This window comes from Antechinus flavipes, chromosome 4, assembly GCF_016432865.1.
Source record: "Antechinus flavipes isolate AdamAnt ecotype Samford, QLD, Australia chromosome 4, AdamAnt_v2, whole genome shotgun sequence".
Classification (NCBI taxonomy): domain Eukaryota; kingdom Metazoa; phylum Chordata; class Mammalia; order Dasyuromorphia; family Dasyuridae; genus Antechinus; species Antechinus flavipes.
In genome coordinates, this window is record NC_067401.1 from 425,604,328 (window position 1) to 425,748,506 (window position 144,179).

General features: G+C 36.2%; 1 protein-coding gene and 1 non-coding gene across 3 annotated transcripts; one reads left to right on the forward strand and one right to left on the reverse strand.

The window, feature by feature from the left end:
* Positions 1-7,029: 7,029 nt before the first annotated feature.
* Positions 7,030-97,519, reverse strand: PRRX1 (paired related homeobox 1). Of its 2 annotated transcripts, XM_051998964.1 has the most exons (5): positions 97,149-97,519; positions 27,203-27,378; positions 21,897-22,078; positions 17,134-17,205; positions 10,263-10,353 (listed from the first exon to the last, which is right to left on the reverse strand). In XM_051998964.1, exons 1-4 carry the CDS (start codon positions 97,387-97,389, stop codon positions 17,151-17,153), a joined length of 654 nt encoding a protein of 217 aa, XP_051854924.1. In that variant the 5' UTR covers positions 97,390-97,519; the 3' UTR covers positions 10,263-10,353; positions 17,134-17,150. The 2 variants fall into 2 exon arrangements, with proteins under 2 accessions (XP_051854923.1, XP_051854924.1); XM_051998963.1 differs by lacking the exon at positions 17,134-17,205 and having other exon boundaries at positions 7,030-10,353.
* On the forward strand, positions 39,593-39,720 carry LOC127563684 (U6atac minor spliceosomal RNA). Its single transcript, XR_007954120.1, has one exon. It is a non-coding gene; the product is annotated as a U6atac minor spliceosomal RNA (small nuclear RNA).
* Positions 97,520-144,179: the final 46,660 nt, after the last annotated feature.

Below are 144,179 nucleotides of genomic sequence, written 5' to 3' on the forward strand. Positions count from 1 at the left end.
TTGCATCTTTGGGATCTTAAGGGGAGAAGATTGGGATTTATTCCTGGACAAGCCTGAGGAAAACATTATCCTAATGGATGAAATATGTCTTTGTACAAGAGATTTCTTAAAAGTGTTGAATTGGTCTTTCCTAACTTGGTTTCCTTTCACTTGAAAAGAAACAAAACTTGAAGGAAAGTCCATTTGGTGTTAGTACAGTTTTGTTCCTGGAAAAGGAAGTAATGTGTGAATCTTGCAAAGTTTGCCTTTATTTAGATAAGCACCATGGAGGATCAAGCTATCTCTAGAGCTTACCAGCACTCCTCAAATAATGTGGTCTAGAAATAAATTCCTATTCTACTTCAGCAGACAATTTCCTCTTCCTGTTTGTTAAGCCAGTTTCTTCACCAAATCAATTGTTCTTATGAAAGCATTCACAAATTTCCTACTGCACTAAATGACCGGGAAGAAAAGTTGTCCTGGCAAAAGTTTTTTACTTTCTTCTCAAGAATTAGTGGTCTTGTAAAGGAATTCTACTAATTCTCTAAAAAAAGACCAATAAATGTTGAAATGGAAATTATATGATATTCCCTTGCCAGAACAGGAGATATTCCATCTAGTCATTGCATAGATTTGGAGCTTAAGTTGAGCAGAAAAATTCATTAATGATCTTCAAATTGAATGTTAGATTCTTCAGAACTTTGAACATTAATTAACAGAATCACAAACATTGAAAGTCACATTTTTGCATTTCTGGAATACAAATTCAGATGCCCTTGAGCCAAGCTGAGTGAAATGATAACCTTTAGTTTGGGTCTTTGCTTCACTAAGTTGGATTTAGAAAAATACAAAATAAAGCCCAAGAGCCATCCCATTCAAATGTATTTTAAAAGGAATGATGCCTTTGCAGCCAGATCAAAATTGATAATTCCCATCATTAAAGCATGTACTAAATTAAAGTTTTTAGAATGAGATAAAGACACTACAGGCAACACTTAAAAGTTAATCACACCCAAAGCAATTAGCATGAGTTTGATTCAAAGTTTACTTAAAATACATTGTTTTAATATAACTAGAAAGAAAAGGATGATGAAATACAGAAATTAAATTCCCTAGTTCTTAGTAGATTCCCTAAACTAAATATAAACCTATGTTTTTACATTTAAAAGAGATGGGAAAGGACTTGTGATTTTGTTGGTACAGGGACCAGCTTCTTAAATTGTGGTTCACGATATGGGGGTTGCAAAATTATGATTTATTATCAGAAAATATTGATTTGTAACTGGGATCATATAAAAATTTCTTGTTTAAAAGGGGGTCATGAGTGGGAAAAGTGTAAGAAGCCCTGATATAGGGAACTCTCAGTTAAAGAAACTTCTTCTATGTCTATAGGCTGCTAACTTTTTGGCAACATATAGTCTTAGGGAATTGCCTAACATATTGGTTGCTTTACAAATTTGCTCAAGATAACAGCCAATAGGTATTAAAGGCTAGACTCAAACCTATCTCTTTTTTATTTTTAAGCTAGTCCAATGCACAAATTGCCTCACATAAGATGAGAATGGTATTAAATTTGTAAGTGATAGTAATTCTATCTAGATGGCCTCTTGGATTTCAATATTTGAAGATTATATATGTTTTGAATGATTGCAACTCACAATGTCATGTCTTTTTAAGGTTAAAGCTGCCCTGTTACAAGCTTGTAAAATAGTTATTTGGCTTCAATATTTCAGTATGAATCATTTCATCAATTCATTTTCTCTAAATCCTACCATCAATATAGAAACCAAAAATCAATTCCATCCAATAAACATTTATTGAGCATCTTAAACAATGCTGAGGTAGTCATTTTCCTAATATGCCACCCTAATCATGGCACAACTTTTGTTGACTCCTTGGTCGTCAAAATAAAGTCCAAACTTCTCTACATGATGTGTACGGCTTGACACAATCTGACTCCTATTAGTTTTGTAACCTTATCACCTTGTTATTTTTTTTCATGTACATTATGCTCTAGTCTAAAGCTAAACTCAATTCATTTCAAAAGTCTCTTACCTATAGATCTTTGTGTATTGTTTCTTCCCACCTGTAATATTATCCCTTCCACCTCCATCCTCTCTCTCATCTCAACCTGTTGAAAAAAGGGTAATCCCAAAGTCTTGCATTTTAACTGCCTATTGAAACTTAACCTGCATTAACACATTTGTGAAACCCCATGTTACTCTTCAAAGTCCAGCTCCTTAGGCATCTCCTACATACTTTAGGTTAAACATGATCTATCCCTCTTCTATACACCCATAATTCTTTTCTTGAACTTGTTCTACATGACTTATAAATTCTACTTTGTATTTTAGTTCTTTTTATAATTGTTTTCCTTATTTCCTCTATTAATTAAATTGTACCATTCTTGAAAATAGAAATGGCATTCTATCCATCTCCATACCCTTCATAATACCTAGCATAGTAGTTCACATAGAGCTGTCCAATGAATACTTGTTGAAGTCAATTGAATAATGTTAAATAGGAGCTGTCTACAGAAATGCAAATTTTCCCCATTTAATGAATTTGGCAATAAATGTATCCTGTCCACAGGCCTTTGTTGAATTTTGTATCATTCTTTGCAACCCAGAAAAGTTAAGTTTGTAGTGATTTCCCATAGGAGATGGTGATTAAATAGATAAGTATCTAAGCAGCAGTCTTTTCACACAATAGCAATTAATAATAATAAAATGCATTTCTAAAAGGCAAGGTAATAGCTACAAGTATACAAAATGGCCCTCTTCCTAGAGGAAAAGTAGTGGCTCAGTAAAAATTCAACATATATCCATTAATGTACCAAGTACAAAGAACATAAATATCAAAATGAAATGGTCTCTGCCTCAAGGAACATTCATTGCCCTGGATTATCAACCTATTAAAGAGAATGAAATATTCCTTGAAAGAATGCTGTAAGTGCTTCAAAGGTAAACAATAAAGAAAAGATCTGAAGAGGAAAAGGGAAATCCTAACCTGTATCTATAATTTGGAGGAGGGAAGAAAGATATCTCGGAGTTCACAAAATGGTTTATTCACAGCAACCTTGTAAGATTAGAAGTATAACTAAATCTACCCATTTTGTGGATGAAAAAAACAATCTCATAGTTCCTAATGGTCACAGTACATAAACATCAGAGCTAGATTTTAAACCCAGATCTCTTGACACAAAATTAAACAGTTAAGTGTTTCTACCATATTACAGTGGTTTTCTTCCTAAACACATAAGCCAGAGCTTTAATTGTACACTTTAACTATTGACTCATCATCATGATTAGACTCTCAAATCTACATATCCAACTCTCATACTTCCCTCTCAATTGAGCCATAGAATGCTTGAATAAGAGAGCAGATATAAAACACTTTGTATACCTCAAAGCACTGTATAAATCCTAGTTATTGTGTTTAAAAAAATTTATGTGCTCTAAATAATTGAAAATGAATATCATTCAAATTACAGTAGAGAGTAGGGTAAGTGCACATAGGCTGCAACATACTATGAAAAAGAAATTTTGAAGGAGATCTCTATTATGCTATCAAGATGCTATCAAAGATATGTATGATTGAAAAGATGCTTATCTCTTCTCTCTATTCAAACAACTGCCTCCTTAGTTTTGGTGCTCATCATCTCTTGCCTGTCTTATTCAACAATTTCTTGATCGATCTCCTTGTCTCAAATTTCTCATATTTTAGTCTATTCTATATACTTATGTCAAAGTGATTTTCTTCAAGCATTGATCTGACAATGTCACTCACCTAATCAAACAACTGTAGTGCCCCTTTATTGTTTTTGGGATACAACAGGAATTCTTCTGTTTAGTTCTTAAAGCCTTTCCCCACAAGACCCTAACCAATCTTTCCAAACTCACTAGGTATTTATTGCTCTTCTTTTGTGACCCAATCATGGTGGCCCTATCATTTTTTCACATTCAACATTTTACTTCCTATCTTCATGCTATTATAGTGGCCATATCCTATACCTGGAATGCACTCCCTCCTCAGCTCTGACTCAGAATTTCTATCTCCCCAAAAATGCAACTCAAACATCTTTTGGATCAGTCTTTCTTGATCCCCCAAATACCAATATCTTCCCTTCCAAAATACTTTGTATTGAAATATTTTGTATTTATGTTTCTATTTTTTATAATATTTGATATCATTACATATAATAATTACATATTATATGTAATTTTAATTATTCTCTTTATATTTATTCTATGTGTGCATGTGTATGCTTGTTGTATTCCCCTTTATAATGTTAGCTTCTGGTGAGCAGGGATTGTTCCATTTCTTGTATTTGTATTGCAGGGTCTAGTATCATATCTGATATGTAGCAGGCATTTAAAAATGCTTGTTGATTTTTGATTGGTTGCTTGGAATTTCTGGAGATATGGAATTTGTTCAAATGGAACTGAATAATCTGCAAAGGGCCAGAAGTATAAAATGGTGTTCAGTACAGAACAGATTAATATATATATAACAGAACAAAAGCTGAAATTCACAAATTCTGGGAGGACAGTTGGTTTGAATTTCTATTTTCCATCTACAGCTGTATTTGGTTTCAATTCTATGGAAGATGACCCTCTTAGGATAAATTGATCACTTCAGATCTCATTACCATGCTGCTTAATTCCATCTTGGATAACCAACACTTTTCTATCTCCCTCAACCTCCTTTCATTACTGAACTGGAAGATAGAGTACACACTTCAGTGGGAAAACAGACAGAAATGGTCTTCAAATATATATGCACAGATCTGAAGCTCAGTTGTATATCATCTGATCTTGTCTTCTAAACTTGCTAAACCCATCATTAGCCAGATAATTCCTTGTTGCATATCTCTGTACTCTTTAACCATCATGGAATGTAGGGATCAAATTTTGGCCATATTGTCATGCCCCCTGGAGTATTGCCTGTCTTATGTCTGCCCTAGGCAACCTCCATGGAATTTATATGGCAGGTCTTTAAATTGTTCCCTAACCTTAGACCATATTTGGTTTTTTTGGTTTTTGGATTCCAGTGCTCCTACTTTGCAAACCAGACTATATTCACTTTGGTCTTTGTATTTTGACAAACATTTACCAATAACATATTTTGGGAACTGGAACTTGCATGATGACTTTTGACTACTCCCTGCTTGCCACTTGATGATAATATTTGTAGGGACAAGTATGTAAAGAGAAAAGAGTGGTCAATGTTGTCAAATGCTCCAGAGAAGTTAAAGAAAGTAAATACTGGGGGGAAGCCCATTGTTTTTGATAATTAAAAAGTTATTGGTGACCCCAGAGAAAGTATTTTCAGACACATTTTGGGAAAGGCAACATGCAAACAGATATGTATAAACAAGACATGAAGAGAATAAATTGGAGACAATGAACAGAAGGAAGGGATGAGCATTCAAAAGAATTGGAAAAGGCTTCTTGAACATGGTGAAATTTTAGCTGAGACTTGGAGAAACTAGGAGGGAGGGAGAAAGACAGAATATGGTTCAGGTGTGGGGGACAGCCAGTAAAATTCCTGGAGTCTGAAGATGGAATATCTTGTGTAAAGAACAGCAAGGAGGTTAGAATCATTGGATCTGAGAGTATATGGAGGGGAGTAAAGTATAAGAAGATTGGAAAGATAGAAATGAGTATGGATTTTGAATATAAACAGAGGAATTTATATTTGAATCTGAAAGCCATGGGTAGCAACTGGATTTTATTGGATAGAAAATGACATGATCAGACCTGTACTTTAGGAAGATCAATTTAATAGCTGAATGGAGAATAGGATGGAGTTATTAGAGCCAACCAAAGGCTATTAAAATAATCCAAGCATGAGGTGATGGGGGCCTGTGTGAAGGTAGCATCAAAGAAGTTCATAAAAGTGGAATGGAAGGATAAGTGAGCAACACATCCAGTTCTGTGGTGTGTGTGTGTGTGTGTGTGTGTGTGTGTGTGTGTGTACATGCTTATACACATACATATACATCATCAATTTAGAGTAGATGGAATTGGCAAGAGACTGTGACTTTCTCCATTTAATTCAACAACCCAGATTTAATAATGAAGGAATGACATGATAGATATTCAACACTGAAGATTAGCAAAAGTTCTAAGGAGTCAAGGCTACTTGATCAATATTGTGATTCCCACAGCATCATGAATATAATACATAATAGGTATTCAACATGTAATTTCTAAAGGAGTGCTTTCTCCATTATTTCTCTTTATAATCAAATTTATTTTAAGGAAAATCAAAACAGTGAGGTAAGCTAAAAATTTTGGCAGAAAGCTAGGTTCTGTTTTGCCATATGGTATTTGGTATAGTGAAATCTTGGTGACAATGGTGGGATCAATAAAGAAAACAGTTTCCTTTCATGATTCCTTATTCCTCTAAGAAGTAGTATTTCTACTCTCTCCCCATATCACAGGAAAATCAGTAATTCTTTGAGGTCTTAGTTGATATTAGTTCAGTGGGAAAAGCCTTGGTTCCAGAGTCAGAGCTATTTAATTCAGTTGTATCTGACTCTTGGCAATGAAATTTGGGGTTTTCTCGGTAAAGATAGAGTAGTGGTTTATTATTTCCTTTTTCAGCTCATTTTACAGATGAAGAAACTGAGGTAAACAGGGTTAAGTGATTTACCCAAGTCCATATGGTTAATAAGTGTCTGAAGCTAGATTTGACCTCAGAAAGATGAGTCATCTTAGTTCCAAGGCCAGTGCTCTATTCACTGCACTACCTAGGTGCTCTCAATAATCAGAGGAACTGCATTCAAACCCTGCCTCTGACATCTACTACCTGTGTGACCTTGGACAAGTAACCATTGGAAACTTCTGTTTCTTGGTCTGTAAAATGAGAATGGCCTCAGAAGAGCATTCCAAATGCTAGATCCTAATGTATATATCTGCAATTCTCTTATCCACTGCTCCTTCTTATCTTCATCTCATTTCCCTCAATCTTCATCTCAGACTTTGTAGAACAGGGCATCCAGACATAAAAGAGGCAAGAGACACAAGAGCATAAAACAAGAGATGTGAGTGTTCTTTCTTTTTATTGAAAAGGAATCATTTCTATTCTAGCGCAAACACTGTATATTTTACAACATAAAGCAAGATATAATTTACATAATACATTTCTTATGAGGTCTTTCTACCCCTCAGTGTTGTTCCCTTTTCATTTCATCACCTCTCCTGGTTTCATTTCACCTATTAAATCTTCTATGGACCAGCATCTTTTTATGTGGAGGGGTGGGGCTGGCAGATAGATAGTCTATATATATTATTATCATTATTTGGGTATGGTAAAAGTGAGAAACAGGGAGATGCCTCAAGCTTCATAGTGCCCAAGTTTCCACTTGGCACCTGACCCAGGAGCCAGAGGTCTACTCCTATAAATTCCATATAATACTTGCATTTAAAAAGTAAAAGAAAATAAATGCAAAAGACCATAGTGTTTGTACTGTGTGATAATTCTTGGTGAATTGTAAAGAAAATGGATGTCAATGCTTTGGTTTCTCCAGCAGGAAAAATCCTCTTGATTGATCGGCATTGGTGGCATTTTGAGGTGTCTGGGAGTTGTAGGCCCAGTTTTAAGATTTATCCAACCAGCACTCGGATTATATGTTCAGGACTCTCTAGTTCTTGATTGTCAAGGGAAATCAAGCTGTTTTAAGGGAAAAAAAAATCTCATTTTGGAATGATCCTTTTCTCTCTCTCTATCTCAGAAACCTAAACACCTCTTTAGAAATAATGGTATTTCCAACACCTTCCCTGTTATACTTTTAGTCATCCATCCTCCCTGGAGGTTTCAAAATGCCCAAGATCATATACACTCTTTACAAAAGACAAATCATGACCTTGGTGTTTTTTCATGAGCTACAAGAACAAAATCTGCTAAAGAACCAATTAAGAAATGAGTATGGAAATTCTTAAGGTTGACATCCTCCAGCATTGTTCAGGGGTCCAGTGAGAATTCTCTTAAGTGGGTTGGGATAGGAGGGAAAGTACTCAGTTGTAAACAAGATGATGTAATATGAACCTCCTTTCTATCCACCAGAATACACACAGAATCACAACAGAGATTTAGTGACAGCATGAGGGAATACATATTTGGCCGGATGGCAGTCCATGTGAAGGAATGAAATATTGTCATGACAAACTCAATCTGGTGTGTGAAGGACATGACCGATCTGCATGGGGCATGTTCAGAATGTTGCATCCTCTTCATGGTCTTCACCACCTTGGCCCTCCGCCTAGGACTCTGCAGATCAACCTCAAGTGTTTTAATGATTTGCAATTTATAATGCTAGAGCCAAGCTGCTCAGGAGAAGTATGAATGAAAAACAGGGTTGTCCAAAAGAAGGCAAGTGCTCGTCTTGATTCTCATGTAGTCAATGTGGATTATCCTTTTGGCCCAAAGATAGGATGGTTGAGAAATCTGTAAGTTTATATCAGTCCCCCCATTTTCCAATACACAATTACAATTGTTCATAGCAAGGCAGCATTTCCCTGCTAAAAAATAAGGATACCATCTTTCCTTCAAGATGCTACAAATTGAAGGAATGATTTGAACAAAGGATTAGAACCTCACCACACCCCTGGGAAGTAGGTTAGTATTATGAAACCCATTTTGCAAAAAGTAAACAAGGCACAGAATGGTGATAGAACTCGGTTGAGGTTTCCTGATGAGTTTAAAGCACGACTGGGAAAATCAGCATCAATTCACAAAATCATAAAAAAAAGTACTTGTGCTCCTAATTGTAGGTACTACTGATTCAAAATCACTTTTTAAAAGAAATAGCCTTTTAAAATGGGGATTTATTCTAATGTTTTTAAGAAACTGACTTTCAAAAAGTCTTTTTCAGATTATTGTTGGTTGTAGAAAAGACATGATTAAAATGGCTTTTCTTCCTCTCTTTAAAATAATTTCCACTGTAGAGCAGGCCTTCTCATCATTCCATATGAAATCAACTCCCTCATAACTGAGTGTTATTCCCAAACCCTCAGTCAAACTGTGATCCCTTTAAAGTTACACTACATCAATGAAATCTATTTTGAAAGAGTTGCCCTATATGGTCTTACCTGCAATTATGTATCAGCAAAGAAAATAACCCAGGAGATTAATGATTGATAACTTTCCCTTCATCAGAGATACACAAAGTAGTGGTAGCCCCACTGACAATCCTGATGTTTTCATCTTCGCTGCATCATGTTTGAGAAACCACAAAACCGAGCTTGTAAGATTATTACATATGTATATATAATATATATAAATATATACAGTATATATATATTTAAATGTGCATCTGACTCTCCTTTTACCCGTGGCACCAAGGAAGCAGTAGGCAACACCAGTTACAGATCTCGGGGTTTTGATTCTGCATAGGGCTAGTTTTCCATTTCTCTTGAATGGAGAGACTTTTCCCCATCCCCTTTCAAAAAAGGCTAATGGCAAATTATGGATCATTTTAAAACCAGAATGGCTGATACTTTGGGGAGTGGATGGGCTGTGTCTTATGTTGTTGTTCTTGTTTTTTTTAAATAAGGCTTAATGCTCTGAATCAGCCAGGAAGAGATCAGGACAGGCTAATGACCCACTCTGGACTTTGCTGCTGTTTTCCAGAAGCTATCCCACAAAACCTGCTCATGCATTGCAAAGAGAGAATCAGGGACTAAGTCGGGTTTCTAGGGAAGAACACAGGCACTTTAGAAAGACTTTGGCAATCTTGAGAACCCTCTGAGCTTTTTAAACACTGAGTTGGGCAGAAGGACAGGGAAGGCACTAAGACTCAAGAAGGGTCAAGGGTATAGGAACTTTTTCTGCATGTCTATATAGTTCTGCTGTTATGAATTTTAAAAAAACCAACAGGATAATGAGGGATGGGGTGGACATAGCTGAAGAAGCTTGCATTATACTGAGCAAAGCATAGGTGAATGGAAACAAAAATAATCAAACACAGGAACAAATGGTAGTGATATCCCAATGGGAGGGGAAACATTTGTTAACTAATTTTTTTTTTTCAGTTTGCTCCTCTCCTGCTTTTCTCTGTTATGGTCCCAATATTTAGTTCTGCATTCTTTGTCTGTCTGTGTTTGTTTGTTTTCCCCAGCAGATGAAGCAATGGACAGAGCAAGATAGGTATCTTATGGTGGCTTTCTGTTTGACTTTGTTTCTGGTTTCTTCTTAGGTTTGTTTTTGAATGTTTTTGTTTGTTTTTCTCAGTTGACTGTTGGCACCTGGTTCCTCTGTAAACTATATTCCTTTGCCTTCAGTCTCAGGTTGGCAATGCTGTTGGCCATGTTCATGCCCTGCGCAGGGCTAGTGTTGGCACATGTAGCAGAATAGGTAGCCATAGCACTGTAGGGACAAAGGAGAGAACAGGGAGAAGAAGAGGCGTTAGTCTCAGGAAGCTCAAAGTCTTTGCCAAAAGACGCTCGGAAACCAATTTCAGTGGTTGGGGATGGGGCGGGCCATGGTGGAGAGAACAGATGGGGTGGGGGTGGGGTGAGAAGAAGGAAAGGCATTTGCTCTGTTGGCTCCAGTGAGCAGTGATTAATTTCCAAGAAGGAAAACTTACTGTTGAATGGCAAATGTGTTTTGTCAGTTAACCATGAAAAATACTTCTCGATCTCCCTGCCTGTACTTCTGATCTTAAGAAACATCACTGGGGGAAATCAAGCACTTAGAAATAAGCTCTAGACAATGAGTGGACCAGGAACATGAACCACGTCACCCAACAGCCCAGAACTCCCCTGTCAGTAGTTCTGGATTGCCTTGGAAGACAGGTCCACATAGTTCATGGAGCCAGAACCAGAACCTGAGACTATCATCCCCATTTCAGGGATTTTAGGTCTGTATAAAATACCTTTCCTAGCTACTAATGAAACTAGCAAACCTTTTCCCTTTAAAACAGATCCTTTGGAGGTCTCCTCAGCACTAATAGTTCTGAATTCAGGCACCAATGTCTCAAGAGTTATTCTTTTTTTTCTAGTTATTCCCATCACTGAGAAGTATATAAAGTTGCATTTCATTGTCAAAACTTGTAATTAAGACCTCAAGACCTCAAAGCTTTTGTACTGAAATTTGTAATTAGCGGTTTTTGGTTAGCTTTAGCGAATGCACATGTACACACTTACATGTCCTTAAGAAGAAAACACATATACAAACATACCACATAAATGACTCTATGGTTTGCTATAGAATATTCATCACTTTGAACCTCTTTAAAAAGAGGCATTTAGATTCATTGAAAATGCTCCTATTTTTTTTAATCCAACAAAGTCCTTTTCAACTGGAAAGGATGTTCATAGATGGAATGACATGTGCTTTTCTGTCCCTTACATTCCAATAGGATTCTATCGACCACCAGGGAGTTTATTGTTCCAAGACTCAAGTGGCAAGACCAAAAAAGAGAGAAAAAGAGCTTCTACCCCAAGACAGATAGAATATATCTTTAAGGCTCATACAGTGACGCTCCCTATTGCATCCAGAATCAAATATAATATCCTTTATGTGGCATGTCAAGCTCTTCACAAACTAGTCCCTTCCTCTTACCTTTTCTTACATATCATTTCCTTCTATGAACTCTACTATCCAGTCACAGAGGCCTACTACAGTTCCTTATATCTAAATTTCCAAGCTTTTTGTATGGATTGTCCATATCTGAAATGCTCTTCCTCTCCTTTGCTGCTTCTTAGAATCCTTGGCTTCCTTCAAAACTCAACTCAAATCTTATTTTCTATAAGCCATTTCTTAATTCCTTTCCCCACCGACAACTGCTGGAGCCCTTTCCTTTCTATTCTGTATGTATTTTATATATACCTATTTATTTACATATAGTCTTTCTTATATGAAATCTTTAAAAGTAAGAATAATATTCTTGCCTTTTTAATATCATTAATATTTAACACAATGCCCTGTAAGAGCTTAAACATTGCAAATTAAGGGGCAGCCAGGTGGGGCAGTGGATAGAGCGCCAGTCCTGAAGTCAAAATGACCTGAGTTCAATTCTGGTCTCAGACACTTAATGCATTCCAGATGTATGACCCTGGGCAAGTCATTTAACTCCAATTGCCCTCAGCAAAAAAAAAAAAAAAAAAAAAAAAAAAATTCTAGTTGATTGACTGATTGACAGTCTTTAGGATGAAAAGCTCTCAAATCATTTCATGTGTGCATGTATACACACATTTTGAAGATATATGTATATATATATACTTACGTACATATATGAGTATTTATATATAGTGTATGTGTGTGTATATATATATGTATAAGTAGAGACTGAAAGACAATTATTTTTCAAGTAGTAGGTGTTAGTGCGATATGTGGGGGGAAATGAAGTTTCTTCCCTCCCTCTTACCCATCATTCAGAAGTATCATCATAATTACAAAGATAGTTTTACTATTCAGAAAGAATTGATTATTAAAAGACGATTGTAAATCTCATCCTACTATTCAAGCTATGCCTTTCCAAGCATGACAAGAAATCCTATCCAGTTTCAAATTCCATAAACATATGGAATTCCCCTGTGAACCAATACATCTCAGTAGCAGATGCTATTGGAATTATTAGCATTCTTATCAAGCATACATTTAAGTAACCATGTTCTTTCTAAGGGACTAAAACAAAAGAGCAACAGGATTTAATATCTACACTCATCATAGATGGTGTGATCAGCTTAATACTGGTTTAAAATTTTAATTGTTTAGCCTCTTTTTATTCTACTCACAGTAAAGTTAAAAAAAAGTTTGAAAACAGATCTGAAACATCATATAAATCAGACAAAAAGGACTTTCTATGTAGACTTTTGAACTTTCATATTATGTGGCATTGATGAATACCAGTCCATTTTTCTGAAAGTTAGGAAGAAACTAAACAGCTTAAAGTTCTTTTTTTGTTGTTTTTGTTTGTTTTGTCTACTTTGGTTGGTTGGTTTCTGTTTTTGCCTTCATTCTTCATTTCTGCTCATTTAAACTTTATTTTTATGGGGTGACTTGGCAGGGGAGATAGGTCAGGAGAGAAATTTTCAAAGACAGAAGGAAAGTATGACCCTTTTATCTCTCAAGAGGAGGAAAGAAGAGTCTATTGATAACAGCAGAGAAACAGTTTTGTTTAAAAGTGATGATAGTTTTAAAATTTTGTTGAAGATTTTCATTTCCAGTTGGAAAACTAACCAGCAAAGTTGTTTTACTGACTAGGTTTATCATGGGATATTTTTGCCTATGTATCCAGACACCACCATAGTAAATTTTCTCATGTGATTTAGGTTCTTTCTAACTAAGTTACCACACTAAAATTTGCTTCAACATGAAAGCTGACCAACTACTTCTTTATCTTAGAGGCAAATTGTAGAAATGAAATGTATCTTTGGAGCACAAAAATATGTGGCCTTAGAAGTTCACTTTCAACTAAATAATACTAAAACACACTTTCACCAAAAGTTTCTTGTAATAATATTTCAATTACTATTTGTAATAATATTTCAAAACAGTGAAATGTTGGCTGATAACAGTCACTGCTCCTGTAATAATAACCGTAAGTGACTTAACAAAGACTGATATTCTAGGATATTGTATGATTATAGTAGTTAGTGTTCACAAAGCAATTTTTAAAATTATTAGTGAACTGAATTTTACAATTCTATACTACGTTAATAGATGGTATAATCCCATTCTGTTCCTATTGTCTAGAAAGTCAAATATGACATAGTAAATAATGTCTGGGTTCAATTCCTACCTCTGACACAAATTATTTGACCATGGGTGGCTTGTTTAACCTCACAGTGTCCCCAGGCAACTCTATAAGACTCTAAAGTAAGATGCTTGCTGTTCTATCTCCATGGGGGAAATTTCTATGTTGGAAATTCCCCAAATGATTGAAATCACAGATACCAACCAAAATAGCTAGAGCTAAAAGAAGTAACCTAGTTCTCTGGATATTTCATGACATCAGTCCAATCAACAGCAACGAGTCAGAAATAGAAGTTTCTGCTCAAGCCACTAGAGCAATTATAACTTTATGCCTATGAACTGCAGTGGCATTTTGTGTACACTTTACAAGAGTGTGTCTTATCCACAGGATTTTGCATCTCCCTTTTAGTGAATAGCAATAACTCCTTTAGACTCTTGACTCGCTCATAAAAACTCATCAGCCACAACACAGAAGAGTTTGTGGGTTGTGTTTACAGATTGCTTGATGACTTCAGATTGAATGAAATTTCAACAAAGGGGCAAAGTGTAGATAGAAAACAACTTGCTTCTTTAAATGCTGGGGGTGAGAAGGCACAGAATGATCCCTAATACAAGAAATTCTATGAAGGATTTGGATTTCCAAGTCATCCCCTGCTCTATGGCCTTTTCTCAAGAAAGAAAAAAAAAGTATATCAGAGATTAACTTCGTTTTACTTTTTTCTAAGGCAGAAAATTTACAGATATGACTATTTATATTTAATCTTCTCTTCCTACCCTACAGAACTATTCAAACCCAGCCAAACACTACCATTTTCTACATATAAAGTCCCTGAGATAATGCAAGAATATACTGGAAAGCTATTTTGTTTTTGTTTTTTGTTTTAATACACACTTTAAGACCTCCAACAACTGAATTCTTGGTTAGTATTAACTGTGGAGCTGAGTTTTTATTAGTCATGCCTTATTAATAAGAACCATGCATTTTTGTTGATTTCAGCCATTAGTGCATTTCCATTTTCTTATGAACTGAAGAATTAACATATGACTGGATTCTGTGGGAAAACTGCATTTATAGAGTCTTGGCCACAGCATCAATTGAATTTTGTTCTGAGATTATAATTTCTTTTGAACTATCCCCAGAAATTTCTTTTTTTAACCTTGAAGAGTACATTAGGGAAATGAGGGATGAAAAATAATTACGTAGGTTGCATCAACTGAGTTAACAATTTTGCATTGGAAAAAGGAAGGCTGAAGGTTAGTTAGACTAAAGTTCAGCAAGCTTGAAATTCTTAAGTGGAAGCTAATGGCAGAAATGATTCAGCTGAGCAGATTAGACAGCCGGCTGCCTTTTTAGGGTCTTGATATTTTTGTCACTTATTTGAAATATAGTCTTGTGAATAACTTGGAATTTGGAAGAAGAGGGTTTATAAATACTACATCTGACCTTTACTGTGTGACTTGGGCAACCTTCATATGTCTCCAGGACCTCGCTAAGTCAGCTACTAAAGCATGGATAGGCTTGCCAATTCTGTTGGTTGAAAGAATTTCCTCATAAGGAGTTGTCTACACTGGCAAGTCACATCTCCTCCATATTCAACATATGCAAGAGTTAAAGAACATTTATCATGTCTGGGTCTTGGTTCAGTGGAATCAAATTAACTTTTCAGGTTGCTGTGAGAAGAAACTAGTATAAATTATCATCAATATATGTGGGGAGAAAGAGATAACCTAGCACAGCTATTGAGTCTTTAAATTTGTTTGCATATGTAACTTATGGAAATGAGTCTTTATTTCTTAGTCTCAACTCTATTTTAAGTTAAAAAGACTGGAGTAATGAGTTGATTTGTGTGAAATGAAAGGGAAAAAAAAGAAATTGAACCTAGTTTTTCTGATTCTAGTCTATGGAGTAATAAAAATAATATAGCATTACAAAAGTTGAGATGGGTCATATTCATCTTTACAATTTTACCTCATTCTGATTGACTTTAGTCTAACTTCAAGTTCAATTTAAGTGATCCTCTTGTTCTTTTGGACTTCATTGGAATTAGAACTGGAAAACACAATATGGCTACTGGGATCTACTCTCACATGTTGGTTTCCCAAAATAAAAACTTGCATAAAAATAATAAAATCATTCTACCGTCCATGCCCTGCTCCAGTTTTCCAGACAAGGAGTTTGAAGAAGCTTTCAGGGGTTTTGCTAAGATTCAAAAATTTCTGTCTCTTAATTCTTTGATAAAGAATAATAGCCAGGCCTTTGTCTTTTCTCCCCAAATGATTCTCCAGATAGAAAACTCACTTATAGAATATTGTTCTAACATGTTCTCTGTAAGAGAGGATACTTTACTCATAGAGTGATCATATTGCTTGAATAATAGTAGCAAAGATTATGCATGTACTCCTTACTTTATGTAAGTCATGCTTCTTGAAAAGTTGTGTAAATTAAATTTTGCTCAGTCAAGTCCATTAAATAAACCAGGCAATCTTATCTTTCAAATGTAATTTCTACTAAATCTTTTATAACAAAAATCACCTTCTAATTTTGTTTGTTTTTAAAATTTTAAAATTTGAATGGAAGCTCTTAGAGAGGAGGAAAAGTTCTCTTTGTTTTCTATTTACCTAACACATAACACAACTTGGTAAATATTGAAGGGTTCAACAAGTACATGTGGAATTGAATGAATATGACAATCTGGTTTCCCAAAACAGGTTATAGGTGTACCATGCTTTGTTAAATGGTGATATTTCTTTGTTTAATTTTACCACTTAGAGGTAATATCTGAAAACTTTCATAATTTGACTCATCTAGATACTTGATCTAGAAAAAAATAACTTACAGTTGCCTAGAATCTTCCTTTATCAAGGTGTTTAGAACGTTATCTTTCTAATCCTTGAAACACTCCTATAAAATAGGTCATGGAAATTGTGAAAAAACATCATATCATGGAAATGCTGCTGGATTTGTACTTGAAGGACTTAAATTCAAATTCTAGCTCTATCATTTCCTAATAAAATGTGATCTTGAGCAAATCATTTAACATCTCAGATAATTGTCTTAAAATTGATGGGGAGGGAGGACTCAATTAACTTCTAACATTCCTTCCAGCTCTGAATCTATGATTCTATGTCCAAAGAATAGATTGTTGATTTGACTTGGCTAAGGTCAAGGAAGGAGAAAGGATTTCAAGTTCCATATGTTATGGCAGCATCTTCCCTAGATTCCCTCTCTAAGAACTGTGCCTGATTTGCTTATTCTAACATCCAAGGAAAGGACATAGTCTATTCTGTTTATTTATGGTATTCCCCACCCAAGCACCATCCTGCTTAAGCTTCTGGGAATATATGTATGTATGTATGTATGTATGTATATGTGCCTCTTCCTGAGCATACTACTCCCCATTCAAACCCTGCCCAAGATACCACCCCCTTCCCCCACTGACAAGTTACCTTTTCAGTGTCTTCCGTTAGAATCCGTTATGAAGCCCCTCGTGTAAACAACATCTTGGGAGGGACGAAGATCTATTTTTGAAAGTGTGAAAGGGAGAAATGAGCCAAACGAGTTCAGCAGATGTCAGGCAGCACTGTGACCACGTTCAAATGAGGGGACGGGGACCAAGATGAGAAAAACTGAGGAGGGATGAGGTAGATAATTAAAGGTGTCACCCCTCTCCTTTACTTGTTTTTCTGGGAAGTTTTGGGAAACCAAGCCTGTGAACGACTGCCAGAGCCAGCTATATGGAAGACAAGAATTCACCCACAGGAGAGACTGACTGAAAACAGGCATCTGTCATTTATTCCTCCTTAAGTGAAAGCCAGGAGCCCAGGGACTACTAATATCTACCTCCCTAGGGGACAAACTATTAGGAAGTTTAGAAAATGATTTCCATAGCAGTAAATCTCCCTTTTACCAAGTCCATAATTTACAAATAATTCAAAACTAGGTCTTAAGATAAGAGTATTGGACTAGCTGATCTCTAAGGTTCCTTCCAAATCTAAAAAACATTTCCATGATCCTTAAGTTCTTCTATTTTAACACAGACACCTCCAGAATCTTGTTAAAGCTAAAGAAAAAAATCTTATGAAGACCATGAGAATGTAAGTTTTGAAGGGCAAGCATTGTTCCATATTTGTCTTTGTATTCCTATTGCCTACTTGAGGGCCTAGCACGTAGCAAATCAAATGATTCTTCATTTAGTGATTGATAACAAGATTTTTTTCTCCCTTTGTGACTATAAGATGCTTCAGGTAGTGAATCAGATTGAGATGAAATCCAGAGAACTGAAAAGGTTAAGTAGCAACATGGTATATTGATTATTTCCTCATTACATATACTTCCAGCTCTGTGCTGTCCAAAAGCTAGACTTTACAGTTCAGACTTTATCCTACTTTTTTTCCTAAGGAACCTCTGGGGGATTTAGAAAGGTTCTGAAGGTCTCTATAAGGCTTGCTACCCTTTGACTGGATAACTAAATACATCATGAGCTATCTCAGTGTCTCTATTTCTTTGCTAATATACCCTGGGTTGTGACCCTATTGTGCACCAGTTAGCAGAACTGGTCAGAAAAATGGGCTGTTTAATATTTTTTAAAAATAAGGAAACAAAAAAACTTCAGAGGTTCCCTCCCCCCATCTATAAACTCCACTCCTCTTATTTTTGGGTGAAAATGGTGGGATTGTATCTTAACTACAAATACAGCACTGTGACCCAGGAGGTTAAGTAGAGGGGACAGAAATTAAGGATAATGAGTTGTAATTTTGATACTGCTGAGTTTTGCCATCTAACTTTGGTTAAATCTTCAGCTAGAAAATGGGAGAAATTATAATGAGCTACTACCCATAGAAGGGTCATTATTGTAAAGTGTCAGATAAGTAACCAAACATTGTAGTGCCAGTAGTAAGAATGTCTCCAGTCCCCATAGTACACAAAGATGCTTTCCACCGGTCTTCTTCCTTTGCACTTCCTTTAGATCTGACTTGGGAGCTAAAATGGGGATTATATGCCCTACTTGTCTTCATTATATCAATGCATTGGTAAAATTAAAAAAAAATAGTGCTAAAATATTAAGAGGACATTTAATGTCCCTTTTTTTAAAAAATAGACAAATAGTCATGGAAACACTATATATAAAATTGGGTAACAATATGCGAGGTATAAATCAATGAATTAGGAAAATACATTGATGCTTTATTCTGCTGGAATATTATTGATGAAATGATTGCTTGAAAATTTTACTGCATCCTTCTGTGCAAGATCTGACATAGTCTATTACTGTCACTTGTTATGTATATAAGAGAGGAACTATCCAAGAAGATGTTATGGGATTATTAGTGAAAAATAGTATTGTTAATGTAATAGAGTTGAGAGTAACACTGTAGCTTCTTTGGCACTATGATGATGTCCTCACAATATTTCTTCCTCTCTTCTTTGCACTTTGAAAAATTCAAGTCAGCCCTGCATCTGATGTCACTAACCTTCATGTGTCCTCCTTTCAATTACTAAGCTTTTGAGGAGGCAAGCCAGCCAGTGAAAGATGTTAGTCAATGACTTGCAAGAGATCTTAAAATGTCCTTCCTTTACATTTATAAGGCTGTACCAAAAGTCTTAATGAGGCTAAAATATTTGTTAACTTAGAATAATAGCTTAAAAGAACATTGAGACTTTTGGGTCATCCTGCCTGTACTATTACCGATTTGAATCTTAATATTCATGCTCAGAACATGCTCAGAAAAAAAAAGAAAGATGCAAGCACTAGGGATGTGAATTTCTGTTATAATGCCTTGATCAGCTAGTTGAACTTCACACTTAGAGGGACTTCAGCTCCTGCTATGGACCCATTCTCCTGTCCTCATCTTTTTACCTGGTCTTGAATTCATGTCATTTGTGATTGCTTTAGATGAGATATACATATAAAAATGCATACATGGAAACATTTAGGCATGCATTTAGATATACACACACACAGAAAAGTATACTTTTGCACACATCATAAAACATGTAAGACCTCAGTAAGTCCATGACTCTAGAGAGCTAGCTAATATGATGTAATGGAAAGAGCATAGGGCTTATAGTTAGACTTGCCTTTGAGTCCCAGTTCTGTCTCCTACAAGTTGTGTGACCTCTTTTCCTTATTCATAAAATGAGGATTATAGGATTTAATCTGATCTAACCTCCTCCTTTTCTAGATGAAGTTGTTACACCTATCCTACCTGTATATCAAAGGATAATTGTAAGGATCTGGTGATATAATCTGTGTCAAAGGCTTTTTAGCATATTATATAAATACTCTTATTATTTGGGCCAATTTCAAAGCATCTTATCAATGAATAAGGTCTTAAGTCCCCCATTTATTGAGTGATTCTAAAATGTACTTATTCTTTTTAAGAAACAAAGAAGCAAAATATGGTTTGCAAATATTAAGCAGAGATGTGATTTCCAAAAAATATCTGAAAGACTTTTATGGTCAAGCCAATGGAAAATTTGTGCTCTAAATACCGATTCTTTTCTTAATTACTGGGCATGATTTTCCTCACTTATTCCAGAGAGTATACCTTTGGAGAGCACCTCTGGGAGCAGAGGTGATAAAAAAAATAGGATCTTCTCCATATGAACATTTTTGTACATGGAAGACTTATGGTCAAAACTCTAGCTAATGTCCAGAACAACAATAAAAAAAAGAAAAATCACAAATCATTTAATACATGTATCTATTTAGCTTTCTGGGGATTATTGCTTATTGATTTATCCTCTGATTAGTACAGTTAGAACATGAAAACGTATTATATCAATTCTGATATTTTACATCAGGGAGTTAAGTTCAGCAAGAACACTTTCCTTCTCTAAATTTAGGAAAAGGCCTTGATTATAAATAATTATCTATAGTCAAATATTGTATTTGAGTCCTGGTTCTGCCTTTTTACAACTGTGTGATTTTGGCCAAGTCAATTAACCCCTCTGATCCTTGAGTTTCCTCATTTGCAAAAAGAGAAACATAGGATCATGTTCTAACAGGAAGGCTCTTTAGAATTGTATATCAAGCAGACGTCATTATTTGAATCAATCATTAGTTTTAGAAATAGGATGAATAGAAACATAACAGATTAATGTGCTAATTGGTCTTCCTTTATTGAAAACAGACTTGTTTTAGTCATTAGACACTGCATATTGACATTGAAAGCCTAGGTACAGGACCAAGTAATTTGAGAGGTTATCTACAAGAATATAGGCCCACTGTTCTCTGATCTCTACTTTGCCCTAATTAGGTACTTTTGGCTATGAGTGACACATCAGCATGATCCCATATGGAATAGTTTTAGCTCATAATAAGAGTGATGTTTGTCTGCAGCCCTATCCATCCCTTCCTCCCAGCATTAATTAACATTGGCTGCCAAGCAAAATGTGTAAAAGCAGATATTGCCTCCACAAGAAAGGAAACTGTGTGTGTGTGTGGGGGGGGGTGTATATGTATGTGAATATGTGTTTAGAAATTGCACTTCTGAATATTAGAGCTGTATGATGAAAATTTGGAGAGGAACTCCCCTCATTTTTACATACAAAACACCCCACATAATAATTGTGTCCCATCATAAGAGCCCCATGGGAACTAAATGAGAGCTAAGAATAGGAAAGGAAAATAACTTTAGATACATAGCCATCCCCATCTACTATGAAAGGAACTATGGTCATGAAACAAGTCAGAATTAGCTTGGTTTTTTCTTTTTTTTGCTTTTTATTCTAAAACATTTGTTTTTAACATGACAGTTGCCTTCCATACAACACTCAGAGCCTCAACTACCTTGACATTATGCAAGTTCCTATTTGACCATGATAATACAAGAATCCTTGGATTTATAATGGATAATGGGGGAGAAGGGAGAGGTTTGTTCCAGGATGGTTGCAGGAGGGAAACTGGGTAAGTCTTAATCATCTTTTCTGTGGAATCCTTTCCCCCATCCTCTCCCTTTTCAGTGTTCATGAGTCCAGAAGAGACTGCTGATGGCCTGACCCTCTCTCTTCTGCCCCAAACCCTGCTCCTGGGGCAACTAGTATTCTCCCGCAGAAAGCTGGGGGTGCCAACAAGATGAGTGTCTCTGGAGAGGCTAACCCAGAAAGAAATTTCGGTCAGCCACACAGGCAGCATGGATACAACTGCAGTAAAGCGTGTGGAAGTGGAGCAAGGGAGAGTGTGCCATTCATTCATTCATTCATTCACCTGTACGGAGAGGCTGTCCCCCAGGAAAGATAGTCGGTGGGTCTTGGAGCAGGACGAGGTACAATAGGCTGTTCCACTGCAGTCACATCCCCTGAGTAGGATTTAAGGAGGGAAGCATTTTTATTGGCCAGCATGGCTCTCTCATTCCTGCGAAACTTGGCTCTTCGGTTTTGAAACCACACCTGGAAGGAAGGTGACAGAGAGAGGAAGACAGAGAGAAAAAGAAAACAACAACAACAAAAAAAGTTACACAAATGAAATGCTCTCTGACTTATTCTTTGCTGTTTTTCTCTAAACACTGAGAGCTTGCAATTTTTTTTCCTATCATTTCCTATCATGCTCTGATTGTGGATCCCCAGTGAGCCATGATGAAAAGCTGATTGTGTGGTCAATGGGATGTGATACTAAGAATTTAATTATTTTCATTTTTACTTCCTTCAATTTTCCCTTATTTCCTTCTCCATATTTCCTTCTGCATTGTTGTTCTCAAACATTTAGTTCCCCTATTACAACTACCTTGTATTTACCTCACTTGTATATGCTTTTATGTGTGCTCATACAATCCACTTCTTTCACCAATAGAATATAGGCTCTTTAGGGTCAGGAACAAGGACTGGACCTGTGGCATTATTAGTATAGGGAGCCAAATAGGTACCTTTTCTACAACTTAAGAGTCTTAAGAGAGTTACCCTGAGAAGCTCACTGGCTCAGGGTCACAAAGCCAGGAAGTGTCAGAGATAGAATTTAAATAGAGTCTTCTTGACTCTAAGGGTAGCTTTCTGATTTTACTTCTCACTTTCATCTTCTCTTATACAACTCCCTGGACTTTCTCATCTCTCCACACACTTTCTCACCCAATGTCCTTTAGCTCCCACTAAGTGAGTAATCAGTTCTATGCAGAAAATCTTAGATCTACATCTCCAACCTCAATCTCTCTCATACATTCCCATTCCACAACTTTCCTGATGTTCAATTTGCAATTTCTTATAGAAATCTCAAAATCAACATGTCCAGAACAGAGCCCATGTTTCTTCCCAAACTCATCCCTCCTCTAAACTTCGCTCAGTCTTTAAAGTGTATCAGCTAATCCCTAACCTCTCAGTATTCTTAATTCCTCACTGTCACTCTTCCCACATTCACATATAGACACATTCAGCTACCAAATCTTGCTATCTCTGATATCTCTTGATTCGAACCCTACCCTTACACATCCTTATGACTATGACTCCAGTTTGGATTCTCATCACTTCCTGCTCAGATTATTAAAACAACCTCCTAATTTTCTCCCAAGCTCAAGGCTCTCACAAAACTACCAAAATGATTTTCCTAAAGTATAGGTCCAACCATATCACTTGCCTACTCAATAAACTCCAATATTTTCTTAGAAAAAATATTGTCTAGGATCAAATATGAATTCTTCTGTTTGGCATTTAAAGCTCTTCACAACATGGTCCCAAACTACCCTTCCATTTTCATTAGGCATTACTCCTCTTCCCACAGTCTATTGTCCAGTCAGATTAGCTTTCCTTTCCTCACATGGGATATTCTAATTCTATTTGTGCCATCACACTAACTTATCCCATTCTTGAAACGCACTAACTCTTAACCTCCAGGAATCCCTGGTTTCCTTAAAAATTCAGCTCAAGAAATATCAACAGGAAATCTCCCCTAAAGCTACTCTCCCTCCCCAATTCCTGGTATTCTGCCTTCCCCAAATTGACTCATTTATTTTATATTTATTTATTCTGTACATCTTCATTCATGTATTTTTTGTCTCCCCCAGTAGCATGTGGCCTCTGTGAGGGTAGACACTGGTTCATGTTTGTTTTTCTATTTCCAGCACCTAGCATGGTGCCTGGCACTTCCTAGGGGATTAATAAATGCTTGTCACTCAACTTATTGGCTTTGAGGCAGTTCTGCTGCTTTTTGAACCATAGAATTATCCGTACTGTCTGTCTTTCCTTCCTGCAAATAGCCAGCATACATCTCTCTCCTGTTGAATGCCAACCAATGGTAGAATCTTGATCAGAGTTATCTCAGGAATTTTTACATACACAGAGCTCTTATTTTTCTTCCTCATAACCACTCTGTGTCTCTGAAATACAATATTCATTTCATAATACTTCCTGAATGCCCCTCTAAGTGATTAAAGAAACATCTCTAAATTATTGAAGGTGAATCCAAACTAAACAGTTTTTCCTCCTTTCATGTCTTGATGTGTATTTTAGGGCTAAGTACTGAGCTTCTTTACAAGCAAAGATGTTCTGGCTTCCACATACATAACAGCTTGGCTAAAGGTTTCATCCTGCTCATTTAGTGGCTATTAATAATGGAATATGTGTTCTGCTCTTCTGGCAATGGCTAAAACTTAGATGGGGGAGAGGAGATCAGGAGGGGGAGAAGGGGAGATCAGGAGGAGGAAAGAGGAAGGACCAGCCTAATGTAAAATGAGTTTTTGCCTTTTTTATTTGATTGGAGGAGCCCCTGGTAATCCCTCTGCCTCTGAAATATCTTGCTTTGATACTTTCCATTTTTTCAGAAATACTGTCAATATCAACTCTTTTCAAAATAGACCTGGAAGAAGATGCATTTAATTGTTACCCATCACTTCTACTTTGCTATGAGTTAGGGTTATATCCCTTGGGGCTGCTTAGATGAGAATCTAAGTTCCATATTATCATGGAGTCAGTTTGATTCTATCTATGCATCTCTTGCACCAGGTATAGTACTAAGTATATAGTCGAAGTTGTACATAGAAATTAAGAAAGCATGTGATCATGAATGTTAACTTTTCAAATGGTCCTGTTACCCCAGTTCTCCTAAAAAATATCTGCATATTTATCCTGAGAGAAATCATTCACCCAGGAGTATTTTCAATTGAACCAACAATCATTAAGCATTAATCTCCTCTCATAATGTCCACTTTTGTACTGGTTTTCCCCAATTCTAGGAATGCCTTCCCAGCTTTGGAACATATTTCTGACCTTTAAAGCCCAATTCAAATTCTTCCTCCTCCAGGAAGCCTTATCAGGACCTGTAGATGTAATTTTTTTCCTCTTATATCCCATCTCACACGTCATTCTTTAACTCTGGTGCATTTATCATGCAATGTAATATAGTATTTTCTCTGTGTATGTATGTATATGTATGTGGCCTCTGTCTCTCTGTCTTTCTCTATTTCTTCCATATACATGTGTTTCTATGTATGTATATATGTATGTATATAATATCCATGAATATATAGATATATACAGATATTTTAACAATTTATAGATATTTAAATATTTATATATATATACCATATATATAAATATATGTCTACACACACACACACACACACACACACACACACACACACACACACATATATATATGTGTTTATTTTCACCTTACAAGACTTTAAACCTGAGGGCAGGAACTATGTTTTATCTAAACTTAACTTCTCTTCCAGTCCTTAGCACAGTGTTTTGCATGTGGTAGGTCTTAATGTGTGTTGCAATATATACTATGGCACTACAAAGTATCTTGTGAACTTAAAGTATTCTATAAACATGAGATATCATCATGATATTGATAATACTATATATGATTAGGAATTTAAAAGAATTATAAAATATAAACCCTGCCCTTAAGGGTACATAACCTTGTATGGTATAATGAAAAACATAAAACTTTGGAAGCAGAAGGATCTGGGTTCAAATTTGACCTATGGCCTTGGGTCATTTAAATCTCCCTGTATCTCACTTTTATCATCTATTAAAGAGGAGGGTTGGATTGAATTTCCTCTAAGATTCCTCTGTCTAATTCCAGTTCAATGTGATCTTGCCTGCATGTCACTTCAAATACATCATTTACAGACCAAAAAGAAATATTCGCCCTCAAGAGTTTTTTGAGGGCAGAAAAAGCAGTTTGGGTCATGTCACCACCCTCCATACCTCTCAAAGGTTCAGCCCTTCCTTCTCAAGAACCTGCCCCTATCCACCTCATCAGAATAATCGTGTATGTATATATGTATGTATCATAGCCAGACTTGGAAAGATATAAAACCTCCTTGTGTATTTTGGCTTACAAAACAAGCACAAATCACTCTCTTGAAAGAGGCATTTGTCCTAGAGAATCTTATTTGAATCACAGATTGCATTAAGCAACATTGCCCATTTTCTTAAAGGTTAGTAATCTGTTTCCAACTCAGAGATTCTATGGCAGTAAGATTTATTGCCTTCACATTTGAAAGATTTACTAGTCTGAGATTCTTTTTTTCCCATTTGCTCTTGCCCTAATTACCTCATTAGAAAGGGATAAAGGTAAATAATACTGTCTGTGCTAAAGTGCTGTATAAACATGAGCTCAGGTTTCTACTAAACTGACCTACCTGTTGTTCCTTATATACATGACTTTTCATGTATCATTATACCATTATATCTTTTTATAGGCTGTCTCCCTTGCCTGAAATGTTGTCTATCTTTACCACCACCTCTTAAAACCCCTACTTTCATTCAGAGTCTAGCCCAGATGCCATCTCCTATAAGAGGTATTTCCTGATTCTCTCCATTGGTAGTATTCCCCATCCCAAAATTATTTTACTTTTTTAATATATATCTATATTTACTTATTATATGTATGTTTTTTCCCTTCCAATAAGATGCAAGCTTCTTGACCATTGGGACTATTTCAATTTTTGCCTTGGTTTTTTTTGAAGGATTTAGAATATTGCAATTAATTAAGAAATGATTGTGAAATTGGGTTGAATGCTTGATTCAGATACAGAAAAACGTGGATTCAAATCCTAACTCCAGTACTTGATAGCTGTGAGACTATGAGCAAATCATCTACCTCTCTCAACCACAGATAACTTTATTTTTTAAAAATCTAATTTTTATGACCAGATCTTTCCATCTTACCCAGACTAGAAAAGCTACTTGAGGGCCCCATCCCATTCTGATTGTCATGGAAGTTAGGACCTGCTCTGTTTCCAATCAGATAACTTTCTAAGGCATAGAATTTTTACTCTAAGAAAAACTTGGACCCATAATCCATTAACTTATTTGTTGTTATGATGTAGTTTCATGATTCCTTCCTTTACCTCCTCTTATTTCTTCAACCAATCTGCTAAGTTCTACTCCATCTTATTTCTAAGAATTTAAATTATTTGTCCATGTTCTTATCAAGAGGAAGACTAGGGAGATCTTTGGATTCTCTTTTTGTGACAATATTCCAACTCTTCCGGAATTTCAAGATGCTATTTCTGGTTTAGGAATTTGTTTTCCCAAAGACTAATGTCTGGATTTCTGCAAGCATTTGCTTACCTGAACTCTGGCTTCAGTGAGGTTCACCCTGCGGGCAAGGTCTTCCCGTACAAAAGCATCAGGGTAGTGTGTCCTCTCAAAGACTCTTTCTAATGCCTGCAACTGACTGCTGTTGAAGGTGGTTCTGTTTCTCCTCTGCTTTCTCTTTTTCTTCTCCTCTGAATTCAGCTGATCATCTGAAAGAGAAAACAATAAAGGATATAAGGATTCCACTGATTTCTCTTTATACATCTAATCCAACAAACATGTATTAAGTGCCTACTAATTACATGGCACTCTGCTAGCCATGAGGGATATAAAGACAAATAAACCGGGGTTAACAAGATGGCAAGGATATAAAGACAAATAAAAAAGTCACTTTCCTAAACGCAATTACATTCTATTACTATTCTCCTACTCTGTTTTTCTGAATCTGTACCTCATTTGAGCCATACAATAACTCTAAGAAAGTTTAAGTGACTTCACATAAGGAGATACAGCCCTGATCTTACTTTCTAGCCTTCCAAAACCAAATATGAACAGCAAGAATCCCCTATTACTGATCAGTTATGCAAAAAAGCTTGTGGCTACCCATGATCAGAAGGACCTAATTGATGATCTAAAAGAATTATTTGGAGCGAAAAGGATGAGACATTTTAACTTGCCCAAAACAGAGAAAGAAGCAAAGCTAGGGCTAATGTTCTTGAGTCATTCAATCATGTCTGGTATTTTTGACCCCAAGAAAATAAAATCAGATATTACTTCCATTTCTTTTGCCTCTTTTTGACAGGAAGTGAAGAGACCACTTGCCAAGATTTCAGTTGTTTTTTTGTTTTCTTTTGTTTGGAGGAAGGGGGGGGGGAGAGTTTGATGTTCAGCTTCAAGCAAGCTTTTACATTACTCTCTTTCACTCTCAAGAAGAGGCTTCTTAATTCCTCTTCACTTTCTGCCATCAAAGTGATATCATCTGCATATCTGAGATTGCTGATAATTCTGATGACCTTAATTCCAGCTTTTGATCCATCCAGCATGGCACTTCACATGATTTAAATAAATAAATAAATTTAATTTAAATAAATAAGGTGTCAATATACAACCTTGTTGCACTACTTTTTTGATCTTAAACCCATTTGTTTTTCTAAACTCATTTCTAACTTTTCCTTCTTGGACCTCAAAAGACAAGGAACATGATCCAGTACCCCCATCTCTTTGAGGATTTGCTATATTTTGTTATAATTTACAGTAAAAGGCTGTAGGAAAGTCAATGAAGTAGACATAACTGTTTATTTGAAACTCCCTTATTATGTCCATAATCCAGAGAATGCTGACATTTTTGGTTCCTAATTTCTTTAAATCTTTGAGGATACAGTAATTCTTGGTTCACATATTGCTGAAGCTTAGATTGTAAAATCTTAAGTATAATCTTCCTGACATATCAAACCAGCCAATTGTTCAGTAATTTGAACATTCCTTGGCATTGGATTGGATTTGTTTAGGATTGGAACATGAAGTGATTTTTTCCATCTAGGAGCCACTGTTGAGTTTTTCAAATGTGCTAGCATATTGAGTGCAGAACTTTAACAGCATCATCTTTTTAGGATTTAAAATAGTTCATCTGAAATTCCATCACCTCCCCTAGTCTTGTTAGCAATGCTTCCTAAGGTCCACTTGACTTCATTCTCCAGAATAGAAATCCTAAATGAATAACCCAACATCATGGTTATCAGTAATATTAAGATCTTTCTTATATAATTCTTTAATGTATTCTTTGCCATCTTTTCTTAATCTTTTTTCCTTCTGTTAAGTCTCTACCAATTTTATGTTTTATCATGCTTATTTTTGCATGGATATACAAAATATTTCAATTTTAATATCTGGATATCAAAGATATCTTGATATCTCAAATTTTCTTGAAGAGATCTCTTGTCTTTCCCCTTCTAGTGTGCTTTTTTTTATTTCTTTGCATTGCTCATTTAAGAAAACCTTATGTCTCTGTTATTCTCTGGAATTCTGCCTTCAATTGGTTATATCTTTCACTTTCTCATTTAGTTTTCACTTTTCTTTTTTCTCAGCTATTTGTAAAGCCTCATCAGGCAGTCATCTTGTTTTCTTGCTCTTCTTTTTCTTTGGAATTTGTTTGTTGTTGTTGCTGCTGCTATATCTGTCTCCTAAATAATATTATGAATCTCTAAACATAATTTTCAGCCTCTCTAACTACCATATTTAATTTCTTAAATCTGTTCATCAACTCCATGTTATATTCACAAGGGATGTTGTTTCAGTCATGTCTATATGATCTGATGATTTTACCCACTTTCTTAAATTTAAATCTAAATTTTTAATAAGAAATGCATGATCTGAGCCACAGTCAGCTTCAAGTCTTGTTTAAAGTGACTGTATAAAAGCTTCTCTACTTTGGCTGTAAAGTATAGAATCAGCTTGATGTCTATATAGACTATCTGATGATATCCATGTGGAGAGTAGTCTTTTGGTTTGATAAAAAGGAGTTTTTGGTATGACCATGCATTATTTTGAAAAAATTATATTGGCCTCTGCCCTGTTCCATTTGTTACTCAAGGCTGAACTTGCCTGTTATTCCAATTATCTTTTGATTTCTTTCTTTAGCATTCCAATCCTCTATGATGAATGTGACATCTCTTTTTTATATTATTTCTAGAAAATGTTTTATGTCTATATAGAACTGATCAAGTTTGATCTCATTGGCATCAGTGGTTGGAGCATAGCCTTGTAACTATTGTGATTTTGAATAGTTTGTCTTGGATTCAAATAGATATCATTCAGTGATTTGTGAGATTATACCCCAATATAACCAGGGGTAGAGCCTCAACAAAATTAGACATACCTGTAATACATATATTTTCATTTATGGGATTCAGAAACCTGGCAGATTCAATCTGACTTCTTGAGATAGAGGAGGAAGAGGAAAGAGCTAAGATTTATTCCCACTGGAAATTTTACTTTGTTTAGTTTTCACTCCATAGCTTCTTGGAAATGGCATGGGATTCTCACTTTTCAATAACTAAGGATTCCAGGATCTATTCTACTGGAATAATAACTAAAGCTTCTTTAAACAGGAAAAAAAAGTACCTATTGACTGGGAAACAGTTGAATAATTTGTAGCACAGAAAATAATGAATATTGCTATAAGATAAGAAATTATGAGAGAGACAACATGATTCAGTTGATAAAAAGTCAATTCTAGGATCAAGAAGATTAGTGTTCAAGCCCTGGTGATATCATATTGGGTTTCATGAAGGTAATTTGATGGACAAGAATTCTCTAGAAAAAAAAGCACACTAGCTAAATGATCGGGGAAGATCCCTTAACCTCTTAGTCTTCTAAACATCTCTCTAAACTGTCAGTTAAAAGTTGAAATTTCAATCTGAATTGGTGCATGAAGGAGGATAAAGGTGGAGAAGGAATTCATACTAGGATTTCCCCACGTTGAAGAAAGCACAGAAGACACACTTCTGCCCCACCTTCCACCCCTTAAAATAATAAGTGAAACAATGATTATAAGGAATTTGAAAACATGGTAACACTTAAACAAAATAGTGGAGACAGAAGAAATAAAATCAAGAGAACACCATTCACAACAACCACAATAGTGTTTAAGAGTAATGAACAGAAGAACCCTGATTTATTGGACTGGGTCCAATGCACAGAGTCAGAGCTTGAATATCACCCTCAAGGGGAGCATCAGAGGCCCCCCTAATTTCCTCTGCGACAGTATTTACTGTTCAGTCATTTTTCAGTTGAGTATGACTCCATGACCCCATTTGGGAGTTTTTTTGATACTGTGACAATATGAATAATAACAATATTACAAGACAATCTTATTTGGGAAAATTACAACTGACAATCTTGATCCTAAAAAAAAAATTGCTGATGAAACATTCCTCCCTTCTCTTCGTAGAATGATGAGGGATCATGGGTATGGAATTTGTATATGCTATCAGTGGTCACAGTATCAGATTTGCTTAAAGTTTTTTTTCTTTGTTACAAGAAAGGATTCAGCAAAGGAATTTATTTAAGGAGAAATGAAATAGTTTAAAAACAAAAGGAAACCATAGAACTTTAAAACAACAACAAAAACAGATTGAAGTTATCTGAGATACTCTTATCAATATCAAACTAAGCTAACTCTGAGTATCTAGGAGATTCTATGTCTTCCAAGAAAGAGGGAGTAGAACAAATAGACTTCCTATAACAGATCTCTCCAAAATAGGTCTCTGAGAGTGTGAAGGCTGAGACTTTCCCAAGTACTACCGATGTCTACAATTGCCTTTAGCCTCAACCTTTTTCCGTAATTCACTTTTGGAAACCTGGCAAGCCAATTACCCAGTCTTCCATCTTCTACGTCTATAGGCAGTGATTAGTGTATAACCAACCCTACATCCCCCACCCAGCTCAAGTCAGGAATGATGGATGTGTCAAGCTGAGCAGAATACCAGCTGTGCTAACACTACTGACAAACCTGCTGCAAGGGGCCAGTCATGAAGCCCCGCCACTTATCCCATAGATCTCTTGGAGATTTACAACTCAGTAAGCTATCAAAACCCAAATCATACATTTAGCCTGCTGAACCAGACTTTGGATTCCATTCCCAAAAGTCTGCCTCTCCCCAAATAGCAAACCACCAAGAGAAAATTCCAGGCAAGTAACTAAACATTTTTTCAACATATAAGTAAGGCAGTCTTGGCAGTGTTATGACAATAAGCGCAGCTGTAAATGACTCCAGTTGAATTGAATTTGAATAGGATTCTCAGTTAATTATTCTATCTCATTCATTCAACAAACATTTATTGAGTATTCATTTATGCAAATCTATTATAACTACTAGAATAAACTTCAACAACGCAAGAATAATAGTGGTTTTCTTAATCTTGAATATATTTCTACCAAGTGAAAACTTTGTTTTAATATGATTTCTTACACCTATCCTGAGATTTACGGTTTATACTTGTCTACTATCTCATTTTTTTTCACAGCAACTTTAAGAGGTAAGCAAAGTAGGTATAATTATTTCCACAATACAGGCAAGAAAACTAGCACAGAGATGCTATGTGTCTTGGCTGTATTTGTACTACTAATAAATAGGTGATCCGAGAGAGAATTCAAGTCTCCTGATTCCTTGTTATATTTTAGTCATATCTGACTCTTTGTAAAAGTCATTAGATTAAGGCAACCTGAGGTCACACACCTAGGGATGTCTGAGGCTGATTTTGAATTCGGGTCCTCTTGACTCCAGGTCCAGTGCTCTATCCTCTCAACCATTTAACTGTCTTCCTCCTGATTCCTAGTTCAGTGCTTTTTCAGCTAATGTCAATTTCCCAGTTCTAATATGTTCTCAAATATTCCACAAAGAATCATCAACTACTCTATCGCTTAGAAGAATAAAGGGAAATAATATAAAAGTGGCAACACTATCTCCTTTGGGAAAGTGCCATCTTTTAGCAACTGTAAAGCAAGTGCAATATTTTCCCATTTATAATGTATTGCAGACATTCTTCTCAATCCTCAGTCAATGAATCTATTTGTCATGCTTGTCAGGACACTGTGACCCATGAGTGCAAGGGTTCCATGACCTTTGACATCTAAGCATGGCTAAGAGATTCAGAAGGTGTTATCAGGGATGCTGCTGTCTCTGACCTTGTGGTCCAGCCTCATCACTAAGTAGTGCTTCAGTCCACATAATATTGCTAAGTTCTCTGGTTATTTGTGATATAGTCTAATACACAAGATTTTGTCCAAAGGCATCCAACACACAAGGGGATCCCCACATAGACACATCAGGAAAATCATTCAGGTAACTCCTCAAAGTTATGTTGTTGTGCCCCAAAGAAGTCTCATCTGGATCTCTCACTGTCCCTTCTAAAACTCAGCTCTGGAGTCATTAAGGTCTGTTTAACACCAGCCACTAAAGCTTGGTTTTTCTACTTTTACAAGACCCTCAGAAAAGGAGAGAGGCTGGTACCATCCTTAGGTCTGCTGTCATCTGTGGTACTGTCACCCTGATTGTGATAACAAGGCAGTTCAAGTCTCTCCAGGTGTTCTGATCCTGGATGACAGGTGTCACAATCCAAACTAGAAGATCCACTTATAAAAGCAAAAATCTGGAAAAGAACTTCAGAAGTTATGCTGACTTTTAGTTGGTTTATTCTTACCCACCCAACTGAGATGAATTTTTTAGACCCTTCTAAAAGAGAGACTGCACAGCTTCCCCCAAGAAAGAAGTTCCAGCAATTTGTGTTTCATATTGCAGGAACTTCTTCCTCAGGTAAAATTCCAACTCCTCTGTGCTGCCATTTAACCCTATTCTCTCTTGTTCTTTTGAATTTCAGTCACGCAATTAGTGCTTAATGAGACTTTTTATGTCTGTTCCCAGAATTACAAGTGTAGTCCCTCAGTTTTTCTTTGAAGCAAACCTGTTGTTAATCCAAATTCCACTGGCTAGCCACCATAAACCACTAGTTCTCTTGAGATGGGAGGGGGGAATGGAGAATTATAATATATGACAGGGAGCAAACAACTATGATGCCTTGAAAGATTCTGGCAGTAGCTCTGAGTGAAATCCTTGTTGTGTGTTTGCTGTTACTGTTGTTGTTTTAACAGATCATAACACCCCTCCAGATGAATTTGGGTATGAGAAAAAAAACATGTAAATAAAGACAGCCTAGAAATTCTCCTTCTGGCAAACATTCTTCATGGGACAAGGTGTAATGGAAAGAGAAGACCAGTGGGCAGCGAGGACAGACCTTCAGTTACATAGTATGTCTGTCTTTGCTCACTCATTCCAAACTGTTAGCTCCTTGTTTTTCTTTCCTGACATAAAAGACCACAATCGGGTACAGTATCTTTAGAAGCAAAGAGGAAATGTAAACATTACAGAAATTTGCAAATGTTGGATACTGGAGAGACCCTTCTCTGTAATAAACAGTTTTATCAGACCTCACACTCAGTTTGAATGAAGGGTAAGAAAAGAGATGGGGCTAAACACTTCGTTTTCTGACTTTGGTCTTATATCCTAAACAGCTTTCCAGAGAAAACAGCTTTAATTCATATTGATCTTTAGAACTTTCTGCCCAAAGATGCTCACATCCCATAATGTATCACAGATCATATCATTTTTTGGGATACTGAACTGAGCAGTATTTAACAAGCCTCAGAATAACCATAGGGCAAATCAAGATATCCAAAATAAAGAGAAGTTAGCTTTTATTGATTCCTCTCAGTTAGAGATGACTCTCCCTTCTCAAAGTTCTGTAGAAATTCATACCTTTCCTATAGACTTAATGTATTTGAATTTGTCTTGTAGCTTTTTGTATGCCTTTTGTTTTTAATCTTCCTCCTCCTCAATAAGCTATAAACTTCTTGAAGGCAGGGGTCATATCTGCTATATTTTAGCTCTCAATGTCTAAGACAACACCTTGTATATAGTATATATTCAAAGAATATTTGATTAATTGAATTGAACATTTAAGTAAACAATTCATAGATAAAATGATTTAAGGCTGAAAGAGACCTGAGAAGTTTTTTATGTCAACTAACATTTTATAAGTGAGCAATCAGACCTATAGGAGTTGTGATTTGTCAATATCACACAGCAGTAAATGACAGCCCGAATTCAAACCAAGTCCTTCCTTCAAATTTAGTACATTCCCTATTATATCAGGAGTTTGTTTGCTTGTTTGTTTTTTTTATTTCCTTGAATTAATTATTTCCATGTAGACTTTGCCACTGGCTTTGATTTCAACTAAAACAAAAATAAATAAATAAATGGATGAATGGATAAATAAATAAATAAATTGTTCTCAGGATCATAGACTTAGATCTGGAAGAAATCTTAGAAATGCTTGAGCCCAATTTCCTTATTTTATAAAGAAGTAAACTGAAGCAAGATAGGCAACTTGCTCAACATGACATTGTAAAAATAACTGATTTGAATCCAGGTTCTCTGATTTCAAAGCCAATGTCTTTTCCATTAAACATAATATTTTACCCTTCTATTTCATATATAAATGCACATATTCATCCTGACACTTGACAGTGCCCTTACTGTAACATCATCAGAGTAAAAGAGGCACTTAAGAAAGTGTTTCCAGGAAAGATGCTTTTCAAAACTCATCTTTGCTTAGCATGGAAGTTTCAGGTCCATTTAGGGAGAATATAATCTAATAACTAAAAAGGAAAGATGGAAAAGAGGATCTGCATTTGTCCCTACTTAGCAATACTATTGCTGCTTCTAGCAGAATGGTTTCTGACCAGGTAAAGACTTTTCTCACCTATAATGGTAACTCTAATGCAAATATTCTCTGTGACCTCCACAAACTCCACAAACTCACTCTTTTGAGTGTCTATGTATGTCTATGCAGTTGAAAGGTTTCTTCTGGAAAAGGAGATATCCTGTGTCCTTTCCTCCCATAACTTGGTTCTTGTTTAAGATCTAAATCTGAATCTCTTTTCCCAGCTCATCCCAAATGCCAACTTTTTTCCATGGGACGTTTCTTGGTTACCCCAGCCCTTTCTTCTCTTAAATTTTGCAGAAATTCTCTTGAAAATCAGTAATGTACTTTCTTATATTTTCTAATTGTTTCTGCTTTGGCCAGAAATCCTCAAAAAGCCATCTAAAGATACACACACACACACACACACACACACAGATATATATGTGCATATATGTATATATGTATATCAGTCTATCTGTATATGAATGATCTTGGCCATAGATAAGGGCACCCCTACTAGAACTATTCATACTTGACTGCTCTTCTAAACCAGAAGATTATATTCAGCCACAGTAAAAGTTCATCTACTTGTGATACTTAGATCATTTTATAGAGTTTAGAAAGGGATGGGAGTGGGGACTGGAGAGTGAGCACAAGAATAAGTATATATTTTCTATGTCATCCCTGATTAATTACAATTTTGGAAGAATTGGGAAGAATCAGTTCCCTTCTGACAACACATCTTTTTTCTCCTTGTTCACAAAAACTGATATTCCAAGTAGAAAGATGAAGAGTTCCTTGTCCTAGTTTATAATGCACATCAGAAACAAATCTGTAACAAACTACAGCCATTGAGGATGAATTATTTATTCAGAAGGATTACATTATGACTTGGGCATCAAAAATGAGTTAGAATTCTAAAATGGGGCCACTACCTTAATTAAATTTCTAAGTCACATTGTCATTTATACCTAAGAAGAGAGAGGCCTTCCCCAACTGATTCATGGAAACTGAATATAATCAAGAGAGAGATTTTCCTTGCCAAAAAAAAGAAGGATCCTGCCATCTCTTTTGAATCATTAAGTAATTTTTATGCAAAAAATATAAGGGATTGTATTCATTGAAACTAAAATAAAGGGTTTTCCAATGTAGGCATGATAGAATTCTGAAAAATATTGCTATCCTAGGATTATTATTTAGTAAAAACCCATGAAGCATATAATTCATACAACCATCCATGGACTTAGAATGAGGAAGACCTTAGCTCAAGATCCTCTTTTGACATTTAATAGCCATGTGATCACTGAGAAATTGTGTAATCTCTCTGAACCTCAGATAATTCTCAAAAATTAAGGCATGCATTTTATATATGTGTATATACACAATACACATACATACATGCATGTGTATCAGTACATATATGTGTGCCTCTGTACATATGTGTATTATGTGCATGTACATGTATCATATGCATATGCATCTGTATGTGTGTGTGTGTATAGACATATAGAGAAAATATTGATATAGATGGACATGGACATTATCAGTCTCTCAAATAGGAAGCTGTCAAACGACTGAAGTCACAGGTCCTTGAAATACTGACTACTTTGTATTTATATAGTTCTTCCAATATATATCACATTATTTGATCTTTGCCACAACCCTCTGAACTGACCAGAGAAAAGATTATTTTACCTATATTGTAAGTAAAAAAAATTCAGCCTAGAGAAATAAAGTAATTTTCCCAAGTTCACACCACAAGTCAGTGGCTAAACCTGGTTGCCTTCCTGAGTTCTTATCACTCTCTAGTCTAAGCTGGCTTCTATTTACTAAAATAAGTTTAATTTTTTAAAATTTCTGCAAACTTCATTTTGCCAATAAAGAAACAACCTATGATTTTTTTGTAATATTTTTAAAAAAATAAAGTTCATTTGTAACTCTTGTGGATACAGAATTTTCACAGCCACAGCCTCTCCTGGAGCATTTTTACAGCTCATCCTTCCAACTAGGGAAATGTTTAGAAAGGAGCAGAGATTGACATCTTACTTCAAGGATGATTGACTGTACAAACACTGTATAAATATTTTTCATCACCATTGTTTAAGCCCACAGCTGTGAAACCAACACAGTGGAGTCACACATTTACTGAGACGGGCCCAAGTCTTTAGTATATCCAACCCTAACAAAGCAAGAACAGTACAATGTCATCAGTGTCTTGCCCTGAATAAATACTTGTCAAATGAACACATTTAAATAATTTGCCAGAGTTACACAAGGAGTAAACATCAAAACTTTCTGACTCAAAGTCTAGTGTCTATTTTAGGTAATGAAGTGGATTGACTGGTAGGTCTGGGGTCTGGAAGAACTAAATTCAAATCTAGCCTCAGATTACTATTAGTTAGGTGACCCTGAGCAACTCATTAAGTTCCTGTTCCCTCCATCACCTCATCTGTAAAATGGAGGCAATAATGACTACCTAACCCTCAAAGGTTGTTATTAGTATCAAATGAGATAATAATTGTAAAGCACTTGCATATAGTAAATGCTATATAAATGTTAACTATTATCATTATTTATTATTATCACCATACTAGTGTATACTTTTGCTAATCATTGTTGAAAGGTTTTGTAAATATTCTGAAAATGTGTTTTGATATAACAGTACCTTGAAGTATTCTTCAAGTAATTCAAGACTTTTAACATTCAAAAATAAAATACCCTAAAATCCTTGAGGTACATTGGGATCTTCTTCAAAAAAATTACTTTAGAGTTCCTTTTGCATAGCTTGCTTTGTAATAACCTAACCATACCTTGTTCTTAGGTGGAATACAAGTTGGATTTATTTATTATATTATGTTATATTATATTAATTTTTATTATGAGTCCTGGCAAGGGTCATATAAGTTACTTAGGAAATACATTAAATTATTACCTAGGAAAGATTTCCCTATTCCATAACAATTGCTAGAAAACTAGAGTTTCTTTAAATTGCAGTATCTCAATAGGCTTCTGAATCCAAAATTTTTATCTGGAAGAAGCACACATACTTGAAATATTTTCCCATGAAAAATGTTATCTCTTTCTTGTTTCATAGAACTGTTTTTTAAAGAATTTACTATAGTAAATAACTTGATGCTGCTTCATCTGGTTGTGATTTTTGTACACTTCATCTTAATTTGAGAATGATGCAGCTCGAAAGGGGAGGCAAGATAATTTGAGACACAAGTGGGAATTATACACAAGTGCAAAACTAGAAATACTTAGCCAAGAACAATGATAGAGACTTACATAGGCCAAATTATGAACATGATGGTCCCTTGATAAAATAATAATAATAAATAATTTAAAACAGTAGGGGAAATACCTTAGTCCTTGAGGGCAGAATCAATCTAGGGAAGTTAAGAGTCTTCAATTCAATGCAATTCAACAAATATTTATTTAATATCTACTATGTGCAAAGTCTTTTGCCAGAGACAGGACACAAAATTACATTTATGAAATTATCCCTGATTTTAGGGGAATAGAGTTGTGGACGAATACAACATGTACTCAGATAAAGTCACAATAAATAGGAAATTTGAGAGAGAGAGAGAGAGAGAGAGAGAGAGAGAGAGAGAGAGAGAGAGAGAGAGAGAGAGAAATGTCATCAAGAGTAATTTCAAAATGCTAATCAAAAGCTATAATGAATAAATGTCAAATAATAGATTAAACATTTTCTGTATTATGACTGGCAACCTGATCATTGTGGAGTTAGAGAAAGAATATTTTTTTTCTGAACTGATTCACTGCTAAGCCAGGGAATCAACTCTCCCACACATGGCAGGAAAGGCTAAGGCCTTTTTTCTTAAATTTAAGAAATAGATCAGATTTTGTACATGGAGTGTTCTAGTCCTTGGACATACCATTCCATCTCTTACAAAGATGTATGTTCCTCAAAAAATGACATTTCAAAATAACAACTAAGAAACGCCAGTGCTGGCAGACATATAGCACCTAACAGAATAGTATTTCCATTGGTCAGTGGTAATTCAAACTATGAGCAGAGATTTTAAGAGGAAAACAAATTACATAAGTCATTCTGATTCAAGACTGGTATAGAAACAATGGAGCAAATGACCAAAGCCCTGCCTCTAGTTTTAGCTAGAGCCATGTTCCAGCCTTCAAATGATATGATAGGAAAGGAAGGAAAAATGTCTGTTAACAAGGATGGAAGTGGATCTAGTAGCCTTTTCATCATACATATGGTTAAGACATCAATGCCTACTCTTGATCATTTAACCTTGTTTTTTCTTTACAGAATGTAAGCTGTTTAAAAAGAGATTTTTATTTTTTTTAATCTTTACATATCTAGGGCCTTCCCTTATATCTAACACATTACTGACACAATTAAAATAATCTGTAGATTGATCAATCCATGATTGGGTGTGTAAGCTGTCAGTGAGATGGAGTGAGGGAGATGAATCCAAGAGGGAATGAAATGAGAGGAAGTAATGGAGAATGTGAGAATAGAATAAAAAAGACTGAAGAAGGGGGAAGAGGGAGAGAAAGTGGGAAACAGAGGAAGTAAAGTGAAGACTAGTGCAGCAGAATAAAGTAGAAAGGGAGAGTAAGATCCTCAAGGCAGGATTCAGGTCATTGTCAAGTGCATTCTATCACTATTTTCATGCAATGGGTTATATAAATGGCCATCACCTCCATGCTATTTTACTTCCTGTAGGGAAGTGTTGGAATATGGCCAAATCTTTGGTCAGACAAATTTAATTTCAGGGTACATTGAGGTATTTTTTCAGAATAAAGTCCAAAGACAAATGTGCTTGATAAGTTTTAATTACATCAGTTTTCAGAGAAATCTGATGCAATCAGCCCCCAAAAAACTTGGCTTTGGTAGCAGAAACCTATCACCACATCAAAGCTTGTCATTGAAATCTTGGTTGCAAACATGGCAGACAAGGGGCATCTATGTCCAGCCAGCTGATCATTTTATAGGCTCTGGCAAAGATTTTCAAAGGGATTTATATTGCACAACAGCTACTTACTTTAATGGGATTTGTGTGGTTCAGTCCCCGTAACCTTTGGAAAATTGAAGGGAAGCATAATTGCAAAAGCCACTAAAAAGTGTAGAGCTTTTACTGGAAGCCCAATGAAAAGTAGTGAAATGAAACTGTGGCATTCATCTGGACCCCTCTGTGCACACTTAGCTCCAATGGCAATTAAGGTAGCGTCCTTTTAATGGCCCCCCTGATAAATGGCACGTTGCTCCCTTAATTGGGACGGCTGCATGGGCACAGATTTAACTTTAGTGCAATATAAATGACCTCAAACACAGGATTAGCAGCGCACCTAGCACCATTTATATTGCACACCTGGCCCTCTCCACCATCAGATCACAGAGGTTTACAAGCACGACCAGGTCTTTGCTAGTGTATGTTTCCGACTGTGCAGCCTTTGTTCACTTCAAGATGCTTTTGAGTCCTTTTATAGCACACAAACAAGGAACTAGGTTCAGAGGTCCTTGATGTATTGTCTTTCCATAAAATATATACACTATTTTTCTAACCAAAGGAATCTGCCTATATGAATCTTTGAAAATCGGGATGAACTCATTACTTGGGGAGAGGGGGAAGTATTATATTTCAACATGAAAATTGCATGTTCTTTTGGGATAAAAAAGTGTGTAAGTATGAAAGTGTTTTGTTTTATTCAGACATATACTAAGGACGATGTAATAGAGTGGAAAGAGCATTGAAGCAGTAATAAGGAGGACATAGATCATAGTCAAATCACCTCTTTGGTCCTCAGTTTCCCTAACTATCAAATAATAGACTTAAAACTGATACTATAAAAGCTGCTAAATAAGAATGAAACCTTCACAAACCATAACTCAAGGTTGAGAAAGACATAAGAAATATAATGATTTTTAAATTTCCTTTCATATGTTAAACAAGTTATTGAACTTCACAGGGCCTCAGTTTCTCTATCCATAAAATGAGGATAGTGAGCCAAATCAAGTGTGATTCAGGTCCTTGTTATCTGTATATTAGTCCTATGTTAGTGTTTTCTATATGACTATGAGACTGTTGGGCTATAAGTCCACATGATAAAATATGTGCCTTTGCTTGATTAGAGTAGTATTGGTGCTTGGGAAACTTTAAATAATAAGTAGAATTCCTACCCTAACTGATGAATGACTTGTAAGACCTCTTCATTTTCACAAAGAGACATCATATTCTAACCAAAACTTCCAACCCCTCTATACTACTGCAGGTTTTTCATCTTAGAGGCATCTTAAGAGTTTACACCTGGCTTTGTACACTCAACCGAATTCTGTAATGCTAAACTTCATATTGCTGTTGAATGGTTTCTGGGGAAAACTAAATGTACCTGTACTGATAATCTGGGAAAATGCTAACGGAGTTTCTAGGCAACTCCATCCACTTAACTTATTTGTCATTTTGCTCCCATCGTTTGTTTCCCTTTCCCTTAGTTTTGTTGCAAATTCTTACTTTATCCAAGAACTCCCATTAGATTTGACCTTAACCTAAACCATTCTTGCCATTACCTCATATAATTTTCGAGGTGGAAGGGATCTTGTTGGGATCCCATATATCCCATGTCAAGAAAAGAATCTACTTTATAACATGGTCAAGAGATATACCTTTTACTTAAAGATCTCCATTGAGAGAGGACCCACTGCTGCATTCTATTCCTCTTCTAGTTCAAAGAGATTAAGTGATTTGCCCATGATCACACAGATTTGGGGAGACCGAACTCTTAATTTCTCCTTCACTTTAAATTCATGTAGGTGCTCTTTCCAATATATAAGTCAAGCAGTTAGTAATTTTTATGCCTATATCACATAGCAAGCCCTATGTTAAATGCTAGGAATACAAAAAAAGGTAAAAGAAATAATATCTGCTTTAAAGGAGCACCAGTTTAATGAAACATTTCATTTGATTTTTAAAGCAAACCTGGTAGAGGAAGTTAGGTAGAACAGTGAATAAAGCACCAGCCCTGGTGTCAGGAGAACTTGAATTCAAATCTGGCCTCTGACATTTTACACCTAGCTGTGTGATCCTGGACAAGTCATTTAGCCCTTTTTTTTTTTTTTTTTTTTTTTTTTTTGCAAAAAGAAAACTCTAGGACATAGAAGCTATCATTATCCCTATTTTACAGATGGTGAAGCTAAGACAAAGCAAGGTTTAATCACTAGGAACAGGAAACTAGGAAATGTCTGTGGCTGGATTTAAACTCCACACCCAGCTCTCTATCCACCATATCATCTAGACCATACCATTTCTTTCAAAAGTCTAGCCTAACTTCATTCCTTTGGAGCCTGAATTCTCTGTTAATCTAACCTGCCCTCAAGACATCCTTCCTCCTTAGAATTCCTGTGATACTTTTCTACTTCTACATGTCCCTCATCTGACTCTTGGCCTTTGAATTGATATTTATCCTTACTTTGAATTGATATTTATCCTTTCTGAATAGAAGTCCTATTCCTCCAACTGGATTGTAACCCTCTCAAGGATAAACACTGTGTCTTTTCATTCTTTTTATTCCTAATCTCTAGTAGAGTGCCTTATATAATAAAAAGATGTTGATGATGTGATTGAGATATTCATAGTTCTTATTTTTGACACTCAACTCATAAGAAGGTACAAGTCCTCAAAGAATGAATCTGGGACACACACACACACACACACACACACACACACACATCCTTCTATATTTGGGAAAATAGAACCTTCATTTTTAGACTCTTTTCTTCCAGTGAGTCAGTTGAAGTCACAGTGGTTTCTCTTCACTTTGACAGGCAAAGGATCTTGGGCCAAAGCCTTGCTAATTTACTCTCCAACTTATGGGAACATTACTTTCTGTCAACCACACCTAACTCAGTCTTAATTGGACAGCCACTTCCTCTCCAGGGACATGCGACGGTTTTTAATAAAGGAAGGAACCCATGGAAAAGGTCATATAAGCAAAAGTGTTCATTTCAGGCAAAAACCCCCAAAATATCTTTGTGGAATAATGTTATTTCACTGACTCATGTCACTTCTGTGGAGCAGCCCTAAAGGACTCCTTGTTAATAAAGTCTGTCTGCCTGGAATGGAAATGCATGAGTAATCATCATGTCATGGCTGCTCATGTCATGACTCTTGCCTCCATATTCCCATAATTTGAAAGTCTCAAGAGTTATTCATATTGCTCAGCTCATGACAGGAAGTAGCTAGGACATAGGAAAGGACTAATAAAATTGCTTGTTAATTGCCCCAAATAAAAAGGAGATAATAAGGAATGGCGTTTATTCTAAGATAAGGAGAGTGGCTGGGTTGAGCTGTAATTCAAACCAATCCCCTTCATCATTTCAGTCAATCATGCCAGCCAGGGCTTTGCTTTCAGCAATATTTTCCTATACATCTAGACATGTTTCCTTTGAGACCCATTTGGTTTTCTTCCAGATTTCCCATGTTTTCCCAAGTACTTCCCTCCTCCTCACAAGATACATACATACATACATACATACATACATACATACACACACACACACACACACACACACACACTTACACACCCCAGACATTTAAATTTTTTTCATGCTTTCTCTTCTTTTCTTCTCATCTATTCCAGGTACAATATACAAGTTGTTTTTTGTTTTGTTTTGTTTTGTTTTGTTTTGTTTTGTTTTTTAGCAATGCAATGAATTCCCTTTTAACCCTACATATTTTACAAAATCTCTCAGGGAAAAAATTGCCAATATTATGAACTAGGAGGTCTCTTTATGAGGAAAAAAAAAGACAGCTTTGTCATTAGATGAATAGATCATAGGCTATACTTGAAGAGAGTATTACTATAAAACAACCACTAGTTTATATAGCACCTTAAGATTTGCAAAGCACTTTATAGTTATCTCATTTGATTCTTCCAACCCTGTGAGGTAGGTGTTATTATATCTCCATTTCATATATTAGAAAACTGAGGCAGAGAGACTAAATGACTTCCTGAGGGTCACAAAACTTATAATTTTCTGCAGCTGGATTTGAATTTATCTCCCTGATGCTAGACCCAGTACTCCATTCACTATACCACCCAGCTGCCTCACAAGATAGTAATACATAAATACATATTGTTATTGTTCAATTATATCTAGCTTTTGGGGGAGTTTCTTGGCAAAGATAATAGAATAGTTTGCCATTTCTTTCTCCAGCTCACATAATAAACAGGAAAACTGAAGCAGAATTAAATGACTTTCCCAGGGTCACACAACTAGCAAGCATATGAAGCCAGATTTAAACTCAGGAAGTTGAGTATTCCTGACTCCAGGCCCAGTGCTCTATTTACTGTGTTATCTAAGTGATTATTAATATTCATATATTGGGGTTACATTTAAACTGTTTTGAGCAAAAGAAAAAAATACTCAAATTTTCTTCATCACAAAATAAAAGATGTAAAGATTGAAGATAAATCTATCCTCTTTTTGTTACATTCCACATTTCTATTTGTTTAAGCCATTCTTCCATGGATTGTAGTCCTGTGCCTTCTTTGTTGCCAATATCAGGTCTGTTCACATCCAAAAGATTTGTTTGCTCATCTTTGTTCCTATAATGAGCTTTTATACTCTTAATATGGATAGATGTCTTCCCCTTAAAGTTCAATTCAAATTTTAGCAGTTACTTTATCTCAAGACCACAGATCCTTAACTAATTGGGGAAATTGAAATAGTTCAAAAGAAACAAACTTAGAGAAACCCCCAAATGTTCATATGGACTAATTATTGCAAAGTATTTCTAGTTCATATGGAAATGGATAATGGAAAGAAACGGAGAATTATCAGAATAAGGATGCTTCTTACATACAAGGGAGTAGAAGAAAAGCTCATTCTAGCTTTCTGTTAATTTCCTATTTTAACCAAATGCTCTTGATAACATTAGGTGAAAAGGTTTATCATTTCTTCTAGAATGCAAGTGATATCTGTGCCCTAGGATTAGATGCTGCTCACTTCACCCAAGTTAAGACCTTCAGTGATTGTCATGGTCTACCTAAAAAGCTCCAATACCAAGAAGAACAAATGTATCTGGAGCAAGCAAAAATCATGAAAGTTCACCTTCTCTTTGTTACATCCAGATTTTTTTTCTATACACATAGGGACACACTGCATCCAATTCTCAACTTTCTCATCTGTAAGATGAGAGTTTTGGACTAGACAATCACTAATGTCCCAACTCTAAATCCTATAAGCCTATGATAATAGTTGTCTGGAAGAGCATATGGTCATGGAAAAAGGAACTGAATCTGTAGATGAAAAAAATAATACACTGCATTGGAATTCTGGCTGTGCCGTTTAATAACTGTGTGACCATGTTCAAATCATTTCATCTCTTTAAGTCTCAATTCATTCATCTTTAAAATGACGAAGATGAATCAGATAATCTTTAGGGCTCCTTCTAGCTCCAAATTTAAAATAAAGGATTGTTTGGATGTATTTAAATGACTATGTGTGAGTCAATAGTTTGAGCAACTTCAGGAAAATTTATGTATATCAAAGCTAATGCAGGTTAGATTAATAATTCCTATAGTCCAGTGATCACGTGTGCCTCCATAAGAAATAGTCAAAATGTACCACTATGTTTTATAAAAGATTCATTCCTAATAATATGCAAGAATTTATTTTCTTTTAAATTAATCATTTAAAAAACTTCAAGACTTAGAAACTCTTGAAATAAAATGTTTGAGAAGAGTAGAAATGAATGAAACCTTGTAAAAATCCAAAACTCTTTTAAAAAATCTTACATGTCAGAAAAGAGTTTGGGAATTAAAAATGGAGGCATTTTGCATAGGTTCACATCATCCACTTTGGAGAAATCATTAAGAGCCATGGTCCCCATAATGCCATGAACATTTCAGCCAGCAGCAATTTTGGTGGTCCATTCCCAGGAATTTGATCGTTGCTAGATGAGATGGGTCTGGTATTGTGGAAACCAGGACTCTTAATGATTTCTCTGAAGTGAATGACGTGAACCTCTATGAATGTCTCAATTTTTAATTCTCAAATTCCCCTCAGAAATGGAAGAGTTCTGGATTTTTTAAATAAAATTTCTTTCATGGTTTATATGCTGTCTTAGGAGAGCCTCACTGGGTAGCTGAAAAAAAGGATGATTACCTGGGCTGGTGCAGATTGTATCTGGTAACTCACTTTGACATATAATTTTGTACATACAAACTCCCAGAAAATTGTTCGTGTGATGCCATTGCCAGCTGGAGTCAGCTGTAAACAAGAAATTTATTCTCAATAGATATTTCATATGTTTAACATTTAAACATACAGACATCAAGAAGCCAGAGAATGTCAGGCTCCAGTTCAAGGCTTTTGCCAAGTTCTGCTGTTTGTGATTACCATGTACTAGATCAATAGGGCCATAAATTGTTGTATATTGCACAAACTGGAGGACAGAAAGGGGACTGAAAAAAACGAGTTGAGATATTAAAGGTGAATCACTGGTGGCAAGAATCTTCCTTTTATTGCTTTCCAAGAGGTATTATATGAAGACTGTCCCACTCAGACCCAAATAGTATGTGGGCCTTCTTGGAATCAGTTGCAGACTTAGGCCAGTAGGTATGTTTTATGAATCCCTCCAGAGAAAAGAACATCTTGTCAGAGCTGGAAAAATGATGGCATGGAGCATCCAGTAACAACAGAATTTGGGCCTGTTAGGTAGATTCCAGGCCAATGCTCCTTCCAAGGGCAGAATATTTGGAGAAACAATGTGTTCCTCAGATACAGCAAAGTCTTTTCTTAGGCCTGAAAGTGAATTATTGTGCTTTCTATGGGCCCAATGCCACTAGGGATTCTGATCTCTTAGGAAAAAAAATCACTTGATTTTTTGATCTTTTCATAAGAGAATTTGATCGTACATGTATAACCCAAGACATTATTGCTTGCCTTCTCAATGAGGCAGGGAAGGGAGGAAGGGGGAAAATTTGGAACTCAAAATTTGAGAAAAAAAAAGAATTTTTGAATTGTTTTTACATATAATTGAGAAAAAAGTAATTTAAAGAATTAAAAAATTATGCAAATGGGTGCCATTTGGATCATCTGCTATGGGGCATGGGAATATCAAGCAAGAAAAAGGAAGATGGGGATAGCTATGTGGTATAATGGATAGAGCACTAGCTCTAAAGTCAAGAAGACCTAAGTTCAAATTTGGTTTCAGACCCTTAATATTTATAGCTATCTGACCCTAGGAAGGAAGGAAAGAATAAAGAAAGGAAGGAAGGAAGGAGTAAAAGGAAGATGCTAGATTCCCTTATTGTTCCAAGGTTCATAGGACAAATAAAGGCAAGTTTGCATCCTGTTCTATGGAATGAACGCAGTGACCAAAGGCCGATAAATCTATAGCATCTCGTGTACTTTCCTTAACTTTTGGATATGATAGATATTGGAAATGTGTTTTTCGTGATATCAGGCCAAAAGTTAACCACAGCCTAGAGATGTTTTAGCTCTAAGGATCAGGGTTGGAAGCCTATGTTTCCCACTGCCTTCACCAGACAGCTTGAGAAAGCAGAATTCCATTTAAGAAAGACATGTGATTGTGGTCTGAACCTCTAAGGACTAGGAGGAGTTGGTACATCTGAACAATTCCAGTTACACTTGAATTTATGTCTCCTTTCTTCCAAGAAGCATGAAGTACCTCACATGTGTTATCTCATTTATACTCAAAGTGTGCCTTCAAAACAAAACAAAAAGGAGTAGATCACTATTGTACCTATTTATAAGAGAGAGAATTACTCTTTCTGCACAAAATGAGGGTGGGAAGAATTTTCATTAAAACCCTTACCATTTACTGGACTCTCTTTCTGAAACCAAAGCATTTCCATTTATCAAACATTTATGTATACTTTAGTCCACAGTGAGCTCTCTCTTTCCCAAAATCCACTAGCATTTTGGCCCCGAACAATTTAGTGCTTCAATTATCTACCATCCCATAATAGTTTCTGATTCTTTCATGTCAGCAAGTCTTGTCTCCCTAACCAGAGCAGGGCAGTGCAGTGTTGTGGAAAGAGCACTTGATTAGAATACTGATTAGTTGAATGAACTGGGCCATAGTTTGCATACTCTATTCCTTTCCCTTTCTTGAAAATCAAGACATGTTCCAGCTTTCAAGAAAGAGAAGATAATGGAGTCTGTAAACCCCAATGCTTTGAATTTGACTCTGATTACTTGCAAAATTCTGGGACATGTTATTCAAGTAGTAGTTAATGAAGGAAGGAAAGGAGAAAGGAAGCACTTATTGAACATCTGTTATGTGCTAAGCATTTATAAATATTTTCTTATTTGAGTTTCATAACAATCTTACAGGTAAGTGCTATTATGATGCCCCTTTTACAATTAACAAAAGTGAGGCAGATTAATCTTCTCAGGGTCCTAGCTATTAAGTGTTTGAGGCCAAATCTGAATTCAGATCTATCTGAATATCCAGTGAATATCCAGAAAGAACATATAGAACCTAGACTGAATTGTTTGCATTCTCAGAGGGGGCAGTAGAAGAGAAGAAGGGAAAGAATCTGGAACTTAAAGTTAAAAATGAATGTTAAAAAATTGTTTTTGCCTGTAACTGAAGAAAAACAAAATGCTAAATAAATTTTTAAGAAAAAAGGAGAATAGTGATTTTAAAAAGTCAGAATGATATCATCCAAATGTCATAGCAGACTAATTTCATTTCTTTTTCTCCTGTGACACTGCTACCTTTCTGGAGCAGGGACTCACCAGCTCCCATCTGGACTAAGACAAGTCTGGTTAGGAAGGAATCTCTCCATCAAGTTTCTCCCCACCACAATCCATCCTTCACACCATTATCAAATGTTTTTTTCCTAAAGTATAGATCTACTAATGCCATCCTTCTTCCCATTCTATAAACTCTAGGGACTCATCATCCCCAAGATCAAATGTAAAATCCTCTGGCTTATAAAGCCTTTTGTAATCTGCCCCTTCCTATCTTTCCATTCTCTTTATACCTTAAATTTCTTCTCTGATTCAGTAAATCTGACATTTTGCTATTCCTCCTACAAGATACTCAGTCTCCCAGTTCCAGGAATTTTCTTTGATTGTCTCTCATATCTTCAAAGTCCTCCCTCCTCTTTTCTACCTTTTGGCTTCCCTCAACCCCCAGTCAAATTCACATTTTCTTCAGGAAGCCTGTCCTTCTTCACCGTAGAGCCTTCCCTTTAAAATTACTCTCCCCTTCCCAAAGTTGTTCTGTATATATCTTGTTTGTGCATAGTTGTTTGTATATTATCTCTTCTATTACACTTGAAAACAAAGATAGATTTTCCCCCTTTTGTGTTTCCCCAGCACTTAGCACAGTATCTAGCACATAGTAGTTGCTTAATAAATGCTAGTTGAGTGACTGACTACAGATCGAGATATAATGTAGAAAATCATATTGTCAAATGGACTAGAAATTTGTTAGATGGACAAAACCAAAGAGTAGTCATTAATAGATTTATATCAGCTTGAAAGATATGTCCCAGGAATCTATGCTTGGCTTTTTAAAAAGTCAGTGACATAAATAAAAATATAGATGGCATGCTTATCAGATTTGCAACAAACACAACATGGAAGGAAATGCTTTGGGACAGAGACATGATACAAAAAGAGCTTGACAGGATAAAGTATTGAGAACAAAGGTAAAATATTTCAGGGTTTTAAAACATCAATCTCCTAAGAACAACGTTGAGGAAGTGCAGTTATACAACACTTTATCTGAGAAATATATAGTGTTTTTAATGAACTACAATAACAGTTATAAGTCAACAGTGGAAGGTAGAGGCCAAAAGAAAAAGAAAAAAAGCTGATGTGATTTTAATGGTGATAAGAGACATATAGTGCTCAGAATGAGAGAGGTGGTGGTTTCTTTCACTCTATTTCATCTTAGACTTCATCTGACCACATAATGGTCAGTTCTGGGATTAATACTTTAGACAGGATATTAAAAAGTTGGAGAATATTGGGAGGAGGGCAATTTGAATAATGGAAATATCCACAATCTCAAGATATGGATCTGTTGAAAGGATTAGAGGATGTTTAGCCAACAGGATGAAAGGCAATGGTTGCCTTCTAAAATAGAATTAGGAATAGTAGAAAAGAAGTCAATTTATGGCAGCTACTTGCTGGGCCTGAAATCAGGAAAACTTATCTTCTTGAGTTCAAAGCTGGTCTAAGATATTTACTGTGTCACCCTAGGCAGATCCCTTAACCTTGTTTGCCTCAGTTTTCTCAAACAAAAAAGAATCTGAGGAAAGAAATAGCAAATAATTCCATTTTCTTTGCCAAGAAAATCCCAAATGGAATCACAAAAAATTGGTCAGGACTGAAATGACTCAACAAAGGAAAAGTTCTTACTTATTAGAACTCTTCAAAAATGTTATGGGCTACTCAAGTAGATAATGATTTCCTCCTCAATGAAAGTATTCAAGCAAAAATTCAATGAACACTCCTGGGATGCTTTCAGATGGGCTGCTTGTTCAAACGTGGCTTGAATTAAATAATCTTGAAGATTCCTTTTAACACTGAGATCTTATGATTCTGAAATAATAATCATAGGCATTTATACAGCTCTTAAAAGTTTGCAAAGCAAGATTTTCTTTTATCTTCACAATAACCCCTCGAGGTAGGTACTACAGGTATCATTCTATCTGCTTTACCAGTGAAGAAATAAAGCACAATAAATGTTCCAAATGGGATTCTAGGCTAGATTTCTGCTGACACTAAGTTCAGCACTCTTTTCAATACAGTAACTTCTTAATGCAAAAGCACAAATATTTGATTTCTACTCCTGGCTTAGTAACTAATGACCTTAAACAAAAAGTATGTGGTCATATAATTCCAGAATTAGATGGTATCCTAGAAATAATAATATCTGGAACTGAAACTGAAGCCTGGAATAAGAATATAAATTGATCATGGCCATCTCAGAGCCATCAAATTTTTCATGTCCAAACATTTCATTACCAAGAGAAATGTTTTCCTAAATAAAAGTTAGTAGGAGAAAGGAAATAGAGATAGTGTAAGTTTCATTTGAATAAAATTGTGTTCTGTGGATGAAAATAACAGAGAAAAAAGGATTTTTCAATGATCAGAGGCATTTAATGAAGTCCTAGGAGATTAAATTGTCTAATGTTGTACATTAATGAATACTATCTCATTAGGAGACTAATATCTCCTGATTTCTAGTCAAGCACATTTTATATTATTCCATCTTGTTTCTTCTAAGGACTAAGGAGAAAGGAAATTTTGTCCATAATCCAGAAACCTACAATTAAGTGGTGAGCATTAGTCAAAAGTGATTAATCAATGGTATTGACAATATTGAAGATATGTTACTGCCAATGGTTAGAGTATATTGAAGAGATAACTGACTATTGATATTGGGAGGAATAAATCAGAATAAAAGCCTGAGTTGATAGTATTAGAAAGCTACAGCCAACTCCTCAGAGGTACACCTAGAACTCTAAGAGTGAAGATGAAGCTAGCCAGCTTCACATCTGAGGGTGTGACTCATCACTTTGAATGAGAGTTGGGATATGGAACCTCATAGTCTTTAAAGGCTATAATAACTTTCCACTTTTACTTGAAGCAGCAGTTAGCACTATAAATCCCTCTCTAGTGGTTACAAAAAGCTCTTCTGTATGCATAAGACCAAGTTACTAAAGCAGCAAAAGGTGAAATAAAACACCAACCATGAGTAATTCATGATTCAAGCTCAATGAATAAGTTTTGGGAAATGGTTTTACCAAATCATCCCAAGTATGTTTTACTACTCACAGGATCACACACTCTTAGAATTGGAAGGAACTTCAGAAGCCATCTAGATGAAGATGTACCTAAAAAAGAAATCTATCTACAACACCCCTGAGAAATGATCACTCTAAGAAGTCCTTGGTGACCACATGAGCTGAGAATGCCTTGCTCCCAGAACCCTACAAAGGACTTTCAGAAACAATATGGGATCTCTACGTGCCCTTTATTTTAGGCAAATTTCTTTAGATCTAATTTTGGAAAAACAAAAACTGGGGCAGGGGAAGAGCAAATAATTCAATATTCTAAAAATGAATTCTGTTTCATAAATGTTTAATCAAAAGCCTGTTTTAAGTAACTATCAACAAGCAAGCTTAAAATATGATTAGATTTCCAGCAGGTACAACCAAGAAACAAAAAATATCTTTCTAAAGACGCAGGCACTAGATTAAGGGATAGGGTTGTAAAAGGGGAAATGGCAATATTCCCTTTCTTTAAGGAACTTATTCTTTATTAGGGGAAAGAAAGCCTATATGCAGATGTAGATAGATAAATAAATATACATATAGAGATATGTATATATACATAGATGGATATAAACAAAGTAAATGGAAAGTAGTACCTTACTATATCAAGCAAGGAATATCTCTGTGAGGATGGAGAGAGACAAGGGGTGTTTTGGAGTTGGATAAATTGTGACATAATTCCCAGAAGCAGTCAGATTACTCAGTGGACAGAGCATTGAACCTTCAGGCAGGAAGACCTGAATTCAAATCTGTATTAAGATACTAACTGTGTACCTCTGGGCAAGTCACTAAACCTGGAGGAGGAAAAAAAGCAAATCATTCCAATATCTTTGCCAAAAGAGAAAAAAACCCAACCCATGGAAAATATGGTTCTCAGAATCATGAAGGATTGGACACAAGCAGATGACTAAACAGCAATCCCAGATTGGAGGAGCAATGGAGGTGAGGAGAAATGATCCCACTTAATTCCATTGGGTCCATTGCCCATTCTCTTTAAGTCTCTGCCATTCTCCTGCCATCTTTATGATTTCCCCTCCTAGAATCATGAGTTTGACATACTATCTTCTACGTCAGTTCCCCTGACTTGGTTTTATCTAAATTAGTAAAAAGAACAATTTCTCTCTTCTTTTCCAGAGAAACTATTTGAAGACTGGGATTCTGAAGTACATTGGAAAGGCAGCCTGGGATACTTTTGAGAACCTGAAGAAAAAATCCCATTTACTCCAAGAATCAGAAATTACTAACCTGGATTTGGTGTTGGGTTTGTGTGAAATTTTTGTTAATACAGTTTATTAGATGTTTGCTGAAGAAACATAAATGTGTTTAACACATCGAACAGAGTATGAGGGGAGGGAGGAGGGGAAGCCCTTCCTCTATTGAGATTGGCAGCCAACTGCTTAAGCATTTATCTCCTGCACAAAATGCACTCTGTCAGGCAAGCTGTGACTAACAATAAGCTGAAAAATGGGCCCCAGACTTCCACAGTATTTTATTTGGCAGCAGGGGATGGGGGATTAATCCTCAGCACAAAGTATTTGCAACTGGCATCAGTTAAACAAGAAATTACAACCTTTAAAAGCCCTATTTATCATTAGCTGCAAAAGCACAGACTTCACCCTCAATTACACTGACACTGGATTAGGGAGCCATCAACACGGCCAAAGGATAACAGTGTGTCTTGGCAGCCAGCAGGACTTGCTGAAGGGAGGATTATGAAATTAAAAGCCCGAGGACCCTTCTCAAGAGACACTTCGACCCTTCCTCACATTCATACCCTGCACTGTAGTGCCTTTGGCTCACTCCCCCCGCAGCCCTCCACCTTTTGCAGAGGCTGGTGAATTCCCAAGCTTTCAGCATGGGTCTCAGGTCCTTGTGAAATAGCCATTATTCAAGAATAACCAGTCAAAACAAATCACTGACAGGTAAGCGAATGGCTCCCATTGGCTCCAGCCATGCTATAAACACCCACTGGTGATAAACTTGAAATTATGGGCTTGGCTTTTAAAAGTTAAATAGATGAGGCCATGTTTGCTCCCCCTTCCGCTGCCACAGTTGACATCATTTGCTCTAAACTGGAAGATCTGAAGATGGTTGTGTGAGGAGAGGTGGTAGTTTTTAATAAGTGAAAAATCTGAGCTCTCTCTTTAAGAGAAACTTGAAAGAATGGGATGAGGGTTCATGCCATTTCATCTAGCCTGATACAACATGCATTTATTAAGCACTTACTATGTTCAAGACACTGTGCTAGGTATTGGGGGTCGAAGTACAAAATAAAACATCCCTTCCTGTAAGAAGCTAATGTTTAGTGATTGCTTGAAGGTTCATCCGGGAACATAGTCATAAAGCTGAAAGGAATCTTGATAGCCATCAGGTCCAACGCCCTCATTTTGAAGATGAAGGAACTGAGATCCACAAGCAGAAAATAGCAAATCTAGCCATCAAATGCTGGTCTTCTAATACCAAGTGTGTGATAGCCATTCCCTCTGGCTATTCCTTTAGGGCAGAGATTCTTAACCTAGAACCCACAAACCCTCCAACTCCATGGACCATGGAAAGATTTTAGAGTGTCTGTGAAGTTGGAAGGCAGTAGAGATTCCATTTTTTTTTTTCAGTTAAAAGCTAGTGAACTTTCTTTAACTATTTTAAAAAATTAGCCTGAGAAGAGTCTATATATTATACCAGATATAGACAACAAAAAGGTTTGTGACACTAAAAAAAGTTGAACACCCAGAACTTAGAGACACTCTACTCTGAAGGTCCCTTCTAGCTTTAAGTACTCTAATCTTCAAAGCCAATGAGTTCCAGCTTTTTGTATCTTCCCTTAATATTTTTCAAGTAGAGGATCATTTTCAAATGACATAGATACATTGCATTGGTTCTCCCAAGATGTTTGTAGATTGGGTGCTAGACTTGGGGTCAAGAGATCTACATCCAAATCCTTACTCAGATATTTACTAAAGTTGTGTGATCACAAGCAAGTCACAATTTCTTAGGGACTGGTTCTTGATCTGTGAATTAGAGATGATATTTGTTCTGTGTGGTCCGTCACAATTCTGTGAGTGAAATGCTTTGTAAACCATAGAATGTTATAAAATGTGACATTATTATGATTTTATTAACAAGAAATTATATTTGTTCTTTTCACTCCAGTTAATTGAGTTCAGTATGGTTGAGAGGAAAATATTGTCAAAACACATGGATTCTAGTTCCAGCTTTGTCAATTACACCCCATATAACCTCAAGTGATTTCTTTAATATCTGTCAGCTTCATTTTCCTCCACAATCTGTAAAATAGAACTCATAATACCTGTTCAATCTACCTCAAATAGTTATTGTGAGAATCAAATTAATTAATGCACATGAAAATACTTTGAAACTATAAAGAATAATGTAAATTAAGCCATTTGACATTATTTTAGCCATTCCTTATTATAAGAAACCACATTATGCAAACAATATGGCATTATGATATTACTAGTGGCTTATAGGTATAAGAATGGAAAATGAAGTATTTTTATTCTTTTAACTTTATGACTTTTAAATTTTCATATATGTATATGAGCAGCAATGAATCTAAAGGGCTAGCCTCAGAGTCATGAGGACTTGAGTTCCAATCCTTTGTCTGATGATATATTTAGCTGTGATCCCACAGGAAAGTCACTTGATGACCTAACTCATCTTAATTTCAGATAGAATCTCCATCCATGGAGGGAGTTACCACACCAGTATGTGGTGTTCTTATTCTTCTTTAAAATAATATAATGGTTTTCTCTGGGGAGAGCAGGTTTCTCGGGGAGGTTTTCTGGAGGCAGCCTTAGTTTCAGTTAAGAGTAAATAATCACCCAAAATGCAGCCAGCTGATAAAATGCAAAGGTTTATTTTCTCCTTCTAGTATAGCCCGGTTACTTTTTCTTAGAGGCCTCTCTCTCTGCTTGTAATTCAGCTGAATTCTGGCCGAGAGCCTCTGTCTGTTTCTTATATATGAGAGAGAGGAATTGTGGGATATCTCCCAGGGTGCTCTCTGGCCCTAAGAGCTTCAAGGGAGATGTGAATTTGGATATCTCATATTAAACCCTGAAATTTCCCAAACTTGTGAACTCCAATGAGTACTTAAATATTTCTTGCTTATATGAGCTCTCTCAAGATGTGAACACAAGCATATTATCAATTAGTTCTACTTAGTACCTTGTTTCAGGTTCTGGCCCAAAACATCTTCTTGTAAGATCAAATCAATAATCTATCAACTCTAACAAGTTAGCAGTTTGTAAAGATTCCAACACCAATATATCCTAATTCCTATGAAATCACTGAATTTCATGTTCATTTTAGACTAATGAATATGGATGTATAGCAGAATGTTCTTACCCATTAGGGTCCTAGTTACAATATATATTATTGGGATCAGAGAAATCAGCACACACTTTTGTTCTCTCCACAGTGGTCCAATGGGATTCATGAAGAGTTATCAGTTAAAGATGATCTTTTCCAAGAACAAACTTATTTAACTCTTTTAAGTTGGAAGAGTATGCCAGACAGATTCTTGGTCTGAAAATAATCACATTTTATTGATGCTGGACATGAACTAAGTTAAATCAGGGCTTTCATGTTGTAAGTCCCAGACCAGTTTACTGAGTAGTAAATGTTCTCCCTCTGTGTGTGAGAACTTTACTATTTCCTTCCTCTAATACAGCCCATGCTTATATTCAGAGAAAGGGGTTCAGAACTCATCTAGGATTACTCATTTTATTTCACAAAGTCCTTTAGTTTAACCTATTGTAGTGGAATGGTTAAAATTTTATAAATTTTCAAAATGGTTCCTCTCCAGCTCTTAAAAGTAATTTCCATGTAAATATAGACACCTGCCTCACCACCATCCCCAATAAATTGCTAAACACTTTGCTTGCCTTTTTTTCCTATTAGAAAACAAGAATTTATAACTTTAGGTATCTGACAGATCCCTCTATTAGAAAGGATTTTTAAAAGCTCTACCATTTCCCATCTGGCACTCTACCACTGAGTAACATGCTACCTTTTCATTTCACGGAAATTGGAACACATTATAGAAAAAGTAGCAATTACACATAGTAGGTCATATTAAGACTCCAGGGCTTGTTTATCCTTGCTAAAGCCACATTACTAAAGGTATTGTGAAGTAGTGGATAGGGTACTGACCTTAAAGATCTTAGGAAGATCTGGATTCAAATCTTACCTTAGACTCTTATAAGCTATTCTATCCTATGCGAGACCCCTAAAATGTCTCTGTGTATCATTTTGTCTTCTTCAAATGAGGGGTGTGGTTTCAATGCTCTATAAGGAGACTTTCCATTCTACATCTGATTCTGTGAACTATAGATTATGATTACTGTGCTTATGGGCACATTGGGAAAGATCTAAAACTCTGGGGAAATTTAGGAAACTAAAATTTATTATATCAGAAATTAAAACATGCTAGTTCTTTTTAAAATCCATTAAAGATAACTGAGCATAGGAATAACACAATGAGTTTGATGCATAAAAATTAAATTAATAGCAGTATCAATGATTCAATAGGGTGGAAAAGTCAAATTCAGAGGCAAGAAAATCCTTTAAGATATTATTGCCACAGTCCAGGTATCTGATTGTGAGAATCTATATATGAGTCATGGTAATGGGATTAGAAAAAGGCAGATATGAAAGATGCTGCAGAAATGGCATTAACACAAATTTGAGGCAATTTGATAGGAGAAGGGGTGAGGAAAGTCATAGGTAACACTAAGATTCCAAAGATGGAACATTGAACAAACATAGATACTTGGGCAAAAAAGAGGGGGGGGAAATAAAAATCTTTTTACCTAGGGAAACATTTGTAAAATAGATTATGTACAAGGAAGGAGCATGGTCTAGGGAAAAGAACAAAACAACCCTACTTAGAACATGATCCTTCCTTCAATTAATTGTGTGATCACAAGCAAGTCAATCAACTTCACTTTGCTCATCCTTCCAATGAATAAAATACCTTCCCTCCTAACCATCCAAGCTTTTTCTGAAAATAAAATGAAGTCATAGGCAAAATGTGAGTAAATTAATGAGCTAATATTCATAGGTGGCAGGTGGAATCAATCTCATAATTTTATAATTATATTTCATGGAAAACTGAAGATATACAACACTTTATTTTTTTATTATTCATTATTTAATGAACCCCCTAAAGTGGTCATTTTATCTCTTTTTTTATAGCTTTTTATTTACAAGATATATGTATGGGTAATTTTTCAGCATTGACAATTGCACAACCTTTTGTTCCAAATTTTCCCCTCCTTCCCTCCACTCCTTCCCCAAATGGCAGGTTGACCAATACATGTTAAATATGTTTAAATATAAGTTAAATACAATATATGTATACATGTTCACATAGTTATTTTGCTGGATGTACAACACTAGAGATCTTCAAGATCCCCCAATTTTACAGATTAAAAAAGGAGATTTAAAAAGTGAAGAAACTGCTCCAAGATCACTCCAAGACCAGCATCTTTCTACTGTACTGTGATTTGAAAAGAACAAAAGCTCCAGGAAAAAACAAGGGATGCCCCCACCTTTGGGTCCCTTACCTCTGATAGCTTTTGCCTTATTTTGCCAGGACCCAGATCTCTATGCTATTCCCCAACCTGCTTCTAGTTATACCATATACAGACAGAACACCCATCCCATCAGTTTACCAATTCCCCTTTTTCTGTTGACTCCCATTATTATAATATATATTATATATATATAGTATATAAAATAATCCTTGAAGGCAAAGCTTTCCTTGCTTGCCATATTTGTATCCCCAGCACAATATTTGTCATATAAATGCTTAGTGAAAGCTCTTTCTACTTATCTACTTCTCTGTGTTTGTCTATTGACTAATCTGTTCATTCATTCATCCATCAATCTTTCCTTCTTCAACTCATCTATCCACCCATGTATCTACTGTCTATGGGTCCATCTGTTCATTCATTGATTCATCCTCCATCTCTCCATCTAGCTTTTTATCTATATATCTACCTACCTACTTACCTATCTATCTATCTCTATCTATCTAGTCAATCTCTCTCTCTCTCTCTCTCTCTCCTCTCTCTCTCTGTCTCTCTCTCTCTCTCTTCTCTCTCTCTCTTTCTCTCTTTCTCCTTCTCTCTCTCTCTCTCTGTCTCTCTCTCTCTGTCTCTTTCTCTCTCTCTCTCTCTCTCTCTCTCTCTCTCTCTCTCTCTCTCTCTGTCTTTCTCTCTCTCTCTCTCATTCCCTCTCTCTTTCTCATTCCCTCTCTCTCTCTTTCTGACTTTGGGTAGTAGGAAAAAGCAAAGTATGGAAATAATCTACTCTACCTGAACTCTTCCAGCTCCTGAACCAGGAGATTTATGCAGTTTCCAATGAACAGTTTTTTGTCTATACAATATCTATCTCCAGAGCAGAAGAAGAGCTTCTAGCTATGCAAAATACACAAAAGCAAGTAAGGAGCTTTGATAATGAAATACCTGTGATTCTAGAATGCCTGGAGCCCTTATCTAAATGTGGAGCTTTCCAAAAGTGTTTTGTGTTCAAGGACAATTTGGGTATAGCCATGGCAAGAGAAGGAGGGCTGACATATTGTTTAGGATCCCATTATTTCCTTTCTCAAAAATCAGGAGGACAACATTCAAAAAAATCACTTTAAATAAAATGAAGAAGAAAGGTAGCTTGGAAGCTTCAGTCCTGTCCCAGGTAGTCAAGATATTTAGCTTTAGTTCCTATTCTCAGTAGAAAAGATCTACTTAATGTACCTTGCCTAATTTAAATTGTTATTTAATATTTAATTTACCTGTTAAGTGGTAGATTATATCTCTTGACTTCTCCAGGGTTCTTTCCAAGGAACTATGCTGTGTCCCCCAAGATTCTAAATTCCAAAGTTAATATGTACTAGAGCACAGAAAAGTCTCTTAATGTTTCTAAACCTCAGTTTCATTATCTGCAAAATAGGGATAATAATACATTTATGTAATTCATGTGGATATTGTGAGGAGGGTACTTTGTGAACTTACATATATGACATATATGTATAATTGTATAGCTATATATTTATAATATACATATGTGAATTCTTTTTATTAATAAAGAATAAAGATGATATGTGGATCTCCTCTTCACTACTGTCTGTTGAAATGCTGTTGGAAAAATGCTCATTAGATATTACAGTAGTTGTATTTTTATCTATTAAAAAAAAAAAACATTACTTCACGCACAGCTGCTGCTCTTTAGACTCAAGTTGCTCAGTGCATTTGCCTTAGTTAATAGAGGAAATGTGTGTGTGTGTGGGGGGGGGTCAATGACGTTTAATTTACAGTCTGCAGTAATTGTGAAATAGCAGGAGTCTCTAAATACAGGAGCTCATAATTAAGATATGGTGGAAAGTAGCGGAGCTAAGATTAGAGCATCAGGTTGTGTCTAGCTATGAAAAGAGAATAAAAAAAGCAAAAAATAGAAATTAGGAAGCATTTATCTTGGACCAAAGGGAATAAGGTGAGGAGCTAGATCTCTTGACAACTCTAAAATAGTATGATTCTATGAAAGAAGTTAATAATAGAAAGGGATTTTTTATAATGCTTACTAAAACACAGTTATGTGCATGGCAATTTGAACATAGGTGATTATGTGGGGGGAATAAAAACTTTTCAATAATGAAATCAGCTATCTTTAGAGGTAGTAAATTTTCCAGTACAGTAGGATTTAAAATACAGAATAGATTAAACATCTCAGAGCTGTTACAGAATGGACTTCGATATAATGTGGAAGTTAAAGGTTTAAGGTCTCTACCAACTCTGAATTCATTAATCCTAGTTACTCTTAATATCTTCCTTTTAGTCACTGTTGAATTGCACAATTATGCATTGTCCAGCAGCTTTAAATGAATACAACCATTATGGAAATCAATTTGAAATTATGCAAATAAAGTATCTGAAATATCTATAATCTTTGATTCACTGCTAGTCAGTAGAATTATCAAGTAAGCAAGTGACAAAAACAAAGGCTCCTGATACATCAAAATATTTAAAGCAACACTTTTTTTGTGATTGTGAAGAACTAGAAACAAAGTCTGTGCCCATCAATTGGGAAATAGTCAAACAAATTGTGGTTCATGTACGTGATGGAATATTACTATGCTGTAAGAAATGATGTAACTACTGCAAAGTAAAGAAGGAATTCCAGGAAAAACAGTATATACAATGACTACAACAATGGAAATGGAAAGAATGGTTGGCTATAAAACAACTGATGCTGAACACTGAGAAATTGTAATCATATGTAACCCCAAAGAAGTATGAGACACACCTACCCTTGTTTCTTTGCAATGGTGTTGGTGTAGGAGGGGAGGGGGTAGAGAAGGGGTGCTGTTGATGTGGAACATTTCATGTATAGTCACTTTTAATGCTATTAGTTTGTTTTAATAATTATAATTTTTTATTGACAGAACCCATGCCAGGGTAATTTTTTACAGCATTATCCCTTGCACTCACTTCCGTTCTGATTTTTTCCCTCCCTCCCTTCACCCCCTCCCCTAAATGGCAAGCAGCTATTAATTAGTTTTGCTGAAGTTCTCTCTCTTTTTTTCTCTCTCATAAAGAATGTGAGGTGAGAAAGTGATAAGGGAGAAATCCAGGCAATATAAACCCAAAGCTTATTTTTAAAATCCATATTAAAAAAAAAGAAAAAAAATCTCTTTATCTTTAAGCTTGACCTTGATCTAGCTCCTCCTGAATGGCTATATTGGGAGGAAGAGGAGGAAGACAAAACCATAAACACAAGCCAGAAGTAGAAACCTGATAGTAATTAATTTACTTGAAAACACAAGGAAACCAAACTACATAGTAACAAAGCCTTCATATTTACTATAGTTTCTATGTTCTAGGAATTATGCTAAGCACCAAGAATAAATGTTCATAATTAAATAATTCATGCCCTCAAGAAGCTTATATTCTATTAGATAAAATAAGCATACCCAAAAGTTATATAAAATAAATTCAAGGCAAATGGGTAAGGGGGTGAACATTGGTACCTGGATGATGGAGAGGGAACAAATGGGTATACTTCATTTGGAAATTATCACTTTTTATCAGTTTTAAAGGAAACAAGGAATTCTAAGACACAAAAACTAAGAAATTTTGATAATAATACCTTCACATCTTTCCTCCAAAAAGCTAAAAAGTGGTTTATGTCTGAAGATCTCTCCCTTTCTCCTTTCTTTCTTTCAATCATTTTCTAAGTGTGAATTATTATTTATCAGTCCCCACCCTTCCCCTTTTAGGTATGTATATTGTTGGCCTTTCAGCAGAAAGCTATCTTACGCTTCAGTTACCAATTTAAGATGCAGGCTGACCAGGTCCTGTCTTAAACAAACATTTCCACATTATTCATGATGTTGCCCAGTGAGGGCAATAGGGAAAATGAAGAAAGGGAACCTCAGCCCAATAAGCAAACTGTTGCTCTTTCCTGGTCTGCCTCTTAGGGCAAGGCAATGCTGCCATCTTCAATATCCTGTTTCCTGAAAGCAGGACCCCTGAGACTGGCAAAGGCAGGAAATTGCATCACAGTAATTTTAGGTCACAGTGACCCCAAGTGCACCCATCTTCTAGCATTTGCCCTCTGACCCTCAGCTCCCTAATCACACTGCTGGGCTGTTGCCACTTTTAGGCACAGTAATTAGCCTTCTCTGCAATGTTTTATGTTTTCCAAGCCATTTATTATGCTTTTTCATCTCTTCACACCCCATTCCTTCAAAGTAGATCCCTGTGATTAGTAATAATAACAGCTCTATGATATTTGGTCTTCCTGGAGTTTCTGTCTCAGGAGCACTCAGGAAGGCAAGAAGCAAATACTAGTGGGGCACAGAAGAGCTCCCCAGAATGGCTCTGAGAAGAGACACAGGGGAAAGAATGCTTTGACAAATCTGGGGCGGGGGGAGAGAGTTTGAAGGTCAGCTTATTAAGTTTTAGGATTGATTAAAACTAAGAAAATCTATCAGAAAAAAGCAAGATCTATCAGGTTTGAATGAAATAACTAGGTAAAGAAATCTGGTAAAAAATGTTTCTAAGGTCTTTTATCAGGCAAATCTTATAGGCCAAGTGGAGAAAGTCCTTTAACTATATTGAGTTTTAGGGATCCATATCTAGAAAAGGGGATGTGTTTTTGTGTTACAGAGGGAGGAGGGGAGCTTTTTGCTTTTTTTTTCACAACTCTTTGATTCCCTTATTTTCTTTGTCTCTGTCTCTGTTTCTGTGTGTGTGTGTGTCTATTTTTTTCTTCTGTCTCTCACTCTTTCTCTGTATCTGTCTGTCTATATCTCCTCCCTTCCTCCATTTCTCTCTCCCTCACTCCCTTCGCTTTTTCCTTCCTTCTCTTCCTCCCTCCTCCTCCCCCTGTCTCTATATGTGTCTCTCAGTCTCTGTCTGATTCTCCCCCTCCATTACAAATCTGGGTAACTAAATTTATTCTTCTATTATTAGGTGAAGTATTCTATAACTGGAAAATCCTTATAATGGACTAAATTTTTGTCCCATAAGGAATCTTCAGTAACAATAAATGAGGAATGAATTTGATTTTCCTCCAAATGGATTCAACAGTTCAATTCTAATGGAAGGGAATCCCATAAAAGTGTGCTGGAAGGCTAATTCAACAGTGACTCTAGGAAAAGTGCCCAAAACTGACTCACCAACCCTTTCCCTGGTGTTTCTTGGGGTCTCTTTGAAGACTAGCCATTTCAAAATGGGAATTTGGTCTAAATTGTTGAAACTGTATCTCTAGTTTAAAAAGGGGGAATGAATATACATATATATACTCCCCCTTTTTACCTATCTATATATTTGTTTATATATCTATATAAACAGATATTTATATACCTATATATCTCTATGCATACATATAAATATATATGCACTATACATATACATACACAAGAATATATGCTTATGTGTGTACATATACATCAATACAGAGTCATATTCTTACCTTATAATGGAGGGATTTAAGTCAGGAAGATCTGTCTGTGAGAATCTTTTTAATAGTTACATGAATTAATAAAGAGATTTTTAAATGTTTTAAAGATCAGTATAAATGTTACACATATTTATGATTGTTTAGATGAGTAGATAGATAGATAGATAGATAGATAGATAGATAGATAGATAGAAAAATGTATGGATGCATGGATGAATAGATGTATGGATGCATGGATAGATGGATGGATGGTTGAATAGGTGGGTGGAGAGATAGATAGAGAGACAGAGAGACTGTGGGGAAAGTATTGACCTAAATTGGTAGCTTTAAATTCTAATCCTGATTCTATCTCCTCTTGAGTAATTAATATATCTGAGAATTAGTTTTCCTGTCTTTAAAATGGGTTTAATAATACCTGATCCTATCTGACTCAGATATTTTTAAGAATCAAATGAGATCTTAGATCATAGATATAGAGGGAGGGGTTATTAGATGGCACCAAGGACAGCACAGTGGCTCTGGAATCAAGATATTGAGATAAAAAAAAACAACTTAAAAGCCATTTCCTGCTTGTGTAAATGAAAAAAATTGAGACCCAGAGTGATTAAATTATTTCTTTAATGTCACACATATATGTGAGATTTGAAATCAGACATTGTAACTTCAGATTCAGTACCCTTTCTATTCTATCATGTTGAAAGTGCCTGCAAATTGCAAAACTTTATTCAAGTATAAGGTCTGTTGTTGTGACACAATTGAATAAAGGAATTGCCTAAACAATAATAATATCCTGCCATCATCACCCAAAAGCACCAAAAAAACTTTGGTCTACAGCAGGATGAATACAGAGAGGACTGGCGAGACTTACATGAACTGATGCTAAGTGAAATGAGCAGAACCAGGAGATCATTATACACTTCGACAACGATGTTGTATGAGGACATATTTTGATGGAAGTGGATTTCTTTGACAAAGAGACCTGAGTTTCAATTGATAAATGACGGACAAAAGCAGCTACACCCAAAGAAAGAACACTGGGAAACGAATGTAAACTATCTGCATTTTTGTTTTTCTTCCCGGGTTATTTATACCTTCTGAATCCAATTCTCCCTAAGCAACAAGAGAACTGTTCGGTTCTGCAAACATATATTGTATCTAGGATATACTGCAACATATCCAACATATAAAGGACTGCTTGCCATCTAGGGGAGGGGGTGGAGAGAGGGAGGGGGAAAAAAAATCGGAACAGAAACGAGTGTCAATATAAAGTAATTATTAAATAAAAAATTAAAAAAAAAAAAAACAAAACTTTGGTCTATTCCTTGGGAATATGGTTTTTCCCCTTTGCCAGTAACCCTTCTATATACAGAGTAGATGAGAGTATAGAAACACTATTTTATTTCATGGAAGGAAATTGTTTGGGGTATCAACTATTTCTCCTGTGTCATTTAAACCAGCTTCATGAAGCTGATTTCAAGGCCAGCTTATAACTCTAGATTTTGCACCCAGATCATTGATACACATTCCTAACTCCCATCTTTCCATTTCTCTTCTTAATTATTCCTCACTAGCTGCCCAGTAGACCCTCAGTTTCAACTTAAACAAACAAACAAACAGAACAATGATGGAAACTCCATTCCTGATCCTTCTCAATCCATTTTCTGGGGATAACTAAAACCCAGAAAATCCCATTCTAAATGTGAGCTATAGGGTTAGAGTAGATGTCCTTTTCAAGTCTAAGATTTCACATGATTTTCTGAATAAAATTCTCCAAACTGATTCTAAGGCATTGTAATATGGAGAAAAAATTTCTTGGATTTGGAGTGAAGGCTCTCCTTATGCCAACTCATAGTGTGGCTTTGAACAAATCATTTGCTTCTCTGGCCACAGGTCCCTCCCTTGAGAAATGTGGTTCAACTAGATGGCGTCTAAATTAACTTTGTTCTAAAAGTCTAGGATTCCATTATTCCACCAGGGTATCAGACTATTCCTTTGATCTCCCAGACCTAGCTCACAAGGATTATCCAGCCCTTAAGAATGTTATTCCTATTTTTCCATAAAACCATTCTGATCTGACTCAAAATAATGGTTCAGGACCAAGAAAACCAATCCCCTGTGAGGGCTTGGTGATCTTTTAAAAATTCACATGACAGTAAAACTCTATCAGTACAACTTGCTCATCTGAGCAGGCCAGCTCTGGTCTACTCTTTGATTTTCCAAAAAGAAAGAAAGAAAGAAAGAAAGAAAGAAAGAAAGAAAGAAAGAAAGAAAGAAAGAAAAAAAGAAAGAAAGAAAGAAAGAAAGAAAGAAAGAAAGAAAGAAAGAAAGAAAGAAAGAAAGAAAAAAGAAAGAAAGAAAGAAAGAAAGAAAGAAAGAAAGAAAGAAAGAGAAAGAAAGAAAGAAAGAAAGAAAGAAACTTCTCATTTAAACTCCAATTTAGGGACTGAACATAAGACTCAGCTTATCACATCTTTATCAAATATTTCTTTGACTAGATGAAATCCCTTAAACAGATTTTCAAGCTTTTTCTGGAGGATTTATCTATGGTTAACAAATTTCTTTTTGTTAAATCTCTGCAGTCTTGCCACCTGCATCAAATCATATGATTATCTCATCCCCAGTTCCTCATACTTACTAAATTCTCAATCTTTCTACACATATATTCACTTCTTCAATTTCCTTTTTCAGAATCATAGCTTTGGGACTTCCATTTGGCACATAAAACAGGTAATCCATTCTGCCTGAATATGTTTTTAAAACTCAAAATATATTTTGATTATTCCTTTTCTACTAATACAGAATACCCTGAAAGTTCATATCATTTATAGATATGGGTTTTCTTATTGTATATATTTTACCTGTTTTTAAAATCGTAACATAATATCACTAATAAGAGACATTGTCAATATAAAAAGAAAGATCATGAACAATAACCCTTTCCAAATAGTGCAAAACTAAAGAAAGAGTTATTGAAGTAATCATTGACTTAGGCAAAAGATATGCTATCTGTAATTTCATGCCCATGTCATCCTGTGATTTTCGATACAAGATGACCAGCAAGAACAAGGGACTTTGCTTAAATTGTTTGTAGTTTTACAGTTGGTGTTACATACTATCAATAAAAAATTAAAAACAAAGAATGTATAGAGGACTTTCTCTCTCTCTCTCTCTCTCTCTCTCTCTCTCTCTATATATATATATATATATATATATTATACATATTATACATATATATATACACATATACACATATATAAATGGTACTATCTGAACTCAGAGAAAGAACTGAGAAGAAGAAGTTTATATAGAATGGTTTTACATAGATAGATAGATACACAAATACATATACATAGATATATAGATACATAGATGGATGGATGGATACACACAGAGATATGCATATTTGTGTCTTAATGGGAGCCATTTCTAGGATAAGGGGGAAGGGAATAAAAAAAAGAGAAAAAAGATACATGATAACTTTATTATATATTTTAAAGAAATAACAAAATTTTACACAAGCTTTATGAACAATCACCTTTTTACTATTCTATGCTATAGAAATACTTGTTTTATTTATTATGTTCAGATTAAAATAAATAAAATTATATTATGCATATACTCATACATATATATATATACATATACCATCAATGATTAGAAGATTGATGCATATTTAGAAATAGCAAATTATTTTTAGTCAGAATGCAAATGTCACTTGAAAAAGTTTGTTTTTTACTCATATCCTCACACACACACACACACACACACACACACACACATGCTCTCCAAATCTACAATGATGATTCAGTTCCAAAGAATTTGTTTTTGATTTTGTTTTACATGATTCATCTTGAGCTGTTATGATTTAATCCAACCCTGCTACCCCATGGACCCTGATTCACTCAGGGTCACACAACTAGATAGTATCTGAGGTCAGACTTGAACTCAAAAGATGAATCTTAGTGCCTCCAGCCCTGAAACTAGCTGTGCCCTAAAAGATCATAGATCCCATTTTTTGTTGATTCAATATTGCCATCAACTGTGTATTTGGGATCCAAATCACTAGCAAAATTATAGTTTCTTATTTTAGGAAAATCACTGCATTGGAAAAGGGACCATATTTATTATGATCATGCACAAATTTATTTTGAGAAAGCAAGTGGCCAGAATAGTAGAAAGAATACTGATAAAATAAATAAGATGGGTAGGTAGATGGATATAGAGATAGATAGATAGATACATGGAAACATAGAGACATAGATGATAAATAACTTACAGGCAGGTAGCTGACAGATTCTAGGAGACATAGATAGATAGACAGATAGATAGATGATAGACAACTATAGATAAATAGATGCATATATGAATGGATAGATGGAGATAGGTAACTTAATAGATAGATGTTAGCTAGTAGGCACAGATAGATAGGCAGATAGGTAGGCAAATAGATTGACAAGCAGATAGATAAACAGACAGATAAATAGGCAGGCAGATAGATAAATGATGGCTAGATAGGTAGATAGATGGATAGCTAGATTGAAAGCTTGGATTTGGTTCCCAGTTCTAATCCTTACCTGTGTGATATTATATAAATCAGTCCATCTCATTGAAGCAACAGTTTCCTCAACTGAAAAATGAGGATATTGAAGTAGAAGATTTCTAGGGTCCCTGCCAGCCCTAAATACTATGTCTTTCTCACCTGGAATAATCACAGGATTAATACACATATTTGATGCTTCATCTTTGAATATTTCATTGTCTTACTCATATCAAAATCCCTACAGCAGAAGTGTGACAGGAAAAAAAGAAGAAAATAATCACAGTGAGCTGATACAATCTCCTTGGTATTGTACCACAAGTGGCAGAATAGAATAAATCTTCTGATTTTAAGGCACTGATTCTCATGCTGCTTCTCAATCAAAACATACCTGGTATTGTTCTAAACATACCTGATATTGCTTTGTCTACCTCCTTTCCACAATGCTTTTCAGCCTGCCCTTATTTGAATGATATGGTCATTTTGCTCCCTGACCCTACAAATCCCCAAAGGCTATACATTCATTTTAGGGGTGATTCTAAAAAGTCACCTAAAGAACCCCTACACTAAATGGCTTCCAGATGCTTGCCAAAATGTCAAGAGAAAATTCACCCACCAACTGGATGGTGATATGATGGAGACATGACTTAGTATTTGCTGAAGTGTGTAATATTCATTCCTTCAGGGCAAATCTCCTGCTCCTTTTGATGAAAGCTGCATGCCTGAAAACACAGCAGGAGGGGTCCAGATCCAGACAGGGCCTACAGTATTTATAGACCTTCTGAAAGGAGTCTCTGGACAATAGTTAAAAGTTCTGTTCGAAGCTAAAGAACATGAAAGATAAGCCCGGAGTCTTCTAATTTCACTAGTCCTTGAACTGGGCTTTTCAACACACCAACTATGCATTACCAAGTGCTCTTTTCTCATTACTTTAAAAATATTCCTATATATAAAGGGAAATTTGTTAATCTGCTTATTTCTTTTTTTTATTTTCCTAAATCTTAATATGCTAACCCCATGGTCAAGATAACCTTTTAAAAATAACATATTTTTCATGAAATAATGAAAAGTGAACTGAGCAGTACCAAGAGAACATTAACCATTGTAATAGAAATCTTGTCCTAAGAAAAATTTTGAGTGACTAAAGCATCTTGGGTATCATAAATAAAATATTAAGGACTTAGGCAAAAAGGTGCTATCTACCTTCAGAGAAAAAAATGATAAATAGAATTTTGTGCACTAGGGTTGTATGTATATACACATATATTTGTGTTTAAGTATAGCCTTCTCCAGGGCAGGATGGAGAAGTGAGAGAAAAATATTAAGTGCACAGCAGAAAACAAAAGAAAATTTAAATCTAATTAATATTCACCATCATCAGCTTTTTCTTCTTCATCACTCTCTAGTCTTTATTACTATCACAAACAACAAAAGAAACAATATACGTTGTATCTAGGGTTGTTTTTTTAAATAGTAACATGCTAACTGAAATTTCAAGCCTTTACATGAGGTGTTAACCAGTATTGAATTTCTCCTAAGTGAATATGTAGAATATTTGAAATAGAATAGAAAAGGTATCAAGATAAACAAATGAACTTTATTACATACACTTTCCCTTACCTTCATGAAAGTACCTGGCAGAACAGTTTAAGAATCCTTCTGCCTTTTTACTGGACTGTTTTGGATAAATGTCACAGAATTCATGAACATAAGCCAATTGGGTTATAACTTCAAATGCTTGCTTGTCCACAGCATTAATTTAGCTAAAACTAATTACTTCCATAACCTGGGTCAGTATGGCCAGTGATAACTTGCATGGTTGTGTTACCCTGTGTCATCTGGAAATTTATATTAATTTAATGAAAGTGATAACTGTGGAACTTGTGAAAGTGAAACATTTTCCCTCAGATTGAGCCACATGGTACAAAATATCTGTACATATCATCCATTCACAGAAGGGGAGAAAGGACATCAAAAATTAAACTTTTCTGTGTGGGGAATCCATGGACTGGTATTATCAGAGTTTTTCATTTTTTAAAAATTTATAAATTTTGGCAAGCATAGGCTTATTCTTTCGCTATGTCTACATTTTTTCTCCTTCTGAGACAAAAAAAATATTAAATTACCTCAAAGGCTATTCTGAAGACTAAGCAGAATAAAATTCATTTTCCAAAATAGTTATCATTTCAAAACATTTTTCTTACTGATTTTTGAATTTAAAAAAAAATCATATCTCACATGTCGAAGACTAACATCTTTGGTTTTTGACTGGAAAAGAAATTCTTGATCTGAATTAGGATTTCAGAAAGTCTGGGGACTTGGATGGGAAAATAAAATCACAAACTAAAATTTAGCATTTTCTTTAGTTATGGATATAAGCAACAAATCGTAGTTGCTTTAAGTGTACTTGTGACTTTACCACCAATAGTAGTCATGAGTAATTTTATGTCACATTAAAGTTGTTGTAGATATCTTAAAATAGTGTTTATACTCATTGTACACTCATCTCTAGATTTCACATAATCCCAATGTTTTAAACTTCAGACTATATTTCAATATGTTTAATATTTTAATCTAACATAATTGAATAATATTCAATAACTATATTTCAGTTCCCTTTGTATTTTATATTATCATTTAAAATGCCCTCTATTTAAACCAACTTTAATTTTATTTCTAAAAAGCCATATTCCTCACATGTTATTTTTTTATTAGTTATTAGCATACCTAGGACTTAATGTTAACTGTGCTGATTGCTCTGCAGCAGATGTTTTAATTTTGAATAATCCTTGTGGAAAATTTGTCACAGTTAGTGTCTAGGAAGCTAAGCTTAAATGGAGGTGGAATGCTTAGACTTAGAGCATCAAGAAATAAGAGGACAACTGGCATGGAGACAGGTAACCACAATACTTTTGATAACTTGCCACCTAATTTCCATGATTCTATATGGGATCATGTGTTTGGAGCTAAGAGGCACCTTAAAGGCTAATTCAACTCTCTCATTTCATAAGTGAGATAAACAGGAAGCAACTTAGGTAATTGATTTTCATCAGGGCACACCACAAACAAATATCAGACTGGGAATTCGAATTCAAGTCCATCACTCTGTCTTTTCAAAAAGTGCTCCAAATGCTAGTGATATCTTGTGGATAAAATTGAGAAGCCAGATTTACAATCTTCCTAGAAAATAGAATTGGCCTCCAGAGTTTAAAAAAAAAAAAAAAAGGCTAGAACTGTAAGAAATCTCAGGGAGTGATCACTTCTGCCTCTAAGGATAAAATGTAACTTTGACATTTAAAAGAATGATAGCCCTGTCCTGTCCTGCTCCCCAAGGGCAGCTCAGTGGCTCAGTGGGTAGAGTGGCTGGGCTTGGAGACGAAACACTTAATTAGCTCTGTGACTCTGGACAAGTCTCTGTTTGTCTCCGTTTCCTCATCTGTTCCATGCCTGTTTCCTCATCTGTGCCATGAAGTTTAGCAATAGGTTAAGGACTTTTTTATGTAGTAATTGCTGATGAGTGTGTTTTGTTTCCCCCATGATATTCTAAACTTTTTTAAGGGCATCATAGTATATCATAAGTAATCATAGTTATCACTGAAACTATCAAGTACAGTCATTTTTTTGTAATTTCATCTTCAGTGCTCAAGTCAATGGCACTTAACAAGTGCTTAATAAATACATTTATTGGTTAATGGATTGCCTTTTTTTTTTTTTTTTTGGTATCCTCTGCACTCAGTTCAGTGCCTGATACCACCAAGCACTTAATAAATGCTTATTAAATCACTAGTCAACATATGCTCAGCAAATATTGTTTCACGATTGGTTTTTTCAGCTTTACTTAGCATGATTAACATTTGAATATTTAGAGAAAAGGATTTGCATAAATCTGCATGTCCTAGATTCTAGATTTTGCTCCCTAATTGTGTACTGGAATAGAGGTAAAAGTGCAATGAACAAGATGCCAAATGTTTGAATAGCAGTCTCCAGTAGGATTTAGTTCTATTATTCTGCTGAATTACATAGAGTTTGTTTTTCCTATTCTCAGAACAAAACCATTCTTCTCAAAGAACTTAGAAGCAGTCTGTGACTTTAAAATATCTAACTTAAAAACAGCATTCCCTTTGGATTTAGAAAAACTTAGAACTTTTAGAAAATTGAAATTTTCTTTAAGTAGAAGGAAGAATGTGAAAAGCAAAAACCGTTTAGTAGTACTGATCCTATGAATTCACTTTGAATCTAAGTTCGACATTTATATTCCAAATTTACTTTCCCCCCACTGTCTGAAAGTTTTCATTTTTATTTTGTTTTTGTTTTTGATAAAAGATCTGTGCTTTCTCACTTAGGGAACTCTTGGTAAGGAAATTCCCTTCACTGATACAGTCAACTGCTTAGCAACTGACTGTCTTGAAAGTTGCCTAGACCACTAGAATTTTACATGATTTGCCCAAGATAACACATTCAGAATCTATCTGAGTATGAATTGAAGTGAGGTCTTGCTAAGGCTTCTCTATCCACTATGATTTATCTGTCGCTTTAGTTTATTAAAATGCCTTAGCTTTATCTCAATATGATTTTTTTCAATTAGATTAGCTTCATTCCTAACATATTCTTGAGACCTGATCCTTTAAAGGCATTTTTTAAGATGGTACAGTAGATAGAGAGCTGGGCCTGGAGGCAAGAAGGTCCTGAATTTAAATCCAGACTCAGATATTTATTAAATTCTATCAACTTGGGCAAATGGCATAATCTTTATGTACCTCAATGTCTTCAATTGTAAAATGGGAGTAACAATAATTTCTATTTCCAAAGGGTTCTTGTGAGAATCAAACAGATGATATATGTAAAGGGCCCAGTGCATATTAGATCCTACATAAATGTTAACTACTAGTAGTGTACTAGTAGTAGTAGTAGTTGCTGTTGTAGTGGTGGTGGTAGTAGTGGTAGTAGTAATTGTAGCAGTAATAAAGTAGGAGATATCTGTAAAAAACAAACAAACAAACAAACCACCGAAGTAAGAGTTATAATAAGGAGCTTTAGGTGGCATGTAGATGGCTAGAGCAGAGATTTTACCTGGAGGAGGGAAAAAGATGTTCAAAGAAAGTTGGTGAGTTCCAAAGATGAAATTTGCCTATTTTGAAATTTTGCTGTGGTTTGGACCTAAACCTGTAAAGTAGTAGGAAATTCTTACTCTTTTTCTCGCTCTGAAATATGTGGTGCCTTATTCCCAGTACTTAGAAGCCAGGTACCAGTAGCACTCTAATCTATTACCATTAACTAGACTTATAGAGACCTGCCAGAGAAAAGAGCAATGAATCTGAAGCCAGCAGATTTGGTTCTTGGCTCTTCCACTCACTACCATGTGAACTTAAAGGCCATCTCATTGTCTTGGGCCTCAGTTTCCTCATCTGTAAAATGAATGGGTTACACTAAATGTTCACAGACATTCCTTCCAACCCATAATATATGGTCCAAAAAAATTTTTGTTGATGAAACCAAAAATGAATTCTGAGTTCCAAACAACCATCTTACAGAAGAGTTGTGAGGTGATTGCTGGCTACTATCCTCAAATTAAATTTTTCTTATCTCAGCTCCAAAATTTATCAGAAAGACAGAAATTTTTAATTATTAATCCATCTCACAATCCGAGAGAAAATAATCACAGAAGCTGAAATTTTAATTCTACTCCCTTTTCTATTCCAAAGCCTTTTCTATCTTTTACAATCCAGCTGTTCAGTCAGATATGTTTTGGGAGTAATGGACTCTCTAAAATTCATCAGTCAGATGTGTTTTGGGAGTAATGGACTCTCTAAAATTCATCCTTTGTGACATATCCTTTCTGCTTCTCTCTGACCTACAAATACTTAGATCTATAAGGGCTTAACACAGTGCCTGATACATAGTGGGCATTTAATAAATGTTTATTGACTAATCCAAGAAAGATGTAAAATTACATGACAAGAACTATTACTTTAATTTCGAAACCTAAGATGTTGCAAAATAACATGCCATCAGGCTAATTTAATGTACCTCAGACAAAACAACTTTGGAGTATCCCTACCTGAATAAGAAATATCCGTATTCAGAAGCAAAGAAAAAATTAAATCCTCATTCTCAACAATTCATCAGGTCATTCCTTGTTTCTTTTAAAGATTCCCAAATCTCTTCTTCTTAAGCCATCAGCTTCATATTCAATGAAAGCAGGAACATTTTTAATGCAAAGAAATAATTTAGCAAGTGAACTTGACAAGATTATATTATTTTCATTCTAAAAACTTACAACTACGAATGCTCTAAATACATCTTAGCATAGCTTTTCCATTTCATTTTGTTTCGTTTTTTACTATTTAAAAGCCATCCACAAGGCATAATATTTTGATTTTTTATCAAAAAGACAAATTTCTTTTTAAAATTTTCAATAGAAATTTCTTATATGACATTTCAAATTTTTAGCAGCAAAAAAAAAAGGCAATGTATTTGAACCAGATAGAGAGCCTAGTAACTTTTAGAGATGGGTGATATATATAAAAAGCAGAGGCATATTAATCCTAAACAGAAGTGATAAGAACAATTCAATTAATCAGCTTAAGGTTCTAGTCAATGAAGGGTAAGACAATTTCATTGATAAGGCCCAAATTACATGTGATCATGACTAAATCACTAGATTCAAAATAATAATAATAATAATGGGTTATATTTATATGGCATTTACTATGTGCCAGACAGTGTGCTTTATAAATATTTTCTCATTTGATCCTCACAATAATCCTGGGAGATAGCTACTATTGTTACTCCCATTTTACAAATGAGTAAACTGAGGGAAACAGATGCTAAATAATTTGCCCAGGATTACATTATTTTCTGATATGAATTCAAGTCTTCCTGATTTCAGACCTACTAATCTATATAATTACATATAATTATAGTAAGCAGTGTTCTATAAATGATTGAGTCTCTTTCCAAAATAATAATACTGATACTAATAATAATGATCACTTACCTAGTGAAAAGTACTTTATATCTCTAATATATATAATATAAAAAGCATTATGCAATTACAATATGTTATATTCTCTGACTCATTTGATCCTCTCTACAGCTTTATGAAATAGGTATTATATTTTTTATTATATGCATTTTACAGCTGAGGAAACTAAGAATCAGTTGCAGCATAGTTATAAATTAAATAACATATAGTATATGTTATATGTATAATTATGTTATACATATAATATGTCATATGTCAGTTATATAACACTTCAGGAGTTACTAAAGTTGTATTTCAGCAAGCTTAAGAGATAAGGAATGAAAGCATTATTATTCTCATTTTATAGATAAGCAAACTGAGACCAAAAGACACAAAATGGCTTGTCTAGAATCACATGGCCAGAAAATGTCAGAACTACCCTCAAAACCAAGTGTTCTGAATCCAGAACTGGTCTTTGGTTTCCACTGCACCACACTATGAAACTGTCTTGGGTAACTTTTCCAACAGGAAAACCCAATGAGAAAGCGAGTCAGTATTGCTCACTTTCAAAACCAATCCCAACTGAGAGCTGCAAGAGCTAAAACATGGAATATTGTGACATTCATCGAATGACTTGTGATGTGCTTAATTATGGGGTGGAAAGCTTTGCTGGAGCATAACCACATCATCCCCTTGAGTGCGCTTGTTCTGCGTTCCGCAAATGATTAAACATAAAATAAACAACAGTCAACTGTGAATTATGAAGCCATAATTCCATCAAGGAGAACATGGTGATGTTATAAACCATGAGAGAAAACTCAAGTCACTAAAAAAATCCCAGATGGGATTAGAGGCCTGTAACTCACCAGTTGTCCCTGTAGAATTTAGTTTTCTGAAAGAAAAGGGGGGAGGGGGAATTATGCCTTCCTATAAAGGAAGAGATTCTTCCTTCATAACTCCTTTTTTTTTTCCCTCTTCCTCCAATTCTTTCAAAACTACTCTATCATATTTCTATAAAGGCTTGTGACTTCATGGAGAGGTAAATAAATGGTCAATTAGAAGGGTTTTTTTTTTTTCCTTTATGGCCTGAATTGCATCTACTTCATTAAAAAGTAACAAAGCCAGCTGACTAATGGGAAATTCACTTAGGATAAGAGGGTGGTGCTCACCTTAAATAAGCTATTGAAAGCTAAGCTTTAGTTTTTTCCAAGACCAGCTCTAAGCACTAAAGAAATAATTTTCATTCTCTTGAAACTTGATAAACTTTATTGGAAAAAAAAAAAGGGAGGAAGATAGAGGAGTGGTTTGCGTTGGAACCACAAAGGCACCATCCCCTTAGGATTAGGGATTAAAAATGGTTAAATGAAATTGTTGCTAAATCTAGCCTGTGTCTAGTGTAGAAAGAAAATGAAACTACTAAACGTTAAGAAGTTACATTTATCGGTACTTTCCAAAACCATGTGGAAAGTTCCCAATATCACAAGGCAAAAAGCCATGGCCCTTGGAACAATTAAATAACATTTAAAGGAAATATCTGGCCTCCCATTCCCCTATTTATATTCTCCTGGGTGCTTATTCACCTTCATTGTCCTCTCATTGTTTAATGATACATCTAATCATATTGCCAATATTCAATCATAGATGGCAAAGTATTGGATCTGGACTCAGGAAGATCAGAATTTAAATCTAGTCTCAGCACTTACTAGCTGTATGATCTTGGTTGTCTTTATTTGATTGTATTAGACTTTTTGTCATCCCCAATTGGAGTTTTCTTTGCAGAGAAGCTCAACTGGTTTGTCAGATGAGAAAACTGAGACAAAGTGTCTTGATCAGGGTCACATAGTAAGTACCTGAAGTTACATTTGAACTTAGGTCTTTCTTACTTCAGGCCTGATATTCTATCCATTGTGCCCTTCCTGGACAAGTCACTTAACCTCTGCCTCAAGTTCCTTATTTGTAAAATGGATATTATAATAGCTAGCCTCTACATCTCAGAGTTGTTGCATGAACAAAATAAAATGATCTTTATTAAGCTCTTTGGAAACTTTAAAGTGCCTATAAAAGATTAGCTATCATTCTATTCTAGCTATCTATTGCTGTATGTTCTGCAAATGATTAAATTCTTTTTTTTTAAATCAGCTGTTAAATATCCAACTTTGCTGCTATTAAAGGAGATGGGATAGTGCCATCAAACAGAAAGCGATGCTTAAATCTTCAAAGCTAATCCTAATTAGAGATTTAATTGGCTGAGCATGTGGAATATACCTCAGGAGGTTGTGCTTGGCTCCCCTTAAAGAATCTCACATCTATGTGAGAGGATAAGGTAGGCAAAAAGCCAAGCATTGGGGCAAAGCAACAACAGAAGAGAGGCACCGGGATACTAGGGAAATTTTCTTGGATTGGAGTTGGAAGACCTCAGTTCAAATTCAAGTTCTGCAATATCACAAGAGTTAATAGTGGATTTGAGCCAGGAAGACTGGATTCAAATCCTACTTCAGATAGTTTCTAGCACTTTGACTTTAGGCAAGTCACTTAAGCTTTTTCAACCTTGGTTTGTTCATCTGTAAAAGTGAGACTATTTTATTGAGTTGTAAAGCTTAGCTTATATTACATATCATGGGGGGGGGGTGTTTCCTCATCAGAAAAGATGTGCTCTGTGAGCAAGGCAGAAGTGAATTTGCTCAGAAAAAAAAACACGAGATGCACAAAGAAGCACCCCAAATATTCATAGGGATTATTTGTGTTTCCAGCTTGTGGCAGAGCATTCTGAGCTGGTATTGGTCTGATCGGCCACAATTGGGCACATTGTACCTCCACTCTAACATTCTGGTCCTCTTCCAGAATAAAGGACAATAACCAATCATACATACATACATACAAGATATGTGTGTATAGATGTTTTTAAAGGAGGTAATCAGCATTCAGTAACTTGTCCAAAGTCACACAGACTAAGTGTCTAAGTCTGGACTGAGTTCTGCTGAGTACAGAGGCTGGTAAGCTATCCATTATACCACCTAGCAGCAACAAAATAAAATACCATATTGAGGCTTCTCTTTGTGTCTCTAAAGAGGGAATGAGAGCATTTGCAATACAGGCTCCAGTTAAGTTTATACTATTGGTCCATGGTCCCTTTCATCCTTCCCTGTTATATATTTTGCTCATTTATAGCAAATAAGTTCAGTGAAATTCAGCTTATTTTTAACTGGAGATAAAACCCATTATTAAAACATGTACCGCAAATAAATAAGGTCTGAAAAGAGCAGGAAACGCCTGAGGTGAAGATGGCAGTTTTCCAGTCATCCATGAGGCATGAGAAGGGCAAGAAACGGAGAGAGGATGGATTCACCAGTCCTAATAGTGGCAACAGTCAGAGAAACTACACCATTCCATCCAGGCATGTCACTTCATAAGTGAGTCGGCTAGCCAGAAAAGGCTCTGATCACTCATGCTAATATTCATTTTGGGAGAACATCACCTTTCATGTTGGGGCTCAAACATTCTCTCATGATTTGTCTGTTGTTCCTTTGATTTGGAAAAAAAAATTAGATTTCAAATCATTTCCTTGCTGGGAAGAGGAGATGATATGTATGCTTATTGATTCATTGAAAAAGCACTTTAAAAAATTGGAAGGATTATATAAATATGAGCAATTTTTATTTTCAGGAGGTGACCTTTGTTGTCCTCTCTGAGCCTGTTCCTTCACTAATAAAATATCTACAAAGCAGCTTCTACACATCCACAAGGCATTTCATTGATAAGAGCCAAAGGAGTGAAGGGGACAGAGAAAAACTGCTCAGAGTTCATAATTTTTGAAAAAAGAAAAATTACATTTTTAAAAAGTGATAGGAGAGAGTTTCAAAGTCTGGAAAAGAACATTGGGAACTGGAGGGAAGAAGACAATAAGCTCTTTGAGAATGGGAACTGAGCTTTATATTTCTTTTATTCCTCTACCCAGAGTAGAGCACATGGAATTAATTAATCAGTTAATTAGTTAATTAAGTAATGAAATTAGAAGACCTCCATGGGTTTTGGTTTTTTGGTTCTGTTTTGTTTTATTTTTTCCCAAAAGATCTGCATATAATAGCATCTATTATTAGACTAGTTTTATTTTTAAATGCTATGGTTGCTGCTCTCATAGCTTTGTCACTTGATTTTTTTTTATTCCTTTATACACAGGCACTAGAAATGAACAAGACTGAAGGAAAGACGGCTATATGGGAGAGCAAGAATCACAGAGCACTTTCCCAGACCAGTAATAGCAACTAAGCCACACTTTCAAGTTAGTCACTTCAAGGACCAATACCTGCATCACCAATTAAGGACATCCAATTGTCTTAATGACTTTATCACAAAAGATCATAGACACAAATAAGCAAATCTTTCCATATATGAGAAAGGGAGTTCCTGATACCACTTGTATCTTACCTACAGTAAATTTCTATTTATCATATTGAAGAGAGATCTAGATTAAGTCCTGATGCTCTGTAGCCCCATTTACTGCCACTTCCCTGACCTGGCAAGATTGCTTGTACAAAGTTTTTCAACTCTAGATGATCCAGCTTCTCCACTTGTCACAAAGCTAGGAGCTGTTCTAATTGACCCTTCAGGAAATTAGAAGTGGTTTTCTGAGTCGTTTGTTGGGGTTTACTGAGAATGAAAGGGGGAAAAGGAAAGAAAAGGAGAAGAGAAAGGAAAGAAAAGGAGGACAGAAAAGGAAGGGAAAGGAAGGGAAGGGAAAGGAAGGGAAGAGAAGGAAAGGCAAGAGAAGGGAAGGGAAGGGAAGGAAAATGGAAAAAAGAATCTTGGGAATACTTGTGATAATATAATAATATTGTCCATGCAATTTCCAGACTTAAAAGATTTCCAAACCACCCTGATGAAAATCTCTATAAACAGATCACATATCAAATTGGGGATTGAAAACTTGTCATATTAAACTCATTAAAGAAAAAAGCATTGCCAGAGAACTGACAACTTTTCAACACAATAGCAGCCAATGTGATAACCACTATTTACTAAAGTAAAAATATAGTGAGACATCACTATATTATCAGCTAGCGGCATTAAACTCTAAAGACTGAGCCCAAACTTATTTGGAAAGTTGTTATCTCAGCCAGAGATTGGGACAAGGAATCCCAATATTTGTTTTCAGGATGGTGGGCATCTTTTCTCACCAAAATACAGCAAAAATTTGGAGAGTCCTGCTTCCTACAGTCACTTTAAGACCAGAAATGAAAACTAATTTTCTGCGTCCAAAGCACAGCAAAGTTCGGCAGCTTGTGGTGTCAAATCATGAATCCTTAACCTTGGATCTATTAATCTGTGTTCTTAAATATTTCGATGACTGTGTTTCAATGTAATTTATTTCCTTTCTAATTATATATATATAATATGTTTATACAAAGGGGCCCATAACACAAATACACACATATACACACAGAGTCAAGAATTCTTGTACAAGAGATTTACCAATGGTACTAAAATTTTAAGTGATATGACCAGGGTCTCATAGCCAATAGGTACAAAAGAGGAGGAATTTATCCCTTATCTTCTTGACTAGAGACCAGCTCTTTCTACAATGCTTCCTGCTTTCTTTCAGGTAAGATCAATTTTTGACATCTAAGTATTTAAGGCTGTTGGATTTTAATAAACACATCTCAAAAATGGTGACAATTTTTCCCCTATTTGTTGGTATATAATTTTGGTCACTGAGTTCTGAATAAAATAAGTGTCATACACACAAATATCCACAAAAAAAAATAACTATCAAGACTCCTAAATGGAATTATGCCATAATTTGCAGTTGATGGCTGCAGGATATTTTCTACATTTAGGTAACACAGCTTCAGATGGTCTTAAGAGGGAGAATAGATGATAAAGTAGTGATCTGGAAATTGTGTGCATTAAGGTTCATTTGTTCTCTTCAGCATAATATTATTCCTACCAAATGACTTAAAAGTAGCTCAACAAGGAAAAATCAGTCATCTGATCAAGCAATAAATATTTATTAAGCATCTACTTCATGCCAGGCACTGTGCTAAGCACTGAGGATATAAAGAAAGGAAAAAATAGAAAAACCAGTCTCTGATCTCAAGAAGCTTTAATTAAGTACCTAATTTGTACCAGCCATTGTGCTAACACTGCAAATATAAAGAAAAGCAAGAAAAGATAGTGTCCTCATGGAGGATTTTACAGTCTAATGGAAAAATGAAAATATTCTGGTACCATTTAAAATGCAAAAGTAGCATATTGTTATTTTGGACCAGAGAAAGGAATCCTTACCTTTATATCTGCTGAGGAAAGAAAAAAACAAACAAACAAGAACACTTTCTATCTGATTTCCATTGAATTAAGATGATAATAATAATTAATAATGAAAATAAAAGATAGATTATAAGTAGGATCACAGATTTAGAACTGGTAGTGATCTTAGAGGCCATTAATGTCAGGATAATGTTGGATTCCAGAAACTTGCCTGTCTCTGATATATATGAGATATGTGGCCATTGATTTAACCTTTCCGTTTTCCACGAAACTTCTAAGATTATAAGTTACAGTGGAATTGCCAGTCTGTATTAGTGAGGAAAAGTTTTAACACATGAATGAAAACACAGATCCAGAATTTAGTGACCTACCCCCTCCCCAATAGATCATCCCACGTGTGTATAAATATACACACATATATACAAATATATAATATACATAATGTGTGTTCATGCCTATGTATATATACATGTGAATATATAATATTACATATACATAAAGATATATATGTATATTCCCCAAAAGTCTTAATACCCTTTCTGAGAGTCTTATAGTCTTAAATCTATGCTATATTTATAGAATACTTTTATTTCTCTAACATTATTATATATAATGTCTTTTCTCCCCTTACAACATTCCTATAACACATAAATGCAAGGCATTCCTGCTGTTTTGATATGGAAGAACCTAAGGGACAAACATACTTTGCAACTTTCTTTGAAGCCTTCCCTGATAATCCTCAAGTGAAAGAGAGATTCCCTTCTCCATTTTTTTCTACATCATTTTGATTTTCTCCTTTGCCTCCAATAAACTCCACCTTATATTATACTTATCTGTGTATATCTCATAAGCCGTCTCAATAGAATGGAGACATCCTGATGAAAGTGGTGGTCCTTTTTTTTTAGCCTTTGTGTCTTCAGTACCTAGCTACTAATTTAGTAGGTACTCAGGGTAGTGAATATATACCTTGTATTATTTATGTAGTAGGTACTTAAAAGGAAGAAGGAAAGAAAAGAAAAAGAAAATCCTGGAAGTAATGTGTATGTCCAAAAGTTGAAGAATAAATTAAATCTAATAAATGAATGCAAGTAAATTATGACATGCTAATGCAATGAAATGCTATAATAATATAAAATGGTAAATATAAAAAGGAAATAAAAACACATAAAGTGAAACAAACTGGGATCTATATCTGTATCAGCGTTGTCACTGACTAAAACTGCACACACGTACATAAAATATACACATTATGTATATCTTTCTTTTAATTACCCAGACTGTAATTTCATAGAGAAAATAACTGTGGAAGAACTTTCTTTACCAATTGTATCAATGTTATCTCAGTAATTTATAGACATAGTCTTCTCACTATTCCAGGCCATCTAGCTAGTATGTGGCAAAAGGACTTGATCCTCATCTTTCTGGCAATAAAGCAAGCTCTTCATTACAAACACATATGTGTATATGTGTGTGTGTATAACTATATGCATATACATATACAGATTGTACATGTAACATACACACTCATATATTTCCCTGGTACTGTAGTAGCATCGAGAATAGAATTAACATAGAGGCTTGGAGGCATGAAAACCTGAGTTTGAATCCAGATATTTAATAACTCTGTCACCCTTGGCCAAATAAAGTCTCAAGAAAGTACCTTGGTTTCCTCATTTGTTAAATGAGAAAATTAGACTCACTGATCTCTAAGGTCTCGTCTAATTCTAAATCCATATTCCTTTAATCATATTTCAAAGACTTGGAAATGAATAAATTAATTTGTTTTTTGTTTATTTGTTTGTTTGATTCTATGTTGTTAAATGCTAAATGTTTAGATAGATTTTTTTATTTGAATATTGATTTTTGGTGATGGTTTTTATGTTTGTAATTACATTAAAGTTAAATTAAGAGTTAAATTAAAATTTAAAACTTCCTGTAATAGGTTCTCCTTCTTAGGCTTTTATGGCAACAAAATAATCTATTAATTCAATCAAATGATTCAATCAGAGGAAGAAATGATTGGCCTGAAAAAAAAGTCAGACCATTACTTTGCATTAATTAAGTAATGAATCAACAATGAATCATTGGCATTGGTGGATAGCCTCTTTTGGACATAGTCTGAGTTTGTTGGAGATTCATTCTGCTTACTCTGAATATCCTCGGAGCGAAAACTGCCAGAAACTCAATAGACATTGATAGCACCCTAAGAGTAGGAAAACTGGAGGAAGAAAAGAGAAAGCATGGATTGAAAGGGAATGTCACAGCTCTTTTAGCCCAATCCTGTCATTTTACAGATTAAAAAACTGAGGTCCATGGAGGTTCACAGGCATCAAGTAGCAGAACTAGAATCTGAACTGATATTCTCTGATACTGAATCTAAAGTTCTTTCTTTTATGTCATATCAACTTTCTCAGGAGGAACTAGAATTTAAACCATGGCCCATTAAGTCTTTAGGGCTATACATATTCACACACACACACACACACACACACACACACACACACACACACACGAAAAATTTCCATGCTGAAGAAGGAAAGAACAGAAAAAACTAAAGCGGGCAGTTATATGGCTTCTCGATTCTGTTGTCAGAAGGGATTCAATGCCTGAAATATGCCTACCAAAACTGCATATTTCAGTTTTTTGATTAATGAACTAAATTACAATTTATTTCTTAAATGTGTTGAGGGTTGAGCTCATGGTCTTCTACCCATCATGAGGATTAGAGTTATTGTACAACACATCTGGTTACAGACAAAGATCTCACTGGGTGGTTCTATTTTCCCTTCCTTAGAAACAAGCAATATGGAGAACTTTGCCATTTTTTTTCCTGTAGTGAGTTTTTCTAAGCTAAAAATATTTGAATTTTTCTGAATTGGAAAAGAGGAAGCGATGGAACAATCAAATTTATTGCTAGTCAGTGCTTTTTCACCTTGCTTAACTTTATATTCTCATTAAAATTCCTTTTCTGATTTGCCTCCTTAAAATCAAACTAATCAGTTTCTTAATGGATCAGCTGCCTGAGAGAAGCTACTAATTATGCAGATTTAAAAGATGAAAATGTCTGTTTTTCTTTTAAAAAAAAATCCTTAAACTAAGTTGGTTAAAAACACCCAATATAAAGTAGTTAACAATTATCCTTTTATAAGCAGATCATTTGAATGGATTACCACTTCCTCTCATTTCCCCCTCATAATTTCTTATCCTCACTCCCCCCAACAACTCCTTATCCTTTGCTTAGGAGATACAGTACTGTCTTATTGTGAAGCCTAGAATTATATGTTTATTTTCCTGATGTTGAATAGTAATATTAGTGACTGTTATTTATATAGTAAATGTTTGTGTTTGCAAATACTTGATATTAATGATCTCACTTAATCCTTAAAACACAATTCTATGAGGGATGGTATCATCATCATCCTGATTTTATAGGAAAAAAGTCTTAGTGAAGTTGATTTGCTCAGGGCCTCTGGGCTATTGAACATGTGATTAAGAATTCAAAACAAGGTATTCTAAACTCAAAGTCCAATACTTTAGATACCATATTACATTCCAAGAGTATTTTCTTCTTGTATTTCTTTGTATCTGCAATTAGCCACTGAGGTTTTCTTTTCACATCTTATTATGATGTATTTGTAAGCAACCCTGTGTTCCTGTAGCTAGACCAAGCAAGCTTCGATTGACACATTCTGCCATGATGAAGGTTTCAGGTAAGGGTCCAGCAAAAGACATTTTTTATGCCCTTTGAGTTCTAGTATAGCTATGTTGAGCAAGGGTCATTTCTAGAGGCTATAATATGATTAGTTCCCTGGTTATCACAATTCCCAAAGCCATCTTATACTTGTTAAAGATGGAAGAGTCACCAGCTGGGTCAGTGAAAGAAGTACTCACATCAAGAGAACATGCCATAAAGAATCTGAAGAAAATTTAACAAAAACAAAAGTAGGGTTCATCTAAAATAGTTTTATTATACTGAAAAATCTGGGAATCTGATTGCAGGGTTCCCTAAAATATAGTATTTTATTTTAGAGAGAAAGAAAATTCAAAAAGGAGTGAAAAGGCCTTTCTGGAGTCAGGAAGACCTGAGTTCAAATCTAAGCTCAGGTACTTGCTAGTTGGAAAATCATGGTCTTGTATCTGCCTCAGTTTCCTTAATTGTAAAATGAGAATAAAAATAGCACCTACTTCACAGGGTTGCTGTAAAGATTAAATGAGATATGTGTAAATCACTTAACACAGTACTCTTATATAGTTGGTGCTTAATAAATGTTTTTCTCCCTTCTATTCTTATATAGCCTTGGCAGCTGACAGAATAGGTCCTTAATATTCATGTCTCCATTTTTCCTTCTGTAAAATGGTATAATAATTCCTTCATGAAGGCAATATGGCCTAGTGAAAGGAGTATTTATTTTGGAGATAAAAAGACTGAGGTTCAGAGTCTTACAAACTTCATACTACCTCCAGATGCTAGGCAAGTCTAGGCATCAAGAAACCTGCTAGAGAATATCTAAGTCTTAGCTGGGATGCATTTTGCATTATGGAAGGAGGCTCCTCCCCAATTCTCCATTATCTTTGTCCCATCAACCTCACAAAGTTATAGTAAGAGAATATATGTATGTTAAAGGTAATTAATAAACAGAAGTTATTTTTCTTCTAAAAAAAAGTTTTCAATCCTCTACAACTATATTCCTTCCTATCTTTTTCTTTTAAATTGTCATGCATTTATGACTCCTTTAAACAATATCTCTCCAGATGTGAGCTTTCAAATGATCTACAGGCTTGTCCAAACTTCAAGGATAATATCTGTCCTTATCTGTGTAACCCCGTTGAGCACAAGAGAAAAAAGAAAGAAAGAAAGAAAGAAGTGAGGGAAGAGAAAGAACCAATCTATTTTGATTGAATTCTGAAATGTATCAATTAAAGCTTGGGGCAATAAGGAGTGAAAGGACACTGTAGCTCATACAGATCTCAGAATCATTTTTATTAGCTTTTTTCTCAAGTGAAGATAAGTAGGGTGATTTCTTTTGGTGTGCCTGGTTTTTGTATTCTCTATGTAATCTACACAACAAAAAGTCTGAGGACCATTGCCTTTGAAAAAAAAAAGGATTGAATAATTTATACTGAGATTATGGATAAAAAAATAGAGCATCATACCTATCAACAATTTATTATTATGTTTTTTATTGATTGATTGAATATATGTATATCCCACACTAGCTCTCAAAGCATTAAAAGAGCACAGAGCAGTAAATTCAAAACGAAATATGACAGTTTCTACAAGAAAATAAAATTAAAACATATTAAACTATTAGAATAATTAAATGTTAAACTGTAGGGTGCTTATTATAACAAACGTCATAGTAGTAGTAGAAGTAGTAGTAGCAGTAGTGATGGTGGTGGTGGTGGTGGTGGTGGTGATGGTGGTGATGGTAGTGGCAGTGACAATAAAATTAGGTTAAACTAGAATTTAGTTAGGAAAATATATTCAAGAAGAGATAGGTATATCTTAAATTTGTCATGGAAAGATGGATAGGGTCTGAATAGTCAGAGAGAAGGCAAAGACTTCCAGATAGTGAGGAGGGGAAAAGGTTCAAAGTAAAAAAAGAAAGGGGAATGTGAAGAGGATCAGGCAGTTTATGTTGTATATTCTTTCACTACAACCTCTCAAGGTAAGCAGAAGAAAGCCTGTTTGATTATTTTTGTTATCTAGAATTATCTTCCACTTAAAAAAAAAAAGAATGATTTTTTTCTCTAAATTTGATGGCTTCAGGAGGTTTCACTGACACTAGCACCCAGCAGTATTTTACACAAAGTACTTGCCTCATATTGTTTGTTTCAAATGGGATACCTGGCAAAAACTGAAGAGCATTCTCCCAAATCAGTTACATCTGTTCTTAAACACAAGGACCAGGGGACAGGGGTCTTTGATATTTCCACAGTGGCAGAAGTTCTATGGAGGCACAGACACAGAAAGCCAGCCCAAACTTCCACCTAGAATACATTCTTTTCTCCTCTTCCTCCTCCTCCTCTTCCTCTTCCTCCTCTTCCTCTTCCTCCTCTTCCTTTTCTTTTTCCTCTTCCTCCTCTGGCCTCTATTCCTTTGCTCACTCTTTAAACAGCATAGATCTGTCTCCCTGATCCCAGACAGCCTGTAAATCAGTATTCAGTTAGCCAACTTTAATGCTCTCTCTCTCTCTCTCTCTCTCTCTCTCTCACTCTCTCTCTCTCTCTCTTTGTCTCTCTCTCTCTCTTCTCTCTCTCTCTCTCTCTCCTCTCTCTCTCTCTCTCTCTCTCTCTCTCTCTCTCTATATATATATATATATATATATATATATATATATATATATATGTATATGTATATGTATGTATGTATGCATTTTTTTCTCTCTCTACAATGTTTCCTTACTTTCTATTTTTTAAGCTTCTACTATTGAGGTTCTATGGCCAACCCCATGCTTTGAGTGGTTAGTCGTACTTTTCTTTTGCCTCTCCAAGATATGTTATGGATACTGGATACTAACCTGAGATTGGAGGGAAGTGGGATGCGCCCCCTTTTGGACTGAATAAGAAAGTTTGGGACTTCTGGACTAGGGATGTGCTCTGGGTAAAGCAACCCCATTTTCAGCAAATATTCAGAAGGATTTTTCTTTTTTGGTTATAGGTCTTTTATACTCTGGGAAAGAGATTAAAGCACATAAAGAAATAATTTCCTAAAGGTGCAGTCTTAGTTTGTAAATCCCTTTTTTAGTATTAATATCAAAGGGAACACAAAATCAGATCTGAATAGGCCTAGTCAACCTAAGCCCTGTGTGAGAGAGAACTGCATAATCACTTAGGAGGAAATTCACCTTCAGTTTTTGCTTGCTTGTTAAAAGTAAATAAAATCATGAACTTTTTTACAAATGACCCTATAAAATAATAAAAAGCTGGAATGGGATCAGTGGGGGGTTTGGGAGGGGAAGGTCCTATCTGTTATCTAAACTTGTATCTAAGGAACTTACTTTAAAAAATATTTTATTTGTCTTTTTAAAAAAACTCCTTATTTGTTGGATGAATGGAGATGATAGACAATGCATAAAATAAACCTCAAAATTTTTCTTGTTGAGGCATTGGTGATATTCCATGGCATTCTACTAACATTTATTAAATGCTTAATGTATTCAGTACAACATGCTAGGTTACTGAGTCATTATTAATAGCTCATATTCCATATACATCTAATATACATCTGGGGTTTAATTAGATCTTTGAAATCAAGAAGCTTTTAAAAAATAATCTGTTCAAGTACATGCATCAAAAACATATTTTTCAGTTCTAAGAGGAAAAACTAATCCCAGGTAATTCCATTTATTCCTGCTACTTGGGGAAAGGTAATTTATAGATTAATGGTTGGTTATGGTTTATTTTTAATCTTCATATATATGTATATATATACATATATATGAAATTTTTACACACATATATCTGTCTCTGCTTTATGGGATCACTGGAAGGGAGCCAAGAAGACATTTACTTTAATTCTTTGATTTTTACAGATGAAAAAGCTGAGACCAAAGTTTAAGTGACCTTATCTCAGGATCTGGGATTCAAATCCAGGTTCTGAGACTACAAATACACACACACACACACACACACACACACAACACACACACAAACACACACACTACCCCAAACTCCAGACCCCAAAATGAGTATCACCAGCCTTCCCAGGAATTTATCAAGAATCTTCCTGGAAAAGGATCAGAAATTCTATCATATTTCTTCTCCCTAATATAATATACTGTAAAACTTACCAGGCAGAAAACGTTTTGTTTTTTTAAATGATTTTGTTATTAAAGCAATACCTTTTTCTTTGGGTGGATATTATAGAAAATACATCCAACAATAAAAGCAAATTTATAAACCTATCTTCCTTCAGTCTTCCCCCTGTTGATTTTAGCTGTTTAAAAAAAAAAATCCCAACTCTGAAACCATTCAGTTCAAAACTAATCTCAACAGCTGGCCATTGTCTTTATTATCCTGATGTAGACAGGGGTCACTTACTACACTATTACACTTGTGTTTTTGTTGATGTTAGCATTACTGGAGGCTTCTGATCACCCAGAAAATAATAGCATAATTTTATTTTACAAGGATACACATGTCACATACATGAGAATACACACATCTTTAAAAGTATTTATCTCTTTGTATCATTGGAAAGATGCTGGAGGACAAAAATGGTGGGAGCAATAAAGTGACTCGACGAATGAGTCAGTCATTAAGCATCTATTTACTACCTACTGTGTTCCAGGCACTGTTCCACGGATTCAAAGAAAGTCAAAAAGCAAAGAAGATTCTTAAGAGAATCAGATCAATAACAATGATTTCTCAATCTAATTGTCAATACCGAAGTACTTTTTAAAATGTTTGGATGCCGAAAGCCAGACACAAACTTCTAATTACGAGCTTGGGGAAAATAGTAAAGTGAAAACATAACCAAAGACCTGATAATATCCATCCTTTGGTCTGGGAATGCTAATTCATAAGATTTATATTTTATTTTATTTTTTAAAACGATTTCCAAACCCAACCCTCTACAAACTTTGGTCTCGGTTTTCTCATCTGTAATATCTGTAAATATACTTGAAAAGGCAGCAGAAAAACTGAGGTGAGGGTGAAAACACACGATAAAACGCTCGCGAGCTCACACACACACACACACACACACACACACACACACACACACACACACTACTTAAAGAAGGTAAACAGCCATCTACTCCCAATTTACAAAAGCTTTGATTCACAAAGGTCCAGCTAATTTGCTTTGCATGTCCTAAAAACACAAAGTAAATGTTAGCTATTACCTATTATTTTCTCCATCGCTCAATAATAAATAATAACTCGATTAGTTTCTGGTTTACGTGGGAATGCGAAGTCCCTGTAAGAGGGAAGCTGCCGCATTACACAAATGTCAATGTATCCAATCTTCCCAGATTGGTGGAAAGTTCTCTTAGCTCTCGGTCGAAGGTATAATATTTTCCAGGCGCTACACCCAGCGCCTTGCCGGTGTCCCGGACTCTTGAAGGGGAAGGACAGGAATTATAAAGGAAACGAACCTTTAAAAATTGAGTCAATCTCACGGATTCTCTTTATTGCTAATCGTCTGCTGGGGCAATAACCAACCATACAAAAAAAATTTTATCGCTTCGATTCCCTTCTTGTCAATTCCCGCTTTGACTCTCCGCCCTCTGAAAAGGAAGTCAGGGATCTTGACTCGCAGAAAAGATGATGCTGATGAAATGTATTTTCAGATTTCCTAGAGTGGGCTCTAGGCCCACTGGCTTTGAAAAAACTTTGGAGTCTCTCTGGAGAGTTGGTTCTGATGCATCTGGGTCGTTTTGTGTTTTTGCTGTTCATTTACTCATACGATAAAATAGACATAGCATCCCTGGAGAGAGAAGGCGACTGTATGCACTCCTAGTAACAACTTGCCTTTAAATTTCAATCACGTGCATGCACCTGGCACTAATGCGAATCAATGACCATTATGGTGTTTATTCTACCTTTTCTGGAACGAATGCGTACTATGCTATGACTGTTACAATTAGCACAGGTTAGACAGGGTCTTGGGAGAGGGGCAAGCTTATGTAAAGTGGTATTGTTGCTGTTGTTTTTCCTCTGTAAACTGTGGAGGTGAGCCTAGATGATCTCTATAATGTCTTAAAGTTCTGACATATACTAAGATGTGAGAGACTCTATTCTTCAAATTTTCTACAGGAACAGAGAGACAGGTTGATAAAAAGAGTCCCTAACCAGCATTCCCCAATATCCTTAACTGGCTAGTAAGGAAGGGATTGATTCATTCTTGCAAGAAGCCTACCTGTGTGCCTGAAGTGAGTTAGGATGATTGACAAATCAAACTATCCCCCCTCCAAAAAAGAAGAAGAAGAAGAAGAAAAGAATATAGGGATGACAGGAGCATCCTACGATGCATCCAAAGAAACAAGACTGGGTGCTTTAGGAGAAAGAGGTGGGCATTACTTCACTGAGTCTGCCATTCACCTTCCCAGTTAGTAATTAGAATCGTTGGTAACTCAACTTGGGAGAAGCTAATTGGAATAATATTGGTGATGATGATTCTGGTGAGGATGATAGTTGATGACAATTATTATTTTATTTCGCAATTTGCCATTTCTTTAACGCTTTCCTCATTGCAAACACATCATTTCTTTTAAAATTCATAAAACAATGCTTTGGTTGATAATTTGGCTCCTTCTCCCCATTGCTGGATTCCCGGATCCTGGATTTTGATCTTTTAACACCCTATCTCATACGCCAATAAATGCTTACAATAAATTGGGGAGGAAATTGCCGGTTCCCAGGTCCGCTGGGGAATGAGTTGGGCTTTAGCTAAGAAATACTCAATCTGATGAGAATCAAAATAGAGGTCCAGTACAAAGAATGAGATCCATTCCCCAGTTGCGTTTGGGACACTCTCCCAGCGCTGGATACGAGGAGAGATTTTCTTGGGTTGGGGCTGCTGCGGCCTTAGTTATCCCGGCTGAACTGGGCGGCTTCGGATCCTGGCTTGCATTTCCAGCTTTCACACCTCACTTCATCCCGAGCTCTTCGGCAATTTGTGACTAATGGATTACTCCCAACGCTCCGCTGAATTTGTGCTGCGCCCATTCCTGTTCAGTCTATGCTTTGCATCGTTTTGCGCTCGTGTGTACAGACGCTCGCGTGTGTCTAATTGACTTTCCGTCTACCTTTTTATAGCTACATGTGTTTCCAACAAAAGGTCTTATTAGGACAATCTGGTTTCACTAATTTAGAGGTCGGAAACGTGAAAGGCAGGCAGGAGCTTTTTTTTTTTTTTTTTTTTTTTTTTTTTTTGAGTTTGCAGAAGTTCAGATTAAGAAATGACAGCAAGATGCACCACCTCTCAGAAGTGGGTCTTCACATTTTTATGAGTCCCACTTCCCCTCCAAAAAAAACTTCTCAGCCTCTCTAAAGACACACGCACATCCAAGCACTCCCCCTTTTGCGAACCCTTTTAGGTTTCTAATTGAAAGCCTTATGGGATACCCAAGACTCTTGGATGAATATAATCTTAGATATTTTGGGGAGGCAAGAGCCGGACAAAATGGAGACCGAGTCAGAAAAAGAAGAAAAAAGGGAAGAAGAAATAAATATCTAAACAAGGAAAATCGAATCGCTCCAAGGACAATGGGGACAGGGGGAGGGAAGAATATTCTCCCTTTTTAAAGACCTTAGAATTTAGATGAAAGTATTCGAAGTTCCCAAAAGGCTTAGGTCTTCCAAAAGAATTATTTAAAGACCTAAATGTGATGTCTGAGGACTTGGGGTCTGGAGAAGAGAAAGTGTATGTGTGTGTGTGTGTGTGTGTGTGTGTGTGTGTGTGTTCCCATTGCCTAATGATCACGTATTGACTACCCGCATAAAAGAAGAAAGTTTTCCTAATTTCACGCCAATAAGAAATTCGGTGTGAAGATAATGGGGAAACCTATTGAAACAGCTGTATCTCTAAAAAAAAAAAAAAAAAAAAATTAGAGGACATTTTTAATCGGCAAGGATCTTTCTAATTGTAATAAGCTTTCTCAAAGGAAAGAAGTTAGAATTAGTTTAGCGGAATCCCAGTGGGCGGGAACCCTGTGGATATTCACTCTTTGTTTCTCTCCCCCCCCCCCAGGGTAATTTATCACTTCGCCCCGAGTCATGAAGCCTGTCACAGCTCTGAGAGTCCTGGCTCCTTAAGAAAATCCCAACAGTTCGCCTTGGGAATCTTCATTAACAGCTTCTGATCTGAGGGTGGAGCGAGCTTGGATGGGCCCTTATCCTTCTGCTTTTGGTACCTTGAAAGTTATCTGATACGCTGATAGACATGTTTTGATCATTGGAGACTCTGGGAGGGAAGCCGGGTTGAGAAAACACACGGTCTCTAAAAGCAACAAACCTTCTTGTCAAAATATCCCATCCATATCTCTTGTTAGCATCTAATTTGTGTATGCTTGCAAGCAAGCTCGTGCTCCTGCCCCTAAGATTTCCCAACAATATACGTCTGCCATGTCAACCAACCCCCTTCTTGCTCCCTACCCCAACTTTCCGCTTTTTGTAGTTACAACTAAGAGGATCTGGCAATACTAAAAATTATCCTTTTGCCTGGAGAAGGGGGAGCTGTCAAACATTCTTCAGCAGTCTCTTCTCTCCATTATCAGCTTGATTCCATGAAGGCTTTCAGTATGCTGGAGTTGTCACCTCACCTCCAGAGCAGGGGATCTCCGTCTCCTGCCCTTCTGGATCTTGTTGAGTTCTGGGATCTACTCGTTCCCTCCAGAACCAGACACCGCCTCGAGAATCCGAGCCCTGAGACCTCTTTTCTTTGAGACGTGAGCTTGTGCACTTTGCCTTGTGTTGTTTATATATTTTACCCTTCATCCCCTGTCGGCTCAGATAGATCCTAGCATACACCCAAAAAACGGATTTCCAGAAGAGCCTAGAGGTTGTTTGATGATTGTCAGAGCTTAAACCCCAAGTTCCTCTCTTCTTCTTTCGAATGCTACCTCTTCCTCTCGTCTCCAGTCTCTGAACAGCCATTTCGATCCAGTCATTGTCCAGGCCCGGCAGATCACCTCCCGGCCCAGCAAGATGCTTTTTTTTTTTTTCCTTCGATCTACCTATCTTTTCCTTCCCCAGGGAAACACTTCTCCACTTCCTATCTGTACAGCATGAGGAAATCACATATTTTCCAGCTCTCCTCTCAGAGCATATAAAAGTGCTTTTATAAACAAACGGCCAGAACTGCCACGGTGCAATAACCTTGTAGCATTCGTGCTTAGGAAGATTTTTTAGGCGCTGCAGAACATTAATTGGCCTGATAGGGGTTATAAAGTTTTCGGCCTACATCTCCTTTCTGGTTATCACGTTCTTGGAGAGGAAAGAAACCCTGGGATTCAGGCCGTTCCAGCTGTGTGAATGTCCTATGCAGCAACTTCCTCGGAGCGTGATTTTATATTATGGGTAGAAACTCGAATTTTCCCCAAAAATATCAAAGGTTTTCACAAATAATAAATTCTAGGCGATTTATAATAAGACGCCTTTTTGCACAAGAGCATCAAGCCTTTTTGCAAAGATCCGGCTGAAGACCTTCATTTTCTCCACCTAACAGCTCACTCCCCAAGTACCACTTCATAACTTGACAATTGGTTCGGTGAATAATTGGCCTTTTTTAGTTACCAGACAGTTTTACTGAGCTAGGGAGGGATAGTCTTGAGTTGTTAGACTGATTGTCTCACCGCACCCAGTCAGGTGCTCACAAAGTTGAGTGAATCCAGAATCGGATGGGCCCCCAGCACTATCTCTGGGCTACCAGGGGCCCAGGGTGGAGGGTGGGGGAAGCGGTGAGAATGAAGAGGCTGTTCTGCATACCTAAGGAAACGTGTCCAGACTATCTTAGGAAAATATCTTCCAGAGTAATAAATAATACAAGTAAAGGCCTCGATTTTTCATCTTGCATTATTTCTAGTTTCAAGGCACATCCATTTATTGCAGGATTTTTTTTAGAGCATCTTGAGGAAGGGAGATTGTTTCCTTAAACACAACCACAACCACATACACTTTTTCTAATTTCAGGGCAAAAAACCTCCCTAGAAGAAAGTAATTCTCTCTCTCTCTCTCTCTCTCTCTCTCTCTCTCTCTCTCTCTCTCTCTCTCTCTCTCTCTCTCTCTCTCTCTCTCCCCACCTTTAAAAGGGGCTACCAGTCAAGTTCAAAAACATACAGTATCCTAGAGGCCAACCATTTCGTCCGATGATGCACAAATTCTTTCAGTTCTTTCCCAATGTGAAGCTGGAGTATGACCATACCTGCCTGGAGTAGATTTGTGAAGAGAACTGAAGGCCCAGTGGGCAAATAAACGCGTGTCAGAATGTGATTGATTAGATAGGGTTATGCTGGAAATTTGGATACGTCTTTTGGAGGGGGGAGAGATCGACAAGGAAGAGTTGTTGGGGAAGAAGTCTGGCAGTGTGGGAGGGGGAGAGTGCTTCGCGTGGCTGACTTGCGGAAGAGAAACCCTAAGTTTCTACAGAATGTGTTCAGGACCCTTCCTTGAACCTTTCCCTCCCGGGCAGATTAAACAAGAGTGTGGATGCACCCGGGGGAGTTATGACCGCGGTGGATAGGAGACTGTATGTGGAAACCCTCAGTTTTCCCTTCTATACAAAAGGGCACTTTTTGAAGTTCTAAAAAATGTCAAGCGAGCTCAGACTTCGGTTGAGTCGGGTTTGGTTTTGATGCGGTAGAGTGGTGGAGTCGTCACATATGGTTTGGGAGTGGAAAGATGAGCGCCCCCCTCCCCAAACTTCCGTATCCCAGAACGGCGGAATCGGGCTCAGTCTCGGAACTCCGAGGCTGCGCTGGGGCCGGCCGATGCGCAGACAAACGGCTGCCCCAAGCGCCCTCCAGTCGGCGTTCCCTGTGCTGAGTGCGTAACATTGCCGGCCCTCTTACGATCTTCCCGAACGCGGTTTACTAGACTACTGCCGCTGGGCAAATGAGACACCACCTCGGGGAACCTTCCTCTCCTCTTAGTTCCTCACTCTTCAGCCTGCCGTTTTCCTCTCGGCTTCGGTTTTCATACACTCTTTCTCTACTCTCCCCAATAATATTCAACCCAGTCCTCTCAGAGAAGCCCAGACGCGTTCGCTATCACCCAATTCCCTCCTCCCTCCCGTTTATGGGGTTCTATGTCCTGATAAGAAAAGTAGGAGGAGACAACCTATTAAATCCCATTAGCTCAAGAAAGCCGAAATGCTGGTTCTCGGTGCTTTACTAGCCTGCGGAAAACTGACAGGAGCTTCTAACTCAATCCGGATCCCCTTTTAGCCAAGGACGTTCTGGAAATAGTAACATTGCTCACTGGCGCAAAATCTCCTTCTCTCCTCTTCGCTCCTGGTTCTGACTGCTGACCCACAGTCCAGGTCCCTTGACCGTCTCCAGTGTCCAGGTCGCCCCTGTCTCTTCCCTAGCCGCTATCCTTTCTCCCTCCCCACTGCCTGCCCGTGTTGCCTCTGTCAACTTCCCCCCAAAGCTCTCCGAATCCCATTCCGGTCCCGATCTTCCCGGAGGCTGGGGGACCCACACTTACTGTCTTGCTGCGGAGTGTCGCTGCCGCTGGTCAGCCCCGGAGACTCCAGCAGACTCCGTCCCGCCTCGCCGACGCTCTCATCCGCCTGAGCGGCCACCATGTCACCGGCCTCCTCCAGATCGAGCAGGTGACTCACCGAGAAGTTCTTTTTTGCTTGAAGGTTATCGAGGTTCCCGGGACTGTCCAAGCGGCCACCCAGGGCCGGCTGCCGCTCCAGAACGTGCCCATAGCTGGAGGTCATGGTCTTCCCCCTCCAATCCCACCCACCCCCCTCTTCCCGCTCGGATCAGCACCAAACGTTGTGGGCGCAAGGGGGAGAGAGACAGAGTGGGAAAAAGAGAAGGGGGGAGGAGAGAGGGAAAGGGGGAGAGTGAGGGGGAGAGAGGAAGAGAGAGAGAGAGAGAGAGAGAGAGAGAGAGAGAGAGAGAGAGAGAGAGAGAGAGAGAGAGAGAGAGAGAGAGAGAGAGAAAGGCGGGGACCCCTTCTAAAGAGCAGAACCTTCTCTACTAGCTTCCTCAGCCTTCGCTGGTTTCCTACAGCCAAGAAGCCCGGAGGATCTCAAACAGATATTCCACACAATTAAAAAAATAAAATAAAAAAATAAGTCACCCCACATTCGGGTAGAAAACAATCTATTCCAGTTCCCCCAAAACTTTTACAAACACTAAAATAATAGTAATAATAATACTATTGTTATTATTATTAATAAGGGAAACAAGGGAAGGGAAAGCCAGCAGGGATGGTGAGGGAGTTGCAAATAGAAGAAGAGCGAAAAGTTGGGGGGGGGGGGGAGAGAGAAGAGAAAAATCAAAGTGGTCTTGAGTTTTTTTTACGTTAAGAAGTTATTCCCAGGCAAGAGTTCAAGCACCAACAGAAGAAGGCTTGTTCCAGCTTTAAAACATCTTCAAGAAAACGTGTTCCCCCCTCTCTGCACTCCTGTTGATTCTCAGGAGTGACTAAGGTTTCAGGAGGAGAGGGTGATGTCTTGCAGATGTATTGGAGAGCAGGACGCTCACTTTACTCTTCGTAAAGGAATAAAAAAAAAAAAAAAATAAGGGTTTCAAGAGTCCAAGGGAGGGTGGTGAGTTTTTTTTCCCTTTCCCTTCTCTTTCTCCCCCTCTTCTTTTTGAGCTCCTTTTTCCTTCTCAGTTGGATCAAGGAGCTCTCTGGCACTTCAAAAGGCACAAACTGGCATGCAGAGGAGGCTTTGTAGGGAATACATGAAAATTGGAGACCCCTGGGAGGGCAGATCTCGACTTAATAGGAGCCTGTAATTACGTGGCAAAGTCTTTGTGCTGTTCCTGACGTTTTACAGACCCCTTTCTCCATCACAATCTCTCTCTTCCTCCTTCTCCCGGACCAAAAAAACAGTCTGATTAAGAAAACCCTCTTTGCCAACATCTGAGGGGGGGAGGGAGAAAGAGAGGGAGGGAGAGAGGGGGCGCGAGTGAGCCCCTTCGGATTTCGTAAGTAAAGGTCTAATTATCATTCCCCTGCAATAGTATCACAGAGAGAGAAGCAAACTGAAACCCACAGTCACTTCAAACGGGCTGATTATTTTGCTTCGGTATTAACTCCTCCTGATTTGTTTAAGATCCTGTTAGAAAATCTCATTTGCATGTTTTGATAACAGCTGCGGGGAAAGTTTTTGGAAAAAGTCCACATCCACTGCAATCAAATTTTCTTCTCTCTCTATTTTTAACGTTTCCTGCTGTTCCAATAGTTTTGCTTTTTTTGGGGGGGGGTATCAGTGGAGAAGGATATAGAATGGGGGGAGCATTGAATGTGGTTGTGTATTGACAGACTATTAAATAATGTAATAAAATAATAATAATAGATAACTTAAAGATCTCCCACGCCTTCTCTGGAGGACTATATTTTGTATCTAAAGCTTTAGTCTTCTATACCTCTCCGACCTGATAACGGTGCTATTCATTTTCCCGAAGGAACCAATTAAAATAAAATGCTCACCATCCAATCCAATTTTGTTACCTCATTTCATTCAGCTAAAATGCCTCACAAATCATCTAAGTGGAAATACCAATCTTAGCGGATACTGGGAGCAGCTGGGGTAATAATAGATATAAAGATTCCTCGGAAGAGATTGGAACTGGAATAAGGTGGGGGGGAGAGAGAGAGAGAGAGAGAGAGAGAGAGAGAGAGAGAGAGAGAGAGAGAGAGAGAGAGAGAGAGAGAGAGAGAGAGAGAGAGAGAGAGAGTATATACATACATATGTATATATGTATGTATATATGTCTAAATAAACATACATACTTTTGTCCTCAGAATGGCAAAGCCTAAATAAAAAGGAAGAAATGCTGAACAAATTTTTCCTGACCTGTTGGAATTCAGTAACAGCTTTAATAGTCTCATTAGAAATGAATTACTATATGACGGGCAGGTAAAATATTAAGTGTTTATTTGTGGTGTTTTGTGTTCTCCTCTAAAAAAACACATGCCACCCCCACACACATCCCCCCTTAGCTCACTAGATTTTTTTTTTAAGTGAGAGGCTCAACAGGAGAGAAGGGTTCGTGTGTGTAAATGGCAGGAGTCTGGGCTCCAAACTGCCATAGTTAGCCCAGAACTTCCAGCCCCCTGATCTGGGAAAAGAACATTTGATGCCATCAAAGAGCTTCAGATTGAAACCAGATGTGCTTGCTTCGGTTCTTTCCATGCATTTAATTAAGGAGCTGGGTTGGAGGAGACTTTTTCATCATTAGTCCTCCAACCCCCTCCTCCTCTTTCTTTTCCCCTCCACGGCAGACTGAGCCCAGATCAGTGCCAGTTCGAGGCTCTCTCTGTCCTTTTCATCTGAGGGTCTTTGACAAGTCAAACATCTGTCCACATGCCTCGATCTGTGTGTGTGCTGACTCCAGTTGTTTGACTCTGGCTGTATGTGCATGTAGCCAGTCAGATGCAAATTGGGATGAGGGTATGGAATGTTTATGTGACACTATTGCATACATATCACTTTGAGGGTCCACAGATAATCACTTTGCAAATGTGCAATTGTATGTGCACCTATGATATGCCTGGACACATCAATGTCTATGTTTGAGAATGGTTGATTTTTACTCATCAGTCTTGTTGCATGTGCTTTTGTAAAAGGCCTTCTCGGTTTCCTTTTGCAAGCCAGTCACAGTTTTAACAACTCTTATTCTATCTTTCTCCCTTGCACTTTACCTAATCTTTTAAAAAATATTTTGTTTTACTTTTCTGTGGTAGATCTAAGATCCAATTGAATATCTGGAGAATTAGTAAAATCTGGTGGGGGTTGGAGGTGCTGGGTAATACTTAGCACAGAGAGAAACAGGAGAGGAAAGAGGAATTTCTTATCCAAGCTGAAACATCTCTTTGACATGTTGTCTACTGAAGATCTGAGGAACATAGAAATGAAAGAAATCTTCCTGATCTAGGACATTGGCACATGTTCTGACTTCTGTGGTACCACTCTACATAAAGATGTGGTTTGGGCCCAGAAGCCATGTCTGCTTCTAGGTCTGAACAACCAACTCTGAGGAGCATTTAAGAAAGGGCTTTTCTAGGTCTGATGATAGTTGGTGGAAATGTATTTCGGCATTCACACTCTTATTTGGGGGAACAAGAAGCTTTCAGGCAACTTTCGCAGAAAAGAGAATCCATTAGGAAAAGGAAAAGTTGAGGAACTAGAAAGAATTGGGTTAATGGGAAAGCAGAAGGAAATAGGAATGAGAAGGAAGATTATGATATCTGAATTTGCGGCTTAACCATCTATGGCTCTTAACCAAGTCTACTTGAAGTGTGAGGGGGACATACTCTTAAAAATGTCACCTCCTGTAGGAAGACTCCTAGATTTAATCAGGATGAATCTCAGCCTATTGTTTGAGCAAGTAGCATCAAGAACCCAAATACATCTCTTCTCTAAAGCATTCTGAAGCAAGCAGAAGAGGAGACTAAGTATGGTCTCTAGACATTGTCCTGTCCTTCCTTTTCTTTCTGTATTCCCTGCTGAGAGGTCACGCCCTATTCCTCTAACCATCAAACAAGAAAAACACATGGATGTTGTATCCCTCTGCTTTTCCTTCCATAGAAGCAGAGGGTGTTATTAAATCGACCCCCTTCTTAGTCTTGTGAGCCAGAAACTGGGCACTAGAAGCCCTGTGACCTCCAAAAGACCTCCAGGGAGGTCTTCAAACAGACTGGCTGGATGACTCCTTGTCTGGGATGTAAAGACAATTCTTATTCAGTTAAGAGTTGGCCTTCATGACCTCTGGAGTCCCTTCCTGACTCTGCAATTCCCTGAGTCTTCAAGAGAAGATCCTGAGCACCTCCTGCAGCAGAAAGGAGGGTGAAGTTGGAGTTAGAAATCTGAAAGAATCAAATTCCCTTGCTTGGAGATGTCTCTTCCAAGAACAGGGATTCCACTATACTGGGGGGAAAGGATCTAAAGATCCAGGACCTGCCTGAAGTGCTGTCTCCTTTCTTTAGCCTCCAGTGAGCTCTATCTATCCCACTGGACTAGTCCAGTTCTGGGCCCCTAAACTCTGGGACCCTTTTCTCCTAGCCACATGCTGGAGACTTAAGAGCAAGGTCTAGCCTTCAGAAAAGCTCTCCCCTTTTTATGCAAGATACTTCAAGAACAGCTCCCTGCTTTTCCTTTGCAGCTGTCTTTCTTCTTTTTCTTATTCCCTTCCTCTTCATAAGTGCTTTATTTATGTCCTAAAGATTACAAATACGTCAGGTTATTTTTTTTAATGATACAGATGTATAATTTGGCTGGAAGGTCCTTGCAATTAGGATGACTAGAAGGATTTATTATTATTATTATTTCTATTTTCCTGGAAAATTTTTAGAAAAAAATTTTTGTTGAAAATATTTCTATTTTTTCCAAATACATGCAAAGATAGTTTTCAACATTCACCTTTGCAAAAGTTTGTGTTCCAAATTTTTCTTCCTCCCTTCTGCCCTCCCCCCTAGACAGCAGGTAATCCAATATAGATTAAACATGTGCAATTCTTCTAAACATATTTCCACATTCAGATGATTTTCTTTTTTAAGAAAAAAAATCAATATACGATTTCATTAATAAGAGGGATGCATTTCCTTGAAAACAAGCAAACAAACAACAACAAAAACAAAACCCTAGCTATACGGTTTTATTAGTAAAAGGATGGGGACTCTGACGGGTGTAAGGCAAGTCCAGCTGTTGCTCAGCCCAGCCCAAGGCAGCGCGGCCCCGCCTCGGCCGCTGGCCAGAGGCGCGCCAAGCCCAGCCAGAGCTGGGATCGCGGGGAAGCTTCCCTGGGAAATCCTAGCGGGCGGGCCTGGGAAGAGCTGTTCTCGGCGGCCCTCCTGAACAGCGTCGCCATCCAGGCGCCACGACCGGCTGCCGCGAGGGAATGGGGGTAGCGGAGGGAGGGCCTGGAGACCCAACTTTGCTCTGCTCAGGTTAAAGAAGCGAGGTGGGGAGAGCGCCGGAGACAGGCAGAAGCGACCATCTGGCACAAATATGTAGGAGGAGGAAAGAAGCAGAGGCTGATGGCACACCCTGATCCTAGGCAGGCAGCAAGCCTAATTTGGGGGTGCGGGAGGGGGGGAGGGAAAATCCCGGAGACTCCGATTCTTTGGGTTTTTAACCCTTTGGATTCATCATGTGGAGGGAGCAAAAGGTAGGAAGGGTAGAGGGCAAGAAAGGAGTGGGGATAGGGGGCGGTCGTAATATACAAGATCCCTAACCCCATCTCAATCTTCTCGTAGGCTTCTGAAAGAATCTTTAATAACTTCAATAATTGAAAAATGCAATTGACACCTGAAAAAATAAAATAAAGGGTTAGAACCGCCCCTTCCCCCCCTCTTTTTAAAATAGTGCTTGATATTATATCCCATCCCATTGAACTGGGGCAGTTATAATATACAAAATCTCTAACTCCACCTCAACCTTCCCTTAGGCTTCCGAAAGAATCTTTAATAACTTCAATAACTGAACAAAAGTTGAAAAGTGCATTGACACCTGAAAAATAAAATAGAGTTAGAATGGCCCTCACTCCTTTTAAAATAGTGCTTGATATTATATCCCACCCCACTGAACTGGGACAGGAAACGCAGCCTATCCAGGCATCCTTGCCAGGGCAGCAGGCCAAGGTGGGAGGCTTGATTCTGAGCCATGTGCCCATCAGGCACTGGATACATAGTAATTGATGTTGACTGGCAGTGGAAAGCTCCTTGGGGGCTTCCTTGGCACAATGACTTGGCAGAACCCCCTTTCTCATCTGGCTAGCAGAAAGGACCTTACGGTGAACATTTCCCCCAGACTGAGCACTTCAGGGTAGAACCAAGACGTGTATTAAGTGACATTTTATCATCACAGTTGACACTCTAACCCCATGTGATAAATTCACAGATTCCATTATATATAAGAACATAAAACTAGGCACCAACAAGCTCATACAAATAATGTGTAGCAGGAAAAAAAAATACCCTACTTCACATGAACAGCCACAGGACCATAAATATATAGCTCAGAGACTTTTTACAGATAGGGAAATTGAGATTCATGAAATTAAATAATTCCCTGGGCCACACAGCTACTAAGCCAGTGACTCTGTGGAATTTCCATTTTTAAGAGTTTCTGAACAAGGCATTTGGAGGCAGATCTAAAAGAAACTTTCCTGGCCCCATCTAGTTCTGGACCATGCAACTATTGTTGGGGTTTAGGAAACATTTTTCCTTTTTGTGGATAATTAGTTTTTTTTTTCTTCTCCAGTAGTTCAGGGGCACGATAAATCATTCATCAAATGTTTATTAAGCTCCTACAAGTTCTGAGAATACAAAGGTAAAAAGAAACAGTTTTTGGCCTCAAGGAGTTTATATTCTATAGAGGAAGACAATATGTGTGTATTATATATGTGTATATATAATATGTATACATATATATACTATATATATATACACATATGGATATACAAAATATAGGGTCAGAGAGTGGACAAACCAATGATTAAATGAATATAGAGTACTCCTTGAAAAGAAACTTTATCAATGCAAGATAAATAACACATCCTCTTCAGCACAAGTCTGGAATCATTGCATGACTTTTGGAAATTTCAAACTAAATATATAACATCTTAAATTTAACGTGGCCAAAACAGAACTCATTATCTTTATCACAAAAACCTTCTCTGTTGCAAACTTTCCTATTACTATCCTCCCAGTTATCCGATCTAGAAATCTTTGTATCATCCTCAACTCCTCACTAACATTCATTCTATATATCCAATATCTTGGTAAATTTTGTTTCTATCTTCAAAACATTTTCTATATATCTATACCTCTCCTCTCCACACATATCCTGGTATGCTTAGGCTTCATTATCTCAATATTTGACTATTACAATAGTCTATTGATTGTCTCTTTATCTGAAGTCTCTTGACATTCTAATTTATCCTTCACTTCACTAGCAATTTTCCTAAAGCATGTCTCACCATGTTACACACATACCCCAATTCAATACACTCCAGTAGTTCCCCATTACCTCCAAGATCAAATATATGTTCTGTTTGCCATTTGAAACAATCATATCTGCCTTCTAGATTCCCTAGCTTCCTTAAAAATTCAACTGAAATCCTATTTTGATAGAACTTTCTTACCTCTCAAGCTTAATTCCCATCCCATAAGATTGCTTTCCATTTACACAGTATATATTTCATGTGTATATAGTTATTTGAATATTGTCTCCTCCACTAGGTGAAATAGTGAATAGAGCATTAGACGTGAAGTCAGAAAGGCATCTTTCTAAGTTCAAATCTGACTTCGGTCACTTCCTAGCTGTGTGACTCTGGGCAAGACACTTCATTCTATTTGCCTCAGTTTCCTCATCTGTAAAATGAGGCAGAAAATGAAATGGCAAGTCACTCCAGAATCTTTGTTAAAAAAAAAAACCCAAAGGGGAACACAAAAAATTGAACATGACTATACAACAACTACAACATGTTGGCTTATTGAAAATTAAAAGGATAAGTGAGTGGAAGACTTAGCAATATATTTGCATTATAATTACCAACTTCAATTTACTTTGCAGATTAAAGCTTTGGGGGTATGAGTATTTTTTCTTCTATAAAGATAATAACTTTTCTCTACTATTTGGTAGTAGATCTTCATGGATTATGATCAAAAACATTAATTTTGTCCTAGCTAAAACTCTGGCGTTAAGCTTCCCTAAACTTAGCTTGTACTGTCTGTCTCAAAGAATTTTGAGGAAAGTGATTTGTAAATCTTTATTGTCATAAATATAATTATTTTAAATGAGTTAATCTAGTTCTCAGATAATGGACACACAGTCTATTGCCAAATCTGAAGTCAAAGTCATTCTTATCTGATAAAACTTGTCTTAATATGTTCTCTGTTGGTTAGGACAACCCATGACTAACAAGGATTACTGTGAAACCAAGAGTGAGTCACTATGAGACACATGAATGAAGGAGAAAAAAAGCATTACTGAATTTTTAAAAAGTAGTTGGAGGTAATGTAATAATCTATGTTGTTGTATTCTTACAGTACTATTCTATGAATTTATTACAAAAACATACCAATAAACAACATTTAAGGTACCTTGCAAAGGCTTCCAGTGGAAATAGTCTAGAACAGTGGACAGTTGTGCTCTAGCCCAAAACTTTTTAAATTGTAGGTTGCATCCATCCATGGGATCAAGTAACTCAATGTGGGGATTATTATGATTTATTATCAGCAAATTATCATCAAGGTCATGTTAAAAATTTCTCATATGGAAAGGGATCAAAAGTGGGAAAACTTTAAAAAGCCTTGTTAGCTCCAGGCTTTATCAGTCAGATCATTACTAGTTTTAGCTTCTTCCTAGAGAGTTTGCTCTCTTTGGTTTTGGGTGTCAGACCCCTGGGGTAGAAAAATTCATTTTATGCAATGGATTCATGGCAGTACTAAAAGCATTGAATTCAGGTCCCATGATGGCTAATTGCTATTCATAGCTCTCAACATGGTTTCTACTTGAGAGCCTAATTTCTGTCTGCCTAAAGTAGGCAGGTTTTACTTATATGATGGATGCAAAATGTAGAGAACACAGTGGCAGATGTTGTCATCTTCTAAGGGAAGAGTGTGAGTCTTTTACTCTACTCGTGTGCATATGTCTCTAATAGTCACTGAGTTATGACTTTGCTCTGGCCAGTACTATTTGGATTATAGCCCCTAAGGACTCTGTAGCCAAGCTTCCACTTTTCTCCCCCTCCTAATTCTCATCCATGCTCCTCCCCTGTGATGCTTCACAGATACCTCCTCTGAGCAGGATTCTGTTCCTCTCTCTTGACCCCCTTGGATAAATCTCTGGGAATTGGCAACTGACTAAACTCAACCTGGGAAGCAAGCAAAGTGACTGTATTGAACACTGGACAACATTAGGCTTGAAAGAGCTATGCACTTTCTCCCTCTTTGGGTCTCGAGTGGTAAGTGTGAGTGTTTGTTTCTCTTTTTACTCCTCTGTTGCCTTAAAAAATATTCATAAGGCTCTGCCTTATATCAAATTCTACTCTCCTATAAGTAGTGGTATAATAAAATAACAGGGGACTGGTCTTTGTCCTCCGCTTTGAAATTTTCTGAGATAATATGTATGTGAGAACACTTTGGAAGAAAGGCTCCATTGGACCTAAAACCATTTGCTATTCTTATTACCTCCAGTTGTCCTTCTTTCCTGCTGTTCTTTTGCCTCTCATCACCATGGATGACTATAGGATTTACATGGTGGAAGTTGGAAATGTGAAAAAATAATGTGGAAAATAATGTGTTATTTCAACACTTTGAAGGTCATGAACCTATTACTTCAACACATTCTAAGCCACTATTCACCTCTTTCAACCATATGAACCTGCCTCCCCAGAGTTCTTGGTCATCAGCCTCCCAGTTACAACCCTAGGGAAAAACAAAAGCAAAATTCTAAATTCTCTTTGTGTTTTTCATTCATATTTCTCCTCTCTTTCCTGCTTATCCCTTTGTTTCTTCTTCTTTACATAGAACTGGAAGGGATTTGAATGGAATGAGATTCATGATGAAGGGAGCCATCTATACCCAGAGAATGGACAGCATGAACTGAGTGTGGATCATAACTTTCTCACTCTTTTTGTTGTTGTTCCTTTGCATTTTGTTTTTTTATTCATTTTCTTTCCTTTTTGATCTGACCTTTCTTGTGCAGTAAGATAATTGTACAAATATATTTACATATATTGGATTTAACATATATTTTAACATGTATAACATATATTGGATTACCTGTCAACTAGAGGAGAGGGTGAGGGGAAGGAAGGAAAATTTGGAACACAAGACTATTCAAGGATCAATATTGAAAAATTATCTGCGCATGTTTTCAAAATAAAAAGCTTTAATAATAAAAAAGAAAGAAAAAAGAGAAAAGAATGAGGTTGAAATGTAATATATAACTTTAAATGATACCTTGGTTAGTCCAATTATAAATCTTGTCACAAGGAATATAAGGTATGGAAGTCTTCATCAGAAGAACTGTCTAAAGATGTTTTGATAAAATTCTTGAAACTCTCCATAAAAGGTCATAGAATAAGTATAGGTCATAGGAACGGTAGAAGTCATTTAGGCCAGTCTCCCCAGTTTTACAGGTGAGGATCCATGGCTCAGAGAGGTTAAGTAGTTCACCTAACTTGACAAGGGGAGTAAGTGCCCAAACTAGGTTTTCAAGTTATTTTCCTGGAATTTCAAATCTAATGTTCTTTCCAATACATTGTGTAGCCTTTACTCTTGTGTGTCAAATTAAATTTGCTTCCACATTTTACTCCCATACCAAGTAGCACATGAAAGTTTTCAGCAAATTAAAGGTCTTTCACTAACTTTATCCTCACCTACCAATGATGTATATCCATTAGCTCAGCATAGGCAGTTATATTCCCACTTTAAGAAACCCCATTATTAAAAAAAAAAAAAAAAAAAAACAAAACTGATTTCCAAAGCACATATCTTAGGAGATGATTAATAGCAGCACTAGAGATTCACTCATAGTAGATTCAAAATAAGGATTCATCACCAACAATTCAAATTATATGTGTGAATTTTCAATTTGTGGAAAATAGATTATGCTCAGATTTTGATTTATTTTTTATATTTTCATTAACAACATCTTTTTCCCATTCTCTGATTTTTCACCCATTTTTCCCCTTTTTTAATATATCAAATGTGATACATTGGAGTCAGAAAAGCCTGGATCTGAATACTGCCTCAGGCACTTACTAGTTAATGACCCTAGGCAAATCACTAAATTACTCTCAGTTTCAGATCCTTTTCTGTAAAATGGGGATAATAATAGCACCCACTTCATAAGATTGTTGAGAGGATCTAAAGCAAGGATCTTTATAAATTATAACTATATATAAATATAGTTTATAATTTTTAATAAATTCTTTATAAATTCTAACTATGAGTTTTTTGAAGAATAAAAATAATTCTATAAAATCCCTATTGTGAATACCTATGCTAATTGCTTAGGATACAAAGACTAAATTAAGACAGTCTGTTCACAAGAAGCTTACATTCTATTAAGGGAGAAAATATATATGAGGCAATGGTGTCCAGGGAAGGGAATTTTTGTCCCAGGAAGTCACAAGAATGCTGAGTACAAAAATAGAATAGTCCATTAATCACAATCTTTCCAGAGGCAATAGTAGTTGATTTAACTACAGTTTTATGAAAAAGGTAGAAAAAGGGAGATACTCTCCAGAGGGCAAAAACTGGGCAGAATGAAGATGAGAATTGTCAACATAACCTTACAATTCACTTGGTAGTGGCAGTACTCAGAGAGAGTCTAAGTCCTCAAACTACGGCCCGCAGGCCAAATGCGGCAGCTGAGGATGATTATCCCCCTCACCCAGGGCTATGAAGTTTCTTTATTTAAAGACCCACAAAACAAAGTTTTTGTTTTTACTATAGTCCAGCCCTCCAACAGTCTGAGGAACTGGCTCCCTATTTTAAAAGTTTGAGGACTCCTGAGTTGATTTGTCTCTGATTTCTTTAATTTTTAAATATGATGTTATTAATTTCCTTTGTTTTAATATAGCCAGATTTTCCAGCATATCCTTTCCCCTCCCCTTACCCAGAGAGGTATTCCTTTTAGCAAAGACAAAAGAAAAAAGATAGAAAAAGGAAGGAAGGAAGGAAGGAAGGAAGGAAGGAAGGAAGGAAGGAAGGAAGGAAGGAAGGAAGGAAGGAAGGAAGGAAGGAAGGAAGGAAGGAAGGAAGGAAGGAAGGAAGGAAGGAAGGAAAAGGAAAAGGAAAAAAAAATAGCAAAGCCAACTAACAGGGTCCCAAAAAATCTGATGTTTTATATAATGTTCCATGCCTATAGACTCCAACCTATGTAAGAGGGTGTTATCTCTGATTTTCTTGCCTAATTTTTCACATGAAATCTTTCGAAATTTAACATGTGCCTTCTCTTTTTGTTTTCAGGATTTCTCTATTTCAATGAATGAATAAGGTAGGAGCACAAGGTTTGATGGAAACAGTCCTGAACTGGATATGGGAAAATTGGATTCCAGGCCCAGTTCTATCACTGCCTGTCTGTGATACTGGAACAAATTACTCCATTTCTCTGGGCTTTCCTTGTAAAGTGTGGAATTTCAACTAAATAATCTATGGCCCATTTTTTATAAAGCTTTTTTATTTTCAAAATATATGCATATGTTCAACATTCATCCTTGCAAAAACTTGTACTCAAAAAATGTTTTCCCTCTCTTCTCCCTCTCCCCTCCCTTAGATGGCAAGTAAACCAATATATGTTAAACATGTGCACTTCTTCTATACATATTTCCACAGTTATCATGCTACATAAGAAAAATGAGATCAAAAAGGGAAAAAATGAGAAAGAAAACAAAAAGCAAGTAAAAAACTACAAAAAAGTGAAAATACTATGTTGTGATCCACACTCAGTTAACACAGTCCTCTCTCTAGGTCCAGGTGGCTCTCTCCATCACAAGACCATTAGAACTAGCCTGAATTACCTCATTGTTGAAGAGTCACTTCCATCACTGTTGATCATCGTATAATTTTGTTGCTGTGTACAAATGTTATCTTGGTTCTGCTCACTTCACTTAGCATCAGTTCATGTAAGTCTCTCTGGGTCTTTCTGAAATCATCCTGCTGGTCATTTCTTATAGAACAATAATATTCCATAACATTCATATACCACAACTTATTCCATTCTCCAACTGATGGGCATCCACTTAATTTCTAGTTCCTTGCCACTACAAAAAGAGCTGCTACAAATATTTTTTGCACATGTGTGTCCTTTTACCTTTTTTATATCTCTTTGAGATACAGACCCAGTAGAGATATTATGGAATCAAAGGGTATTCACAGTTGGATAACTTTTTGATCATAGTTCCAAATTGTTCTCCACAATGGCTAAATCTGTTCACAATTCCATCAACAATGTATTAGTGTCCCAGTTTTCCCTCACTCCCTCCAACATCCATCATTATCTTTTCTTGTCATCTTAGACAATTTGAGAGGTGTATAGTGGTGCCTTAGAGTAAATAGCCCATTTTAAAATAAATAGAAATTAAAAAATAGCCCATTGAAAAAAGTAAAAATACATAACAGCAAGTTATTTCTTATTTCTTCCTAGCATCTTGTTTTTTAGAAAGATCATGAAGTGACGTGTTGAGTCTAGATTATGCCAGCTCAAGAGAAGCAAATATTAAATTTTCATTGTAAGCATGTATCCCTTAGAAATCAAATTAAAGATAGTTTTATTGTTTTGACTTAAGAAAGTGATAAGAAAAATGTTAATAATGCAGATTAAACTTTAAAGTATATAATATATATATATTTCCCCCCTGGTCCCAAAGCTCTTTGTTAAACATTTACCAGCATTCTCCAGTTATAGATAGATAGACGGAGATGGAGATAGAGATGGATGGAGAGAGAGAGAGAGAGAGAGAGAGAGAGAGAGAGAGAGAGAGAGAGAGAGAGAGAGAGAATCAGCTCGAGTCCTTGATCTTAGTGGAGAAGTGATGAAGGCAGGACAGCCACCACAAGGCTTGTCAAAGATGGAATGTCTTATTTCCAGTCCTCTTAGCCCTTATTTACCCTATTACAATTACATCATTACAGCATACTGAGTATGTGTGAACTAGAAAACCAGTACATCACCATGCTAAGTACTAAGTATATGTATACTAAAGAACCATCATTTCATCAATTCCTTTGAGTTGACACCTTGTGGTAAGCATCCTTAGTTCAAGTATTCTTCTCCAGAGTTCTGGCCCTCTATACTTTCTCCCTCTATATTCTTTCTTTTTAGTCTTTTATCTTTTACTTGTTCCTAACAAAAGACTTCTTTCTCCTACGTCCCATTTTCATTTCTTTAGTTTTCACTCTGGTTGCTATTACCTAGAAATAAAGTTAAAGAAGAGGAATGTTGTGGTTTTATCACTATTAATAACTAAAGATCTGATAAATTATCATTAAAGAGCATAGTTGTTTTTTGTATTTTAAATCTCTAAAAATAAAAGGGTTGAGCTACAATAAATAATTCGATTTCAATAAGCATTTATTAAATACTTATGCACAAATTGCTGCTAGCACTAGGAACACAAAGATGAAACAAAAAAAGCCCTTGGTCTCAAGAAACTTACCTTGTATTATATTCTACTGAGATTCCTTCTAGCTCTAAATTTTATGATCTTAAAATTCTTGCTTTCTGTGTTACCTGAAAGTATCACTGTACAGTGCTTTCAAGAGTAAGAGTTATTTTCCCTCTTTGCTTAACTCTCCACATCAATCTACTGCTCAAAAGTTTTCACTGAACAAAATGCCAATTTTTTAGCTTGGCATTCAAGACCTTTCACAATATGGAGCTTTACTATATTTCCAGTCTTCATGGAATTTACCCTATTCTCCTTCATGTATTCGATACTTCTGCCAAACTAAACTATCATCATTTCTATATTTCATCCTGATCTTTCCTATCTTAGTGCCAATTCTTCTCCATTCCCGGAACACTCTTTTTTTCTGTTTCCCTACTCCTATATCTTATTAGATTCCTTCTCTAAAAACTTAGGTGTTCTCCCCAGTGGTATCAAGAATGATATCAATTCTTTCAAAATCTCTCCTAGCTATAGGGTAGCTATCTAATTACAGTGAATAGTCCTGGAATTGTAATTGGGAGGACTTGAATTCAAATTCTCTTATATATTATTAGCAGCTATGTGACCCTGGACAAGTCACTTAACCAGTCAGCAGCAACTTCTTTATTTATAAAATGAGAATAATATAAGCACCTACTTCTCAAGGCTGTTATGAGGATAAAATGAGATATTTATAATGTGTTATATAAATGCCCCTAATCCTATTCCCACTCCTCCTCCTCCTCCTTCTCCTCCTCTCCTCTTCTGTCCATTACTTCTATTACTAGTATGAGATACCTCCCTCCTCTAACCTCTCATACCTCTCCCATGCAATTATTATAATGTGTCTTTTTACTCCCTACCCCACCTCAGTAGATTCTAAAATCATAGGTTTGAAAGCTGAAAAAGACTTTAAAGACCATTTTTGTAGTTTAATCTATTCACTTTGAAGATTATTAGATTAGATTAGATTCAGAGTACAGAGCTGTATCTGGTTTTGCTTTGTTTCCCTAGTACCTTGTTAGTGCATTGCATACAGTAGGTGCTTAATAAATCTTTGTTGACTTGACCTCTTTTGTTTTACTTAAGTGAAGGCACTAAATCTGAGATTTAATAAGAGCTCACTCAACTGAGGTCCTGTTTACAATCAGTAGATCCCATGTCATATAAGGAACTCCATAGTGAAGGAACCTCCTATTTATCAGATCATTGAAGTCAAAAGGAAATTTGTCATGAAGATAAGAACACGGGGCACTGGGAGTGGACATGATTCTCCTTCCTCTTCCCAGAATTACTTTGGGCAATGGATTTAACTTACCTCCAGAGCTCTGCCTTTTATAGGGTGAGACACTTCAGGAATCATCTTCCTTGTCAACCAGATGTCACCTTCTCACAAACATTCTGCAAAAGACTGTCTTTTGGCTTACAAGGCTACTCGCTAAACCATCCTGTCCTTTCTGCTCTGTGTTGGAGAGCAAGCTATGACTCTTAGCAATACCTATGAAAGCTGCAGATGAGTTGTATCAGAGAATGCTAGAGCTGGAAAGAACGTTTAAGGTCATTTAGTTCACTGCAGAAATGAAGTAAAGCAGCCTCAGAGAAGTGCTTTGTCTGAGGCCATAATAATTAGTGGAAGAGGTTCACAGGTCTCCCTTCTTTCCTCTCTTTCCCTCTTTAGGTCTCCATCTACAACTCTATTACTTTCTCCTTCTTTCTTCTCTTTTCCTTCTATCTCATCCTTCTCCTCTTTCTCCTCTCTTACCCTTTTATCTTTTTCTTATTTTCCTCATTCTTCTTTGTCGTCTTCTTTCTTCTCTCTTCTTCTTTCCTCTTGTTCTCCCCCTCCTCTTTCTCTTCCCTCTTTTTCTTTCTCTTTCCTCTAATATTTCCTGTCTTCTCTCACTCTTTCCTTTTTTTCTTTCTTTTCTCTCCCTCTTTATCTCTTTCCCTTCTTCATCTTTTATCCCCATCCTTTCTCTCTTCCCTTTTCCTCCTCTCTTCGTTTAGTCTCCTCTTTTCTTCTCTCTCTTCTTTTTCTTTTCTCCTTTTTTAGCCTTTTTCATCCCCTTCTGTGTGTTTCCCTTTCTATTTCTCTGTCTCTCCTCTCTGTGTATCTTTTTTTTCTCTGTGTGTGTGTCTGTGTCTGTCTTTCTCTTTCTATCTCCCTGTCTGTTTTTCCCCTGTCTCTCTGTTTCTCCCTCTCCCTTTCCCTTTTTTTTTATACCGACCAGATCCTTGAATAACATCACCGGTCTCCTTCCTTTCTCAAGAAGGAGAAATTCCTTTTCATCAACACATTGTGATACATATTGCAGGCAGCACGCTCCAGCACTGCTGGCTGCTGGGAGGCAGCCTCCTATTTTATGAGGCTAGACGAGGCTTGTTATCATCACTCTTCCCTCGGCCCTCACTGCCTTGGACCTTATGGGTGAAATATGTCCTTACAGGAGATAGCAGCCTGTGTTGAAAAAGGAATCTGCACACCTACAGGTTTAGGAGGAACTTCAGCTACTATACCCCACTACAGCAAACCTAATAAAAACCTGGGCTCATTACTCAGGCAAGAGAACAAAGAGTGTTTTATGGAAGATCAAATAAAAAATATAAATTTCAGAGTTAATAACACCTGAACTGATGATGTCCATAGTCTGCCTTGCCTCTATTGCTTTTAATGGCATTTGAGATGAAAGGTCAAACTCAGTCAAATACAATGGCTTTTGTGTGTTTTGATTTGTACCTTGTGGTGGGTAGTTATTCATTTCTCTCACAGGGCTTCAAATTTCATCAAGATGTCTGTTTTGTGGTTTAGTAAGAAATACACTAAAGTTGGGTTCTATTTAAATAGAAAGAGTGCTGAATTTGTATTCAGAAGACCTGAGTTCAAATTTGGATTTTGCCTCTTGCTAGCTGTATAACTTTGGGAGTACAAATTGGAAGAGGAAATGTAAGTTTCTGATTCATTTCCTATTTCCATCTGGGTAAGTTCCCTCACTTGTAAATTGCTAATAATACTAAGAATATCTCACAGAAGTTTTCTTGAGGGAAAGTGCTTTGTAACATATAAAATCTATAATTCAAATACAAATTGGATCATAGAAAAATTATTTTGAGAATCTTCCGAGGTGAGTGACTGCAAACAATCTTTTTCTCAATAATAAAACATTCAGTGAGAAGAAATAATGAGGAGACTTGTATGGCACAGGGAAAAGATGGCAGATAGAGGCAGTTAGATAATGCAGTGGATAGAGCATCAACCCTGAAGTCAGGAGGACATAAGTTCAAATATGATCTCAGGCACTTAACACTTCCTAGCTGTATGACCCTGGGGAAGGAAGGAAGGGAGGAAGGAAGGAAACGAGAAAGGGAAGAAGGGAGGGAGAGAGAGAGGGAAGGAGGAAACAATAAAAGAGAACTGTGCAGAATTTCGGGGTTGGGGGGAGAATTACCAGTTGAAAAAATTCACAAATCACCTCCAAGGGAAAAAACAAACAAACAAACAAAAAATACCTTTAAACTACTAACTCCAAGACATAGTAGTTAAATTTAATACAACTCAGAAAGAAAGGTCTGCAAGTGACCATAGAAAGATCTTCAAATATAAAAGAAAAGAAATATGAATAAAGTAAGACTATTTTGCCCTCATCAAAAAACATAATGAAGATAGTGTCTTCCAAAGAGCAAAATGACTCCGGATGTAGTTCAGAGTAGTAGTCTCCTCTGCAAATCTGAACTTAACCATAAATGAAAGAAGGATGCTCAACAATTTTTTTAAAGCATTTGGAATATTTTTAGAAAAAAAAACAGTACTGAAAAGATTATTTCCTTCTTCAACAATCGAAAAACAGAAATAAAAGAATGAATATATACAGTAGATAAAGGTAACAACAGCATAGTGAGAGCAGAGAGACCAATAAGAAACTTTTTTTTAAATGTCCACAAGAGGACAGGATGAAAGCTGAAGTCTGATGGAGGTATCAGTAAAGGCAACATAATTTGATGACATCTTAGTGATTTTTGGGAGACTACATTATAATATAGAAGGAAATATGAATTGGATGGGAGGAGGAAAAGAAGTAGGGGGATAAAGAGAAATATGGGATGCTTTGGAGTCAAATAAGGTAGAGGTGACTTCTTTAATTTTAGAAAGAGAAGAGCCTGGGTAGTATTTGAGGAAGTTGTAGTAGGATTGCCTAAAGGAGGAAAGAAAATCAGTCTTGCTTTGGTGGTGACAAGAAATTCCTCTGATGAGTGCTCCTATGGGTGAAAAGATGATCATTGAAGAAAGATGGGGCCCTTTTACTGTGACTAAGAGAATTTGATGCTCGATAATACTACCTTGGAAGGAGGTGAATTGGAGCACCTGGGGGCAACTGATAATGTGAGGAAGTAGAAGAGGATAGACTCAGTGAGATTTTAAGGCAAATGATGAAAAGAGAGAGACAGAGAAAGGTGAGGGGGGGAAGAGAGACAGAGACAGAGACAGAGACAGAGATAGAGAGAGAGAGACAGAGAGAGAGAGAGAGAGAGAGAGAGAGAGAGAGAGAATTAATGGAGGGAATAGCTCAGTGGTCAGCTGCATAATAGTTGGGTAGGCTGTATAATCAGTGACAGGGGAGGGGAAGAGGTCCTCTCTCATACTTGTAATTATTGGAATTGTTGGGGAGTATGGCATAACAGAAAAGAGGAATTTACAAGGCAAGCTCTACAAGATAGTAGCAGAAACTTCCTACTGGGAAAAGCTTAGAATGAATATGTTTTGATAGCATGAGAAATGAAAAGGAAAAATTGAGATCAAAGAATGAATCAGAGAATGAGCATCTAGAGGAGACAGAAAAAAGGGTGGATAATAAAAAGAATAAAAGAAATTTGTTGGGGTTTTTTTAAAGGGGCCTCCAAAATAGAATTTAAAAAAAGAAATAATTCATGAATAGGGCTAGCTGAAGGGGAGGAAAAGAAGGGAGAATGTATTTTCTTAACTGAAAGGAGGAAAGAAGAGAAGAATTAAATGACCAGATAAAAACAGTAGAGAAAAAGAAGGAAAAAAAAGAGAAAGGAGTAACAAATAAAAACTGGGAATAAGAAGTCAGGGGGAGAGAGCCAATCTTAAAAAATTAGCTACCTTAAAAATTTCTAAGGTAAAATAACTGAAGGAACATAGTACTGTCTTTAAAGCAGAAAAGGAAAAAAAAATCTTACCCTGAAAAATCCCCCACAATATGTTAGGGTCTGATGGAGAAAGATATAAACTTAACTCTCATAATTTTAAATGTGAATTCATTAAATAATGTAATAAAATGGGAAAAGGAACAAATTGGATAAGAAAACAAAGGGCCACAACCTGTTGCTTACATGAAACAAATTCAAAAAATAAAGACATACAAAATAAAACTAAAGGGTTAGGGGGGACTATTACACATTAAGTGATTTTCTTAAAAAGCAGAAACTGTGATCATGCTATCTGACAAAACAAAAACAAAATATTCAAAAAATGACAAACAAGAAAACTATATTAAGTTGGAAGGAATCATAAACAACAAACCACTGAGTATAATAAATTTATACACTCCAAAGGATTTAGCTCCAAACTGAACTACAGAAAGACAGAGAGAGCAACACAATAGTGACAGGAGACTTCAATATCATCTCTCAGCTTTGGATAAGTGTAACAAAAAAAAAAAACATAAATATGAAGGAAAATATGAATCTGAACAAATTATTGGAGAAACTAGAGTTAAAGACTTATGGCATTTTCTAAATAGGACAGAAAAAGATATGCATATTTCTCAGTCAACACCACATGGAACTTCAATAAAAAATTAACTATATGCTAGGGCTCAGCAATATTGCAAACAAATGTAAAAAGGCAGAAATAGTTAATAAATTCTTTATAGATCATAACACAATAAAAATCATAATTGGTTCAGGGATTACAAATAAAAGAGCCAAATGGAGACTTAAGAATGAAATCCAAAACAATGAGTGGGTCAAAAATCATAAAAACAATTAATAAAAATGATGTAATAACATACTAAACTTTTGGGAATGCAGCTAATCTAATCCTCAGAGAGAAAATCTTATCTTTATAAATATATATATTAATAAAATAGAAAAATAGAGGCTTAATAAACTGAATAAGAATTTAAAAATTAGAAAACCAACAAACCCCAAATAAGCACAAAATAATATTAAAATTAGATAAGAAATAGATAAATTGAAACCAAAAACCCAGAGCAATTATAAATAAAACTAAAAGCTGGTTCTTTGAAAAGACTAATAAACACTTAGCTAATTTGATTTTCAAAAAAAGAGAAAATCAAATCAAATCAATAAAATAACAAATGAGCAAGGTATAATTACAGCAAAACCAGAATAAAAACAGAACAGATGCAGAGTTATATGATAACAAAATTGAGAACACAAAGGAAATGGGGGAATATTTTCAAAAATACAAAATTCTTAGAGTATCAAAATTCTAGATAAAAATCTTCAATACCTTAAACCAATCTTAGAGAAGGAAACAGATTTCTCAGTAAAAACAAAAGCAAAAAACTATTAAAAAGAAAAAAAATCTGATCCCAATGGATTCACAAATGAGAAAGATAGCACTCTATCAGAATCTTTCTATAAAACAACTATGGTTCTAAAACCTGAACCAAGAAAATATAAAATAACAGGAAAGAAAACTATAGGACAAATCATGAATGAATATTGACTCAAAATAGACTACAGAGATTTGTCCAAGAAATCATTCATTATGACCAAATAAAATTAAAACCAGGGATGTAAGGATTGTTCAACATGAGAAAAACAATCTACATTTTTAATCATATTAGAAATCTAATCATTCAAAAACATGCAATGATCTTAATACATTTTAAAAAATATTGATAAAAGACAACACTCTTTTATGCCTAAAAACCCTAGAAAGTATAGGTATAAAAGTATGCTTTTTGAAGATATCATTAAATAGCATTCATCCAAAACAAAAAACAAACATCATATGTAAAGGGAATACAACAGAATTTTGGGGGAGGGGAAGCAAGGATGACTGCTGTCTTCATTATTATTTGTTCTATAATGCTAGTAATAGCAGTAAGACAAGAGAATGAAATTTCAAGCATAAAGATAGATAACAAGTAGATAAAACTATCTCCATTTGCTAATGATAAGATGATTTAGGTGAACTATCCTAGGGAATCAGCAAAGATACTAATTAAGACAATTAATTGTTTCAACCATTTGCAGGTTACAAATTAATCATCAAAAATACCTAGCAATTGGAAAATTCTTGGCTCTGCTTACCTCATTCAGCTTCAGCTCGTTTCTTACAACACAGTATTATTTGAATACATGGATGTATTTATTGATCAAATATACTGAATTTTTTTCTTACTAAAATACTATTTGTTATATTGGATGGCTCTCTGGAATGGGAAGAGGATGGAAAACTTGGGATAGCTATGATGATGTAAGAAACAGAAGATATCAATAAAAACTTATTTAAAAAAATAAAAATAAAATGAAGTGTTCTGTCACTGCAAAATTGTTTCAGACACATGGATGTAAGCTATTATTTCTACAGGGCCCTACATGCCTGTTGTTTGCAAGGCTTTACCAACAAAATGTGTTTTTGCTTAAATATAAAATTTCTCTCTTTGCACTAAATATTTCAAGTTTGTCTAATTTTATGTCAGCCATTTAATTAACATGTGATTTTGGCATTGTCATTTCTTTTATCTTAACCTGTTTTTTTTAATCTATAAAACAAAAGGACCTCTAAGGTTCCTTCCACGAATAAGATTTTAGAATTCTTAGCTTTTGTAGTTGGTCAGTTACATCCAACTCTTCGTGACCCCACTGTGAGTTTTTTTGGCAAAGACACTGGAGTGTTTTGCCATTTCATTCTTCAGCTAATTTTATAGATGAGGAAACTTGTGACTTGTTCAGGGTCATGCAACTAGGGTCTGAGACATTCAAACTCTGGGAGATGAGTCTTTCTGACTTCAAGCACAACTCTGTGAAGTTAGTGCTATTTTAAACTTTATTATAGGTGAGAAAATTGATTCAGATGGAGGTTAACCGACTTGCTGATGCAGTTAGTAAGTGTGTGAGGTCCCATTTGAACTCAGATCTTCATGATTCTAAACCCAACACTCTATCTACTGCATCACCTACTACTTGTGATGTATTAGAAGAAGCTCGGGATTTAAATTTGACTCCATGAGTTTGGACAAAGTTGATTATTCCTGAATTTCAGTTTCCTCATCTGTAAATAAAGATATTAACATTCACTTTACTTTGCTCACAAGGATGAATTTTAAATGATGATGAGTATGAAGTGCTCCCTATTGAAATGTAAGCTCCTTGAGGATGTGAACCATCTTTTGTTTTATTCTTGAATACTTTTAAGCTTGCACATAGTAGATTCTCAATAAATGTTTATAAAATTGAATTGGATTGCATTTATATTCCATAGAAATGTAAACTATTATTATTATTACACGTGTTTTTATTGAACAACTTTCCCAAATAAAGCTTCTAAGTTTTACACTTATACAAAGGCCCCAGGAAAAAAGAAAAGTCAAGTAGAGTGCAAACCTGGAGTGTGTAATAATATATAAATGAGTAGTATAAAGCACTACTCTCACTGGAAAGATTTCTTTTTCTTTTTAATGAATGGGAAAGCTAGAATTTTAGGAGAAAAGTGGCTGTATCAGCACATATGTAAGTGGTATGTACCTCTAATATGACTTTTAGGAGAAAGAATAAAAGTAAAAGTGAGAGAAAGGTGTCAGCAAATAATTGGTTCTGGACCAATTCAGTCATGTTGTAGAAAGAAATCACGTTTTGGGTAGAAACTGGACTCTGTGACCTCATTCACACAGGCCCCAGACGACCAGATTTTCCAAATTAAAAAGTATGGACCTATTTTCTGATTTGTGAATTTATAGCTATGAGATGACTTGAGGCATCCAGGCCAATCAACACTGTTGACATTCTTGAACTAAGCCACCCACCCAGACCACACACACATTTGTGCCATACATGAAACTAGATGGTGTGCAATTTTCATTTTTCTTCAGCATATGACTCTCCAATATTCTCTGACTTATATGTATATCCCACAAGGATTAGTTGAAGGAACATGGGACATCTCTCTTAAAGAAGAGAAGAATTGAGGGGGCTAAATTATATGCCATCAAATATTTGAAGGTTTGTCCCATAGAAGATGGTCTTCTTGATTTGAGGGTGCAGAAAGAGGAAGCTCCAGAGAGGCAGGTGTTGGCTCAATATAAAACTAGCTCACTATATAGTAAAAATAAAATCTATTACAGCTCACAATTTTACAGTAATAAAACTGACTAAAAAGTACTGAAACTATAGTTCACATGAATCGTTTATGGCAATTTAAAAAATTAACGTGAAAGAACAAAAAAATAAAAATGGAAATACATGTTAAGGATAGCTTTAAAAACTAAAGAGGAGTTTATATATATAATCCTAAAAGTGATAAGAAATCATTGTAGTTTATTGAGAAGACAAATGATGTGATCAAATTTACTCCTTGGGAAATTTGGCAGTGAAGGATGGATTGAAATGGAGACAGTCTTGAAGCAGGGATATCAATTAGGACAGTAATCCAGGTAAAGGGTTGGAATTAGGTTGGAAAATAGAATTTAGACTTCCACTTTGGGGCTTAAAACTCTCATTAATATATTAAGCTCTTGAATGTGATAAGCTGAACTCACTTTCTGTACTCTCTTAAATGGTACCAAACTCTTCCAGTCTGACAAATGCATGGATCTTGCCTCCTCTTCTGGTTCTCTTCTCAAATTCAATAATTATTAATTTCTGATTTTCATCCTGTAATCACCTTTAATGCTGGTTTTCTTTCAGTCTTTTGATATATCTGACCTAACTCCTGACATTGGCTTGGAGTGTTGTATTCCTGAATTGTATTCATGCTAGGACTCTTTTGTTACTCTTTCTCCTTCTCCTTAAGCAGGGAGGGTTTTAAGAATATGTGGACCCTACTTAGTCTCTGTCTCTTCCAGACCCCTCTGTCCTGGGGACAATCTGGGTCTCTCCTGGGGGCGGACATACACATTAAAACAGGCTATATTTCATTTGGATAAATTTAAGAAAGAAAGAATCCCAGCACATCTGAAGGTAAAAAGAACACCTAGTGCAGCTGCTTGAATGTTTTTATAATGATTTCTGAATGTTTTTGCAGTGACCTTTTTTTCTGTAAAGCTGCCAAAAGCACAGAGAAGAATCCATTGTGATAGTCTTCATTTAGTTATTAAAGACTATCTGGAGGTACCCAAATTTTAAACCACACTTTTATACCTTTCAGGAGCAGAAATCAAGTAATGTAACAGCTGGACATGTTTATTTTCTTTGGGGCTAAAGGAGTCTAAAGAAACCAAAGAGGGGAAAAATCTTAATCACCATCTTTCTTTCATTTCTACCACTATTACAAAAGCAGCTGAATAGCTACACTGTTTGTTTTTTCTAGTCAAATGAATTTTTAAATGAATTATAGCCAGTGCATTGTTATAATTTTAAGTATTGAATGTGATAGATACTAAGTTAAAGATACATAAAGACACTCAGTAGGAATTCTAGTCTTTTAGGAAATTGTAGGAAAATTATGACTAACATCACACAAAATCACAGAATTTAAGGGAGAGCACAAATCTCAGAGGTCAGCTAATCTAATCTATCTTGAAACAAGTCCTCTTCACAATATTTCTGACACAATATTATTTAGCCTTCTAACTTCTTGCATTATATTTTTTGACCGGGAAGCTCTAGAGTTTAGCAAGTATATTTCTGGATGTCTTACATTGGGTGTTTCTTTGAGGCAATGTCCTATGGATTATGTTGAGTGCTACTTTGCCTTTTCCATTCAGTAGTTCTGATCAAGTTTCTTTTATGATTTCTTGAAATACAGTAGCTAGGTTTATTGTAGTGATTTTCTTTCTCTTCATTGTGTTTTCTAGCCAGTTGCTTTTAATACTAGATACTTCATAATTTCTAATCATTTGGTCATTTGACTTTGATATACTATTTCTTTCTATATCATTGAGTTTTTGTGTTTCATTTTCTCTATTCAATTTCCACTTCTTGTGTAAGATTTTCCAGTTTCTGTTCTAAGAAGTTTATTATTTTTTCAAGTATTTTCTCAACAACACTAGTTTTATTCTTTATCTCGACCTTTATTTCTTTACATAGGCCTTCTACCTACTATTAGATCACTTGTGGTCAAATCATCTTTTTTTTCTCCCTGGGATTCAGTTAGCAATTATTTTATTTTTTCCCATTAAGATGGTGGTCATAGTGGTAGCCAAACAAGAAACAAAGTATATGCCCATAACTTGGGGAATGAGTAAACAAATTATGTTATAATGTAATGGAGAAACATAATGGAATATTGCTGTGCTGTAAGAAGTAATGAACACAATGAATATAGGGAAGCATAGAAAGTCATGCAAAGTGAAGTAAAAGTGAGAAAAACAATGTAGACAATGACTTCCACAATGGAAAAAAGTCACAAACAATCAAATATGAATGTTATGGATTTATAAAAAACAGGTATGACCCCCCACTCCCCCAAAAAGAAATATAAGAAGATATTCCCTACTCTACTTTTGTAGAAGTGGGAGATTCATAGGTGTAGTACATTGCATATATCAAATTTGTTTTTTTAACATGTTGAATGAGTTTTACTTAAGCTTTTTTCTTTATAAAATATTTGTTAGAATGTATGGCTCTTACAGAGGAGGAAGAGAAAAATGTGGGGAAAATATAGGCAATTTAAAAACAAAACATATCAATAATAACTTTTGAAACAAAGTTATATAAAGCTTATATATAAATATATAAAATATGTGTAACATTGCAATGTTATAGAAATATATACACATTCAGTAACATTGAGAACAAATCTACCAGATGTTACCTATTTAATTCATTTTTTTAATTCAGAGTTGAAACTTTTTCTTCAAATAACATGTTTTAAGTGAGATTTCTTTTCATCATCTTCTGATAAATCAGTGTCATCTTCATCTTCCTTTTCTCTTTCAAGAAAACTGAGGGTATAGAGGCACTTGTAAGTTGGCAGAGTGCTTAAATGCAATACCAAACAAATGATACAGGCTGGTAGCAGTCTAGAGTTTAGATCTGGGATCATGTTCCTTTCCATATCAAATATCTCTTTCAAAAACCTAAGCATATATTGGAGGACAGAGTAGGAGGTTATACAGAACTGGTCAACCATCAGTTTTGCAGAATAGGGGAGATGGAAAAAGCATATACCAAATGGGTTCATGGAAGTGATGATGCACTGTTGTTGCTTATCACAGAAGGATGGATGAGGAAAAACAGTCAAAGAAAGATTCTTTTTTAATTGTTGAGTCATCTCTACAACTAATAATCTTTCTCTCTCTCTCTCTTTCTTTCTCTCTCTCTCTCTTTCTCTCTTTCTCTCTCTCTGTCTTCATTTGTGAACAGATTTCAGCTCAGGAACTGCTGCCACTGGTCATTAATTTGAGCCCAAATATTGAAGCATAACTGGTCAGTGTCAGACTCACAGAAATATCCCACTGGAATTTTGATCTTCTCAATTGACTGGGTTTCCTGAATCATCATGTTACTCTGTGTGTGTATATTTGCATGTGTACAAATGTTTGTGTATATGCTCATGTTTATATATACCTGCTCATGCGTATCTCCTAGAAGCTCTAGACTTGGGGCTCATTGGTGTTTTAAGAATGTAATATGGATAATTTCAGCTTAATTTGTTTCAAAGTCAGGAAGTTTGTCTTTCAGTGAACAAGATGGCTGCCAAATCCTTAAGCCAGTCTGATTGAGATTTAACTCAACTTTTCTTCCAGAAGAGCTGAGTTTTGAGAATCCTTGAAAATAATTTTCTTTAAAATGGAACTTTGCCTCCTGCCAGCCATAGATAGATCTTGGAATTTGATTCTTGTCTCTGAACACACACAGTCTGAGGAGATTCTAAATTTGGCATGCTGTATGTACCAGCCCTCAGCCAAGGCCCAAATTCAAAGAGACAGTGATGATTCTCTAGCTTTTTCCCCTTCCTTTACAGTTTTGTAAAATTTGTTGTCTAGCAACAGCCTTAGCCAAATCCACAACTGAGGCTCCAAACTTAGTGATAGTCCAAAGACCAAAATGTACAAAGCAGAAGTGGCTGAAATTCCTGCCAAATATTTTTTGGGGAAGAATATATTTCATGCAAATTATTACAAAAATTCAGATATTGGTCTATAGAAAATGCCAAATAGATAAATAATATAAAAATTATCTCAATGCCAATACTTGCTTATTAAGATGATAAAAAAATAGAAATAACCTGCAAAATGGAACAAGAAGTTATAATTATCCTTCACTTTAAGGGCATGACTATGTACTAAAGATTCTTTTCTAAGCCTAGAATGCAAAGAAAAATGAGCCCATAATCCTCTTCTATCCATGCAACTATTGCTATTATCCAGACAGTTTTAATTTAAAAAAGTATAAAATAAGTCAAATTTGCCTTCAGTTCCCCATTCTGCTTATTTGTTTCCCATACACCCCATTCTTCCCTCCTACCCATGCATCTCCTGCTTTCAACAGGCCCCTTCTGTATTGCTATCCTTCTCTTCTGTAAGGAGAAAAATCAGAAAGAATGACTTTTTATTGATGGGATTACAGACAGTGTGGGGGTTATATTTGGAATCAGGACTTTTCTGCAGACCCAGGTAAAATCTCACATGTATGTGTGAAATTGGCTCCAGTTGTCCTTAGCTGTCATAATTAATTTTTTGGTGTGTGTGTGTGTGTGTGTGTGTGTGTGTGTGTGTGTGTGTATGTAAATTTGTAAATGTATAAGTGTTTAAGTCCTAAGTTCCCATATAACAATTCTTTAAAATCCTGTTAAAATTGAGTTGAATTACATTCATTTGACAAAGATTGGCACACATCTACTCTGTAAGCATTATATGCTGTGTCTCTTATTCATTAGTAACTTTCAGTCAGCTTTATAGGTAGTAGCTAAATCACTCATTACTTACCATCCTGATGGATGAAATAACATAACAATAATATTGGGATTTAAAAAAAATCTAATTTAATGGTCATGGCATCAATGATGTTGAAATCAAACTCTTGATGACAGCACAACCACGAACTATCTTTACATGACATATATTTTGGAAGTTGTGCATTTTTAACAGTCAGGGAAGCATGATTTGTTTTGTGAGATGCCATAGAAAAGGGACTGTATATGTTTATTTTTGTGTAGTGCCATTCACTATGTGAATGTATACTTTTCATACCTGTTCTGAATTCTCCAATGCTCCATAACCCATTGCTGGTCAAAACAAAAATGTAAGTGAGTTTAAATGATTAGAAATGTCTAGAAGAATTGTAATAAATTGTTCTACGTTCATATTTTGTAGCACAAATTTGATGTTGTCTTTCTAATTCCCAACATCTTGATGTCATCTGGAAACACCAAAAGCAGTTTGTAATTAGGATTTAGCACTTGGATTAATACAGACAGCCTGGGTTGAACAGACCATCAGAACCCAATCAAGAATTAAACAGGATTGCAATTCAAACTCAAGATTTATGACCCTTCTTTTCTTGAAATCATGTTTATATTCGCCTCAAAGACAACCAGTCCCTCAGTATCATAATATTTTTACTGTATGCTATGGTTTGTCAAATATACAATAATCAGGATTATTTTCATTTCTTCTTTTCTTCGGAGAATCTAAATATGACATGTAGAAAGAATTAGAAATCTTTTATTAAGAATTAGGAATATAAATTGTTAACTTTTATCATATGGATTTTTAGCTGGGTGGTTGTCAGACCATGAGACCTCCAAATCAGTAAAACAAAAATAGATTTCCCCCATTCCCTCATCATGTCATGTTGAATCCTCACCATTGGTCACTACAATCCAATTCTTTTAGTTCTAAAAGAATCTAAAAGAATTCTTAAAGTTCTAATGGCTACTTTCTCCTGGATGCTTCTGAGAAGTAAGCCAGAATATTCACTTGTGTACAAATGACCTACTCCCAGGTAGAATGGGAACTTTTGATATCTGCCAAGCTAGCCACGATATTTTTTAATTCAAAAGAATAAAAGAAATGCCATGCTGGACCAGAACCAAAAAATGAGTCCACTATTTGGTCTCTGACAAACAAAAGTTAATTGTCTAGTGTGTAAGAAAAGGACATGATTCCTGCTTTTGAGGAACCTGATGGAAAACTGAGATCATTTCCTTTTATTATAGACCTCAGAAAGTTTTATGGATACTCTTAAACATTGCTGATTTTCCCCTACTGACTCCATTCACTTATTAATTTAAAAAGTTTTTATTAAGCATCTATTATGTTTCAAAGCACCATGCTAGATAAAGCTGAAATAGTCTCTGCTTCATAAACTTATATTCTACTGAGAGAACTACCCATAGAAGAAATAGATGAGTGTACATGTGCATTGCATATATGTACTTGCATGTATATATATGTAACTGTGTAAACATGTGTGTGTTGTGTGTGCAGGTATACATGTGTGTCTATATATAAAATAAGCTCATGTCTATGTGTATAGACATTTAAATCCTGTGTACATATGCATATATGGGGGTGGGTATATATGTATATATACACATACAAATCTATATCTATCTAGGTCTATATATCTGGATTATCTATCTAATTTGTTGGGAGGGGACACTAGCATTTGGAGGAATTAGGGTGAGCAGATAGGCTTCCTATAGGAGATAGCATTTCAACTGAACTTTTGAGGAGTAGGGATTCAGGAGGAAATAGGAAGAAAATCTGTTCCAGGTATGGAAGCTAGAGAGGAAATGTCACATACAGGGAACAGCAAACAAGCCAGTTTGGCTGCTATACAGAGGGTATAAAGGAGAGTGATAAGCAGTCATCCTGAAGAGGTAAAATGGAATTAGATAATGAATGATATTAGCAGCCAAAAATAATTTATATTTGATCCCAGAAACAAGAAGAAAATCACTGTAAGAAAAATCACTTCTTAATCAGGGGAGTGAGGCTCTCAGACTTGGGCTATTCAGGAACACCAATCTGGCAACTACATGGTTGGAGACATATGATCCTGAAGGTCAGGAGATCAAACAGGAAACTGTGGTAATGGTCTGGGCCAGTGGTATAATGACCTGCACTAGGGTGATTGTGGCCTGAGTAGAGATAAGAGAACAAAGAAGATTTTGACCAACAATGAACTCTGCCAATTAGACTAGATACTTTATAAGTATCAGCCATCTTATTCCTGAAAAAAAAGAAATTTTATCACAAAACTTTTCTCTCCTAAAAGAACAATACATATACATATAAGCCCCAAACTATACCTATTTTATCTTGAAATGCAACTCAGACTGATACTAGGGATCCTTACAGTTGGTATTCACTTCTCCCACCTCTGAGCCTTTTTCTACACAAGTTACATTCAACAGAAACTGGTTTATTTGCTGTACTATATGTAGAATATTATATAACCTACTTCCAATCCTTTGACTACATTGCATGGTGTATTTTCAGGAGTTTTCAATTTGACCTATCTTAGCTATGGCTCATACCCACCCTGTAATATGTTTCAATCTTCTATCAAAAGTGAAAAAGAAAATCAGAATCAAATCAAAGATCTGCTGTTTGGTCTCAAGGCCCTTTAAGGTGTAGTTCTCTCCTACTTTTCCAGTATTCCTACCTGCTAATCCTTCCCTTTTCCCCATGTACATTTCTATTCAGTGAGCATGGAGCATCCATCACCCAAACATGGAGATCCTTCCATTCTTACTCCTGTAACCTCCCCTCCCCGGCTTTCTTCAAGCCTAAGCTAAAATCTCATCATCTACAGGAAGCTCTTCCTGATCTTACTTAATTCTAGTGCCTTCCTTCTGTTGATTATTCCCAATTTATCCTGTATATATCTTGTTTGTAAATTGAATATTGTCTTCCCTATTAAACTGTGAACTGCTTAAAAGCAGAGGTTATTCATTCATTTATTTGTTCATTTATCTATCTATAAACTAATTAAATTCATTTAATTGTTTATTATTTGGGCTTTTTTTTTTTTTTTTTTTGGTAATTCCAGCACTTCCCACAGTGTCTGGCACATAGGAGATATAATTAATGAACTGATAACTCTTTTCCTTAATTTTCCTTCCCTGTTTAATCCTGCTTCCTTGTCTCCTACCCACCCCCCACTCCAATAGTACACCAGCTCACATATTTATTTATTACACAGAGAAACTGCTGCATGTCTGTCTGTCTTCATTTTAAGTGTGTTCCCTAAAATCTGCCAGGCAGCTTTGAAGAAAGGGTGACTGCTGGTAGACCTCTCTGTTATTGAATCAGGCTGCCTTCAAGCACTCTGCCTCTGCTCTAGTGGCTTGTTTGTATTTCCTCTGGCTGAAGTCTGACTGACTGTGGGGCTTTCCACAGAAGAGGCAGGAGTTTGGATAAGCCAGCAGTTTAAGCAGGTTTTATTACCAACTAGTGTAATAAAATGCACTCAGGGGTCACCCGAGAAACTTTAATCAGCACCAGGGGTCACTGGATAGCACTTCTAGACAGGACACAGGAGAGGGAGAAAGAAAAGAGGGACAGAGACCAAAGGGGTGGGGGTGGGGGGAAGAAAGGTTCTCAAGTTATCAGAAATACTTTTTTAAAAAAAATCAGTGTTCTTTACAATCAGAAATGTTAAAAAAAAAAAAAAAAAGCTATAATTGCTCAGCGGAAACTACAGATCTGCTGCAAATTTAGACAAGAATTTTATCCAAAGGCTTAATTTCTTTTCCCTTGTGCAGTTTTGGATGAAAGTTTGGCCTTATGTCTGGTCTCAGGATGGATATCAGATATCTCACCCCTGAAGGGAGAAACATTCCCACCAAACCCTTTTCTTCTACAAGAAAGAAAGGAAAAAACCAAATCCAGCATCCAATAATCAGAGCTTGAGCAGACAAATTGGCACCACTTTTTCCTCCTTCTCTTTTTCATTTTCCCCAACTTTTCTAGAGAGGAATAAAGCTACAGATCTTAGTCACAACTCACAAATATTTGGTAGTATAATGTTGCAGGGAAACTAAAAAGGAAAAAAAGACAGAGGAAGGTAATTTTTAAAAGCTTAGCTTTCAGTCATGCAAACAAACTTTATGCTTCTCAATAAATCTCTCCTATTGTAAGTGGCCATTAAAATAACAGATCATTTGATTAAAAATCTGTTTTCTCTTCAAAATGGTCATTTGGAGTTTTTTAGGGAACTCCAAATGTGATGTTGGCCATGATGTCATTAGCATGTTATTAATGCTTTTGAAAGGTTAAAAGCTCTTATTTTTTATTGGGCTTTAAAAAGCAAACATTTGATTGTCTGTTGCATAAACTGAGTTTGAACCCATTAAAATGTGACAACAACTTTGGAACTGACCCTGTTTAAGGGGAAAAAAATTGATCAAGGATTTGCCACATTTTTAATGGCTTTGAATGAAATGGAAATTGAACTAATGCCAATGTTGGGGAATGGAAAGAATTAAATTCAGTCCAACACCTTTCAATATAATAATGATATTTTTAATTAGGGTTTCCCTCAACCTTTGAGAATTGAATGATTCTTTATGGCACAAAAAATAGTTTACAATTTGAAGGGTTTGTTTTTTTCTTTTTTCCTTTCCTGGCCAAGATACAATATAGTCAGTTCATTATTAAAAATACGAGGGAAAAATTTTAAAAGTGTGTTTCAGGTCTCCTAACCTTAAAACACATTCAGGGTTGTAACCATAAATTTTCCTTTGTTGTTTATTTAGATGGAAAAGTATCTGTGACTAAGAAGACTTAGAACAATTCTGTCAGGCTTTCAACAACAACAAAAAATTGCAAATTGACTTCTAAGTTAAGAAATTTAAATAAATGTAGAATAAATTCACAGCAAAATAATAAAAGTAAAGGAGGGAGCGCGGTTGTTCGTAGTTATTTTCCACTTTGTCTATTTCTCTCAACATATATTTTGAAGTTGTTTTTTCTCATTGCCTATAATTTCTAAAACCAGAAAAAACCACTTCCGTTCTCCTCTTCCCAAAGAAAACTGTATAAGTCCCATTCCATTTTTACCCTGTTTTTGCATCACTGATTAGGGGGGTGAGGGAGAAATAGTTTCCACTTACCTCTTAATAAAATAAAAATTTTAATAGCCGCTAAGATTTCTCTTCCTGGTAGTTTCTGGCTGAATCAGATTCCCCCTCATGGTACATTAGACATCATTTATCCCTCCCAAATAAATTGCCAAAAAACCACTATCATGTCCTTTTTCCTTTTCAATTCCCTCTCTTTCTATCTCTTTGTGTGTCTCTCAGTCTCTCTGTGTGTCTCTGTCTCTCTGTATCTCTTTCCTTCCTCCCCCAGCCCCTCTTTCTCTTCCTGGGCACTAGGAGGGCTTCATAACCAACAGGAGCTGATCAGGAGATAAGCTTGCATAACACACGCTTAATTATACAAACAAGTCTTTCTGGAGAAAGTCTTCTGACAATTACACCCAGAAATAAATATACCTCTGTGACTGTCAATAGTAATAAAACCCATGCAATCATTTCTTAAAGCTTTTATTGTTGCCTGTAATTAGCATGTTGATGTGATTAAAGCTACATTTGACTTCTGATAAACCCCAGACTCCTCTAGATAACATTTCGAGCAGTTCAAAGTTACTTTCATTAGAAGCGTTATTTATCTGATTTGTAACCAATCAATTGGAAATAAAACTTTCCTTTAGTGTGCTGGTAAAACGTCCAATGTAGTCCTAGTTTCTTCCAAGTATCTTGCCCCTCTTCTACTCTCTGTCCTTGAATGAGATGGATTCCATATGGTTGGGAAAAGGAGAAATGCGGCAAGGATAGAAAAGTAGAGAATGTAACTTCTATAGGGAGCACAGACTCGCTCACCGCCTTATTGCTCTGAGCCACTCTTATAAAGCTTATTAACTGCTGTAACCAATTTTCTTTAAAAATACACTTTTGTGTGGCGGCAGAAAGGCCGGCAGAGCTGGGGTTTGTTAGAGGGCAAATTGGTACTTTATTTACTCTGCTCTCTCTTTGAGTCAAATTCACACTCAATTTTTTTTTTTAATCTTTTCATTCTTGGTTCAAAACTTGCATTGAAAAAAGAAAAAAACAAAGAAAGAACACGTCTTATTTGTTTCCCCCCTAATATTTTAGTTACCAATCAGATATATTTATTGGGGAAGAAGAATATTTGAAGCCAAACTCCTTTTTAAAAATTCCTCATAGAAAATAAAGTGAGAATCAAGTCTCAAAAAGGATCGAGGAATAATTGTTATAAAAGGACATCTGATGCAAGAGAATCTAAGTCACCCATAAATTGTATATGACTATTCTGAATTCTTTGCTTGCATCCCCGAAGCTATCCTTGTGGTCACATTGCACCCTAAAGCTCAACATCTGTAATCATTATCCTGGGTTAGACAAAATTAAGGCTAGAGAATGGAAGCACTCCTGTTCTTGATAGGGAAAAAAAAAAAGAAAATCCATAAAACCTTTGGTGTCTGTATATGTATTTGTTCATGAAGGAACTGTTTTTTGCCTTCCTAACATGTTTCATATTTTCAGTAATGAAACAGAGGAAGGAAAATATTTCTGCCATGGAGCCAGTGTTGACACGCAAACCTTTATGGATTTCCACTCTTGCCTCATTAAAAGGTTCCCTTGAAGTGTACAATAAACATGTGCATGTGTATGCTCTGTGTTTATTCTCAACATACATGTGTATATATGCATATATATGTATATGTGTAATGAATGTTAAATCAATATTTTTTAATGTAACTTTAAAAGATAAGAAGGAAATGTGGAACTCACTAGCCTTTGGAACATGCTCTAATAATTGGGTGCATTCTGTGGTTTTCCATTTTTATTTAATTGTCCAGATTTTGAGTGATTCACCATATGTACTATATATAATTCATAGCTCTCCAGATGATCAATCATAACAACTTGGAGCCTCACACATACATAATATTGTCTTTTCCACACACTGATCTCATGTGCACCTTCTCAAAAGCATTTCCCACTTTGGTGTTCAGAATGATTTTTTTTTTTTTTTAAGAGCTTTCCATTGTCATGGAAAAATTGGCAATACCAAAGTCTAAGTATCTCTCTGCTTCTAAGAGTGTAGTTAAAGACAGAAAAGAAGTGGTGAGTTTCGCTATTATTGTGAAATGGGCTACTGTAGAGATTTACAAGGTTACATATGTCACAAAATCATCTCTCCAGAGATCTATGGCTTATGAATATGCCCCGTTGCCAGGAGCATTTCTGAGGAATGCAGAGCTCAGAGGAAAGGTCAGAGGTACTTACTGCTTATTGGTTTCTTGAAGGCAGCTTTTATCAAACAGAAGTTTGAAATATTTCCTCTTTCATTTTTGTTAGAAAGCCAACACATTAATACCTGTTTTAAGTAAAGCAATTTCACTTTTAAATGCTCACCTTTCCTTATTGTTTCTTCATTTCTTCATTAATATAAATTAATGTAAGTCATTTGGCAAATATATTCTGTTACCAAAATGCAAAAATTAATTCTCATGTACTTTCAATTTTGGATGCATTGATTTCTACTTATTGCAATTCATTTGCTTAAAGATTTTCTTGCTACTGAGTAAGCATCAGCTATGTTTATCATCAAATTAAGAATTCTTTCGCCTATAATATGGAGTGATTCAAAAACAAACAAACAAAAAAAATTAGTTACCTTCAACATCCATTCAATCTCCAAAATGAAAAGATTTGGTGGGCATGTGGAACTTGAAATTTATTCAGTACATTTACTAAAAAACACAAAAACAGAGTTTCCATTGATAGGTGGGAAATGACCAATGTATTTCCAAACAGAAATCTGGCCGTTCTGCAATGTTTTATCTCAATGGGGGTTGTTTATAGGTGATTTTAATCAGTTTTGGGATGGAAAAACAGTCCACTCTGTTAGGTAGTGTGTTGAGTTTATATAAACGTGTATGTGTGTGTGTGTGTGTGTGTGTGTGTGTGTGTGTGTGTGTGTAATCGGAATACATATGTAACCAGTCTTAGGTAGACATCGCTTCTTTTTTTTTTCCTCCGCATTATTTTTAAGTTTGTGTTTCCCTTTCAAGTACGTGACAGTCTTGGTTGTCTGCTAAATATTTTTAATGTTAAACTCGGGGGAAAGCTCTGGAAAACACAAACTGATGAGATATTGAAAATATCTATACAATGCTAGAGATTAGAAAATACTCCAGTATATGTTTGAAGGGTCTAGTAAATCTTCAAAGGTCAAAGTAAAAACTGAAAAATATAATCAAACAGCTGGAGATTTTTCTTCCATGATGCCAAATAGTCGAGTGTGGGAATTCACTGGGATATTGCCCTCACATTTCCAGTTTTTCTCTGCATGCAGACGTGGTCATGGGATATTTCTCTGAATCTTCTGAGGAGACATAGCGTTTGTACATGCTAGATATTTCCAAATATTTCCAAAAGACTCCCAGAGTCCTCCAAGTGGCATAAGAGCAGAAGTAACTGACAGGGAGGCTGTCTCCAGGCTGCACACTCCCAAGAGAAAGGTTTGAAGTCTTGCTGTTAGTTGGATCAGTTCATTTGAGTTTATATAGTTTGCTTGATCAGGGTTTGTGCTTGAGTTCATGTGGTTGCTGGAGTCCATTCTGAGGAGGCTTAAAATATACATGCACAATTCTCCCAATTTTGGGCATCACCTCTGGCTCACTCATAGGAGTCAAGAACTGGGCTCGCTGAGCTTGCCTTTGTCTTTGGGCATTAGTATTGATGAAGAGGGCAAAAGTCTCCTTTTCTGAAGTCATCCAGAGATACAGAAAAGCTGCTAGTAAATGTGTCTATGCTACAATGTGACTATGCAAGGAAATCAGATAGGAAAGGACTATTGTGTTTCTATTGCTCAGTAAATATCAATTTGAGGGGGGGTTTATGTTTTAAGCCCCTAATGTGGAGAATCTTTATGAAGGGGTCCTGTATCAAGTGAGTTTCCTGGAGTCTGTTTGGAAGAAGAGAAATCAGTGTACCAGTGAGGTTTCCAAGGTAAAACATAGAAGATGCAGAATAAGTCTCAGAGGCAGAAAGACTGGTTCAAGGCTTCTCTGTAATACTTTGTGATCATGGACAAGTCATTGAATATTTCAATGCCCCCAGGCATCTCTGAGTTTTGCCTTTCTTTGAATTTTTAATACTTAACCCAGTGCCTAGCACATGGCAGACATTTAAATGTTAGTCAATTGACAACCAGTTCTAAGACTATATGTTACAGATGACTTGCATTGGCTTACGTACTAGGAATTTCCTATAGTGTTGACATCAAAGGTCTTTGTCATACTTATATTTGAAGTTCCTGACTCCACATCCAATTATATCTCCTGGGGTGAGGAGGAGCAGGGGGAAAGAAAACAGATTCAGAGACAGAGAAAGAGAGATAGAGATGGAGAGACAGAGACAGAGAGAAACAGAGACAGGGAGAGAGACAGACGAGACAGAGAGACAGAGATAGAGACAGGGAGAGAGAGACAGACAGAGAGACAAAGATAGAGACAGTGAGAAATAGACAGAGAAACAGAGACAGGGAGAGAGACAGACAGAGAGAGAGAGACAGAGAGAGAGACAGTGAGAAATAGAGAGACAGAGACAGAGAGAAGCAGAGACAGGGAGAGAGACAGAAAGAGGCAGAGATACAGACTGAGAAATAGACAGAGAGACAGAGACAGAGAAAGACACAGAGCGATGGGGAGAGGTAGAGTGCCATGAAAGGGCATATCGCCTTTTTTGTACACAGTAAGATTCTTGACTTAGCAACACCTGAGTCATCAGTTCTTGTTCCACAGTCAATCAGAAGTCTTTTTGTCATCACAATATACCTGTCTCTTAAACAAGCATGGTTCAAAATGAGCCCCCAAACTTCTATTTGGTCTCTTAGATTAGAACCAGACTTCAAGGACAAACCCTTAAAGGCTCAGCCATGCTATATACATATACATACCTACATGTGTATATATAATATATACACATATCTGTATATAAATGCATATACATATATAAAGATTTATATACATATATCTCTTAGGGAAAATGGGGGAGAAGTATCATGTGTGTGTGACACACACATATCACTATCCCTCTCAAAAATCCTTATTTTTCATTAAACAAAGTTATGTAAAACAGTAACCATAGAATAAAAATTGATATCCGGCCAATGTTTACAAAAAGAAAAAGAAAGAAAACGCTCTCTAGTTATCTTCACAATTGGTTTTGCCTGAATTTGATTTTTTAAAAATCCAGCCAGGCTTTTTGGTATGCATTGTGCAAAATGACCACTCTGTTTGCATTTTTACTTTCAAACTAATTGTTTTGACAAGAAGCCACAGAACATTGGATTTGGAGTCAGAGAACCTGAATTTAAATCTCAGATTTGCTATTTACACCCTTGAGTATAACTTTGGGTGAATCCCCCTGATTGGGACATAGCTTTCCTGTTCTGTAAAATGAGATTTTTGGACTCGATTACCCTAAGATCTCTTCTAGCTCTTACTCCTTTAATCTATGACCCTATGAACATTCTCTAATATCATTTGAAAAAAAAACATTAAAATAGTTTCAATAAGTCAATTAAAGACTAAAAGTAAAATGAATTTAATAACTGCCTTGAAAGCAAATTGGGATGAGGAGAGAGAGGGAGGAATAATCATTTTCATAGCACTTATGTACAAGGTATTGTGTTAAATGCTTTTTAAAAATATTATTTTATTTGATCCACACAGCAACCCTTCAAAGTAGGTACTAGTTTTGTCTTTATTTTATAGTTGAGAAAATTGAGGTAAACAGAAGTTAGATCAAACAGCAGATTGCCTTTGGCTAGATTTGAACTCAATTCTTCCTAACTCTATACTCAGTGCCCTATCCACTGAAAGGCAGTCATTTAAAGAAGAGATTTTTTTTCCCCTAGTGAGTGATGATGTTGTTTGTTTCTTTTGATTTAGATAATTTGGGGTAAATGCTGAAGGTTCCTCACTTGACATGGACTGCTGGGGATGTGAGTTTTGAATACATGACATGTCACTCGACAACCATGCTCATTTGAGCCTGTTCTTTGCACATATGCACATCTTTGATAGATTTGGACAGGGCTGGCTCTGATGACACATCTTCTGTTTGTTCTGGGTTTGGCATTTTTTGAAGAGCCACTGCAGAACCGAAAAGGAAAACACCAGGAATAAAACACACACACACACACACACACACACACACACACACACACACACACACACCCACCAAGCAATTTCAGGCCCAACAGAAGCACTGCCAAGAAGCAACTAACTGAAACCAGACCAGACCAAGACGTAAAATGAGGAAAGAATAAAATGGATCAGAGTCAGACTGACAATGCACGAGAGAAAAATTCACATGGCCGAAGAGCTGGGCTTGGCGTCTGTTGAGGAGACTGTCTGTATTCATCTGTGGGTGGTTTCATTTTTATTTCTGGAAGAATATTTTGTAATTGCCCTTTCCTGATAAAGATGAGCCATTTCATCCTACCACCATTACTTGACAACCCACACGATAACCTACCTGGACTCTCCCAATGTAATTCTAGATTTTTTCAGGTATTGACTCCATGATCATATCTCCACTGGATTAACCGCATGTCCATCCCTGGCTATTTGGGTCTACTCTATTTCAACTCATTTGTTAATACCCCTTTTGGGGAAGGTGAGGGTGGGTGTCTGATTAGGTTCATTCTATCCAGTGCAAACAAGGGAGAGGAATTATTTCAAGCAGAAACCTGGGCAAGTTGCCAGCCAACTTTGATTTCACACAATTTTGGATAGTCCAACAGCCCTCAGGCCTGAAGTCTGCAAATGTTTGACTTATTAGACCTAATCCACTGATGGCTTGGGTGGTAATGGATGTCTGAAATGTTTGCTCGTGATTAAGAATTTTTAACATTGTGCTTATTTATGAGCACATATTGCTGCTCTCTCTGGCTAGTAAAATAAGACTTAACACACTCAAATTATCCATGGAACTGGGTTAACTGGTTGCATACAACTGAACTAACTATTGTAATTCCAATTTCACCCTCCTCATTGATCATGTGATGAGGAAATTACTTTTAATTTTTATAAACTGTTCTTCACAATTAAAAAAAGGACATATGCATGTATGAGTATGTAGATTAATACATTACAGATAGATGAATTTGCACATATGTATATATAGATGTTTATGTATATACATAGATATATATGTATATATGTATTTGTACAGGAATGTATGGTGTGCATATACAGAAGTACAATATAATATGTTTAATAATATATTGTATTATATTATAAAATAATGTTATCAATAAATATATTATTTGTGCATCTGTTTAAAGATTAAAAGAAGAAAAAAGGAGCATGGGAAAACTCATTTTCACTAAGATGAAGTTACCTTGGATGAAAAATACATATGAAGTTTGAAATGGATTGACTCTTTGGATTGGCTCTCCACTGCTCCATATACAGTACTGATCAATTTTCTGACTTTAGGATCTAGAACCAATAAGGTGGATGTAAAATTTTTCTAAAAATTCTGCAGTGGCAAGATCTGTTGAAGACAAGTATGTTAAAAATTCTTGTGGCTATTGTCTCCTTGTAATGAAATGTCCCTTTTACCTTCCTCTGAGTCTTCCATAGTTGGTTGGGTTTTTTTGGTTTGGATTTTTTGGGGAGAGAGAAATGTATTATTAAATGTATCATGTTGCTATGCTGTTATAAGCACTACTTCTACACTATCTACCATCTGTTTCAAACATTGAAAGAATTTTTGTGCTTAACTGACTACCTTTGCAATCAACAGCTTTCAGGATCTTTTAACAAGTAGCCAATGGAATGATGATGGCCTGGCTGAACCTCACTCAATAAAGCATATATAACTTTCTCCTAGTTCATTTTTAAATACTTTTGGGAGGTAGGATGATGCCACATTACTAAATACTTGCAAAGACATGAATTTTTAGGGAACTTTTTAGTGCAATACAAACATGTAAGACCATGAAAAATTATTTTGCTTTTTTAAGTTCAGAAAATGATACTTAAGACTAACCCATAAAAACACAGAAACCCAAGCATTCATATACAGGGACTGGAATTATCCTATAAATCAGTACTTTTTTAAAGAGCCTTATTGAGATGACTTATTTGAGGCAAAGTCACATAGGGTAACTGTTCAAAGACCTAGTAAAGAAATAGAAAAGGAAAGAGGTGCCATTGAATCTGGCTGAGAGTCAGAGAGAAAAGAGAAGTGACATATGGGGCAGTAATCTGTCTGAGGAGAGAGAGAAACAGAGACAGTGAGACAAAGACAGAGAAACAGATGCACAAACAGACATAAAGACAGAGAACAAGAACAAGAAGAGGAGGGGGGAGGGAGGAAGAGAGGGAGGAAGGAAGGAAGATAAGAAGGAAGGAAAGAAGGAAGGAAGGAAGGAAGGAAGGAAGGAAGGAAGGAAGGAAGGAAGGAAGGAAGGAAGGAAGGAAGGAAGGAAGGAAGGAAGGAAGGAAGGAAGGAAGAAAAAAGGGAAAGCGGGAAGGAAGGAGGGAGGGAGGGAAAGAAAGAGAGGAAGGGAGAAGGAGAGAGGGAAAGAATGAATGGGCTGAACAAGATTGAGATGGGAGATAAATTGAGACTGAATAATGTGTGATCTCTGATCTGGCCACCAGAAAACATTTAGAAAGAGAAAAGAAGAGGAAAAGAAATAAATATAGAGTGTCAGAGAAATACAATAGTGTCACTCTGGCAGAGAGCCAGAAGGAAAGCACAGAAAAAATTGACACACACCCTTTTTTTCCCCTTACCTGTCAACCAAGGCTACTATTGACATCCAACTTAAAAAAAAAAATCCTATAGTCTTCAGCAAGAAATCCCTAAATCCCACTGTCACTGTTAAAACATCATTTCATTGCATTCAACCTAAATCTTGTTACATCAATATTAGCTAAGATTGTAGGTTATCTCTGCCCTTTGTACACAGTGTAATTTCTATATCCAAAGTCAGAATAATCAACTTGCTTTGAAATTGGCTCCTCTGTGGTGGGTGAAACTCTGAGCTAAAAAGAGAAGTGACCTTACAATGGGCCAGTTCATTTGAACATTCATTGTAAATTTGTCTATCATTCTAAAGCAAGGTGGTCTCTATTACTATATCAGTGAGAGCTAGTCAAGACTGAATTTGACCCTGATAACATTCCTTAAGAGATCAGATGGAAATTTTCCACAACCCATCAAGAAATATGTGCTAAGGTTTGAGATAAGAGACTACAACTGATTTCCATCTTAGGTGAAGGAATCATTCCCATCAGCCTGCCTCTTTGCTTGTCTGCCTGCCTGCCTAGGTTTACAGCTGAGCCATATTTAGCCTCTAAAGTTCAGTGTTTTAGTGCCTGGCTCTTTTTAACTGGCATATGTTAAGAGCTTTGAATTAACAGGTGCATAAAAACTGTCAAAAAACACTTAAATCTCAAGACAGACTGTCAGTTGTATTAAAAAATATGGTGTTACATAACCACTCTCTCTCAACACTTCCAGCATGTTACAGCATGAGAAAGTCCTCACTCCCTCCGTGCAATCCAGCAATTTTTAATCTATCCCATGAAACAAAAGGCCACGGTTCCTTTAACCTTTCTGATGGGAAGGCAAAGGGAAGCTGGGGGGCTAGGAGATTTGGGGGGGCAAAAACAAGAGTCTGACTCATGGCAGGGAAAATTTGGTTTCCCACTGCCCCCCTTCTTCTAAATTCCCTCACAGTTTCCAAGACTTTCATTTACAAACTAGGATGTTTGAGGTGAAAGCAGCTCTCTGAATCCTCACATGGACATACTTGAAATTGTTCCTTTTGTGGAACACAAACAAATTATTCTGAAGCATAGTTAGGTTTAAACCAAAATAATCACTGCAGGATGGGAGAAGAGGGAGACAACCTGCACTTGATCTTCTTAATACTCAAAGCAGTAATAGGTCAGACTGAATAAGTAACAAATAATTCCTAAATGAAAGTCTTGAGTTTAAGAATACTCCAGTTAAGGCAGAGGACAAGTAGTACATGTGGCCAAGAATATGAAAATCTGACTTACTTCCCTCCTTCCTTTCCTCCCTCCTTCCTTTCCTCCTTCTTTCTCTCCTTCCTCCCTCCCTCCCTCCTTCTTCCTTCTCTTCCTTCCTTCCTTCCTTCTTTCTTCCTTCCTTCCTTCCTTCTTTCCTTCCTTCCTTCCTTCCTTCCTTCCTCCTTCCCTCCCTCCTTCCTTCCTTCCTTCCTTCCTTCCTTCCTTCTTCCTTCTCTTCCTTCCTTCCTTCCTACCTTCTTACCTTCTTTCCTACTTCCTTTCCTTCTTTTTTCCTCTTCTTTCTTCCTCCCTCCCTTCATTTATTCCTCTCTTCCTTCATTCTTCCCTTTCTTCTTTGTTTCCTTTTTTCTCTCAAAGGTTACAATTTCCCTTTAACTGGAAAAAGACTATTGCTTTAGGGTAAACAACTTCCAAATTAAAGACTTCACACTAATTTAGTTAGATTGTGTAGAATTATAAATAGAACATAAGCTCCTTACTGTTTTTTGGGGTTTTTTTTTGGTTTTTAAACCCTGGTGCCAGGAACATAGAAAGCATTTAACACTTGTTGATTTGTATTGAATGAAGTATGAAACAGTGAAAAGAACAGTAGATTTGGAATCAGAAGACCATGATTTAAGTCTCAACTCAGTCAACCTGTACTAATGTGAATACATTTTTTTGTATCCCCAGGACTTAGCACAATGTATGGTGCCAAACTCGGTCACTTAATCATAAATCATATACAAATAATATTATACATAAATAAATATAAACAATAAATCACTTAATAAATGTTTGTTAACTACCTGAGAGGAGAAAATGTAACAAAGGAAAAAAAAACAGTTCTTGGAGGAGGAAGGAGGGGTATACGGATCAGGGCAGCTACTCAGGTTGAAAGATGGCACTGAAGGAAGACCCCAAATAATACCCTTCCCATCAAGGGCTCCCTCCATGGAGTCCTTTTGCCACACTGGTACTCTAGCTATTTTATTTGACTGATGAATCTAGTTTTGTGCCTTGGATAATATTCAAGACACCTTTTTGTTTGCCTCATTGCTATTTCTTTTTTTATCTCCAACACTTTCTCGCTTATTTCAATAGAGGGAGATGGAAGCAAATCTCTGCTAAGCCCTTAGAGGCTCTAGCCCTTTAGCCTTGCTCCATCTCCAGTCCTACCATAAGCATAAACCAGGTGGGACACAGTGCTACTAGGCACATAATTACTAAAGGGCTAAGTCAGAAAATGAAGTGTCCTGGATAAGAAACTGTAAATGGATTGTAGCATTCTTGAGGGGCAAAAGTTAAGACTAGAAATGTAAGAAGGGACCAGGTTGTGAGGTATTCTAAATGCCAAAAAGAGGATCTTTGCTGGTTTTCCTTTCTTGTTTTTGCACCTCCTAACTTTGCTCTGCTTAGTCCTTCACCAATCCCACATTACTGATTCTTCCTTCCTTCCTTTTTTCAATCTGTTTCTTCCTTCCTTCCTTATTTTCTTTCACCTTTTCTTTTCTTCTTCCCTCTCTCCCTTCCTGCCTTCCCTTCCTCCCTTATCTCTCTCCCTCCTTCCTTCACTCCTTCCTTTTTTCCCTCCTGCTTTCCTTCCTTCATTATTCAAAAGATTCTGGAAGTAAAAGAGAACCAGTAGAGTTTAATGAATACCTAATCCTAATTTTATACACCTCCCAGCCACTTGCTAGGACCTTCCCTTTGAAATTACTTTCCATTTGCTTTGTATATATCTTACACTTACAGGATATGCATGATGTCTTTACCTTGAGAATGTGAACTCCCTTGAGGAAAAGTACCATGTTTTTGTCTTTCTTTGTATCTCTAAAACTTTGCATAGTGCCTAACACAAAGTAAACACTCAATGAATTCTTGCCGCTTAAATTACTAACTGGAGAAAATTTGATTTGAGCTGAGAAGTCTGCAAGCTAGGAGACATAAGTAAGAAGGGAGAAGTCTTCATTTAGTATGATGCTATTGATGAAAGATTTCCACAAATTCTGAGGTGTATAGGTTGTGGGCAAGTTCTCATTCATATTCTTTTATTGGGGCCATAGCCAATCAAATCCTACCAATACTGGATGCAAGCTAATTACTCTAGGAGTTCTGGCTGTCAGTCATCAGAAAATTTCTTGCCTTTCCATGAATAGGTGGAAAAGGGGAGAAATAGTTAAGGGTTTGATGGACACAATTCTGGGGCCAAGATAGACTCATTGTAATGGGTACTAGTGGATAATGACATGGAATAAGTTTGGCATTTCAGTCACTGTGCCACAGGACTCACACTACCTGTGTATTTTGGAATGGTCCCATTGTTCCACTGGCCAGCTCCTTGGAAAATCTACATGTCCAGATTCTAGGAGGACAGCCAGACCTTGTTCCTAACCTGAAGGGCCTTTCCACACAGGCTGATGTTGATCAACACCTGGACAGGACTTTAGCTTGTCCTAAGATCTTTGTTGTCATTCTGGGCTGTCTCCAGATCTCATAGGATAGTTATTGGTCTGGGACCATTCAGGGGGAGAAAAAACAGGGTGCAAATCTAAAATGAAATTTAAGAAGCTTAAATATAAATCCCTGAACTTAGGCTAATAACAGCAACTATACAAGTCCAGGAAAACACAGCTTAATTATTGCATAGGAAAACAAACAAACTCAGGGGCTTTCAAATTGACTGCAGACTTAATATAAGCCAATAAATGATACAATAAGACTGCCAAAAAAAGATGATGCAATTTCGGGCTTTACTAACAGAAGCAAAGACGCCTTAATTAAAACTATTTCTTTTTTTATAATAACTTTTTACTTTCAAAATACATGCAAAGACAATTTTCAACATTCACCTTTACAAAACTTGTGTTCCAAATTTTTCTCCCTTCCTTTCCCCCACCATTCTCCCCTAGACAGCATGTAATCCAATGTATGTTAAACACATGCAATTCTTTTATATATATTTTCATACTTATCATTCTGCTCAAGAAAAACAGATCAAAAAGGAAAAAAATAAGAAAAAAAGCAAGCAAACAACAACAAAAAGGTGAAAATACAATGTTATGATCCACATTCATCTTTCTAGATGTAGACTGCTCTCTCTATCACAAATCTATTAGAATTGGGAGCAGGATCAAGATGGTGGAGGAAAAGCAATCCAACTTCTCCCCCAAACTGTCCC

Bases quoted from the DNA above. Each gene is read 5' to 3' on its own strand.
- PRRX1 (XM_051998963.1), bottom strand. From the start codon at position 97,389: ATGACCTCCAGCTATGGGCACGTTCTGGAGCGGCAGCCGGCCCTGGGT. The intron at 27,379-97,148 runs GTAAGTGTGGGT...TTTCTCTTTCAG, and splicing joins CGACACTCCGCAGCAAGACA to ATGATCAGCTGAATTCAGAG. The intron at 22,079-27,202 runs GTAAGCAAATGC...CCTTCCTTCCAG, and splicing joins TCACTGAAGCCAGAGTTCAG to GTGTGGTTTCAAAACCGAAG.